The 120,191-nt window shown below is 51.1% G+C and overlaps 5 protein-coding genes across 10 annotated transcripts; 3 read left to right on the top strand and 2 right to left on the bottom strand.

The window, feature by feature from the left end:
• Positions 1-20,259: 20,259 nt before the first annotated feature.
• Positions 20,260-24,916, top strand: ZFP36 (ZFP36 ring finger protein). The gene is made up of 2 exons (XM_039325132.1): positions 20,260-20,401; positions 23,110-24,916. Exons 1-2 carry the CDS (start codon positions 20,366-20,368, stop codon positions 24,136-24,138), a joined length of 1,065 nt encoding a protein of 354 aa, XP_039181066.1. The 5' UTR covers positions 20,260-20,365; the 3' UTR covers positions 24,139-24,916.
• Positions 24,917-33,869: 8,953 nt separating this feature from the next.
• PLEKHG2 (pleckstrin homology and RhoGEF domain containing G2) lies at positions 33,870-87,320 on the top strand. Of its 6 annotated transcripts, none has more exons than XM_039325097.1 (22): positions 33,870-34,129; positions 35,368-35,493; positions 50,062-50,193; positions 51,299-51,407; positions 66,425-66,502; positions 66,993-67,429; positions 67,894-67,994; positions 71,882-71,948; positions 72,808-72,854; positions 73,188-73,338; positions 75,244-75,375; positions 75,815-75,997; positions 76,266-76,358; positions 76,771-76,857; positions 77,306-77,339; positions 77,474-77,575; positions 77,786-77,887; positions 78,966-79,004; positions 81,156-81,172; positions 81,873-82,157; positions 83,120-84,485; positions 85,095-87,320. In XM_039325097.1, exons 5-22 carry the CDS (start codon positions 66,454-66,456, stop codon positions 86,891-86,893), a joined length of 5,091 nt encoding a protein of 1,696 aa, XP_039181031.1. In that variant the 5' UTR covers positions 33,870-34,129; positions 35,368-35,493; positions 50,062-50,193; positions 51,299-51,407; positions 66,425-66,453; the 3' UTR covers positions 86,894-87,320. The 6 variants fall into 6 exon arrangements, with proteins under 6 accessions (XP_039181031.1, XP_039181026.1, XP_039181029.1 ...); XM_039325092.1 differs by having other exon boundaries at positions 66,990-67,429; XM_039325095.1 differs by lacking the exon at positions 33,870-34,129 and adding an exon at positions 34,158-34,403 and having other exon boundaries at positions 66,990-67,429.
• Positions 35,269-38,217, bottom strand: LOC120299846 (transmembrane protein 229B-like). The gene is made up of 2 exons (XM_039325099.1): positions 37,651-38,217; positions 35,269-36,189 (listed from the first exon to the last, which is right to left on the bottom strand). Exons 1-2 carry the CDS (start codon positions 37,746-37,748, stop codon positions 35,694-35,696), a joined length of 594 nt encoding a protein of 197 aa, XP_039181033.1. The 5' UTR covers positions 37,749-38,217; the 3' UTR covers positions 35,269-35,693.
• On the bottom strand, positions 40,212-46,947 carry LOC120299847 (transmembrane protein 229b-like). Its single transcript, XM_039325100.1, has 3 exons — positions 46,837-46,947; positions 43,576-43,665; positions 40,212-41,771 (listed from the first exon to the last, which is right to left on the bottom strand). The coding sequence occupies exon 3, from the start codon at positions 41,764-41,766 to the stop codon at positions 41,275-41,277; it is 492 nt and encodes a 163-aa protein (XP_039181034.1). The 5' UTR covers positions 41,767-41,771; positions 43,576-43,665; positions 46,837-46,947; the 3' UTR covers positions 40,212-41,274.
• A 3,219-nt stretch (positions 87,321-90,539) lies between the features above and the next one.
• LOC120299857 (neuroglobin-like) lies at positions 90,540-103,611 on the top strand. The gene is made up of 6 exons (XM_039325122.1): positions 90,540-90,637; positions 92,876-93,118; positions 99,698-99,805; positions 101,083-101,203; positions 102,831-102,911; positions 103,312-103,611. The coding sequence occupies exons 2-6, from the start codon at positions 92,898-92,900 to the stop codon at positions 103,435-103,437; spliced, it is 657 nt and encodes a 218-aa protein (XP_039181056.1). The 5' UTR covers positions 90,540-90,637; positions 92,876-92,897; the 3' UTR covers positions 103,438-103,611.
• Positions 103,612-120,191: the final 16,580 nt, after the last annotated feature.

Here is a 120,191-nt window from a genome sequence, read left to right as displayed (position 1 = left end):
TCCCGGAGGACTAAGTAGGCTGTACCTGCGAGTGTGTAGGATCTAATCACAGGGGCTGCGCCTGTCCTGCAGCCTGTGCCAAGCTGTGTGCCTTCTGGGGTGGTTACCAGATGGAAGGGGGGGGGTTGGGAGAGAGCAGTCAGCAGTATTTCCAAACGCTGACCCAGCACCTGCCCAGCCTGGCCTCTATTCAAACCGGACCGTCCTTCTCCCCAGCCCAAAACAGCCCCCCCCCCGCTGCCCTGTCCGTAGACCCCCCAGCCAGGGGGGCTGGGTAGGTGGATGGCCTCGTTTCCTCCAGAAACTCCTTCGGATGGGGGGAATGACCAGTGGGGGACCAGTGGGGGCGCCTGGACAGCGGGGGCTCTCCTGAGGAACTCTGCGCAGGGCTAGGAGCTAGCTTGGTAGCTCCCCAAGAGAGCATAGGGTTCTCCCCCCCCATTTCCTGCCGAGGGAGAAACCACGACCGACCCCTGATTACATCGTGTGTCAGAAGTCACCCACATAAACCCGTTGCCCGCATGAGAAAGACAGTTAATCAGAATTTACTAACCAGCCTTAGTGACTCCCTTTTTTCCATGTGTGTGTCTGTGTGACTGTCTGTCTTCTGTCTGCATCCATCCATCCATCCTCTAGGCCAGGGTTCTCCAAACTTGGCAACTTTTAAGACTTGTGGGCTTCAACTCCCAGAATTCCCCAGTCAGCTGTGCTAGCTGGGGAATTCTGGGAGTTGAAGCTCACAAGTCTTAAAGTGGCCATGTCTGGAGACCCCCTGCTCTAGGTAAGGGCTGCAACCTTGACGACTTCAAGACCCCTGGACTTCAACTCCCAGAATTCTCCAGCCTGCAAGTTCCTCCCCCTGTTTCTCTTGCTTTGCCCTTCATGGTTCAAGGAAACAAGGTTAACAAATGGGGACTGCTTCTTAGAAAGAATGGTTTATTGTAAACCATCGTCTCTGCGCCTGCCTCCTGCTCCCCTCCTCACCGCGCCCTTCCCCCCCATCCAAACAAGGCGCTTCCCCGAGCTGAAAGTGCAGCCAGCGGATTGGGATGAGTCACGGGTGTCTCAACGAAGCCAGATGCTACCATCTGCGGAGGGTTTCCCAGAACTCGGGCTGCGAGTGCGAGAAGCGGTTATGCCAGATAGAGGACCCAGCTGGGAGACAAGGAAGGGCCCAGGGCCCCCCTCCTTTCCTGCACCAAAGGGACAATTCTTGGTCACTTGAATGCCGACTGTGCACTCCTGGATTTGAGGCTTCCTCTCTCAGCCCCTCCCCCCACCCCAGGACATAGTCGTAAAGCGAAAAAAGATGGTTGTGGTTCATCGCACAGTCAGTCAGATGTTTAGACTGGGTTTGGCATTGTTGTCCACTAAGTAGACCTGAAATAGGCAGCTGTTGTTATTGTGGGTGTTAAGGGTCTAGTCAGAGGAAGCTGTTCCAAGTCAAGCCGTCTTTTGCAATTGACCGACCGTGAGTTTGTCAATGACAAAGGCGTTCAAGCATTCAAAGAATAAATAAGTATTGTGGTTTGTCGCACAGTCAGCCAGACGTTTAGACTGGATTTGGCATCTTTGTGCACCTCTCAAGTCTTTCCCAAGGACCTGGGAGAGGCAGGTGGGGATGTCTGACGCTGTCAAAGGTCTCGTGGCCGGATGTCAGCTGCTCCGAGTCAGCTGCCTTTTGCAATTGACCAATTTCATCAAGGCCAAGTGTGCTCAATTATTGGGTCAAGTTATTATTGGGTAAATTTATGGGGCCACCCAGCTCACACATGTGCAAATCTGGGCGCCTGACAACATGACAAAATAGGCTTACAGGCAGTCCTTGACTTACAGCCATTCATTTAATGACAGTTTGAAGGGAAAAAAGGGACTCATGACCATTTTTCACACTTGTGACCATTGCAGCAGCATCCTTGCGGTCACGTGATCAAAATTCAGACGCTTGGCAACTGGCTCATACTTAACGACGGTCGCAGCGTCCCGGGTGTCACGTGATCCCCTTTTGCAACCTTCTGACAAGCCAAGTCAAGGGGGAAGCTGCATTCACTTAAAGACCGTGTCGCTAATTTAACAACTGCACTGATTCATTTAACAACGGGAGCTAGAAAGATGCGGCAAAACTCACTTAACAAGTGTCTTGCTTAGCAATAGAAATTTGGGGGTCAATTGTGGTTGTACGTCGAGGACACTCTGTGATGCTCACTTCCAGGAGTGCCAGCAGACTACGCTCAAAATGTCAACACGGCAACCACAACAGTGTGATGGAAACCCCCTCCGGCTTTCCTTAGAGCCCTGGAAGGGGAGCTGGGAGCCTCCCCCAGCACATGCTCAGAGGCAGGGTGTGTGTGTGGGGGGGAGCGAGATCCCCTCCTCCCCGGACAGCTCTGGCACTGCAAGCCAGTTGCAGAAGGAGCCTGTGGGTGCTCTTGCCCTGCAGAGGGATGGGGGGGGAGGACGATGGGCCCTTTGGGGGTGGGGGCTCTGCCTTTGGGACCCCCATCTAGGAGTGGGTAGCAGAGCCCGCTGGGCTGCTCAGGGTCGCTTCTGTTTTCCTCTGGCGTGTTGTGTTTTGAAGGGTGAGGGATTGCGCCACTGAAAGTCGTGTGGGCCTGTCATGCTCCCGTGTGCTCGCTTGCCAGCGCAATTTCCTGTACGCATCAGCAACTTCCCCACCAGCCAGAAGAGGAAGTCAACAATCGGCTGTGCGATATTGGTCGGCAGGGCCTTGCGCAACACGCACAAAGGAGAAGCGGCCGGGAGGAGAAGAGGAAGCGAAAGGCGCCTTTCCCATCAGTTGAGGGGAACCATTTTTTCTTCCCAGAGCTCTTCAGGCCTCTTTTTTCCCAGAAGCCTCCGCGTGTCCTTCCTCGGAAAGGGGCAGGGCCCACATTCAGTCTGCCCAGAGTTACCCTGTGGTAAGATGGGTGGCCAATACATTTTATAAATCTTCCTCCTCCTCTTCCTGCTCATCGTCATCATCGCCGTTGCCTCTCCACTGCAGGATGAAGGCCTCCTCCGCCTTTTTTCCAGCCCAGACAGTCCTGAGCTTCCCTTTGCCAATTGGACCGGCAACACTTGCCGATGTGGTCGATCCGTCTCACTTTACGTCTCTTTCGTGGGCGCTTTGGATCCAGCGGGATCCGTTCCACGACTGCCTTGGTCCACCTGTCCTCGGTCCTCCTTGCTGTGTGACCAGCCCGTTTCCGTTCTTTTACTCCCTTCGTTTCTTCTCTCATCCGCCTGCGGGTCTTTCTGTCCTGCCTCGCGATGCCCAGCTTGGCTCTTTCCACGCCTCTTTGCGCCCCTCGTAGCTTTTGTGTCGAGCGTTTCACCGGCAAGGTCACAAAAGGGGATCACGTGACCCCGGGGACACTCCTCTTTTTTCAGTGCCGCTGTAACTTTGAACGGTCACTAAATAAACTGTTGTAAGTCAAGGACTGCCTGTATTTGAGATTCCCTCCAAAACAGATCTCAAAAGCGCATCCAGACTCTTTCTGGATCAGCCCAACACCTTTTGTTTGTTTGTTTGTTTTGGGTCTCTTTTGTGGTTCCCAGACTGCCGGCTATTAGTTGGAGGGACACAGAGTCCCTCGGGTTGACATGGGCGGCAAACAAATGTAATAAATAAATAAAATACAAAAGTTACTGCCCTGCAGTGTTTCTTGACAGAATCTCATCCTCAGTGCCCGTAAATATGGAGGTTCTATTTTCAGGGTGATCGACAGCACGGATAGGTCTCCCTTCTGTTCCTCCGGGCAATGTAGAAAAACTGGGTACAAATCTGCAGACTTTTGGATTACACAAAAATGCTTGAGGAAGCATTCACACATTGAGGCCCCCTCAAGGAGGCCAAACCATCAGGGCTGTGATTTTTTATTTTATTATTATTATTTGGCAGCTTGAAAATGGATCGAACGGAGTGGAGACATTTTTATAGCATGCGCGGGAGCAAATTGCTTTGGTTCCTCGCTGCATTCAGCTATCCTGGAGCTCCCTTCAGAGTTAGACAAAGCAAGCAAGATTCCGCTGGATAAACCTGGCTTGGTAAAACAGGCCAAGATGCCTCCACTGCTAGAACAACCCAGCTAGGTAAAGCAAGCCAAGATGCCTCACCTTCCAGATAAAGCTGGCTAGGTAAAGCAAGCCAGGATTCCTTTTCCAGGAAAAGCTCTCCTTTCCCCTATTTGGCTCAGCCTGGAGTGGGAACTTGCTGTTCCAGCTGCTGGGAGTTTTTTCTCCCTTCCGGACAGGCATGCGCCCAGCCCTCATTGCAACAGGCTGGCCAGGCAATCCCCTCCGAATATTCCCCACTCCCTGGCCGCCGGCGGGAGCCCCCTCGCCTTGCCTCGCCTCTCTGGCAACCGCCTCCCTGCAGGAGGGTTTTTCCACCAGCCGCAGAGCAGCCGGCAGGGAATTCCCCAGTTCGGAGCTGGTTCCCTCCCTCGAAGCAGCCTTGCCCTGCCTGGGAGCTGGTTCCTGGCAGTGGATCAGCACAAGGGAAAAAGACACACACGAACCCAACTGGGTTCCCAGGGTGGAAAGCCCCCACCCCACTCTCCCTCTCCCCATCTCTCCTTCCCAGAAATTACATGGATTCTTAGTCCTCCTTTTTTCTAGAAAAAGGCCAAGTTTTGCTTTTCACTCTGCCTGACACCCCAAAACCTTTAAAATGCCTTCTTGGGCTTTGGCAGCTAAAAAGAATTAAAAGCAATACAGCTAGTCTTCTGAGCTTTGTTGATTCCTTGCAGATGTTTCATCACTCAGCTAGGTAACATCATCAGTGCTCGAAGGGAGTGGAGCATGGGAGGAGGAGGAGGAGGAGGAGGAGGAGGAGGAGGAGGAGGAGGAGGAGGAGGAGGAGGAGGAGGGTGGCTGTGGGGTCCTTGGGACTTTCTGAGCTTTTGCTTTTCTTGCATACATTTCATGACCCAACTAGGTAACATCATCAGTGCTAGTACTGATGCTGTTACCTAGTTGGGTAAAGAAATGTCTGCAGAAAAAACAAACAAGCTCAGAGACCATCAACAATTCCACAATCCTCCTCCCTACATACTCCCTTCTCTTGGATATAACAACAACAACAACAACAATAATAATAGAGTTGGAAAGGACCTCAATCCTCAACTTACAGCACAGTTGAGTCCAAAATTTATGCTGTTAACCGAGACATTTGTTGAGTGAGTTTTGCCGCATTTTACAAGCTTTCTTGCCATATTTGTTAACTGAATCACCGCAGTTGTTAAATTAGTAACACGGTCGTTAAATGAATCTGGCTTCTCCACTGACTTTGAAGGTCACAAAAGGGGATCACTGCGACCGTCATAAACATGAGTCGGTTGCCAAGGGACTGAATTTTGATCACGTGACCCTGAGGAAGCTGTGACGGTCGTAAGTGTGAAAAATGTTCCTAAGTCTCTTTCTTCAGGGCTGTTGTAATTCACTAAACCAGGGGTTCTCAACCTTGGCAACTTTAAGACTTGTGGACTTCAATTCCCAGAATTCCTCAGCCAGCAAAGCTGGCTGAGGAATTCTGGGAATTGAAGTCCACAAGTCTTAAAGTTGCCAAGGTTGAGAACCCCTGCACTAAACGGTCACTAAACGAACGCTTGTAAGTCAAAGTCTACCAGCACCCATCCGTGTGTTCTGTCACAAGAACCGAACGCTACATCAGATTTACTCTTAAGAGGAGACAGACGGACAGGGCGTCTGGACTCCCACCAGCCCTGCCAGGAAGACCACCGAGGCCCAGAAACAGAAACATTTTTACTTCAAAATTTGGGAAGTTTCAAGGAGCAGCATCCGCTGACTTCCAGACTCCCTACAACCGACTTACACAGCCTCTGGTGTGCCGTGTCAGCAAGTTCACGTCCTTTGTTACTGGGAATGTCCCGGAGTAAATTCCCTTGGTTGGGAAAAAACCTGTCTGGATCCTCCAGGCGTTTGTGTGCCTGCGTGCGCATCTGAGCGTGTCTCCCTGCTCCAGGGTCAGCTCTTTGCTGGCTAAGCCAGGGGTCCTCAGCGTTGGCAACTTTAAGACTTGTGGGCTTCAACTTTCCAGAGGGTGGATAACTTTAAGACTTGTGGGCTTCAACTCCCAGAATTCCTCAGCCAGATAAAACTGGAAGTTTTTAGGAAGAGACTGGACAGCCATTTGTCTGAAATGGAATAGGGTTTCCTGCCTGAGCAGGGGGTTGGACTAGAGGACCTCCAAGGTCCCTTCCGACTTTATTATTATTATTATTGTAGATGACCTCCAAAGTCCCTTCCAACTTTTTGTTATTATTATTATTGTTACTGCTACTGTTATTATTGTTGTTGTTGTTGTTAAGTCCCTGTCTTCAGTGCCGTTGTAACTTCAAACGGTCACTAAATGAAACGTAAGACAAGGACTGGCTGTATCCGGCAACAGAACAATCCGGAGCAGTGGGATCCAATCTGATTGATTGTCCGGCTCAAAGGAGCCACCTGTTTTGGGGGGGGGGGGATGTTAGTTTCTCTCTGTTTCACTTTTGCGTCTGAACCAGGGATAGGCAATCTTGGCTCTTTTATGACTCGTGGACTTCAACTCTCAGAATTCCTGAGACAGGAGTTGAAGTCCATGAGTCATAAAAGAGCCAAGGTTGCCTACTCCTGCCCTAAACATCTTTTGGGCAGCCTTTGCACCTTGGGATGAAGCCTCTGTCCGCATCAGCCCTACATGAGTCCCTGATCTGGCAGGCCTGTCCACCTTCAGAGAAGCAACAGGCAGCCTCCAAAGGATCACCAGCGCTGCTCCGTCCTTTCCAGAGGGTGGATAATTCAGCAGGAGTCCCGATAGGTGCCAAAAAGGAGTGACAGGATCCCTTCCCGCCAAGGGATGAGGCCGGGGACTCACACAGAGAGGCCACAGGCCCCCTCTCCCCTTAAGCCGCTCGGCTGTGCTTTGCACTTTTCAATGCCCTTTCACTTCTCCAAAGGCCCCAGAAGTTTGCAGAAATAAAAGAGAATAAAACACTTACGCCACCCTCTTCAAGGTTTGCTCAACTGTGGAGGTCCCCCCACCCCCTGGAAAAAGCAGAAGGAGTACCCGGGTTGCCTATTCCCATGATAGGCTGACTTGAGAGCACGGTTCCAATATCTGGGGGGTTGCCACAAAGAAGAAAGGGGCCAACCTCTTCTCCAAAGCAGCTGAAGGTAGGAGAAGAAGCAACGGATGGAAACTGACCAAAGACAGAAGCAACCTGGAACTAAGGAGAAACTTCCTAACAGTGAGGACAATTAACCAGTGGAACAGCTTGCCACCAGATGTTGTGGGTGCTCCATCCCTGGAGGTTTTTAAGAACAGATTGGACGGCCATTTGTCTAGAACGGTGTAGGGTCTCCTGCTTTTTAACTTCGGAGATAAATTAAAAATAATAATAATAATAATACATGTGGACACTACCATCAATTGAAAAATTGATCCGAGGCACTAACTTGAAAGGATCCTCCAGGTCCAAACTCAAAAGATTCATCTAGGCTGCGAGTCCTACAGAATTCTTTCTGGGCTCAGGAGGGAGACGTGTTAGTAAAATAACAGAATGACAACTGGAAGGGACCTTGGAGGTCTTCTAGTCCAACCCCCTGCTCAAGCAGGAGAACCTAGATCAGGGGTGTCCAACCTTGGAACTTTAAGACTTGTGGACTTCAACTCCCAGAGTTCCCCAGCCAGCAAAGCTGGCTGTGGAATTCTGGGAGTTGAAGTCCACAAGTCTTAAAGTTCCCAAGTTGGACACACTTCCCGTACACCCTTTCAGACAAATGGCTGCCCAGTCTTCTTCAAGACCTCCAGTGTTGGAGCAGCCACCAAGGGGTTTCCCCAGTCCTGGCCGGCCAACTGACCCTCAAGTACCCCATCATAAAGCTTTGCAAGGAGCCAAGTCCCTTCCTGCCACGGCCTATTTTCTCTTCCCCCTCCTGCTTCTCTTCCCCCGCCCTGCAGCCGGCTGGGCAGGTAAACACCTCACCTGAGCCTCTGTACACAATGACCTCACTGTTTGTTCTATCAGCAAAATCCCTTGGCAGGCAGGCAGGCAGGCCTTAACCCTTTGCTGGCCCTCAAGCTGGGTTCACACTCTGAGTCACGTCAGCGGAGGAAACCTGCTGCGGAGGGATGAGTCACCCCAGACTCCCTGTCCGGGAACAGCCCTGCAGCCCTGCAAAGCTTGTCCGGCCTTGTGAAAGCCATCCTGGACAGGACGTGCCGTGCCGTGCCGAGCCGAGACACACAGCCCCTCCTTCCCAGAGCCTTGTGGAAAGGTCCCCCAGTCTCCCAACAGGGCAGTCCTCGATTTACGACCACAGTGGAGTCCATTGCTAAGAGGGAGATTTTTTTCAGTGGATTTTGTCCCGTTTTGTGAGCTTTCTTGCCAGGGCTGTTCAGTGAATCTGGGGCGATCCCTGTCGCCCCAGCGACGTGACGCTAAGCAGGGCTTTTCCTGGAAACCTTGGGCAGCTCCGGGTCACATAAGGGCTGCGAGGAGGAGCAGCATAACGGCTGACCTCAGGCTCACATGCTCACCGCTGCCCCAAAAGGCAAACACACACTCGTATAGATACACAAACACACGCACCACACACTCACCTGGCCGTCAGAGGGACCTGGTGCCAGGCAACGGCGGCTTCTTTCAAGTCATCGCCTGGGAGCTGGCCTGGCAAGGCTGCCTGTGGCCCCAGGAGAAGCTCAGCCCCCCCCCCCTTTTCCCTGTAGCCAAAGGACTCGCCTGCTCTTTGGGGCTGGGGGCTGGGATCCCCCCCCCCTCAGCTTCCTCTGCTGCTCAACCCTCCCCCCTTGGGGCATAGAAAGGTGGCCCTCTGCGCAGGCTCAGAGGAACCTTGGCCACCCCAGTCGTGGCAAAATGTGGGTTATATCTATTTCTGGCTACAACATGGAGTCCTCTACTTATGACGATCGTTGAGTCCAAAATTTCCATCCCGAGACAGTTGCTAAGTGTGGTTTGGCTCCATTGTGCGACCTCTGTTGTTTACTGAATCTCTGCCATGGTTCAGTTAGCGACACGGGCTGTTAAGTGAATCTGGGCTTGACCTTGCTTATCAGAACGGGGATCCCGAGATCCTCAGGACACGGCCACCGTCATAAATGTGAGCCAGTCGCCAAGCGTCCGAATTTTGATCCCATGACCGGGGGGGGGGAGGGAGGCTGCCACGGTCATAAGGGTGAAAACCGTTCATGTCCCTTTTTTCAGTACCGTTGTAACTTCGACCGCTAAAGGGACCGTTGTGAGTGGTATGGGGAAAGCAGAGACTCTAACCCTGGTCACTCCAGTCCGTTTCACCCCGATTTCCAGCTGGGCCCATCCCTGGACGCTTCCAGGCTGGAGGGGGCCCCTTTTGACCCCTCACAAGGACGGTGGCGTGACTCAGACTTTCCAGGAATCCCCTATTTGGGAATGCCGCAACAACCCTGATCTTTGATCCAGAGGCTGTTCAACACACCGTCACAACTTCCAAAGTCCAATGTTGCGTGTTGTTGCACAGGCAGCAGTTTCCCTTTAGCCCCACCCCCCTCTGGCTTTACTGGGGGGGGGGAGAGCTCCGTTCCAATATTATGAAAGGGGACACCCCTCCTTCGTTTCAGATAAAATCAGAAATATTGGGGGGGGGGTGGGATAAGCCCCAGATGTCAATCACCTGTTCTGGAATAGCACCCCTGATGGAGGGGAGGGGGTGTCACTTTTGGAAAATCAGGAAAGCTGCTGCTCCCCCCCCCCAGATCCTGGGGGAGGCTCGCGCAGATGGTGGGGACATTGCTCTTCCTGGACTTTTGGAAAGTCCGTCTGCAGTCAGGGGTCCCACATGGGGAGGGAGCGGAGGGTCCAGGGGTCCAGGGGCTGAGCAGGTCAGGGAAGATGGTATTCACAGAGACCAATGTGTGTCAACCTTGCCCACTCTGAGAGGGGCAGGCTTCAACTCCCAGAATTCCCCAGCCAGCATAGCTGGGAGTTGAAGTGAATAGCTGTCTGGGGAATCCTGGGAGTTGAAGCCCGCCCCTTTCAAGAGGGGCCAAGGTTGAAAGACATTGGCCTGGAATCTCAGCACTGAGCCTTCCAATAAACAAAGGGCTGGCTTTAAAGGGCTCGCCCACTTAAGCCTTCCTTAGTTACCTTCAGAAGAGACTATTTGTAGCTTTGTAAAAATAAAAGTAAACCCCACTCCCTTCTAGGGATGTTTCTTCCCCCTCCTCCTCCTCCTCCCTTCTAGCACTGATGATGTTACCTAGATGGGTAATGAAACGCCTGCAAGAAAACAACCAAGCTCAGTCTCCTCCTCCTCCTCCTCCTCCTCCCTTCTAGCACTGATGATGTTATCTAGTTGGGTCATAAAATGTCTGTAAGGAAACAACCAATCTAAAGGAGCACCAGGTCCCTAATTCTTGCTTTAAGATAGTCCCCACCCCACCCCAGTGTGTAATTTCAGGACTGGGTCCCAGTTGGGCCCAAAAGTGCTTTTTCAAGAAGGCGCTGAAGAAGCTTCTTGGAGGAGAAGCGAAAGGTCTTCAAAGAAAGTCCAGTTGCCTCTTGAAAAAGCCCCTTTGGGACAGCCACGACCGGGATGACGGAGGCTCTGCGTGGGCATCCTGGTTGGGCTTCCACAGCTTCACCCGTCTCTGCTCTTCTGCATCACCCCAGGCAGGGGAGAGCCCAGGAGCCCAGAAACAGTTCAGTCATCCTCATGGCAGACCACTCTGTATTTCCCAACCACATTTGGGTAGCTTTCCTCTGACACGAGGGTAGACTGCCTCTCCATCTGGAGGTTCTGCCCTTGGCTAAGTCAGAGGACACCCTGCCCGTGCCCTGAACATTTTGGCAACCACTGAGGCACAAGAGGCCTTTCCGTATCCCAGCCGCCTTCTCCAAAAGAGGCTGGGACACAGGCCGGTGTTTGATGTGGGAGAAACTACTGACAGGTCTGTGTGATCCCTGGATCCCTTCCAGGCCTGGCTGATCCGTCCATTGGGTAACGTGTGAAGCCATCCATGGATTTCCCCAAGGGAGGTCCCGCCCCGTCTGGCCAGGGAAGTGGCACAACGAAAAGGTAACTGGCTGCCAGCCCCGGGGCATCCTCGCGGGCGGAGGACAGGCGCCTGTTTCTGCTTCTGGGCACATTCTGGAGTGCCCTGCCAGGTGTTTGCCAGCTGCCGGGTTTTGCAACCGGCCCCTGGCATGCCCTGACGCCTCTCGGGGCGAGCTCCGATCGGGGTGACGAGATAAGGCACAGGGATCGATGGCGAGACGAGCTGGGGCGATGGACGCCCTGCCTCTCAGCTGGCAGCGTCTGCCATTGGGAAAAGCCTCTGCTGTGTGTGGGCACAGCTATGCAACTGGGGGGTGTGACCAGGCAGGGCTTCACACCTTGCAGGAGAGGGAGGCCACCTTCTCACGGGTTAGTTGCTTATTCTACATCAGGAGTGCCCGACTTTGACCACTTTGAGACTTGGGGACTTTAACTCCCAGAATTCCTCAGCCAATTCCCAAAGTCAGGCCTGATTTGAGTGACCAGATGCTCCGGATTTCCCATCTTCTTCTCGATTGTTCCCGAAAGTCAGGCCTTCCCAGCTGTGGCCAGCAGCCCGTGCAGGAGACGGCTCTGGCCAAGTCAGGGCGTCTCGCAAGAGCTGAGCTCAGCCACATTTCGTGTCAGCTCAGCTGGACCATCCCCAGAACTTCCATCCAGGAACCGCAGAGTGACCTGGTTGTGCAATTGCCCTGAGCCACGAGGGAAGATGAGAACCAGGCTCCAAAGTATAAAGCTTGGCCTCTCCTTAAGTTGGAAGGGACCTGGGAGGTCTTCTAGTCCAACCCCCTCAGGCAGGAGACCCTAGGCCAGAGGTCACCAACCCCTGGTCCGTGGACTGGTACTGGGCCTTGGCATGCCAGCAACCCGACCGCATAAACGAGCAAAGCCCCATCCGAGGCAGCACACAAAACCACGCACCCTCCGGTCCACAAAAAAAAAAAACCTCTCTCTACGTAACTCCTTAATTAGTTTCCATCTACTACTGCCTTCAGTTGCTTTGGAGAATAGGTAGACCCCCTCGTGTCTGTGACAGCCCCTCAAATATTGGAAGACTGCTCTCATGTCACCCTAGTCCAGGGGTAGTCAACCTTGGCTCTTTTATGACTCGTGGACTCGTGAACTAAATATACACAATTCCTGCAACCGTTCTTCTTCGTATGTTTTGGCCTCCAGTCCCCTGATCATCTTTGTTGCTCTTCTCTGCACTCTTTCCAGAGTCTCAGCATCTTTTTTGACACCGTGGCGACCAAAACTGGATGAGGAAGGGTCTCTTTCCTTTGCTGTTGTCCTCCGAAAATATTTGGAAAAGGAAACCCCCGTCACATCCCTGGGTTGTTCCTGTAGCAGTTTTAGCGTTTTTCTCCAGCGCCTCTAGAACAATTATAGAAGTAGTTCTTGACTTACGACCGCTCGTTTAGTGACTGTTCAAAGTTACAATTTCTCGGCTTCAACCAGAGAAAAATTCAGATTAAGGCTCTTCTTCCTTCTGAGTGGAGAACAGCAAAGAATTCCTGACCTCCAGCTTAACACCCACGTGGCCCGTGGGGAGATGGGGGAGGGTGTCCCCACCAGCAATTACTACCCCTTCCCTTCCCCACAAGCCATAGTTCTGGTCTGCTACCAACTTTCCTGCACCAGTTACTGCCTTTTCTTTTTCATTTTTAAAGGAAGCCTTTTTGACACTCCCTCCTCGTTCGCGTCTGAGGCTTTGTTGCAAGCAAGTCTATTTAAGGTTAAGAGCGAAGCGGCGCTCTCCATGAGGCTGGAAAACCAGCCAAGGCTTCAACTTTGCACTTACAATACCGAAATAGAAGAAGAAGAGAGGGAAGGCAGGCGTGCGTGGGTGGGTGGGCCTGGAGGGGTCAGGAAAATACAGCTTCCCTTCCCCACCTGTTTAATTCAGGACAAACATGGTTGAGGTTTGTGGTTTCTTCTTTTGAAAAAGGTCTCTGCTGTTTTTTACATCGCCTGCCTCGCTCAGGAACCCTTTTTTTTTTCACTGCTGATGGAGGCAGAAAATGTGTTTGTGAAGCTTTTGGGAAAGTCCCGTTTAGAGACCAGCCTTTTTCTTCACGAGGCTGAGATTCTGGGGCAGCCCGGCTGGAGGGAGGGGAAGGGAACGTGACCCCTGTGCCTGCTGTTGTGTTACCAACACACCCACTCTCCCTGGCTGGTGGCAGCTCCTATGCCAGGCGTGAAGAAGTAGGACTGCCCGTAAAGTTCCAGTTGACATTTATTGCTTACAGGGTAGCCTTTGGCTTACAACCGCAGCTGAGCCCAACTGAGAAATTTGTTAATTGAATTTTGCCCCATTTTGTGACTTTCCTTGAATTAGGAACATGGATGTGAAGTGAATCCGACTTTCCCCTTGAGATTGCTCGACAGAAGCTATCAAAAGGGGATCACGTGAGCCCAGGATGCTGCAACCGTTGTAAATGTGAGTTGAAGTCCACAAGTCACAAAGGGGCCGTAGTTCCCCACCCCTGGACTAAAGCAAGAGGTTCCTGGGTGTTTTGATAGACTTTTATTGACATTTGAAGGTCAGTTGAAAGATCCATTTGCATCAGGCGTCTTCGGAAGACCCTCAAAGAACAACAGCCCTAAACTGGGCCAGTCTAAGACATTTTTTAGGGAGAGCCACGCTTCCTGCCTTTCACAGCAGAGAGAGAAAGATCTCCCGTTCAGACCATCCATCTCTCCGGAATTCTTGATGGAGGGCAGACTCCGCCAGCCATCAGCACCCTGATCAACGGAGGAGAACTCCAGGATTAACACCAGGCCAACATCCAGAAACAAACCAAACCCCAGTCAAGAAACTGCCAAGGAAGCCAACAGCAAACAGGAACGCTGGCAGGCAAGACACCAGGATATAAACTCAAAGCAAACAGCACTCCTTACTAGCACTGATGATGTTGCCTAGCTGGGTCATGAAACGTCTGGATGAAAACAAGCAAGCTCAGAGCAGCAAGAATCCCACAGTCACTCTCCTCCTCCTCCTCCTCCCTTCTAGCAATGATGATGTTACCCAGTTGAGTCATGAAAGGCCTGCAAGAAAACAACTAAGCTCAAAGAGCAAAAGGGACCCCATATTTCTCCCTCCTCCTCCTCCTCCCCCCTTCTAGCACTGATGATGTTACCTAGTTGGGTCATGAAACCTCCGCATGAAAACAGCCCAGCTCAGAGAGCACCCTCAGGGTTGAATCATCCCCGGGGTCTTCAAGCCCAAGACCCCACCAAGGACCATCTGTCATACAGTAAAGCTCTCTTTTCTCGGTTATTCTTGATTTCCTTCTCCGGCTTTGGGGATTGCCCCATATTTCTTCAAACACCCACAAGTGAGCCGTTCTGAGGAAAGAGGCTGAACGGGAGTAACCCCCAGCCCTCCTCAGAGGACGGCTGGCATCTCAATTTTTCTTCCAGAGCTGTGTGGTGGTGTTGGTTTTTTTTTCAAACAACGGCCTCTTCTAGGCTCACCACATGGGCAAGTGTGGGCAGAGAAGCTGTTTCACATCATCTCTTTTTTTGCTGGGTAAGGATTTTTGACTGTCTTTCTCCCCCCCCCCCCCCGCTTCCCATGAATTCGCTCTCTTTGGCCAGATGTGTGCAGAATTCTGATTCATCCCAGAACTATGCAGCGCAGGCTCAAAGCCATGGCTTCCTCTCTACGTACGGTATTTTTTATTTGCTTTCCTAGGAACGCCGCAGAGGAAGTGACCGTCCGTCATCGTCAATCCATTTTTCAGCATCCTCAGCCACTCAGCCTAATTCCACAAGGCCCTGCCCTGCCCCTTCTTTGAGTTGCCCCCTGGATCCAGCTGTTGGCTCTGTCTTCCTCAAGGCCCCACATCCCTCCAGATGTGGCCCTTTTTCTTACTGCTGTGGATCAAGAAAATGTGGAGCTGAGGAAGGCAGGCGGGCGGGCGGGAAGAAAGAGAGAGAGAGAGAGAGGAAGGAAGGAAGGAAGGACGAAAGAGAAAGATAGATAGATAGATAGATAGATAGATAGATAGATAGATAGAAGGAAAGAAGGAAAGAAAGTCAAGAAGATGACAGAAAGAAAGAAGGAAGGAAGGAAGGAAGGAAGGAAGGAAGGAAGGAAGGAAGGAAGGAAGGAAGGAAGGAAGGAAGGAAGGAAGGAAGGAAGGAAGGAAGGAAGGACAAATGTCTCTACCTGAAAAGTCTCCAGCCTCCTTCAAGTTTCCTGTAACACTAAAGGAAGGACGCCTCGGGAAGCCCAACCAAGGGTCTCCCTCCAGGGCCAAGCAGGTGGTCCAGATCAGTTCCTCTGGCTTTGCAGAACGAGGCGGGCAGTTCCCCTGCCCCGAAATACTGAGGAACAGCGCAGAGAATAACCCAAATCCGAAGGAAGGTCCATGACTCGACAGAGAAGAAAAAGGAGTATTTTGACCGTTCTTCTTCATGGCTGCTGTTTGGTCATAATGTTGCTGGCTGCCCCAAGGGACCCCCCCACCCCAATCTCCCTGAACTCGGCTTCCCAAGGAAACTGGACAATCGCATTAGGACCCTTTCCGGCTGCTGGTTCAATATGCCCCCCTTCCCGCCCTCCTTCCCCAGAGCAGCAGCCATCTTCTCTTCGGCCCCCGAAAGCGGTGTTTCAGGAAGCAGAAATGGCGAAGCGTCTCCCCCACGCATCTCTTCCGGCCCAGGGCAGCTCCAGGGTCTGCCATTTGTTACCAAAATCCCTTGAGTGTTCCTCCTCTGAGTCAACTGAACTTTGCCGCCTCCTAAAAATAGCATGAATCAGTTGGCCAACAGGCTTAGATGTTTTTCAGCCAAGCATTTGTCTCCTGGCTGCAGGCTTATCTTTCCCAGGTCCTGGTTGCTCCGGGGGGGGGGGGTCTCCGGAGAGCTGTCCTGGAAAAGGACTTCCCTGGAGGCAGGGTTAGGCCGGAGTTAGGCTCAGCTCCATTAAGATGTGTGGAGTTCAGCTCCCAGAATTCCCCAGCCAGCTTGGGATAAGTTTCCATCCGTTACTTCTTCTCCTGCCCTCAGCAGGTGGATCCCCCTCTTCTCTGTGGCAGCCCCTCAAATACCGGAAGACGGCTGTCATGTCACCACAAGCTCTGCAGGGTTGGGTTGGCTGAGGTTGAGGGGTTTGGTCTTTAGCAGGAGGGCAGCGTTGGAAGGAACGCTGGAGATCTTCTAGTCAAGCGGGAGACCTTCTACGGTTTCAGATAAATGGTTGCTTTCCAGGCATTCGTTCCACCCCCCCCCCATCCACCCTTCCCCCAAATACGTGTGGAAATTAAGTTTCAGGGATTTTCTGCATTCCAGGACGTGCAATCAGCTCCCTGCAAATCCCCTTCTGGGCCATCCCTGAACCTGGATGTTGCCAGTCACCCTCCAGGCCTTTTTACACAAAGGAAACCATAACAATCATGACGCTTCAAGGATATCTCCACTGTTGTGATTCAAGAAGGGAGTTTTCCAGGATGGGGAAGAGTTATCAGGATGAATCACCCCTGGAGCCCAAGGGATGAGTCAGAGAGGTCGGAAGCAGAGATGCCCGCCAGCTCCTGGGCCATCCCACCTCCTGGCAAGATATCCAGGCCTGCTCCATTCCCTCAGCCCAGCCAGCAGGTCATCAGGCTGCCCAATGCCTTCTAACCCTCCCCGCCCTCCAACAGAAGGAAGTTATGGAGATCTGACCTAGAACTAAGGAGAAATTTCCCCACAGTGAGAACAAATAACCAGGGGAACGGCTTGTTTCCAGAAGTTGTGGGTGCTCCACCAGTGAAGGTCTTCAAGAAGAGATGGGGCAGCTATTTGTCCGGAATGGCACAGGGAAGGGATGTCCAACCTTGGCTACTTTAAGACCTGTGGATTCAACTCCCAGAATTCCCCAACTTTTAAGACCTGTGGACTTCAACTCCCAGAATTCCCCAACTTTAAGACCTGTGGATTTCAACTCCCAGAATTCCCCAACTTTAAGACCTGTGGATTTTAACTCCCAGAATTCCCCAGCCAGCTGTGCTTCCTGGGGAATTCTGGGAGTTAAAATCCACAAGTCCTAAAGTTGCCAAGTTGGAACCCCCCCTGACAACAGGTCTTCTGCTTGAGCCAGGGGGTTGGACTAGAAGACCTCCAAGGTCCCTCTAGGGCAGCCATCCTGTAGGCCAGAATGGACCTTTCCTGCTCTGCCAAGTTATCTGCTCTCCTCTGTTTATCTGGGCCATCCGGTCTCGGGCTTATCTCCCCACCTCTCCCCCACCTTCCCCTCCCTCCCCTTGGCCTGGAAGGCCCTCCTGGCTCCAGCCCAGGGCCTGGTGTGCCCCACCCAGCCCACTTGGGCTGGGCCCGCCAGGTTCCTAGCATTCTCCTGCTGGGAGGCCTGCGCAGACCCCCCTCAGGCGCTCTGCCTGGAATTTGGGATGATGCAAGTGGGGGTTCCTGTTGGGGCAGAGGCGGCGACTTCAACCAGCCAGAAGGAAGGTTCTCCATCTTCCAGATCATGGTTGTCCCCAGGGTGCTTTTCCCAAAAGCAGCTGGACTTTCTTGTGTTTTTCCTGGAAAACATTTTGCGTCTCCTCCAAGAAGCTTTTTCAGAAGTTGGATGAGAAGTGGAATGTTTTCAAGGAAAAAACAAAACAAAACCCAAGAAAGTCCAGTTGTTTTTTTGGAAAAAGCACCTTTGGGACTAGAAGGAAAACCGAAGGAAAAAAAGAGAGGAAGCCATACAGGTAGTCCTCAACTCACAACAGTTTGTTTAGTGACCGTTGGAACACTGACCTATGGCCATTTTTCACACGACCGTTGCAGCATCCCCAAGGTCACGTGGCCAAAATTCAGATTCTTGGCAACTCCTATTTATGACCGTCGCCGTGTCCTGGGTTCCTGTGATCCTCTTTTGTGACCTTCCGACAGGCAAAGTCAACTGACTTTCACGCCTAAGGCAGGACTAGAACTCATAGCTTCCTGGCTTCTAGTCTGGTGGTGCCTCAAATAAAAAATAAATAAATAAACAAAGCCTACATTCAGTTTCTCAGATTCCCGCCTTCATAGTCAGGCAGTTTGATTGCTTGAAAGTTAATTTAAAGCAGGTTTCACTGTTACACAAATATCTGACTCACTATTTCTTGATTGCAGATGGAGTGATACTCTCCCAGTTATTGGTGCCCACAATAGTGTGTATTGGTGTGTGTGTGTGTGAGAGAGAGAGAGAGAGAGAGACAGCACAACATATCTCCGAGGGTTGAGTCATATTTTCTGCTTCCTTGAGCCAACAAACACACTGTTGTGAGAAAACATCGCAAACGTGCTGAGAAGCGATAGAGAAATCGGAGTCATCGATTCCATAACAAACCACAAACAACACTCTGGGTTTTGGCCCAGAAATAGGAAACCGATCGAGGGCCCGTTTGTTTCTATGCATCCCTCGCGTTGGGTTCCACTCGCGTCTCCTTTTTACGGGCAGCGTTATGCAAACTCAAGCAGGGTTGATGAGATTTTGATTCTCCGGTTCCACACTTACGGGAACCCATCAGGGCCGATGAATCATCTCAGTCACCTGAGAAAAGGGAATCAAAAGAGATCTGCAGGCATTTCAAAACTGAAAGTCCCGCCAGTAACTTTCGGGAAGGGCTGGATTTGCCTCTGGGCACTGAAACCGACTCGGAGGAGCCGCGAGGGAGTTGAAGGTCCACCCCCTCCCCATCTCCAAGTTCACTAGCAGGGCTGGTTGGGGAATTCTGGGAGTTGAAGTCCCCCATCTTTAAATTCACTCGCATGCTGTCTGGGGAGTTGACATCCGCAGGTCTTAAAGTGGCTGAGGTTGAGAAGGGCTGTTTTAAAGAGAAGTATTTAAACGATGATGGTTCCATACCCCACTTAGGACACCCTGCCCTGCCTTCCCCTGGTACTTGCAGCAGCCTCGGGGCCCAGCAGTGGGGCTCCTGACTTAGGCCCCCGGGGGGAGGGTCTCCTGTGGCTTTGCACCTCTGTGGCCTTCTGCCCCCTTGGTCCTTCCTCCCTGGTCCCTGCCCCAGAGCTCAGCAGCTTTGGAATTGGCCCCCAGGCAAGTGGCCCCAGTTCCCAGCCCCATTGATGCTTGCCAGAGCTGGCGCTCACTCAGTGTCTTGGGGGCCACCACAGCCCCAACGTGTCCCCCAAATGCTTCCTTCTCTGGAAACCGAAACTGGGCTAACTCATCAAGCAGCCACAGCACAGCATTGTCAGTCTCTGCGGGGGTCCACAGTGTCTGTCTGTCCGTCCGTCCATCCATCCATCCATCCCCCTCTATCCCAAGGGGGATACAGATCCACAGGTGCCCTTCCGACCTAGTTCTGCCCAGATGTGTCCCTGGGTTCCAGGAGCCAGCATATTTAGAGGGGACCCGGTTTGGGAACTCTCAGGATGCTGGATAGCGTTGGATAGTTCACCTGGGAGGTGAAGTGCTAGTCCAGCATTACAGGTGGTCCCCAATTTACAAACACTCACGCTGAAAAAAAGTGACTTACGACGGCTTTTCACGCTTACAAACATTGCAGTGTCCCCTGGTCATGTGACCAAAATTCAGACGCTTGGTAACTGATTCGTATTTATGACGGTCGCAGTGTCCCAAGGGGGTCACGTGATCCCCTTTTGGGATCTTCTGACAAGCAAAGTCAGTAGGGGAAGCCAGATTCACTCAACAACCGTGTGGCTAACTGAACTGCAGCGATTCACTTAACAACGGTAGCAACACAGGTCGTAAAATGGGGCATAACTGACTTAAAAACTGCCTTGCTTAGCATACCTTGGGCTCATTTGTGGTTGTACGTCGAGGACTAACACAAGCTGCTTGGTGAGAGGCTGAACCGACAGACCTCGGCAGCCTCGTCCCCAGGGTCACCTTCAGCAGCCCCCAAAGAGTCCGAGGCTGCCCTGCAGGCCGGCCTCACCCTGGCCCTCAGGATGCATCCGGGGCAGGCACAAGCCTGGGTCGGGCAGCAACCCTCCCCACTTCCTAGCAACCTATATTAATCTTGAGGACATCTAGCCCACCCTCTGCCCAGGACAGGAATCCTCATACAGTCCCAGGCAGCCCTCTGCCCTCAGCCCCTGGTCGGGCAAGGTAGCAAGCCAAAGCGTCCCGGAGAGCGACCGCCACAACGCAGCGCCAGGGCGAGGCAGCGGGGAGGACGAGGCCACCCCACGCCCGCCCCTCGCCAGAGAGGAGGAGGGGGAGGAGCAGAAGAAGGGCGGAGCCGGGAAGGGGCGTGGCCAGGGTAATATCTGGGGGCCCCGGCCGCCGCGCCTCAGTCGTCCGGGGCTGCTTTCGGCGAGCGGAGCACGACCAGGCGCCACCATGAGCTCCATTCTGGACGTCCGGAACCTCTACCAGGTGAGAGGCCAGCCGCCTTCCCGGGCTCCGTCGCCCCGCGGCCGCCGGAGAAGAGCCCGGCCGCTCCGCCGCTTCTGGCTGCGCTTTCGGGCAGCCGGGGCCAGCTCGCTTCCTGCCCGCCGCCGCTTGCGCGGATCCTGGGCAGGGGATGGGCGCGGCTTGGGATCTCGACGCGGAGCTCCGTCGGCCGAGGAAGGGGGAGTCCCTCCCGAGCCCCCGGGCAGCCCTCGCAGGCCGGCGCGCCTCTCGCGGACTCCCGGCGACCCCGCCCTAAACCTCCGTTGAAGATTTCCCCCCCCCCTTCGGGGCGTTCTCCAAAGACCGGCGCTTCTTTCCGAAGGGGCCGCCGAAGCCCCAAGAAGGGCCAAACCGGCCCCGTCGAAGCCCCGCTGGCTGAGCATCGCGGGCTTTGTAGTCCTCCGTATTGTGGGGCGGGGAGGGGGTCCTGACACCCGATCGGTGGGGAACAGGGCTGGGAAGGAGCGGCGGTCCCCGACCTCTGTCTTCGGTGGGTGGGAAATTGCCGGCCTTTGACAGCGTGCGGATCGCCGGGGGAGGGGAGGAAGAGCTTGAATCCCCCCACCCCGAAGCCCCTTTGGCCAAGGCCGAGGCGCTTCCTCCTCTCCTCCCCCGTCGGGGAGGAGAAAAACAGGAAGCGCAGCGCTGGCCCCGGTCGGCTTTTTTTCTAGGTCAAGAATTACGTCGCTGCCGCTGCGGCTTCTCCTCGCCCCGGCTCGGGGCTTCGCGGGCAGATCGGGCGCAGCCTGCGCGGGCGGGCGGGCGGGGGGAGGAGGGGAACGCGGACCGACTTCGCAGCCTCTTCCGAGCGCCAAGCCCCCCTTTTCAGTCGGTGGGCCGAAAAAACGCAGCTCCCGAAGGACTTTCTCCCCCAGTTTCGTATGCTGTGTGTGTGTGTGTGTGTGTGTGTGTCGTGGGCGGGGGGAGCAAGGACCCCTCCCCAGTCTCGCATCTTTCCGAGCTTCGGGCGGGGGGAGCAGAAAGGCTTTTTCTGCTGAAACCCTTTCGGGATCCAGGGATGCTGGTGATCTGGTATTCCAGCAGATTGTATAAGAGATCCTCTTTCGATCTCCTGCTGGAAAAAAACAGCGGGGGTCCCACTGTTGATCCAATATGGGGCGAGAACTTGGGGGGGTTGTCCATGAAAGGGGGGTCGGTTAAAGCAGGCAGAACTGGCGGTGGGTCAATGTGGGGCTTCCTGTGATGGTAGCTTTTGCGAGCTGTTGTGAGTCTTCCCTCCTCCTCCTTGCAGTGTTTCACCTCAGCTATCAAACCTGGGTGTTTTTGCCTTGTTTTTGTGGGGCTGGTTCTCCCTCGAACCGCACCCCACCAACAGTGGCGTTGGGCCAACGCAGCTTTTCTAAACCAGTTTAAGAATAAATCCAGGCAACTTTCAGCTTTAGAGGTCTTTCAGCCAGGCTTAAGATTTCTCCAGGAAGTTGGTGTCGGTTTTGACAGTCACTCCGAGGGCCCTGGTGTGTGTGTGTGTGTTATACATATTTTCCACCCTGTGCACGTTTGTGTAAGGTGGGAAAGCACCTAGCAAGTCGGTTTTGTTGTCAAACAGGATTTTTGAACGACGAGTGTCTTTGATTCGAGAGGGGGATAAGAGTTTGGCCTTCAGTTGAAAAGCGAATTGATCGCGGTGGAAAAAGATTTTTTTTTAGGTTGCATAAAGTGGAGGGGCACAGAATGTTTCTTGGGGGCCGCCTGGGGTCTTGTGAATGTTACCCGTGCGAGGCCCACTGATGCGTAGCAGGGTTTGCAGCCATCTGCTGTCCTATCCCTGACACGGTGCCTGTCTGAGGGAGAGGTTTTTATGCCCCCATGTCCCCCCCCCTCCACGCCCGTCCTCTCTGGCTTAGAGTCACCGCCCAGCAGCTGTTCCCCTCCGCAGCTCTGTGCTGGCCAGGCCACAAGTCTCTTTAAAAATAACCCCAGCCCAGCTCACCTGGACTATATTAAGGCCGCTGACGTCACACTCACACACAACGCTTGTCACCGACCGACACTGGCTCCCTTCTGCGCTTCCCTGTCAGTCCACCGCTGCCTTCTGGCAGGGCTTTCCGGGGGGGCTCACCGGACAAGAATTTGTGGAAGTCCCAAGCCTGGCAGTCCCACGAGAGGGGCCCCTGGCTTAGGACGGAGGCCGGTGGCCTCCTGCTTGGGTGAGCTTCAGGGTCTTCAGGCTTAGGGGGGGGGTGTTAGGGCGCTGCGCCCCCAAGCAGGCGGCTTTTCTCCAGCAGCGGTTGAGATTCTGCGCTGCCAACGGGGCCCAAGAGTGACGTGTGTTCTTTGCCAGTTTTCCCCGAGAGATCACAAGTCTGTGGATGGGATCGGGCCGGACTTTTGCGCCAAGGTGGCGCAGCAGTCAGAGTGCAGTACTGCAGGCCACTTTAGCTGACTGTGTTCAGCAGGTCAGCGGTTCAAATCTCACCGGCTCAAGGTTGACTCAGCCTTCCATCCTTCCGGGGTAGGCAAAATGAGGACCCAGATTGTTGGGGGCAATGTAAAATATATATATATATATACATTGCTTACTGGTGTACACCACTTAGAGAGTGCTTGCACTTAAAGCGGTATATAAGTCTCATAAATAAATAAATAAATAAATAAATAAATTCAAGGCTGGCCGAAGCGGGGTCCTTTTGCGGGGTCTCTAACCTCTCCTCCTCTTCCTCCCACTGCAGAACCTGTTCAACCTCTCGCTGAGCGAAGAGCCGGACGCGCCCGCCTCCGCCTTCTCCTGCGGCCACTCAGCCCACTCCTCCGACCCGGCGCTGCCCGGCAGCGGGGACTCGGCGCTGTGGCCCCTGCGCAGCCCCTGGAGCCCCCAGGGGGAGCAACCGCGGCCCCCCTTGCGCCCGGATCGCTCGGTCAGCCTGATCGAGGGCAGGGCACTGCCACTGCCGCCGCTGCCGCCCCCACCGGGCTTCCCCCCGCTCAAGCAGCCCGCCGGCGCCCCGCCCGCCCCGTCGTCCCGCTACAAGACGGAGCTGTGCCGCACCTTCAGCGAGAGCGGCCGCTGCAAGTACGGCGCCAAGTGCCAGTTCGCCCACGGTGCGGCCGAGCTGCGCTCCGTCAGCCGCCACCCCAAGTACAAGACGGAGCTGTGCCACAAGTTCTACCTGCACGGCGAATGTCCCTACGGCGCCCGCTGCCACTTCATCCACCTGCCCGACGAGGCGCAGCTCTGCGGCAGTGGCGGGGCTGGCCCGCAGCTCCTGCGCCAGAGCGTCAGCTTTTCCGGGGTGCCCAGCACCCGCCGCGCCTCCCCGCTGCCCGGCCTGCCCGACCCGGCCTCCTTCGCCCGGGCACCCTCGGCCTCGCCCCCGCCCGCCTGCGCCGAGCTCCTGTCACCCGCCTTCGAGCACCTGGCCGGGGACCCCCTCGCTCTGCTCTCGCCCTTCGGGGACTCGCTGGCCGGGACCCTCTTTGGCAGTGGCGGCGGCAGCTGTTGCTCCTGCCGCTGCCGGAAGTCGGCCGGCCTGGGCAGCTCGCTGCAGGGCGCCCGGGACTTCTCGGCGGCCCCCGGGACGCCCCCCTCGGTCCTGCCCAGGACCCCCTCCTCCAACTCGCTCTCGGACCCCGACTGCTACAGCAGCTCCAGCAGCCTCAGCGGCTCCGACTCGCCTGTCTTCGACCAGCACCCCATCGGCGGGCCGGCAGGGACCCCTCACCGCCTGCCCATCTTCAACCGGCTTTCGGTCTCGGACTGAGGGCCGGACGGGACTGTTCCAAGCTGGCCATCGATGGCCACGGAAGGGGCTGCCCTCTGGACGGGATTTCCTCCCCGCCTGAACTGATGCCAGCTGCTTTTCAGGGCTTTGCCTGCTCTTGAAGTCCTCCTGTTGCCTGTTCTTTTGCGGGGGTGGGAGGGTGCAGTGCTTTTCCTGCCTCCCACCTGCCGGCCTTCCCGCCCTCACTGGGCCTGGGCAACGGGGTTCCAGATGATTGCAGTTTCCCTCTCACAGATAGTGCCTTAAGCAGAATCTGCACTTGGACACCAGATTGAGCAGTTGCGCAGAGGTGGGCCAGGTCCTTACCTCCCCTCCCCCCCTCCCCAGGAGTGCCTTATGGCAGCCTGCATCAGACAGTCGGGTCTTTTAACTGTCTCAAAAATCCCCTTTCAGGGAGCCAGGAAACCAAGCTGGGGGGGGGGGTCAATTTAATTTTCTCTCTGGTTTTGCACAAAACAGCTGGCTGGGCTGAGCTGAGAGGGTGAACTGCCTCACCCCCTTGGGGCAGTTGCCTTTCCCCCCTCCCTTTAAGAAATTCAACTGTCAGGAGATTGTTCCCTTTTTAGGAATTGCCTCCTCCTCCTCCCCCCCCCAACCTGGAAAAACCTAGAGAAGTTCAAACAGAGGATTTTTCTTTGCTCTTTATTCTAAAGAGCCGAGGTGGCGCAGCAGTTAGGGTGCAGTACTGCAGGCCACTTTAGCTGACTGTGTTCAGCAGGTCAGCGGTTCAAATCTCACCGGCTCAAGGTTGACTCAGCCTTCCATCCTTCCGGGGTAGGTAAAATGAGGACCCAGATTGTTGGGGGCAATGTAAATATATATACATTGCTTACTGGTGTACACCGCTTAGAGAGTGCTTGCACTTAAAGTGGTATATAAGTCTCATAAATAAATAAATAAATAAATAAATAAATAACAGCGTCTCCAAGCTTAGTCACTTGAAGATGCTTGGACTTCAACTCCTAGAATTCCAAAGCTGGCTGTGGAATTCTGGTAGTTGAAGTCCAACCAAGTGAGGGGAGATTGAGAAATGCTGTTCTAACACCTGAGCATTATGCCAAAGGTTAACTGCCCCGGGGAGAAAAGGAAGTGTACTTGTATGTAGCAGCTTTATTTTTTTTTTTAAATTTTTCCTCCAGTGGTAAGGAGGAAATAAAAAATCTCACACCACGGAAACCAGATCAAGCTGGGGGAAAAAGACTTAAGACAAAGTCCTGGTGGCTGTTAATGTATTTTGTTTTTCTTTAAAACAAAACATGCTTTATACTGTGAATATTCTCTCCTTATCTAATCCTCCAGCAAGAATAGGTTGGGAATTAAGGAGAGGTGCTGAGTTTTGTTTTTTTAATCCCCCTTTATTGTGCCCTCTGGAGCTTTTGAAATAAAGGCAGGGCAGTCATGTTTTCCCCTTGGGGTGCTCTGAACCCCAAGAAGTGTGCATCCCCTTGCTGCAAGAACAGGTGGTTTCCACCCCTTCCCAAATTCCTCTGCCGGCTGTAAAATTCTTCCCTATTGGAAAATTTGAATCTGATCGACATGCGTCTCCAACCTGCCTCCATGTTCCAATGGGGTGAAATTCATATTAAACTGAATCTTGGATTGATCAAAAACAATGTCAGGCCGCAATTGTTCATCCCTGTTCCACAGGAAACTGAGATCTGCACTAAAATGGACGTCCAATATTCCAAATTGACGAATTCCAGACTTTGTCACCCAAGGAAATTCTTAGCCCACTCTCCAGTTCCATGAAATTCAGTCTTTGGGAATTCTGCTCCTCCGTCCCCACGTAGAGGAGGATTTGGAGCTGGCCAACCAGATGCCAAATGGAATGACACTGGCAGGAAGTTTATTTTTTTTTTAGTGTCCACAAAGTCCAGTATTCAAGCAGCACGGAAAACGGTGTCCTGTTGCTTTAACCTCAGTTAAATTAGACATTTTTGCACTGATGGAGACCGGTTGGGGAGGAAGGAAGCCTTTTGTTTCTAAGCTTATGTCGATGCTGGTCACACTTGCGTGTCATTTTGTGGTGGGTGTTGTTGTTTTTAAAAATCCTCAAATGTTTACTTTGTAATAAGGCAATAACCAAAACCAAACTATTTATAGAGTCTATTTATTCATAAATTTTATATTGTATTTATCTTTTTTTGTAATATTCCAGAATAATATATATATATAATATCTATATATTTTTGTGTGTGAATTACAAAGCAAATGAGATTCTGCTACGATTTTAAAATGGTTCCAAATGCTAGCTTTTTTTTCTCTGCTGGAAAAAGAGACTTTGCTACTTCTTTTCTGAATCTCCAAAAAATAATGGTGCAACCAATACTCAGTTAATAATAAATCCGAGGATCAGAAAATCTTGTCTGCTCGTGTCTATGCTTGTTTAGAAAATCTTAAAAAATAATTTCCTACTTCAATCAAAAAGAATAGAGCTGGAAGGGACCTTGGAGGTCTTCTAGTGTCCAGCCCCCTGCTTAAGCAGGAGACCCTGCACCATTTCAGGCAAATGGCTTTCCAGTCTCTTCTTAAAAGCTTCCAGTGATGGAGCACCCACAATTTCTAGTGGCAAACAGTTCCACTGGTTAATTGTTGTCACAGGAAATTTCTCCTTAATTCCAGGTTGCTTATCTCCTTGATTAGTTTCCAACCATTGTTTCTTGTCCTGCCCTCTGGTGCTTTGGTGAATAACGTGACCCCCTCTTCTTTGGGGCAGCCCCTCAAATACTGGAATACTGCTATCATGTCTCCCCTATTTCTTATTTTCTTTAGACTGGTGACTAGTCACTAGCCAAACTGAAGTCCTGCAGTCATTCTTCATATGTTTTTGTCCCCAGGCCTTTCACCATCTTAGTTGCTCTTCTCTGCACTTTTTCCAAAGTCTCAACATCTTTTTTGTAACGTGGTGACCAAACCTGGATGCAATATATTCCAGGTGTGGCCTTCCTTTCCTAAAGCAATACTAATACTTCAGAAAGGAACTTCAGTCAAGGAGAGCACGTGTCACATTCAGGTGGGATTTAAATCCTGAGCACATCGGATGCCTCAAGGGAAAAAGAGTGGAGGAAGGGAATAAAGCAAGGGACGCGCCCTAAAAGGGAATGGAGAAATATGGCGGGCTGGGGAACTCCAGTCTTGGGTGAACCAGGAATTGAAAAAAAGGACCAGATCTTTCTACATCACTTTGGCTGCCAAGACTCTCGGCTTGCATAGAACAGACACGTCACAACATCCCCCAGTAAAAATAAAACAGCTGCTGAGCTGCGAGCTGCAGTAATAAGCAGTTGGGTTTGGCGCCCGGTGCCTCCTGCGTCAGCAGCTCTCAAGGCAAGCAGGGTGTGGCGCCAGCACATTCCTGCACCCAGTGTAGTGCCAGCTGACGGGCGCCTAAGGAGGAACACCCATATTAGGGTGCCTGGACTGGGAGAACCTGTTGGGCTGCTTTCCTGGCTGCTACGACTCGCTGCTGGGTGGGCCTCCAAGGTGGCACCTCCTGGGCAGAGCGCCTTGTGGCTTGCCAAGTAAACAAATCAGGAGCACACCCTGGAAAGAGCTGAGTTCCAGGGTGTTCCTTTTTCGCTTTTCAAGTCCTGCAGTACCCAGCAGGCAAAACCCGTCCAGACAAGGCCCGAAGCTGTTTTTGAGCATTATGGATGTTTGTCTACCTTTGGTTTTCTTTTATGCGCTCCATCGTTGGAGGTTTTCAAGAAAAGACTAGACAGTCATTTGTCCCCAGGCTGACCAACGGCCTCTGTTCCTCCAGCAGAAGGAAGTTATGGAAAGCCAACCTAGAATTAAGCAGAAATTCCTGACAGTGAGAACAATTAACCAGGGGAACGGCTTGTTTCCAGGAATTGTGGGTGCTCCATCACTGAAGGTCTTTGAGAAGAGATGGGAAAGCTATTTGTGTGGAACGGCGTAGGGAAGGGGTGTCCAAACTTGGCAACTTTAAGATTTGTGGTTTTCAGGTCCCAGAACCTCTGGAAGCAAGCAGTTCCACTAATTAATTAGCTGAATGATAGTGCTGGAAGGGACCCTGGAGGTCTTCTAGTCCAACCCCCTGCTCAAGCAGGAGACCTGTACTATTTCAGTCAAATGACTGTCCAATCTCTTCTTTAAAATCTCCAGCGATGGAGCACCCACAAGTTCTGGAGGGAAGCCGTTCCACTGATTTAATTGTTCTCCCTGTCAGGAAATTTCTCCTTAGTTCCAGGTTGCTTCTCTCCTTGATGAGTTTCCATCGGTTGCTTTTGGTGCTTTGGAAAATAGGTTGATCCCACAATTAGTTTGGTTTGCAGCAAAGGAGAAGCCCCAAAGCAAGCAGACCGCACTTGCATTTCAACATGATGGTAGCTGCAGACACAGCTGAGATTTCAAGATGGAATTTCACAATTTATACAAATCAAGCTGAGCTTGGAACGTCACGTTGGCCAACGCCGCCTCCTCCACCCTGCTCTGAGCTAATTTCCCAGCATGCTGAAGACAGACACCGTGTAGGAGGGATGATGGGAAATGAGAAGAGCTGGGTTGCCTCAATTTCCTCCTTGAAGAAGATCAAGGTGACATCAGGGATGGGCCAGACCAGGAAGAGAAGGGAAGAGTTGGCACTGGCTGGGCTGGGCGTTCACCTGCAAATGGATGGAAGGATATTAATGGAGAGAGTCAGTAAGGCATCCCAGGCCTCACCTGTCTCAGGTAGGACTCCCAAATCCAGCCCTTCAGGTGTTCTTTTTTGGGGGGAGATCAGAAGCAGCCTTGGGAGCTGGAGTAAAGCTATTCTCCAAAGCCCCTGAGAGCAGGACAAGAAGCAACGGATGGAAACTCATCAAGGAGAGAAGCAACCTGGAACTAAGGAGAAACTTCCTGACAGGAAAAACAATCAACCACTGGAACAGCTTGCCACCAGAATTTATAAGTGCTTTATCCCTGCAGGCTTTGAAGAAGAGACTGGACAGCCATTTGTCTGAATTGGTCGAGGGTCTCCTGCCTGGGCAGGGGGTTGGACTAGAAGACCTCTAAGGTTCCTTCCAACTCTGTGATTCTGTTAAGTCCACAAGTCTTAAAGTTGCCAAGGTTGGACACCCCTGTTCTAGAGTCTGTTCTGGAGTCCCCTCTGAAGGCATCCTGCACCTTCAGAACCCTCCCCTCGGCCCCATCTCTGCAACGTCCTTTCAAAGGAGATGGTCTTGGGCACACGGGTGTGTGTGTGTGTGTGTGTGCGCGCGCATGTGTGGCTGAGCTCACACATCGCACACAGCCACAATGGGGTTGGTCGGCTCTTGACTTGATGTGACAGGCCAACCAGCTATTGTGGCTTGCAGGCTGTTATTTGTGGTTTAATGCATTGAGTTAATCCGTCACATTGTGGTATTCTGGGCGTTTCGTGGTGGAGACAATCATGGCTTTGCATGACATGGGAAATGGAATCTGCAGTGGCCTGACCTGATTTGGCAGCCTTGCAGAAAAATTAACCCATGCTTGGATCGCCTGCCTGGGGAGCACCTTCTTCAGATGGTGGCCCTGTCCATTTGGTACCTTTGTATCCTGGACTCACAACACAGAATAATAAGGTTGGAAGGGACCTTAGAGGTCTTCTAGTCCAGCCTCCTGCTCGAGCAGAACCCATACAAGTAGTCCTTGACTTACAACTGTTCCTTTAGTGACCATTCAAAGTTACAGCAACACTGGAAAAAGCGACTTATGACCGTTTTTCACACTCATGACCGTTGCAGCCTCCCCGCGGTCATGTGATCAAAATTCAGACGCTTGCCAACCTAACTCGCATCTATGACGGTCGTGGCATCCCGGGGTCAGGTGATCCCCTTTTGCGACCTTCCGACAAGCAAAACCTTCGATCAACACATCTAGCGAGGTCCCTATGGCACGTTTCGCTCTCAGCCCTGAAGTGGAACCTGTTTTTGCACATAGCGGATGTGTGTATGTGTGTGTGTTGCAACCACAAAGCAAGCCAGTTGCATCACCGGTTGGAAAATATGTGAGCTGCCCAAACGGAAAGGGTGGGGGACACAGCAGAGCTATTGGTCCGTCCCCCCCCCCATTTGCTGCAGGAACCTCAGGGCCTCACCCAGGTGGACTCGGACTTAACAACCACAACTCGAATTTCTATTCCTGAGCCAGGTGCTGGGTGAGTTGTGCCCGACTTTACAGGGGTTTTTTTGCACAAGTTGCTAAGCGAGTCACTGCATTTGTTCAGCGAAGCACACGGGCGCTAAGAAAATCCCCTGTTGGTTTTGCTTGTCAGAAGCTGACTGGGAAGGTGGAAATGGCGACCACACGGCCCCGGGAAGGGAGGGGGGCTTCAGCTGCCGTAAATAGGTGCTGGATGCTGGGTGCCCAAATTTTGATCACGTGACCCCGGGGATGCTGCAACCGTTGTAACTGGGAGGACTGATCAGAAGTCACTTTTTTCAGCGCCCCTGTAACTTTGAGTAGTTGCTAAATGAATGTAAGTTGAGGACTACCTGTAGATAGCAGACTCCGCCCCATGACTGTCCTCTGGGGTCTGCCTGGTCCCCTGGAATCCCACCTTTGCCCTAGGCAACTTTAAGACTTGTGGACTTCAACTCTCAGAATTCCTCAGCCAGCCCTGAGGGCTGGCTGAGGAATTCTGGGAGTTGAAGTCCACAAGTCTTAAAGTTGCCAAGCTGGAAGACCCCTGACCTAGGTGCTTGTTATTCCCAGGAGTCTTCGGTTTCCAGCCCAGCCAAGGTGCCACATTCCAGCCTTAAGGCGATCCGGCCTTGAGGCTGACCCGGAAATCCAGCCTGCTGGCTGCAAAGCGGGAGGAGGAGGAGGGCACGAGGATTAGCACCACGTCCCACCAGGCTTGCAGGCTGTGCCAAGGCTGGCTGGCCGCCAGCCCTGGAGCAGGAGGAGGGGGGCACAGGGAGGGAGGTAGACCAGCCGGCCAAGTCAGCACCGCTGCCTTCCGGCCCTTTGAGGAATGTCGAAGTGGGTCAAGAAGGGAGGGGGAGCCAGGCTCTCCAAAGCAAACAGCTGGAATGCTGCTGCAGTTGCTGCTTGACGAGAGACACGTCCCAGGACTGGCGTCCTGCGTGGCAGCAGCCGGACTCTTGCAGACTGGGCCTGGGGGGGGGGCAGGGGCAGGGTGCTGCCAGGAGGAGGAGGGAAGAGGAAGGAGAAGAAAGAAGAAGAAAAAGAAGAGGAAGAAGAAAGAGGAAGAAGAAGAAAAAAGAATTCTTTGTATATACTTTTGTTTTGCTTTCTTTTTTAAAAAATCTTTTTGCATCTCTGTTTCTCTTTCTCTCTCTCTCTCTCTTCTTTAGCTTTGACCAATACTTCGGATCATTCATGACCCCGACAGGGCTGGGACCACCCACCAAGCCGCAGGAAAGCCAACAAACCAGGCTAGATTTTGACCTGACTTGGTTAAGGCTACTGAGAGTCTCCCACTGAGGTCACTGCGGGAAGCCGAGGCGCAGGTCACTCCTCCAGCGGCTAGCGTTGCCATCCTCCACCGGGGAAATGGCTTTTGCAGGCATTAGAAAACACCACAGAGATCTGGGAGGGCAGAGCTGGTCTTTGGCAAGAGACCCACGGCTCCAATTTTGCTAAGGCCGCTTGAGCAATCTTTGAAATTCAGCCGCCAGCCTTCTCGAAAACTTCCCCAGCCTCAGCTTTGTGCAACGGGGGTGATATATTTAGCCTGGTGCTTCCTGGATTGGTGGGGGGTTTTTTTCAGCTGGATTTCTGCTAAGGGGAGATGGGGGGGGGCATAAAGGGAAGGGTGACTGCAGGCTCTTGGTACAGCAAAAAGCTTCTCAGGTTGATTTACAGCGAGAGGAGAGGAGAGAAGGAGAGGAGAGAGAAGAGAAGAGAAGAGAAGAGAAGAGAAGAGAAGAGAAGAGAAGAGAAGAGAAGAGAAGAGAAGAGAGAAGATTCTTCATTTGGCCAAGTGTGATGAGACACACAACGAATTTGTCTCCGGTGCAGAAGCTCTCAATGTCTGGACATCTTCTGAATTTCTCATCTGAACTTGGGGCGTCAATGGGGTGACTTGTGGGTTGTGAAGCTTCTCCTATGGACCCCCCAAGAAAGCAGCCTGGCTCTTTCTTCTAGGATAGTTGGCAACCCAAGCAAGTAGTCCTCATTTTATGACCACAACAGGGGACCAGAATTTCCATTGTTAAGCAAGGCCATTGTTAAGTGAGTTGTGCCCAATTTAGGCAAATTGCCGCAGTCGTTAAGTGAATGGTGCGGTTGTTAAGAGAATCTGGATTTCCCCAGAGATTTTCTTTGTAGGAGGCTGGCTGGGAAGCTCCCGAGTGGGGGCCACCTGGCCTTGAACTCCGCGACCCTCAGGAATGCTGGCTAAGCATCTGAACGTTGACCTCCTGACCACGGGGATGCTGCCACCGTCGTAAGTGTGAAAAGCGGTCATAAGTCATTTTTTTTCAATGCCATTGTGACTTCGGTCACTAAATGAACTGTTGAAAGTTGAGGACTGCCTATTCCGTGCCCCTCCTCAACCAACTAGACAGTCACTTGTTTGAGATGGCATAGGTTCTCCTGCTTAAGCATGGGGCTGGACTAGAAGACCTCCAAGGTCCCTTCCAGTTCTATTCTATTATTATTATAAGAGCAACGTCTCCTTGGAGACAGGCGTTTGTTTTTAACAGGACAAGTGTGTTAACAAGAGCTTCCTGCTGACTGCGCAGAGCTTCCCCTCCCCGCTGCCCCCCCCCGCCTGTGGTCCTGCGGTTCCCCCCCCCCTTGCCTGGGCCGGCTTTTTCTGTCCTTCGGCCACCTTGTTCGGGCAGAGGAAGACTCGGCTTTCGGTTTCCTCCCTGTCCTGACACCGATCAATGGAAACTGCTCTGGTGCAGATGGTCACAGCGCATCGTCACACACACACACACACGGAAACACCTCCCGATGAGCACAACCACAACAGTGGAACAGACTGTTCTGAGCTGGGAAGATTAAAAACAAAGACCGAAAAGGAAAGAAAGGGACCGCCCAGGGCAGACACAGGCCTGATCGGGGAGCCCCTCCCTGCCTGCTTGCCAGCCATGCACAGAGCGCATGGATGCCACTCCCACCTGGCACCCAGGCCAGCCTCTCAGACCCTGACTCCCTCTCCCCCCCCCGCCCCACACAAGGACCCGGCTTAGTAAATAAATTGCCACAGGCTGGGTTTGCCTAGAAGTGCTCCTCGTCTTACAACCATTCACTTAGTGACTGAAGTTGCAAAGGCATTGACTTGGCTTAATCTTAGGAAGGGAGGCCATCAGGAGATCCAAAGTGGAGAACTGAAGAGGGGAAAAAAAACACATTGAAAGAAGACAAATCTGCCCAGACTTTTGTGGGGGAGAACTTACAGCGGCACCCCTGATGTCATCAGGAGTCAGGTCAAAAACGAACCCTCTGTTGCTCGTGGCTGGTCTTATGGCAAGTTGCTAACATGTTGGTCAATGATACAGGATTCGCATCCGTTTCCTGCCTCAGCAAATGCCACGCTTTGAAGCAGGGTTTTTGCCAAAGTGGGAAACTTTTAGATATTTGGACTTCAGCTCCCAGAATTCCCCAGCCAGTGTTCTGGCCGGGGATTTCTGTGATCTGAAGTCCGCACATGCTGGCTGGGGAATTCTGGGTTAGTTACAGGTTAATGTGGCCCAGTATGGATAAAACAACAACTTTTAAGCAACACCCCCCCCCCCCCCGAAGTCAAGCTGAAGAAGGCCAAGCCAGCAACTGGCTCTCCGCCAGCCTCTTCTCACCTCCAGATGGCGCTGCAGAAAGGCTGCTGCAGAGACTACACTTCGGCACTAGACGGCGCCACTCTCTCCCCAAACGAAAGCCATTCATCTCGTAAGCCAGCATTCGCACGAGCAGCGCCGGATCTCCGAGCTGAGACCTTTTGGCGGGCCAGCCGAAGTTTGACCGCTTCCCTCCCAAAGCGAACCAAATGTCCAATTTTGTAATCTCAGTGAGTTTCTTTCGAATTAGCAACGTCTGACCAAGATCCAGGGCGTGAAGCTAAACTTAGCCACCCAATGAAGTGGCTGTGGGAACACAAACCGCGTCCTGCTGGCCAACAAGACGCGTCTTTGTGCAGCAGGGAAAACTCGGAAACGCGACGCCTTCGGAAAGTCCCCGGGAGTCCGGGGATTACGGGCAGGGAAAGCGGGCGAGGGTGCCACGAATGACCAAAGAGCCGAGGGGAGCAGCGGCCAGAGATGCAGATGCGGCTGCTTTCAATGGTCTGCCTCTCCCTCCTCATCCCATCAACATTGGGGGGGGGGGGCAGACTGGTTTGGGGGGGGGTCTTTGGTTCCATATTTCCTCCCTGGGCGTCAACAGAAGGCTTTCCCCCTGGGGACCCCTGCCTCCAAAGAAGGGTCTGGGGGCTTGCATTTAGGGGAGGGGCAGCGTCCCATTGACTGGGTTGGTTTCCCGCCTTCCCAGAGCCGCGGGCCTCGCCCACGGGGGACCAAGCCAGCAGGGCGAATTGGGGAGGGGGAGGCAAGGAGGGGCGCCTGCGTGTCAGGGAGGAGCCCCCCCCCCCTTGGGTTAGCTCGCGGCCTTTTGGGCTCTTCACACGTGTCCCGAGCCGACCGCGTCCCGCAACGTTTCTGCCGAGGCTGCGCTGCCGTGCTGGGGCGGCGGGGGAGCCCCTCATCCGGGGCGGGGGGCCCTGCGTCTCCTGACCCCAAACGGCGAGCCCAAAGGTCCCGGCTCTGTGAGGACGAGCGAGCCACCTCCGTTTCTCCATCCGAACGCTGCCTGCACGAGGCGCCTCCCGTTCAGACGACCCGGCCCGGCCTTCCAAAGCCACCCAGCCCGAGTGGCCTCTCCAGCCGGCGGTGCGAGGGGCTCATTGCCCACAATAATATTCGTTCATGGGATTTATGTGCCGCCCGGCTCCCAAGGGCCCTAAAGAGCTGCGGGGCAGTTTGGCTCTCCCACGTTTGGGAACAGCGAGCTTCCGGAGCAGCCAAGGAGCCGTGTGAATGGGTCCCTTTTTGCCCCCCAGAGAACGCGGGAAGAGGGGGCCTTGGCCTTTTAATATCGCCCTTTGCTGGCTCCATTTCCTGTGGATTAGGGACTTTAATTCCGAATTTCCGCTTGTTATTCTCCTTCCGTTTTAATTCTCCTGCTTGAGCAGAGGTTGGACTAGAAGACCTCCAAGGCCCCGTCCAACTCACTTGCTCTTTTAAAAAACAGATCCCTGCATCACAAAACCGACCCCAAACCACAGTCGCAATTCCTATTGGCATCTGGAGCCTCTGCCTTCCCTCCAAGGAGCTTCCAGCGCCTTCGTCCAGCCTGTCTTCACAACAGTCTTGCAAGGTAGGTCAAAGCAAGGCTGACTTAACTTTCTGGCTTGGTGAGGTTTCAAACTCGGCTCTCCCTGCCCAGGTCCAGCTGCAGCCCCTCCCCAGCCCGGCAGACAGGTCCAGCGGCCTTGTCTGGCCTGAGAAAGGGGCTGGAGAACAGGAGCTGGTGGGAGCAGGCACTCCCTCCCTTTGCTGCCTGGTGTAGCTGCGGGGTCAGTCGTGGATCAGCTCGAACTTGGGGAGGGGGCGCTCCTTGGCTTTCCAGACCGGGCCCAGGCGCAGGCGCAGGGTGGGGGCGATGACCAGCCTCTCGAGCAGGAGGGCCCCCACAAAAAAAAGCAGGCCGTGCTCCAGGGCGACAAGGCCCATGAAGTTGTAGCGCAAGTGGCCGTGGTCCCACGGACAGGCGCCCAGGCAGCGCAGCAGGTAGCCGGTGACAAACTGCCAGAGGTAGATGCAGCCGGTGTAGAGGACACAGCGGGTCAGCAGGCAGCAGTCGCCCCGCAGCTGCAGGTAGATGCCCTCCATGCCCAGCCCGCAGGTCCCGTAGACCAGGAGGGAGCAGGCGCTGAGGGCCCCCTGGAAGATCCAGTCCTGGTCCAGGATAAGCACCACGAAAAGGATCTCGCAGAAGTAGCCGTGGATGGCGTAGATGTAGGAGCGGCAGAGCAGGTTCAGCGGTTCTGCGGAGGCCTCCATGGCGGGCGAGCTGCAGGCCGGGAGAAAAAAGCAGGTGGGAATTGGCACCTCTAGGGGGAAAACACCCCTCCCCTCCTGCAAACCCACAGTCTGCCCAGGTGGCTGGGGAATTCTGGGAGTTGAAGTCCACCGGTCTTAAAGTAGCCACAGTTGGACAGCCCTGCACTGAATGCTTAGCCGATGTTCCTCACTTTGGACGGAGAGACGGGCGACATGTCGATTTAGCCACCAATCAATCCATGGGAGGGCCACACACATCTCACAGCACCCTCTCTAGTCTGCTGAGAGGTTCACCAGCTTTCATGAGGACTAGGTGCTTACCCTTATTTTTCCTTCTGGTGAAAAAGAGGTCTTGCCTCTTACAGATTTGTAACCAAAGGATTCAGTTTGAACCTAATCTGCCCTTTTTTACCCCTTTATTATTTTCAGAGGAAGGGAGAGAAGACCAGGCAAATATATTGCCCCCCCCTTCTCTTCCTCCCCTTTACTCCTTGCACGCTTTTAAATTCATGTTTGTTTGCATCTTGAGGGCTAGAAGCGTGGGTCTTTTTTTTTGTTTTGAAACCGTGAGGAAATTATTGGGAGGTGAGACAAAGGAGCGAGATAAAGAGGTCAGCAGATCTCCAGTGGGTTGGTTTTACCAGCTAAGGTTGTGGTGCAGCTCAGACTGGTTCCTCCACCTTCTTCTGCAGCGAAGCAAAACATTGCAAGCAGGGCTGGGCTGAATCTGCCCCCAAATTTGCCTTTTGCAATTTTGTTCCTCACAACAGCCCACCTTTGACCCCACAGGGCAGTATTCCCCCTGCGGGAAGAGAGATCTCATGGTAGAGAGCCCCTGTACACAGAGGCTCCACCAGTGCCTTTAAAACCCCTTGCAAAGTTGTTACTGTCCCATTACTTCTGGTGGTATCTCTATCCACCAGTCCCTTTTCTTCAGCTGTTGAAGGTGGCAAACAGGGAGAGCGACTGGATCCAAGTGTCATCACTAAGGGGGTGGGGGGGCTTGAAGCCAGTTGAGCGCTGCCATCCCCCCCCACTGCCCCCATTGTCAAAATGACCTTCTTGCCCAGATTCACAACTGCCTTAAAAACAGGCACAGGAGTTCGTGTTCCCATATCTGACACTTTGATGCTTATATTGTAAACCTCCGGAGCAATAAATGGCTGGATAAAACACGAAGCCTCCGGGATTCAGGAGAAGGGGGAGGGGCTCTGCATGGGCAGCATGATCATTCCATCATCCTCAGCCGGGATGGCTGTAGGAAAGGGAGAGCCTGGGGAACTGCAGCTGAACCCTGCCTCGGGCACCCCTGTGCTTCCCCTGCCCTGCAGCCTCTCTCTTTCTCTCTCTCTCTCTCTCTCTCTCTCTCTCTCTCTCTCTCTCTCTCTCTCTCTCTCTCTCTCTCTCTCTCTCTCTCCTCCCTCTCTCAGGCTTGCTACCCCCGTGTCAGCAGCCTTGTGGAGTGACTTACCCTCCTAAAGGTGCCTGTTCGGTGCCCAGGCTGCCCTCCGCGGCTGGCACTTTGGAAAGATTGGGCCGGGAAGCACCACCAGTAGCCTCTATCCTCATCGGGAGGGGAATGATGCCTAGTGGTTGGAGGCACAAACAAGGGAACTCCTATTTCCACCCCCAACTTAGTAGGTGAGTCACTTCCTCTTGCTGGGGCCTCAGTTTCTCCATTGTTGTGGCAAGTTAGTTAGAGCCATCGGAGGAGGAGGAGGAGGGTCTTCTTGCGCAGTCTGGATCGGCACCTGCAGCATCCTCCAGAAATACAGGTGGTCCTCGACGTACCCCCACAATTGAGCCCAAAGTGTATGTGGCTAAGTGAGACATTTGTCAAGTGAGTTTTGCCGCATTTTACGACCTTTCTTGCCACGGTGGTTGTTAACTGAATCACTTCCGCTGTTAAATTGGGAAGCTGGTGGTTAAGCGCTGGGCCCGTTTACATGACCCTCCACCCTAAATCCCCTGCACCGGACAGAAGTGCCCGGAACAGAGCCATCTTCCCCGCCGGATCCCGTCTCTCCCCACCAGGCTTGCCCGTCTGCCCTCCCCATCCCGGTTCCCCCTTCCCAGCCAGTTTCACGGGGATCTATTCCCGGCCGTGGCTCTCATGCCCTCTGCCGGCCAGCGCATGCAGTGCACCAGAGGGGCCAAGAATAAAGAGACTTGGAGCATGTGCAGAGTAGATTCCTCTCCATCCCACGTTGTGCTTTGCAAAGCAAGGCTGAGCAAGGAGGCTTTTAGGGGCGGCCCCCACCCCAGGAGGAGTTGAGCTGACTCAAACCGTCCACGGAGGAGGAAGAGGAGGGAAACACCCCCAAGTTAAGCTGCGGATCCCTTCTCTGGCTGCATCTTGGCCAGCACTTCCGCAGAGGGATCAACTGATCCTTCTTTGCAAATCACCCGCCCATCTGGGTCAGGCTTAATTGAGCCAATTGAAGGCTTTACGATTATCCGGTCCTGTGGCCGGTTCCCGCTGGAATGTCAGGTTAGTACAGTGGCTTCCAATCCCATTTAATCCAATCAAAGTTTTATTACAGGGTGGCAGTCCGCTTCTCTGCCCCCCCCCCCGCCCCCCATGTCCAGAAGAGGTAAGCAGGAAAAGCTAAAACACTAAAAGAGAACTGGGACAATTTTTCACAACCAAGGAGAAAAGCACAGAATTGTGCAATCTGGAAAGATCTATAGATAGTCCTCAACTTACAGCAGTTCGTTTAGTGACCGTTACAACAGCACTGAAAAAAGCAACTTGTGACCGCTTTTCACACAACAGTTGCAGCATCCTCATAGTCACGTGAACAAAATTCAGACACATGGCAACTGACTCCTATTTATGACGGTCACGGTGCCCCAGGGTGAGATGATCACTTTTTGTGACCTTCCGACAAGCAAAGTCAACAGGGAAAGCCGCGTTCACTTAACAACTGTGTTACTAAACAAGTGCAGTGATTCATTTAACAACTGTGGCAAAGAAGGTTGTAAAATGGGGCAAAATTCACTTAACCAATGTCTTGCTTAGCAAAAGAAATGTTGGGCTTAGTTGTGCTCGTAAATCGATGATTACTAATAAAATAAATAAAGTAATAAAGTAAAGTAAAAATAAAGTAAAATAAATAAAATAATAAAATAAAATATAAAATAAAACAAAATAAAATAATAAAATATCCCGCAGAGCCAGCATTTCGTCAAAGACCCCACTTGGACACGCTCTCCTATGGATGGAGGGCAACTCTCTGTCCAGCCACAAAAGGACAACAGAAGGCAACACAAACAAGCTGGACCTTCTGTCCAATCCAGCCTAGCCCAGAAAATTGAGAACTTTGAAGTGGGTTCGTTTGGCACAGACTTTTCACATCTGTTGTGCATGTAGGTGTAAGTGTTGTACGTATCTTTTCAACACTAACATTTGGCTGGGAGTGATGCGTGCAGCCTGTAATCCTTCCTCTGTGTGCTCCAATTTCCTTAATCCCCCATGTCCACCTGGCCAGGTGACACCACGGATTAGAGTAGAAGCAGGCATCCCACTCTTAATATTGCACTAAGTGATGTGTGGTTTTTCAATGTATAGCATGTTTGCACGAACCCTAGCTTGAAAAACTGGGTTTGTTCCTAGCAATCTGGGGCAAAGCCCAATACTTTTGTGGCTCAGCCAGGGAACTGTGGTTAAACCATCATGCCTTAAAGCAGGGTTGGCAACTTTAAGACTTGTGGACTTCACAAGCTTTGTTGGATGGGGAATTCTGGGAGTTGAAACCCACAAGTCTTTAAGTTGCCCAAGTCGGACACTCCTGCCTTAAAATTAGGTGTGAAGCTATTCTGGAATTGGGTCCCCACATCCTGCTAAGCCAAACTGTGATTCATTTGGGTTTATTTTAGGTTGTCACTCAAACCAGCTGTGTTGCTTTGCAAACCAAGGTTTCTCATGGGCTGAAAAAAATTCTGAATGGAATCGAAAAGTTTTTAGGCCAAAAATTGCAGGCAAACATCACACTCTCCAAAACAGAGGATGGGACCGGGACCAAAACAACATTTCAATTAATGTCCCTTTAATTAGAAGTCAATACATGTCTTTGGGGTTACTCCACTTTGTGGAATTCATGGCTTTTTCTTTTTGAAGATTACAATCCAGTCAACAAAGTTTTGAATGTTTTAAGGGCCAATCCTGCACTGGTGTTTCAAGTTGTCCAGCTCTGGACAAACCCAACCAATGGTGGTTTTATTCCCTGGCTTAGTTCTAAGAGAGAACCACACCAGAGATTGACCACTGTCCATTACAAGCTCTTTTCCCACTGAGCTGAGTTGGAAACCAGGATCACCTGTACAGGTAAGGTAGAGTGCAGAAGCTGTCCTTCTGCACTCTGACTTATAACCGTTAATTGAGTGACCTTCAAAGTTATAACAGCACTGAAAAAAGTGATTTATCATTTTTCCAATTTAGGACCATTGCAGCCTCCATTCATGGTCACCGAATCAAAATTCAGACCCTTGGCAACTGGCTCCTATTTATGACGGTTGCTGTGTCCCAGGGGGTCACGTGATCCTCTTTTGCAGCCCCCTGATAAGCAGTGAGGAAGTCAAGTTCACTTAACAACCGTGTTACTCGCTTAACAAATGCAGTGATTCGCTTAACAACTGTGGCAGGAAAGGTGGTAAAATGGGGCAAAGCTCACTTAACTACTTTGCTTAGCAATGGAAATTTTGGGTTAAGTTGGAGTCGTAAGTTGAGGACTACCTGTGTGCCCCAGGCAGGAAAGAAAGGGTGTGTGTGGTCCAAGAGGTCACTTGCTTTGCAGCTTCTGCCTTCCTTGACCAAGGCCAGGGCTTGTCACTCAAAACCAGGCGCCTTTCTCATGTTTCATGAAGGGGGGGAAGGCTGGGGGGTGGTGTGCTTCTTGGGCAGGAATGGGGGGTTGTTTCCTGGGTAGGAAGAGGACGTAGGTCTTCTGGGAAGAAACAGGTGGGTCTCCCAGACAGAAGCAGGGAGGGTCTCCAAGGCAAAAATGGGGGGGGAGAGGGGGTCTACTGGGCAGGAACAGGGGGTGGGTCTTCCGGGAAGAAAGGGGAGGCTGTCCTTCCCTCCCCCCTCCCCATCTCAGTCCTCTTGGCGGGCAAAGGCAGGTTGGGCCCAGCGAGGCTTCCCCGCGCCCTCCACCCGGAGCCGGAGCACGTTACGGATAACGAGGGTCTCCAGCAGGATGGAGCCCAGGTACCAGAAGCCCCCGTACTCCAGCGTGACCAGCCCCAGCAGGTTGTAGCGGAAGTGGCCATAGTCCCAGGGACAGGCACCCGCCCGGCGCAACAGGTAGCCTGTGGTGAACTCCCACAGGTAGATGACGGCGGTGTAGAGGGCGGCACGGGTGGGCAGGTGGTAGTAGTCCCGCAGGAGCAGGTAGAGGCGCTCCAGGGCCAGCCCGCAGGTGCCGTAGATGAGGGGCGCCCACAGGCTGCTCCCCCCGCGGAGGCGCCAGTCCCGGTCCAGCGCGAAGTCCCATGCGGCCGTGAACAGCATCTCCGCCAGGTAGCCATGCAGCGCATACAGGTACCAGCGGCCAAGTGCGCTCAGTGGCTCCGCGGGGCTCCTCATAGCTCCTGCAAAGGGGGGACAGGAGAGGAGAGAAGAGGGACAGCAGTGGGGGGGGTTGTTTCTGCAAGTTCCCACGATACATGGAGTCCTTGAGGTACGACCACAACTGAGCACAGGAATTCTGTCGCTAAGTGAGGTGGCTTTTAAGTGAGTTTTGCCTCGTTTTACAACCTTTCTTGCCTTACTGGTTAAAGTTGCAGTTACCTTACTGTAGTTGATGAGTTAGGAATGTGGTCGTTAAGCTGATCCAGCTTCCCCATTGAATTGGCTTGTCGGAAGGTCGCAAAAGGGGATCACGTGATCCCGGGAGACGCTGCAACCGTCATAAGTAGGAGTCTGCTGCCAACCGTCTGAATTTTGATCACGTGACCGTGGGGAGGCTGCCACGGTCATAAGTGAGAAAAACAGCCATAAGTCACATTTTTCTGGGCCGTCACTAAACAAACGGTTGTAAGTCGAGGACCACTCATTCGTTTATTGACTGAAGTGACAACCGCACTGAAAAAGTGACTAATGATCCTTTTTCACTTTTAACGACCGTCATAGCTGCCCTTTGGTCACATAGTTGGAATTCAGGCACCTGGCAACTGGCTCATATCGTTGCAGCGTCCCGGGGGGGGGGGGGAGGGTCAGGTGATCCCCATTTGCGACCTTCCCAGCTGGCTTCTGACAAGCAAAGTCATTGGAGGAAGGTGAGTTCATTTAACGACCATGAAGCTCAGTGGGCAACTGGAGTGATTCGCTTAACAACTCATTCAACAGCCGCCTGGCTTAGCAACTAAACTCGGGTTCAGTTCTGGTCGTAGGTTGAGGACTGCGGGTAGTTCATTAATCAGACCCGCTCAGGTGTGCCGTGCGACGGACCAGGTTCGCCCTTTCACCCCTTTCTTTTCACCTGCACAACAACACTGCGAGGTAGGCTCGGCTCAAAGCGCTGGTTGGGCCCAAGCAGAGTCCCCGGCCCTGTTTGTGAGCTGGGATTCTTTTTGGGGGGAGGGGGCTTCTAAACCATCCCAAAGCTTCGTAGAGAGGGTGGGAGTCAGCAAGGACCGTCCGTCAGCTGTGCTTTTTTATTATTATTATTTATTTAGATAACCTTTATTGTCATTTTTTACTGTGGGCACAATGGCACACATTAAAAATGGAATGCAGTTGCTTGCTCTCAAAAGTGTATACATGCATAATACCCATTTAAACATGCTATGTACAACATATGTATAGACCTAACCCTTACGTATTTATTAAATGTATATGTTGCCCATCGCAAAACAAGACTATAAAATAGGGTGTCCAGCCTCGGGTTCTTTAGGATCTATGGACTTCAACTCCCAGAATTCCCCAGTCCACAGGTCTTAAAGGGGCCGAGGTCAGAGACGCCCTGTTGAAACAATAAATACAACATTGGTATTAACAGAAAATTAGCTGAGAGGGAGCCAGTACACAACGGGGTGGACCATAGCCACCTCCAGAATGGCACTTCCCCAGTCCCCATCTGGGCCCCGGACTGCTTCTTCAGGCTTTCCTGGGAGAATCGGAGGGTCTCCATCATCCTGCCCCCTCCCACCCATCCCCTTTCAGGAGTTAGCATCTGGAGACTCAGCCTTCAGCAGGTTTTTTCCCCCCTGAAATTGTTCTCACCCTTCACAAACGCCCTGAGCCAGGCCTGTTCAGGCATCTTGTGGCAGGGAGTGCCATCTACCCATTAGGGATCCTGTTCAGCTTTTTCCCCAGAACAGCCAAAGAGCCAAACAGCCTCCAGCCTTACAACCTGCTCTCTTCTCTGTGCCTCCAACCGTACAAATTCCTTACCTCTCAGGGATGCTACAGTCTCTGGTTGTGTTGACAGACCCGCAAATGAGCCAGGAGTGTGAAAAGGAGGACCGTCACACTGCCACCGCCCTGCAAGGAGAGGTCTTCCTGTGAGTAAAGCAGCACCCAGCTTTGTTTTGGGGCGGAGAGGTGTCCAGAGCCTCCCTGGTCCCACAGAGCCGGTCCTATACCCTGTTTGGTGGGTGAGTCAACTCCTGGTTGGGCCTCTGTTTCTCCATCCCTGGAAGACACGATAATCACCTGGGGCTCACCTGGGGAGGCCGGATGCAGGAAGCACCATTTCCGTCTTGCCTTTCATCTTACACTCGTAACCTCCAGGGATGGCGCACCCAGAAATAGTTGTACACTGATTTGTAAATAATTTGGTAAAGCCAGCTCTCCGGGTACGGTGCCACAGAAGCCGTGGTGCTGTTTGGCATGCCCTGGCAGGGGTGAGCACCCGACCTCCCCTGCTTTGGGCCTCTGAATTTCTGTGCCAGCCCTCCAGGCTTCTCTGGGCAGCTGGCTGGGCACCCACTCGGATTTTTGGTCTCCCCAGCCAGGCTGATAAACAGGAAGCCGAACCCCAATTCTAGCCTTAGCCCTAACCTTACAGGCAGTCCTCGACGTACGACACAGCTGAGCCCAAACTTTCTGTTGCTAAGCGAGACTCTTGTTAAGTGAGCTTTGCTGCATTTTACGACCTTCCTTGCTGCAGCTGTTAAGTGAATCACTGCAGTTTTTAAGTTTGTAACTCGGTTGTTAAGTAAATCCAGCTTTTCCCCCCCATTGACTTTGCTTGTCGGAAGGTCGCAAAAGGGGATCACGTGACCTTGGGGGACGATGCAACCGTCATAAATGCGAGTCAGTGGCCAAGTGGCTGAATTTTGATCACGTGACCGTGGGGATGGTGCAACGGTCATAAGTGTGAAAAGTGGTCATAAGTCATTTTTTTCAGCGCCGTTGTAACTTTGAACGGTCACTAAATGAACTTTTGTTGAGGACTGTGGAGAGCTAGATGTCTAAGTTGCGAGGTGCAGATGTGGAAGGGTGGCAGCTCAGGCGGAAGGGGCAGTGGGCAGGTGTGACGGGGGTCAAAGCGGGCTGGAGAGGACAGGTAAGCCTGGGGGCAGATGAGGAAGAGACGCACTTGCTAATTTTGGCCTGTGCAGGTGTTGGATTTTGTTTCACGAAAGGCCCCTGGGAGGTACAGGGAATGTGACCGGTGGGGATCGGTTGCCTCGTCTCGAAATGTCACATTTTTTCCTTTGCTCTGCAATCACACCTAAGGAAAGGGGATCCCCACAAGGACTGGGGGTGTCTTTTAGGGCCCTGCTGTCAGGGAGAGCAAATGGGGCTTTGGGATCCTTGTCGGCCCTTCGAGGTAGGCCAAGGCCGGAAATGCAGGATCTAATCCAAATAAATCACTGAAGCAGTCAAGCCAGAGTTCTCCCTCCAGGCAGAAAGGGCCAGGCCCAGATGGGATGGGAAGACACGTCTCTCTGGAGGAGCCTGTGAGCCGGGAAAGGTGGAAGAGGGGAGCAGGCTAGAATTGCTGAAGGATCCATCACACATGAGTCAGTTGCCCAGCGCCTGAATTTTAATCACGTGACCGTGGGGACGCTGCAACGGTCATAAGTGGGAGAACCAGTCATAAGTCATTTTTTTGGGGTGCCCTTGTAACTTTGAACGGTCCTAAACCAACTGTTATAAGTCGAGGACTAGCAGTATATGACTTTTCTTAATGCTGATATCACCCGTCCCAACCGCTTTCCAGTTCATCTGCAGTCCTTTTAAATTGCATCACCCAGGCGCCGCCCTCATCTGTCGTTATTAAGCAGACATTTCTTTGTCAAAGTGTCAAATAGCCTACATGGGTCCTCTCTCGCTAGTGCAGCCTCTTTTGTGTGTGTGTGTGTGTGTGTGTTATTCTTTATTAAGAAAATTTATATTTAACTGAAATGGTATAGGGCAGGGGTGGGCAACCTTGGCTCTTTTATGACTCGTGGACTTCAACTCCCAGAATTCCTGAGCCAGCATGGGGGAACTATGGCCCCTTTAAGACTAGTAGACTTCAACTCCCAGAATTCCCCAGTCAGCTGTGGACCCGCTCCTCATGATCCTCTACACCCGACGGTCACAAAAACCGTGCCTGAAATCGCCCTGAGGCTGAGGGAGGAGGTGGAGGAATCTCTTGCACCACAAACCTTCCCTCCTGGCTTGGCCAATAAATCCAGATCCTTAGCCACAAAGCCGTTCAGGCACTTGAGTGGGAGGGTTGAAGGAGGAGTGGAGAGCCCTAAGCCATCCTCAAGCTCTTCTCTGCAACCTCCAATTCTTGGTTTCAAGAGCCACTCAAGAATGGATCCAGTTTCCTGGATCATGATCAGCGCTTCACTGGTGGGGGCAATAATATTGTGGCATTGCACGGTGCGTGCTTTGCACCCAAACCAAGGAACCACATTTGGCTCACACTGTGTGCTAACGCCAGGATCCTGGTTGTGGTTCCTGGGAGGCATCCTGGCTTCGCTGCCTGGACCTGCAGAGAATTTGCTTCTTTTGCCTCCCAAAAGTCGGGGGAAGGGGTGGGAAGGACCCATCAACGTCATGGGATTTAGTTTACCTCCCCCCAATTGGCATTGCTTTGCCAAAACTGCATTGTATTACTGGTGCTGGGGTTTCTGTTCTTTATTCTGTTATGTTGTTTTTTTTAAATTGCTCAGAAGCCGCCTGGGGTCCGTGGGAGCGGGTGGCCATATAAACCTTCTAAATAAAATAAATAGAATAAATTGTGTTACATTGCGCTGCATTACATGCAGCTTAGGACAAAGATTTTGAGGAGCATCGGGGGGCTAATCCTGAGCCTGGGGAGGATCCCACCTGAAACTGAGGGGCCTCAAACTCTCCCCCTCTCCGATTTATACAACACCCCCCCCCAGCAGCTCTCAGGTTGGAGGGTGAAAACTTTCTCCCCTGCTTGGGGTCTGCATCAAACCCCAAATAGCACATCTGGACTTCTCCCCCTGGATGGCCCTGGCCCTTCCCACCCGCGCTCCTTCCGTCGCCCCAGCCAAGGGGCCAGCTGGGTCTCGGGCAAGTGGCATCCGCTGAAGGGCCCCTGGCACGCAGGGTGGCTGCATCGGCCGTTCTCCCTGCTTCCCTCCCCGATCCAGTTGGCACAGACCCCCCCCCAAGCCCTCCGGCCCTTCCTCAGTTTGTGCCAACCTGCCCGGGCACAGCTCCTCCACTCCACCTGTTTACCTGGCACCTGCGAGAGCCGAAGGGCGAGGAAGGCAGGCGCTGCTGAAAGATGCGCTGCCTCGGAGCGCCTGGTGTGAGGCTGGCCCTCGCCTGCCGCCTCGAACCTGGAGGGCAGAGGCGTTCCCGGGTGGCAGGTGCGGTTTGGCAGCCCCAAAGGTGAGGGAGAAAAAGGCCCGGAGGGAGGGAAGGGCTGGGCACAAGAGCCAGATTATCCTGTGCCCAGCTGGAGCCCAGACTGACTCCTTTGGAAAGGCCCCCTTACAGTTTCAACAAGCTTGACTTGAGGACTAGCAGCTTGGTTCTATAAAAAAGAAGAAAGAAGCCCAGTTAATCCTCAACTGCTAACCCAGATCCTTCAGGAGAGAGGAAAGCTAATATTCACACTTTGCCGTCCAGTAATTCAGTAATCCATTACAGGGAGTCCTCAGTTTACAACTACTCTTAACAACTTAACACTTAACAACTGTGGCAAGAAAGGTCGTAAAATGGGGCAAAACTCACTTAACGACTCTCCTGCTTAGCCATGGAAATTTTGGGCAGAATTATTGTCGTAACTCAAGGACTCCCTGTAGTTTTTAGCTCCTTTGGGAACTGAGCAAAGCTTTGCAAGGAGAATAAAGGGACTGGGGGGGGGGGATTGTAATTGGAGACCCTCCCTCGCGTGGGCTCCTGCCACAAGCAAAGCTAATAAGGCAGGAAGGTGTCCTTAGAAGCGGCCGAAGTGTTCCTTTAGCACTCATCCCTCTGGCTTTAGCTTCACAGAAGCCTTGGCCTCAGCACGAAGCCCTTAATCTCGGCAAAAACCAGAAAAAACACATATTCTCGCTTTACAAACTGCTCCTTCCAATCTCCAGAGCCCAGCTTTTTTTGTGTTTCAGATTGCTCACTTGTCTGGTATGGAAACCCGGGCATATTCCTAATTCTGTCTTTATTTAAGACGATCTGGGGTCTCCGCTCTTTGTTGAGATACTTAAGTCTGCTGGCAGCCGCTGAAAATGGTGGAATTCTCCCCAAATCAGCAGCGGAGAGAAAAGGACAAGCAGAAAGAGAGAAAAGGCCCAGGCTAAATTTATTACTTTTGACCTGGGCTCTCCAAACTTGGCCACTTTAAGACCTGTGGACTTCAACTCCCAGAATTCATCAGCCAGCCTTGCTACTCCCATCCAGCCATGCTATTTCCCCACGCTGGCTGGGGAATTCTGGGAATTGAAGTCTACAGGACGAAGGTTAGTTGCCAAATTTGGAGACCCCTGCTTTAATCGCTTGACAGGGAGATGGTGGCATATACATTTAATTAAAAAACAAATAGAAACTATCACTTTAAGCAATTTCAGCATTCGGGAGGCATGCAAACAGGGCTTCCTTCTGGGGTTGTGTAGAGAGAGATTGTTAAGAGTTTTGGAAAGGAGCTGAGTTACTGTACATTATAAAGTGCTTTGTAAAATAATTTTGATTTATTTAACCTCCTCTTGACTTGTGGGCCTAGCTCAGTTCCCACATGGCCCCTGACGGTTTGCAAGACGCTGAAAGAGCCCTTGAGGTGGAAAATGTTCTCCCTTGAACACTGAGATGTGTCAGGTGTGACCAAGAGGCTTAAACGCTCCACTGGCAAAACAATCACAGCCAGCCACTTAGGAGCAGGTGAACAAGGTGTGATTCTTCCCAGATTATGCAATGCAAAATCTTGAGTTGGCCAGCCCAGCAGTTTCTCTTTATTAATTCTGCTTTTTATGTGTGGTGCAGAGGCTACCTTGACTCCCTTTTTTTATTTGCATCATAACAGAATAACAGAGTTGGAAGGGACCTTGGAGGTCTTCTAGTCCAACCCACCACTCAAGCAGGAGACCCTAGACCAGGGGTAGGCAACCTCGGCTCTTTTATGACTTGTGGACTTCAACTCCCAGAATTCCTGAGACAGCCAAGCTGGCTCAGGAATTCTGGGAGTTGAAGTCCACGAGTCATAAAAGAGCCGAGGTTGCCTACCCCTGCCCTAGACCATTTCAGACCTATGGTTGTCCAGTCTCTTCTTGGGAACTTCCAGGGATGGAGCACCCACCACTTCTGGAGGCAGGCTGTTCCACTGATTAAATTGTTCTCGCTGTCAGGAAGTTTCTCCTTAGTTCCAGATTGCTTCTCTCCTTGATGAGTTTCCATCCGTTGCTTCTTGTCCAGCCTTCGGGTGCTTTAGCGAATAGGTGGAAACCCCCCCCCTCTTTTTTGTGGCAGCCCCCCAAATATTGGAAGACTGCTATCATGTCCCCCCTCGTCCTTTCTTTTCTCTAGACTGGCCATACCCAAATCCTGCAACTGTTCTTTGTGTTTTAGCGTCCAATCCCCTAATCATCCTCTTTTGCTCTTTTCTGCACTCTTTCCCTATTCTCAACATCTTTACACACACACACACACACACACACACACACACACACACACACACACACACACACACACACACACACTGCCCCCTTGCAAGAGCAGCCACAGCTGTCCTGAAGCAAAGAATTTAAAAGGAAGACCCTCCCTGATGCCCTCAAAAGACCCATAGCGGCCGATAAGGATAAAGCCCATCCCAACATTTGCTCCCTTTTCTCCCCCACCCCCCCTAAAACGGGTATTTGGAGAAGATGGACAGTTTAAACTTGGACAAATTCAGATGGTGTGAAGTTTCCCCAGGGCTCTTGGCAACTGTAGTTTGGCCAGGGGGCGTGGCCTCGTGAAGCTCCTCCCTCTGGAGCATAAGTTTGGAGAGAGGTGACCCTGCTCGCCACTGGAGGGCGCTGCAGACTTTATGATTGGCTGGGTGCTCCACAGGTGAAGTTCACCTGGTAAGGATCCTGGTTGTTGTTTTTTTTGGGGGGGGGGGACATTTCTTCTTCAAACTGAGATGAGGTGTATTTGGGGGGAAGCTAACCTGGTTTTTACAACCTGCTGATTTAAACATTCCTGTAGATCAGAGGTGTCCAGCCTTAGCAACTAAAACTTGTGGACTTTAACTCCCAGAATTCCCCAGCCAGCATATCTCCTGTTGTAGATATTTGTTTGGTAAAAGTAAAAAAAAAAAAAATCTTTTTAAGACAGAAGAACACTCAGCCATTCCACGGATTATGCGATGCCTTTTTGGCAAAGTTTAAAAAGTTCAACTTGATTTTAAAAGGATTTATTTTTGCATTTAGTTTTTGTTCCTAAAATTGTTTCTTGGGTTTTCTGTTTTGTTTTGTTTTTTGACAGATTTGCAGGAAAGGCCCAGATGGAAGGAGAATTTGGTCTCCGGGATGCAGAACCGAAATGCCGGCTTCCTTTCGAAGAGCAGATGGGCGCCTGGCTGGTTAGGGGGGATTTTGACAGCGGCTTCTGCCTTAGGTGGGGAGACTTGGCCCAGCCCTCTGCCTTTTTTTTTGTACCTTCCTTTCTCAGTCTCTTTCCCCCCCTTCCTTCCTTTCCATAGCCATTGTACAAATTGGGGAAAGTGAAATGTTGGCCCTATGCTGGAAGTGCCCCTAAGCCCCTCCCCACCCCTCCCCTCTTCCTTCCTTCCTTCCTTCCTTCCTTCCTTCCTTCCTTCCTTCCTTCCTTCCTTCCATTTCTCCCTAATTGCCTTCTATTTTCCTTCCTTCCTTCCTTCCTTCCTTCCTTCCTTCCCGCCCTCCCTCCCATTTCTGTCTATTCTCCCTCCTATCCCCTCCCTCCCCCCTCTTCTTTTTCTTTCTTTCACTCTCTCCTTTCTTTCTTTCTTCCTTCCTTCCTTTCTTCTTTCCTTCCTTCCTTCCTTCCTTCCTTCCTTCATTTCCCTTTCCTTTCCTTTCTCTAATGCTTTGTGTGGGGTGTGTGTGTATGTGTGTCCCCTTCTCTTGTGCTCCTGGCCTGATGAGCAATTGCTTCCCAGGGGGCTCTCCCTCTCTCTTCTGCCCCCCCCCCAGGCACGTGGGGTGTGCCTGATTGGCCACCTACGCAGCAGATCTCCAGTGTGGATGCTGTATGATTATGCTTGTTGTTCCTCGTTGCCATGGCGATGATGTTGGTTTAGCAATAAAACTTAGGATATTTCCCCCGGATCTTGGCTCATGAGATTCGCAAGGCTGGGCCTGCCTGCATTCCCACTGCCTTTTTCCCTGTGGAATTTCCCACGGCTTTCTCCCCACCCCATAGTCAGTGCCCTCCAGATCTCTCAGTCCTCCGGATGACTTTGGCTGCATCCACCTCTTGGCTTTCAGATGCTGCATGGTTCTCCGAGGGCAGCTGCCTGGGGTCAGACTAAATGACCTCCGGGCAGCCTTTGGTGAGACTTGCAAACTCTGAAGAGCCCGGAGCCCTCCTGGCGATCGTCTCGGCTCCTTCCTTATTCCAGCCCTTGTCGTGGGTCAGCATGTTCGAGCCAAGTCTCAGACCAAAATAATCCCTTTTATTTATATTTTTCTTTGAGGTCTTCTCATTTCTTGGCTTGTAAACTGTTTTTTTTTTTTTCCAGACCAAACTTGGAAATGGCGAGCCGACCTTGAGAGAGACATTTGCCGTCTCCCAGCTTTTCTCAGGCCAGCAAGCCTGACCCCTTCAGAGGGAGGCCTTGGAAGAAACAGGTAATACCCCGGGAAAAAGATAATTTAAATGACCAAGTTCTGTCTCAGTTGTTATCTTCTGTATTAATTCATCGCCTTCAAAAGGAAGTTGCTTTTAGCCATATAGCTAAAGTTCCTCCATCTAAGTTTGTTTTTTTTTTTAAAAAAAAAAAATATTTATTCAATTTTTAGAGCCAATCATCTCATAAGTGTTGGCTCTGGGTAGCTCACAAAATGAAAAACCACAGCAAAATACAATAAACGGAATACAACTAGTCCATAAAACCATATTAAAGGAAGATTGTCAAAGCCTTAAAAAACACAAACCGTTTAAAATCCAAACCCCATGAGCAGGAAGAAAGGAATGGCAAAAAATAAAATAAAAGTTATTTTAATTGCCTTTATTTGGAAGCGCTACCTCACATAAGAAGAATTACTAGGCAGAATTCCACCTCCCATCTGTTTTTTTCCATTTTCTTCTTGTGGACTAGAAACTTGATTCTGGCCCCCTTTCAGTTAATACTTTGCAGCAATCCAACACGGATCCTATGATCTGTAGGTGGATCAGGTTGGACAAAGCTACTCTTAATTTATGTGCAAGGAAGGAAGGAGAGAGAGGGAGAGAGAGAGGAAGCGAGAGAAAGGAAAAGAAAAAAGAAAGAAAGGTGATGTCTACAGCAACTGCATTATGAGGTGAGGGATCATAGGAGTTGGCTGAGGTGGGATTAAAATGTCACTTTGCAAAACTTTTGATCCTGCTGCAGCTTTAGATTTTTTTATTCATTTGTTTGTTTTTATTAGATTTCTGATTGTAAGTTGAGGACCACCTGCATAAAAGCCAGGTTTTAAAATGGGACAAAACTCCCTTAACAAATTTCTCACGGGCTCAGCTGTGGTTGTGAGTTGAGGACTCTCTGTATTAAATGAGTGGAATGTATCTTGGGGGGGGGGGATTTGAGCCCCCCCCACAAGGAAAGCTGGGCCTCCTTCTGGGGAGCGAGGGGTGCTGAGTCTTGCCCCAGATGTGTGCAGCTCTCCCCCACCGCCCCCCCCTCCAGGAAAAGGCTGGCGAGGCTCCTGGGCGGTGTGCAGAGCGCCTCGACCGCCACAACTGTGGTTCCCACGACACGGGGGGGGGCAGGGGGAGCGGGAGTGAGTCATCTCACCGCCAGCCGCCTCTGGGATCTCTGCCTTTAAAAGGCAAAAATGGCTTTTTTTTCCTCCAGGGGAAAAAAGAGAGAGAGAGAAAAAGATCAGTGGCAAAATGAGCAGAATCCTCTTCGCTGGACGAGGGTCCCCTTGCCGGCTGTGGGAGCCCCCAGGCCCTTTTTTCCCCTAACTTTGGGCTAAGGGGGGGGACAAAAAGGGGGCTGGGGGGCCAAGAGGGGGCCATCTGGTTCCAGGCTATTATTATTATTATTATTATTATTATTATTATTATTATTATTATTATTATTATTAAAAGGAAGGAACGAAACAGGATGAGAAGCAGGGAGGGAGCGTTTGTAATTTTTTAAAGAAAAAGAAAGAAAAAGCAAAGAGAAGAACGTTTTCCTTTTGCAAAAAGGAACCATGGGGGGAAAAAAGTTAACCCTTTTTGGGATTGGCGCCTGTGAGGTGATGACTCAAGGCCAGGCCGGATCCTTTCTGGAGCCTTGTCCCAGCCAGCTCCCACCACTCTCAGTCTGTATAAAACAATAGAAATCAATAGCCCCCCCACCTCACCCCCCCACACCCCTGCAAGGCTTTCCTCAAAGTGACTGCATTGGGCCAGGTGCACAGGAGCCAGTTGGGGGTCATTAGCAAAGGGGGTGGCGCGTCTGACCCCAGCAGACCCACGTGCCCCCCCCCCCAGTCCTTCCTTCCTTCTCTCCAGCGGCTGCTATTCCCCCACCCCCACCGTGCTCGTTTGGCTCCTGAGGATTTAGCCAGCACCGGTTTTCTTTCCAAAGCGTCACTGCTTCAGAAAACCAGGCCCAGCGCATTCCTGGGGCGTGACTTCACAATGACACACCAGGGGAGTGTGCAAGACAGGCTGCTGCCTCTGGCTTTGGAGGGTTAGCCGACGGACTGGCACGGCCTTCTCTTCCCCTTCTCTTCTTCATCCCTCCTGGACCCCCAAACTCAGCTGGCCTTCCTTGGAAGGGGTTTGGCTCCCCAACAGTCCCAGAGTCGGAACAGGGTCAGAAGGGAGCTGGGAGGTCTTCTAGACCAACCTCCTATGCCTTTTCAGACTAATGTGTCCAGTCTCTTCTTGAAAACCTCCAGTGTTGGGGCACCCACAACCTCTGGTGGCAAGCTGTTCCACTGATTAATTGTTTTCACTGTCGGGAAATTCCTCCTTAGTTCCAGGTTGCTTCTCTCCTTGACGAGTTTCCATCCGTTGCTTCTTGTTCTGCTCTGGAGAAGAGGTTGAGCCCCCCCCTTCTGTGTGACAGGCCCTCAAATATTGGAAGCACATGGCTGGCTGAGGAATTCTGGGAGTTGAAGTCCACAAGTCTTAAAGTAGCCGAGACTGGAGACCCCCGCCCTAGATGAATGGAGTCTTGCTCTGTTTCCCGGAGAGACCCCAAAAGAGACAGCAGGAGCTTGGAGGAGAAGCCACCCCTTTCATCCCCCCTCCTCAGCCCTCCCAACACCCCTCCCCAGCATCCCCCCCCCAGACTTGAGTTTCCCCCTTGGGTTGCTGGTTGTGGATTCTGATCCAGCCTCCCGCCCATTGTCTTCCTGCCTGCTTAGGACTGATTGCTCCAACCACTGGCCAGCCCTGTCCTCTTCCTCGGGCAAGGAAAGGTGAATCGGCCCTTTGTGCTGAGTGGGGAGAGGCTGTGCCAGCCAGGATGCCCTGGCGACGCTGCTCGGCTGGCTGGCAAATTGCGGCTTTTCCCAGCTCACCACAAAGAGGCTGTTCTCTGCCTGGTTCGGCATCTGGGGAGGGAGGGAGGGAGGGGGGCTGCCTGCTCACCCACCCCATTGCACTTTGCAGCTGATCGGCAGAGACAGAGAGGGCATCCTGGGAGAGGCGAAGCCCCTATCCTGCCTTTCGTTTCCCAGAATCCCCCTCTGGAGGGAGACGAGCAGAATTGCAGCCTCCCCTCCGGGGCTCCGGTTTTTGGGCCTTCGCTTTGAGGCCCGCTTGGTTTTCATGGTGTGTCTGTGTGTTGCACAAGCCAGTGGAGGACTGGGCTGTGCGTTCCCTCCTCATCTGGATCCTATTTATTTTCCTTTCCTCCAAGGGCTGGGAACTCCTCTCCCCTGGCTGGTGCAGGGCCTGAGCTGGTAAAATATGGCTTTGAATGGCCAGGGGGGGTAGGGTCAGCTTCTCCAAACAGGTGCCCCCCCCCCAAGACATTCAGGGGGTTGCAAAGAGCTCTGCTTGAATTGCTCCTCCTCCGCCGTGCCTCTTTCCTCGGTCCAAATTACCTGTGGGGGGGGAGGGCAGACCCCCTGATTTTGTTCATCCATTTTGTTCATCCATCCACAAGAGACTCTCCTGGGCCCAGCCAGACACCGGCCTCCCCCTTGGAGGGGGCTGGGGGCTCAGGGAAGTCTCCTGTTAATCATTAAAGCCATTTGAAAGACCACCCTTTGGGCCCCTCCCCCAGCTCAGCCAAGAAACCCAGGACCCCCCCCTCCTGCCCCCTCTCTCCCTTCCTGCTCTGCTCAGAGCCGGAGATGGAGTCGGAGGGCAGAACCTGCCCTGGGATCCTGGAGAGCACCTGGTGGGGGTTTGTCTAGGCAGGAAGCGAAGCTGACTTTGCTTGTCAGAAGGTCACAGAAGGGGATCACGAGAGCCCCGGGACGCTGTGACCGTCATAAATGTGAGTCAGTTGCCAAGGGTCTGAATTTTGTTCCCGTGACCAGGAGGATCCTGCAATGGTTGCAAGTGTGAAAAATGGTCGTTAGTCACTTTTTTCAGTGCCCTTGTGACTCCCTCAGTAACAACTGTTGTTAAGTTCAGGACTCCCTGCATTTTTGCAACTGCCCCCCTCTTTTTTCTGCTGTTTTTATCTCCCCCCCCTCCTCCCCTAGCCCAAATGCAGCATCCGCCCAGGGCGGGGGTAGGCAACACCTTGGCTCTTTTATGACTCGTGGACTTCAACTCCCAGAATTCCTGAGTTGAAGTCCAGGACTCATAAAAGAGCCAAGGTTGCTGACCCCTGCCCCAGGGAGAGGGGAGGGGGTGAAGACAACAGGAAAAAGAGGGGAGGGGCAGCTGCAGATGGTTGGGGGCTCAGGGAAGATGCCCTCTGCGCAATCTCTGTTCCTGCTTCTCCCACCCAGGCTCTCTTGGGGCGCCAAACACACCCACTGACTACCGTCACCCCACGCAGGTAACCTGGGATTATCCCGGCTTCCTGCCTCGGAGGCCAGGCTACCCAACAGGCTGAGTTGCCCCAACAGGTCAAGCTTCTCCCAAAGGTGAGCAAGAAAGCTGCACGGATTGCGATTGCAGGATTGCGATTGCGGGCGTTTCATGTTTCAATCATCCTGCATAGAAGCCTGCATTTGGGATGTGTGCGTGTGGGTGGGTGTGTGAAAAGACTTTGGTCCCCATCCCAGCCAGGTTCCAGGTGACTTGTGTGAGACAGTGCTTTATGTCTATGTGTGTGTGTGTGTGTGTGAGGCTTGTAGAAGGAGCTTGCCCAGCACTGCCTCTCCTCTAAGCCCCAGAAGGCAGGACAAGAAGCAACGGATGGAAACTCACCAAGGAGAGAAGCAACCTGGAAGTAAGGAGAAACTTTCTGACAGTGAGGATAATTGACCAGTGGAACAACTTGCCACCAGAAGTTGTGGGTACTCCATCACTGGAGGTTTTCAAGAAGAGATTGGACAGCCATCTGTCTGAAATGGTCTGGGGCAGGGGGTCTTCAAACCTGGCCCTTTTATGACTTGTGGGCTTCAACTCCCAGAATTCCTCAGCCAGCGTGCCTCGCTGAGGAATTCTGGGAGTTGAAGTCCACAAGACATAAATGAGCCAAGTTTGAAGACCCCTGGTCTAGGGTCTCCTGCTTGGGCAGGGGGTTGGACTAGAAGACCTCTGAGGTCCCTCCAGCCTCGACTCTGATTCTAACAGGGGACCATCTTAGCCGAAAGCCGGACGGGGCTGCATCCCTGCAATCCGCAGCCCCCGCCAGCGACCTCGCAGCCCATCCTCCGCCGCCTTAGCCCTTTCCGTCTTCATTTCTACCTGCGAACAAAGGAGGGTTATAAACCTGGTTCTTGGCGATGCCTCTCGGGGACCGAAGCCTAGAGTTGGGGAAGAAGGAGTTAAAGCCTCCCCCCCCCACCCACCCAACAGGAAACTGTCTGGCAGAAGGGAGTGTGAGAATCCCTCTGCCCTCCCCGCCTCCCCTCCCCGCTCCAACGCTTCCCTTTCAACCCATTTGCCTGCTCCTACCTCCGCCCGCCCCCTCGGTCTTCCCGCCCCCCCCACGCCCTGCCTGCCTCCTTCCCTCCCTGCATCTCCCTCCCTCCAGCTGGAATCTGTTGCTTGCCTTGTCTAGGCGGCAGCCTTCGGGACCCCCTCCTTCCCCCCAACCCCACCCCAAAATCTCCCCCCCCCCGGCTCCCCAGTCTTTCTTCTCCCTCCCCCCCCACCTTGGGAAGAAAGGGGGCAAACTCCGCAAGATGTGAGCCCGGGAGAGGCGGAGGAAGGTGAGGGGGGGTCTCCCTTCACCCCTTCCCCACCCAGGCTTCTGCTGGGAACGGCGGAGGAGCGGAGCCCGCCTCGCGGGTCGGCACTGCAATTGCTAGGAGACCCCCGAGCCCCCGGGCTTCGCAAAACCCCCCCTCCGGATCGTGGCTGCTCTACGTGGACGCCTCCGGGGATGAGCCGGACCGAGAAGCCGCGAAGAAGCGAATTCTTCTGATTGCCCCCACCCCCCCACCCCACTTCTTTGCTCAAGATTGCCCGGAGGCACCGATCCCTTTCCAAGCCCGCTCCAGACGGTGAGTAATTTTCCTTACAAGCCCCCCCCCTCCGCGCAGGGATTTTCCACGGGCCCGATCCGCGCGCGAGCTTTGCTCCTGCTGGGGGAGTAAGTTGGCCGGACTTCTGTGAAGGTTTGGGGGGGTGTCCTCTTGGGTTCGTGGTCCAGAGAAGGGATCCAGAAGTTTTAAAGCGATCTCTTCGGGGGGGGGGGATTGTTTGGGAGCTTTCCAGGGGGCTGCTTCTCTTCCTTTGTGGATCCAGGACTTGGGGGGGGGGGCGCTTAGCTAAGACAGAGATCTTCCCCCTCAAGATGGGTGGCATTTGACTGTAAGGCTAGCTAAGGTAGTAGTAGACTTTGGTCCCTCCAAGGAACTGCCTGCCCTAGATGGAGCTGCCTGGGCCTGTGGGGTAAGGGAAAGGTGCTTATGGGTGGTCCGAGAAGCACCCCACATTCTGGGCCCTTGGTTGGTTGTCTCTGCTCCTGGGGGCCAAGAAGGAGAAGGTTAGAATGGTTCCTCTGATCTGCTGGGCGGGGATGGAGAACTTTCTCCCTGGGGCCTTTGAGCGGAGGGGATTCCTGGCAGGAGCAGCATGGCCTGGCCCTGTGCCCCACCCTTCTAGGCTCTGCAGGCCGAGTTTTTGGAAACCCACCTGAAGATTTACACCTGGTCAAGAGCCCAGGGTTGGCAGCTGCTAGAGATGGACTTTGGGGCTGAAAATACAGGCAGTCCTCAGTTTATGGCCACAATTGAGCCCCACATGTCTGTTGCCAAGTGAGACAGTTGTTAAGTGAGGTTTGCCCCATTTTACGACCTTGCGGGCCACAGCTGTAAGTGAATCGCAGTTAGGTTAGTCACACCGTCGCTAAGCGAATCTACCTTCCCCATTGACTTTGCTTGTCAGAAGGTCGCAAAAGGGGGACGCGGCGACCGTCATAAATACACGCCCGTTGCCAATCGTCCAGATTTTGATCCTGTGACCCCCAGGGATACCGCAATGGTCAGGAGTGTGAAAAAGGGTTATAAGGCGCTATTTTTCAATGCCTTTAACTTCTAACGGTCATTAAACGAATGATTATAAGTCGAGGACTATCGGTAGGCCCTGGAGCTCAGGTGCAATCCTGCTGGTTCTGTTCTTCTACCAACAAACCTTGGATTGTTTCGTTGTTTTTTTGCAAAAAGTCTGCCTGCCATCCTGTTTCTGCACAGCTTCTTGGCTACGGGGCCCCATCCAGGCTTTCTGCAAATCAGCTCTGTGTAACTCACTTGGGGCTTGCTTGGGAGAAGGTGGGGGGGCCGTGAATCGGGCTCTTGCCTTGGGGAGGGGGGAGGAAGGCAGGTCTTGACCCTCCCTGCTACAGGCGCCCTGCTTGGGAGGGTTCCTGCTGGTGAATCCAGAGTGAGAAAGTTGGGGGCAATTTTGCAAGAATGGGAATGAAAGGATCCTGGTTTAAGGCCTGACCTTTCCCCCTCCCCTCCTCCCCCAGCCATTGTTCCAAGAAACAAGCATGAGGGGGATTCAGGCTAGGAAAGTTAAAGGGAAAGGAGGCACTTCGTTGGCGCTGCAATCCTTGGGGAGCTAACCATGGTCATGCCCTGGTTTCACTCCTCCAGCAAAGATTCTTTGTTCCTGGGATCTAAGGAAAGTTTCTGGGACTTCCGAGCATCAGAGGGAAAATGGGGGGCTTTGGAATCTCAGGGATCGCTTTTAGGATAGGTCCTGGGGATCGCTGCTTCCGCTGCTTCCTTGCGTGGGTTGGTTTGTTGTTTTAGGGCGGGGGGGGGGCTTGAGTGGCCTTGAAGACTGGAGGGGGCAAGACTGGGGGGGGGATCCCTCTCTGCCTTAAGGTTGCCTGGGTGCTGGAGGGAATTTGATTTTCAGTGGGGAGGGAAAGAGCAGGCTGGGCCTTTTGGGGTGCCGGCTGATGGGGGTGAGGGGAACTGGGAAACAAAGAGACCCAACTGACTGGCAGGAAGAGGCGTGGAGAGTCACGAAGTGGGCCGAAGGGGTGTGGCGAAACCTGGAATTTGGAAGAGGGGGTGGCAGCTGCTGCCAGGTGGGCTCCACAGAAGCCGAAAGGGGGCAGGACCAGCGGGCAGCCCACCCCCTTCAGGCAAGCTCTCCTTACTTTCCTCCTCCTCCTCCTCCTCCTCCTCCTCCTCCTCCGGAACCCCCCTCCCCTTCGGCACGCTTGGTGCTGTGGGGCTGGCAAGGGGCTTGCTTGCAACTCTGTGGGTCCAGGACTGAAGCTTTTCTTGTCCAATGTGTTTCCCTAAAAGGCCCTGAAGTCTGCAGGGGCTCAGAGGTAGAGGAAGTCCTCACCTTGTCACCACAACTGTCTTCTTTCTTTTCTAACTTTCCCCGTGCTGGCTGGGGAATTCTGGGAGTTGAAGTCCACAAGTCTTTGAAATTCCCAAGGTGGAACACCCTTACCATATCCCATTCCAGACAAATGGTTGTTCTGTCTGTTTTTGAAAGCCTCCAGTGATGGAGCATTCACAACTTCTGGAGGCAAGCAGTTCCACTGGTGAACTGTTCTCACTGTCAGGAAATTCTCCAGGTTGCTTCTCTCCTTGATTGGTTTCCATCCGTTGCTTCTTGTCCTGCCTTCAGGGGCTTTGGAGAATGGCTTCATCCCCTCCCCTTCTTTGGGGCAGCCCCACAAATACTGAAACACCACTCTGTTCCAAAACAGGCTGTGGAATTGGAGGTTGCTCCCAGTTAGAGATTGGATTTGGGGTGCTCATATCTTTTCCATATCAACTGAAGGTCCGTTCATCCCAGCTCATGCTGCCTGTGGAACAACCGGCCACTGGGACATGGAGGAGCAGGGCTGGGACAGGGATCTTCCAAAACCTTCTTTCAAAAATTGTTCGGTTCTCTTGTGTTGTGCAATTGATTCTCAAAATAAAGGAGAACATTTGTAGCTTCTGTTTAAAATGAGGAGTCCTTGGTGCTCTCTGAGCTTAGTGGTTTTCTTGCAGACGTTTCATCACCCAGCTAGGCAACATCGTCAGTGCGAGGAGGAGGATTGTGGGGTCGGTGCCCTCTGAGCTTGGTTGTTTTCTTGCAGATGTTTCATGACCCAGCTAGGTAACATCATCAATGCTGCAGTAGAAATTGTGTGACTGACTTGAAAGGGTGATAGGGAAAATGTCGGAGGTTTTATTGTCCCACTTGGGGGGGGGGAGTAGGAATGCAGCAGCCACAGTTGGATCCTGAAGGGAGTCTTGGCAGCTCCTGGATTCCCAAGGCAGAAATTCCTGTGAGATTCCCGTCTTTCCACACCAACCTGATCCCAGCTGACATGGGAGATATTTTTTTTGTTTCTCAACTAATCCAGGCCCGTCTTTCTCCTTCCACAGCCTGTTTTTCTTTCTTTGTTACTGGCCCTCGCCCTCCCTCCCTCTTCCTCTTCCTTCTCAAAAGCATCAGCTGGAAAGTCCCAGGTTCAAATTTCACCGTCAATGGTCCAGCCTGGGAATTCTGGAAGAGGAACAGCAACACCTCTTGGGGGGGGGCACCGAATTGGGGAAAAAATGGGCTCCTTTTTAAATAAGCATCTCTTTCAGGGAGCGTGATTGCTTCTGGCTCCCGGAGAGCCTAAAATTCCACATCTGCTCCGTGCAGGAATCCAGATGGAAAATTCTGCTCGAAGGCGGTCAGCAAAGGGAGCCCCTATCACCTCTGGCAGTCACGGATCCCACTGTCCGGTTGCTTTTCCTACTAGGATAAGAACAGAACCTGCCTTTGTTTCCGTTAATTCCATTCTTCCCCTTCTCGGAACTAGAAAGAGCAACTTTTTGCCCTGTAGGTCCCAAAAATGCTTCTTCTATTTCCCCCCCCCCCCAAAAGGCAGCTGGACTTCCTTAGGTTTTTTTTCTTTGAATTGAAGAAGTTTCTTGGATAAGAAGCAAAAAGTTTTCGAAGGAAAAAGCCCAAGAAAGTCCAGTTGCCTTTTGGAAAAAAAAGTGCAGGGAGTCCTCAAGTCATGTATGTGGCTAAGTGAGACCTTTTAAGTGAGTCTTGCCCCATTTTACGACTTTTCTTGACACATCTGTTGCGTAATTAGCAGCACGGGTCGTTAAGCGAATCGGGCTTCCCCCATGGACGTTGCTTGTCAGAAGGTCACAAAAGGGGATCACGTGACTCCCCCCAGGGGACGCTGTAACCGTCATAAATGTGAGTCAGTTGCCAAGCATCTGAATGCAAATTACCTGACGCTGCAAGGGCCGTAAGTATGAAAAAGGGTCATAAATCATTTTTTTCCCAGTTGTGTTGTAACTTTGAACGGTTACTAAGTGAGCTGTCGTAAGTCGAGGAGGAGTGCCTGCACCTTTGGGACAGCCGTGTCCTGGAAGGTTGAGAATCTCCATTGGCCTGCTTTCACCCCCGCATCTTTTATTTTCAAAATTGTCTTGGTTTATCAAAATACAAAATGCAAAGAGAAATTCAGAAAGGAAATAGAGGGGGGGAGGGGAAAAATAACGTAAAGGGTTTGGAGAAAAAGGCAGTTGGCGCCTTTCTCTTTCGTCTCTTCCCCCTTGTTTTGCCTGCAACGTTTGCAGAGATTGGAAGGGGGTCTGTTCTGTTCTCCTGGGTCTGCTCTTCTCCCAGCACTGGTTTGCCTCTCTCAGTCGCCCTTCTTCTTTCCCGGCCCCTAATTCTCCCCATTGTCCTCCCCTGACCCCTTTCCGCTTCCCGTGATTCCTCCTGGAAGCGTGGCACCCCAGACCGGACTCCAGATGGGGGCTGGCCCACGCAAAGGAAAAAGGACAAAAGGATTCCCAGGACTTGCATTCTGCTTCTGTTGAGGCAGCTGGAAAAAAGAGCTGCCTTCGCCGTTTTTTTTGCAGCCCGTCTTCGTACCAGGCCCCTGACTCACGGCTTCCCTGCAGCCCTCTGCACGAGTCCCTGAGCCCCGGGGACGGGGCAGGGGGGGGGGTGGCATCTTTCCAACTCTGGGATTCCTGGGATAAATGCAACAGTCAAAGTTACCACATCTGGAATTGAAGTTGAAGTCTCCCCTCCAGCAGGGCCTCCATGTCTGGCCAGGTAGGAGCCCCTGGCTGGCTGAGGGATTTTTTTAAATTATATTTTTATCCTGCCTTTATTACTCATTCAAGTAATAAAGTAATTCAAGGTGATGAACATGCATAATATTCCTTCCTCCTGCTTGGGAGGAGTCCAACAGATGTGGGACAGGGCCATCTTCTGGAAGAAACATTGATGAAGCTCTACCAAAGCAAACTGCTTTCCATCCTCAACTGGAGAATTCTGGGAGTTGAAGTCCACTTCTTAGAGTCACTAAGGTTGAAGATCACTGCTCTTGACCAGGGGTCTCCAACTCGGCAACTTTAAGACTTGTGGACTTCAACTCCCAGAATTCCCTGAGACAAATGCATTCTTTTTCATGTGAATTCCTCTGGTGGCCTGCTTATTCTCTCACAATCCCTTCCTCTACAATCTCTCCGCTCTAGGGGGCAGGAGAAAAGAAACAGGAATGGCTGGCTGGAGAACTCTGGGAATTGAAGTCCACAAGTCTTAAAAGTTGCCACGTTTGGAGTTCCCTGCTCTAGAGCAAGGATTAGACCGCCCTCCATACTCTGGAGAGCAAACCCCAGCAAAAGATTCCCTGGATGAGGCCCCCAAAGCAGAGAAACTCAAGAGGACATTGTCCAGAAGAAAAGTGATCCTCTTTCCTTCCCAACAGAGCTACCTACTTCCGGAGCATCCAAAGGCTTTAAGTTAGGGGAGGACATTGCCCAGCCCAGTCGCCAAGGAGGCAAAGGACAGTCCGGGGAGGGTGGGGGGCGCTTCCAGCTTGACCAGAAAGGCCCCCTTCCTCTGCAAACGCTCAGCTTTTAAACGGGAGGGAAAGGCCCACAATGCATCTTAATTTCCACCCCACCCATCCCACCCTCAACCGGCTCCCCTTCCCTCCGTCTTCCCAAGAGGGCCCTCCTGACTCCCTCCTTTTTTCCGAGTTGGCCAAGGCTTCCCCCACCAGCTGCTGGTCAGAGGAATGTCGGAATGTCCTCTTTGCCCAGCTCAACGCCAAATTGGATTTGGAAAAGCAAACTAACAGCTTTTTCTCAAGCATTTCACACACGGTGGTGTTCCTCCTCCCTCTGCCGCCTCTTCTGTCCCAGCTGCCTTTAAGGAGCTTTTTCCTGGCCATCGGTTCTGCTCAGGCCGATCTGCTTCATGTAGCTTCTTGCAAGCAAGGCCCAGGGTGAAGGGGGCTTCCTTGCCCCCTCCTCAGATGGTCATGTTTGGACAGAGCCCTGAGGCAGATGCCTGGCTGAGGCTGCAAAAGTCTGGTGGGTTTTTTCCCCCCCTTCAAACCTTTCTTTGTTCTTCCTTCTTTGGGGTCCCAGGCATAGGATCCCCCCCTCCTTTTAAGGATCCTGCACTTCTTTGCTTTATTTCTTCGTCTTTCCCCACTTAGGGCTTGGTTGCTGTGACATTAAAAAGATGCTGACACTCTAGAAAGGCTGCAGAGAAGAGCAACAAAGATGATCAGGGGACCGGAGACTAAGACATATAAAGAACAATTGCAGGAATTGGGTCTGCCTGGTAGTTTAATGAAAAGAAGGACGAGGGGAGACGTGATAGCGCTTTACAATATTCGAGGGGTTGCCACAAAGAAGGGGGGGGCTCAACTGATTCTCCAAAGCATCTGAAGACAGGAGAAGCAGCAATGGATGGAAACTAATCAACCTGGAACTAAGGAGAAATTTCCTGACAGTGAGAACAATTAACCAGTGGAACAATTTGCCTCCAGAAGTTGTGTGTGTTCCAACCCTGGAGGTTTTCAAGAAGAGATTGGACAACCATTTGTCTAGAATGGTATAAGGTTTCCTGCTTGAGCAGGGGGTTGGACTAGAAGACCTCCAAGGTCCCCTCCAGCTCTGTTATTCTGTTATTCAGTGCTCCTTTGGCTGGCTGGGTTTATTTCTGAGAAATTCAGGGAGGCTGCAGGCAATTAAACTCCACTGGAAAGTTGACTGCCATCTTGGCTTGTTTTGAACCCAGCCGTTTATATACGACTGACTTGCCTTGCCAGGATTGGTGGAGGTTTGATTTTCGCTTTGATTAATCTGGGTGTGGGCTGCTGGAGAGGATGTCTTCTGATCTTTTTGTTTCCTTCTGAGCTTTTAAAATACCTCTTTAGAATGGTGTTAAGTGTGATTTATCTCTATGTGGCTATTGGTGGCAGATTTGTCTGAATGCCAAGCTCCCAGACCTTCCCAGTGTATGTTTTGGATTTAGTCTAGGATGCTTACCAGGTGAAACTATGGTCAAGTCTGTCCATGGGATGTGAGATTACAACACAGGGACAGACCCCCAAGGAGCAAGGTCTCCCTTGCACTGATGATGTTCCCTAGTTGGGTGATGAAACGCCTGTGAGGAAACCATCAAGGACCCCACATTCCTCCTCCTCCTCGCAAACCCCATTCTCTCCTAGCACTGATGATGTTCCCTAGGTGGGTCATGAAATGTCTGGATCCCAAAATTCAATCCTGGGCCCCAGAGACTCTTCTACTGGAACCCTAGCAGGGTGGTAGTAGTGAAGGTCCAGGAAGGTTCAGTTTGGCTGCTGAGAAAAGTTTTGGGGGGGCTGAGGATGCTGACATGTGAGATATCCTGTCCCACCTCTGGAGGACGGGTGCAGGTGGAGGCGGGGAAGACCTCAGGAAGAGGCTTTGCGTAGCAAAGAAACTAATGTCTTTTTTTTTTTTTGCTTATTTTTAATGTTGGGAAATGGAAAAAAAAAACACTTGTGCCTGGGGGTGCAATTTATTCCATGTAAATCAGGAGTCTGTTTCTTTTCCCACACTCCGGCCGGCTGAGAGCAAGATGAGACAGTATTAAAACACAAACAGCACTCAGACATCCCTCAAAGCCAACCCGCTGGCCGACCAGGGTATTTTTGGCCCGAGCTGATGAATCAGGAAGTTGGCATCTGGTCTGGAGGGTCACCCAGGGGGGCTGCGTTTTAGCCAGGATTCCACCCCGAAGCTTTTGTAAAAGGAAATAAACAAAAGGGAAACCACTGAGAAGGTACAAGACAGGTACAGCCGGAAAAATGAGCCCAACATTTTCGCTGCTAAGTGAGACATTTCTTAAGTGAGTTTTGTCCCACCTTATGACCTTCTTTGCTGTAGTTGTTAAGTGAATCACTGCAGTCGTTATATTAGCAACATGTTTGTTAAGCGAATCTGGCTTCCCATTGTCTTGGCTTGTCAGCTGGTTTGTCTGCAGGGCTGGCACAAAGCTGGTTTGTCTGCAGGGCTGGCACAAAGCTGGTTTGTCTGCAGGGCTGGCACCAAGCTGGTTTGTCTGCATTGCTGGCACAAAGCTGGTTGTCTGCATTGCTGGCACCAAGCTGGTTTGTCTGCAGGACTGGCAGCAGTGGGTCCTCACTGAAACGATGCGCAGAGCTGGGACCCAGATGTTAAGATGCCGATAGCCCAAGGGCTAACCAGCCACTCACTGCTGCCCTTTCAGTGGCCCTTTGGCCAACCTGGGGAGCAGGAGGGTCTTCTCAGCTGCCAGAGTTGGCTGGATGGTGGGCAAAGCTGCCCCTGCCTCCTCTCGCAGGCTGGTGGGCTTGTGGTGGCTCTCCTGCCCCTTCGCACCTGAACTGGTCCTCGGCTGCTCAGCCGGCAGACCCAGCCCAGGAGATCCGATGCCTGCCGGTCTTTCTCTGCGCTGGCTCGTTCAGAGCCTGCCTTCAATGGGTTCTTTTGTTGCACGCTGTCCAGAAAACTCTGGTTGCAACAAGTGTGTGTGTCTGTGTGTCTCTCTGTATACACAATTGGAGCAACATGACATTTGTTTATTTATTGTATGGCACATTCGCAGCCTATTTCAGTAAAAAAAAAAAAAAAAAAAGGAACAGTGGGTAAAATGCTTAACATAGACTATAAAATCTGAAGTCTTATCAGGAAGATGACAAACGTGTGTCTAAGGTGCAAATATAATTTTTTACTTCGTTAATCACAGCTAGGAAATCCCCATGACAGGCTCTGCTTTGACACTCTGACACTTTGTGCTGTACAACACAGCAACACGTTTGTAACTCTCTCCTTCCCAGGAGAAGTGCCCAGGGACCCCAGCCTCACCATGCCCGAAGGAGTCCACCGGGGCAGCACCAAGGAAAGAGGCAGCCCAGGTTAGTCCGTGCCCCCCCCCCCCGTTGCATTCACCCAGAGGCCTGGAAAAGGGAGAAGATCCTGGGGGTCCCCATGGGAGGGGGGAAGAGAACCCCTTCCCCAAATCTGGGCTCAGATTCTGATTTGCGTTCCAGGGTTTGTGGATTGCTATTGTGGCCGTTGCAAGCTCTACTTTCCTCCCCCCCCCCCTTGCAAAGCTTTCACGGGAGGGAGGTGCAGAGAAAGGGCAGGGTAGGTGGGTGGGGGGCCCTTTCTTTGCACACTGCGCCTCCCAGCAGGCCTTGCGAGAGAAACCACAGCTTTGAAAGGTGAGAAAAAACCCACAAAGGATGTGCAGAGACAGGAAGCAGATTTTTTTTTTATTGTTTTAAGAGTAAAAAGAACCAGCTGCCCTCCCCACCTGTGCTCCCCCTGCATTAGTGGCTGCAAGGTTGGGGGTCTTTTGGGGAAGTGACTGCAGACCCTGTTGCTTCCTCTCCTTCCTAGCAGCCCCCAGACCCTCCTCTACCTCCTCACTGGCGGGAATTGGGACCAAGATGGCGTCGGACCCCATTCTGGGCAGCTGCACCTCGGTGAACACCGTCTGCTCGGACAGCGACCGCCCCGTCAGCCTCAGTTCTTCGGCATCCTCCGCCTCTTTGCAGGACGGCTCCAGCGCTTTCGGCAGCAGCGTGGCGCTGGGGGCCTGCCCTACAGGCCCTTACTCCCAGCAAAACGGCAGTGACATCAGCCTGGATCTGACCCCCATGGCGCTGCTGGACCGGCTGGCCGACACTCCAGGAGACGGGCAGCAGTGCTGCGGCTGGGCGCCAGGTCCCGGCTGGGCCAAAGAACGCCGGATCAAGCTGTCCCATCTGGACCGGGTGGTGCTGGAGATTGTGGAAACCGAGCAGGCTTACGTCCGGGATCTCAGGAGCATCGTGGAGGTAGGAGGGGGGAGGGGAGAGGACGGGGGGGGGGTACTTTGTGACTCACAAAGGAGCTTTGGAGCATACAAGCATGCATCTCCTGACTGCAACTCTTGAAAGCAGCCACATCCTCTCTGGGATCGGCTGCAGTGTCTCAGTTCCTGGAAATTGACAGTCTGGGAGTTGACGTCCACCCATCTTAAGGCTGCCAGGGTTGAGCACCACTGGTCCAAAGTGGCATAATTCTTTGTCTGGCCTTGCAACAGTCCTGTGAGGTGGGCCAGGCTGGGGAGAAAGAACAGCTTACAAAAACTGTGTTCTTCCAGCAGCCCCCCCATTCAGCAACCCAGCCTGTGTGTGTGTGTGTGTGTGTGTGTCCATCTGCCTTCCCTCCCAGACTGCCCAAGAGCTCTTGCAGAAGTTTGCAGGTTGTCTGCTGTACCTTAATGGGGAGATGCCCCCCCTCTTTTCTTCCCGTACAGGATTACCTGGGCTGCATTTTCGACTGCGGACAAGTGTCTCTGAAGCCGGATCAAGTCGGTGCTTTGTTTTGCAACATCGAGGACATTTACGAGTTCAACAGGTGAGGCGAGTTCCACAGGTGCAGTGGGACATCTCTTGGCTCCGGCTGGGGAGGGGGGCCAGCTGGTCTTGGGGTTCAGAGCAGGGCAAAAGGTGCATTTGCCTGTTTGTTCATGTCTCCATTTTATTGGCCGCCCATCTTAACGCAAGTCAGCTCTGGGCAGCTCACAGTACAGGCAGCCCTGCTTTGAACGAGATAGCTCTTAAGTTTTGAGTTCTGCCCCCTTTTGCGCTCATTCTTACCGCCGTTGTTAATTGAACCACTTGCACTTGCTACCTTAGTCACATGGTCGTTAAATGAATCCGGGTTCTCCCCCCTTGACTTTGCTTGTCAGAAGGTGAATCACGTGATCCCGGGACGCTGCAACCGTCGTAAATACGAGTCGGTTGTCAGTTGAATTTTGATCACGTGACCCTGGGGGTGTTGCAACGGTCGTAAGTGGGGAAAACGGCCCTAAGTCTCTTTTTTCAGTGCCATTGTCACTAAACAAACGGTTGTAAGTTGAGGACCACCTGCATTAAAAAATAAGGCTGTATAAATAAAATGTCCGTGGTGATTGTCCTGGGCCGGAGGGGGAAGGCCTGGCCCCAGTCTTATTTTCTTTTGCCTGCCAGACAAGCCCCCTCCCCACCCCTCCCGAGTTTTTAATATCCCCCCAGGATCTCATCTGCGTTTCTGGCAGCCTTTCTTGTTTTCCTGTCGGGTTTTTTTTTTTTTTTTTTCTGGTGGCCCTGAATTCAGCAGACTTTTCTTCTGCTTTTGATTTTCGGGGAAGGGCCTGGAATTCAGCAAGGAAAGGCCAGGCATAAATATTTAAAAAGATGTCTCATAAAACGGGATCTCAAGTAAGTCGGCCTAATAACTTCTGGGGGATTTACGGCCATGTGAATCGGCTTAGGAGCAGCGCCAAGACTTTTCTGGGATGGAGGGGGGGGGAGAAGAGGGGGTCCTGGGGAGGGTCATCGCAGAGCTTTTCTTAGAAGCGTTGGTGGGTCCTGGGTCACCTGGTGCAGAAGGCGGCAATCGGCAGGATGGGGCGGCCGAGCAGAGAACTAAATCCTGTGGCCCAGAGGAAAAATAGTGTCTCCAGCAAGAGAAATAATTTCCTGGCCCAAAGGATTCTAAACGACGCACGGAGGTTAAAAGAAGCCTGGCGACTTGCCAAGCCAGGCGCCTCCGATGCCAGCCTTGACCGAAGCTGGGTAGCCGAGTCCCGCTCTATCCCCAAAGAGGGGGTCACCGTTGATGTTTGCCTGGCCTTGGGAAGACCTTGGCCAGCTTCTTCCCTCCCACCGTGGAGGTCTCCGGTCCTTGTTTTGATTCTTGGGGTCTCCGAGGAAAGCGGGCCAAAGACCCTGCCCGCATTTTGCCCATCTCCTGCAGCAACTGGGGAAACGCCTGCGCAAGATGGACACCAGTTAGGTGGGCCAAAACATACGAAGAACGATTGCAGGAATTAGGTATGTCTAAATTAATGAAAAGAAGAGTTAGGAGTGATGGGAGAGCCATCTTCCACAGAGAGGAGGGGGTCAGCCTCTACTCCAAAGCACCAGAAGGCAGGACAAAAAGCAACGGATGGAAACTCATCCAGGAGAGAAGCAACCGAGAACTAAGGAGGAATTTCCTGACAGTGAGAACAATTAACCAGTGGAACTGCTTGCCACCAGAAGTTGTGGGTACTCCAACACTGGAGGTTTTTAAGAGGAGACTTGTCTGAAATGATATAGGATGTCCTGCCTGAGCAGGGGGTTGGACTAGAAGGCCTCCAAGGTCCCTTCCTATTCTGTTATTTTGTCTGCCCATTTTGTCCAAGGACAGGGATGGCAAAACCCAACCTTCTCGGCCTCTGACCTTGAGACTGGACAGCTCAGGAGGACTTAAGCTTCTCTCTCTCCTGGGCTGGCTGGGGAGGAGACGACGGTCCTGCTAAAGGACAACAGCTGGACCCAGAGTTGGCTGGGGCTGCTTTGAACCTTGGTTAGCTGCAAATGGCGAAAAATATTGGAGGAACATGAACCGATCCTGGGTTAATTCTCCATCCCTTTTTAGTTCCCCACCGTATTCTTGCAAGAAGAATAAATTGGAGAGCAATGCTGAATCCAGAGACTTCCCCCCCATCCACTCCCTCCCTGCCTGCCTGAGGACGGTGCATTTAATTTCTCTCGCTCCATCGTCCTGCCTTTGCAGAAAAATCTCTATTTTCCTTGCTTCAGCATCTTGCTTTCCGGTTCATGGAAATACACTCCCTGACTCGCCGCTGGCTGGTGCCAGACTCTGAAACGGCATCTTCTTTTCCAAAGAGAGGGAGGGAAAGGAAAGAAAGAGAAAGAAAGAAAGAAAGAAAGAAAGAAAGAAAGAAAGAAAGAAAGAAAGAAAGAAAGAAAGAAAGAAAGAAAATCCACAGATCAAATTGGACCCAGGCGATGCAGCCCCCACCCACCAAGGTGTTTCCCCCCCCCCCAGCTCCTTTTTGCAGCAGGGTCTGCTCCGTCACCTGCTTTTGCAGTGGTGAACCAGGAGAGCAGGACGGGGGGGGGTTGTTTCTTGTCAACATGGAATTCGCTGAGCCTGTAATTTGAGCAGGAATGGGGGGGGGGATTGAGGGGCTGAGAAAGGGGAGCAGGGGGTGGGGAGATGGGGGAGAAGAGGGGGGCTGGGAAGGACACCAAAGGAAGCTGGGGGGGGGGGGAGAGATTGGAGCAGCATCTTCCAGGCAGGAAAAGTGCTTGGCTCCAGACTGTGGTGAGCCGAAGGGGGTGGGCAGATTTATTTAAAATGGGAAGGGGGGGGTCTCTGTCCTTGCTAGGTAATCTCAGACTGACCTAGGAAGGAAGGAGTGATAGAGAGCAGGACCGGGCGGAAGAAGAGAGAACATCTGCTTGAACTTGGCAGATCTCAAATGCTCTCCCCTCCTCGGTGCCGTTTCTGGGACAAGGGACGCTTTGGCCCCGTCCCGCTGGAAGTGCTGAGAATTAGAATTTGGCTCACTCCGAGGAATGAAGAGTGCCTCTGAGCACGCACTGAGGTCCGTCCCCCCCCTCCCCCGCCACACACACATACTTCTTTAGCTTCAAGGCTCATGCTGGTGTCATCTTAAGGGCAGACCAGCAACTGACCCTCCTTGGATGAGGTCACAGTGGGGATTCCTCCAGCTCCGGATGCCTTTTCCTTTCTTTCATTTTGCAAATGAGCCGAGACCAAAATCTGGGAAAGGAAAAGATCTGATTCCTCCGGCTTCCAGAATTTTCCCTCCAAATTCCCTGCAAACCATCCTTTCTCTCCCCCCCCTCTCCCTCCCCCCTCCCTCTCCCTCTCTCTCTTCCCTCCTCCTTCAGGTAAGGGAAATCTCTGGGATATTGAAGACGGAGAAGGCTCCCCAAGGAGAATTTTTAGCTCATTGCCAGCTGCTTGGTTTATTTTTAGTCCCCCCCTTCTCCCCCCCCCCGGCCTCCTGCTGAGTTTTTGCCTTTTAAAAACTGGCCGGTGGCCAAAAGCTCCATCAGTGTTCCTGATTTCCCCATCTGGGAGAGTTTGATGGGGAGGCACCGATGGGATAGGCAGGGGAAGTGGGTGGGGGGAGCCATTTGAGGAGTCCTTCTCCCTCCGCTGAAGCCCCCTTCCCACTAATGCTTCAGCCCAGAGACATACACACACGCACACCATTCACAGGAAGCCACTGGCTGCCCTGCCTCGAAGCGCAATTATCCTGGAAGCGCAATTATTCTCCAATTGGTGTTTGCAAGGAATTCAGTAATGGGCAAAAGGCCCGGCTGGTCCCCTCTGATGAAAGGCATAAAGGGCCTTCAGGAAGGGGGGGGGGGAGGAAGCTGCAACCTGTGCAAATCTCCTTTACGCCCAGTTTGCAATTCTTTTCTCTCCTGGGACAGCGAGCTGCTGGAAGATCTGGAGAGGAACACCAGTGCCCACGCAATTGCCGACTGCTTTGTGCAAAGGGTAAGTGCCTGACTTCCTCTCCTCCCCTCCTCCTCCTCGTTCCCTCCCCTCCTCCTCGTTCCCCCTCTCCTCCTCTTCTCTTCCTCCTCCTTTCCTCCTCCCTTTCCTCCTTCTCCGCCTCCTTTCCCCTCCTTCCGCTCTTCCTCCTCCTCCTCCTCCTCCTCCTCCTCCTCCTCTTTTCATCCCATCTGTAATAATTGCAATCAGAGTGTCACAACCTCAGTTAAGATGGAAACTCCCAGAATTTCCCAGCTGCTATGCGATGCGTGGACTTCGCCTCCCAGAATTCCCCAAGCCCGTGTGGATTTCAGCCCTGTGAATTCCCAAGCCGGGCTGCGTGGACTTCACCTCCCTCCCAGAATTCCCCAATCACCACGGCAGGGCTGGCTGGGGAATTCTGGGTGATGAAGTCCCTACATCTTAAAGTTGCTGAAACTGAGAAATGCTGGTTTAGACCGTCTTGGGACCCCCAGATCCTCATCTGCTGGGCAAAGCTGAACTAATCTGTTCCAATTTTGGGGCACCCCGCAGATGTTGCTCTGACTTTGCAGATGTTCCAGTAAAAAAGCAGGATGTGACTTCTGCTCAGAGACCGACACGGGAGTTGGTCCTGTGCAGATGGAGAATTACTCCGGGGTTTCCTGGAATTAAACATAGTTAGTGGGATTGGGGGGGGGGGATCCAGCCATGCTCTCCTTGCCGCTTCTGGATCAAAACTCCCGCTTGGCCAGGGCAGATGCTGGGATGTGAGAAGAGGGGCGAAACCCTCGTCAACGTGGCCTTCCTAATAGCAGGCAGAGAAACCGCCTTCCCCTTGTGGACTGCAATGCATCTAATGTGGTTTCATTTAATTTTGCAGAGTGAAGAATTTGATATCTACACTTTGTACTGCATGAACTACCCCAAGTAAGTACACGGGGCTTTGCAAATCAACGACGCATGAATCTCCTGCTCCCCCGTGCGATTTTCAGCACAATCTGGGTTTACTTTTCCCCAGGACTGTCCAAACGTGGCCACTTTTAAGACCTGTGGACTTCAGCATAACTGGCTGGGGAATTCTGGGAGTTGAGGTCCTCAGGTTTTAAAGTGGGCGAGTTTGGAGACCCCCAGCTCTAGTCCCTCCAGCAATATTTCTCAACCCTACTCGTTTTAAAAGTTCGGACTACAACTCCCAGGATGCCCCGGCCAGCCAGGCAAAGTTATCAATGTGCATCTTTCCTCTCCTCTCCCCATTACCAGCTCCGTCTCGGTGCTCCGGCAGTGCATGGAGGATGACTCCCTGGCAAAATTCTTCCGGGAGAGGCAGGCCACTCTCTCGCACTCGCTGCCATTAGAGACCTACCTTCTCAAGCCGGTCCAGCGAATTCTGAAGTACCATCTGCTGCTGCAGGTGAGTGGTGCCACTTCGGGCTCTTTGGCACTCTCCGAGCTGGGTTGGTTTTCTCACAGACATTTCATGACCCAAGTGGGTAATATCATCTGTTATTTCTGAGGATGGGGTTTGCTCCGTTTCTATACAATATCTTGCCTCGCAGTCTGTGCAGCTGATACCCAGGTATTAATAGCAGACAAACAATCAATGGAATGGAATGGAATATAGAATATAGAATAAGGAATAGAATAGATTAGAAAATATGGAATGGAATGGAATAGAATAGAATAGAAAATATGGAATGGAATGGAATAGAATAGAATAGAATAGAATTACAAATAAGAATAGAATAGAATTACAGATAAGAATAGAATAGAATAGAATTACAAATAAGAATAGAATAGAATAGAATTACAAATAAGAAAAGAAAACAATAGAATAGAATTACAAACAAGAATAGAATAGAACAGAATAGAGAGTAGAGTAGAGTAGAATAGAGTAGAATAGAATTACAAATTAGAATAGAATAGAATAGAGCTGTAAGGGACCTTGGAGGTCTTCTAGTCCAACCCCCCGCTCAGGCAGGAGACCCTATACCAGGGGTCTCAAACTCAATTTCATTGAGAGCCGCATCAGCATTGTGGTTGCCCTCTGGGGGCCAGGTGGATGTGGCCTGGGTGGGTGCGGCCTACTGGGTGGGCATGGATGGAGTGGGTGTGGCCTACTGGGTGGGCATGGCCAGCTCTACATCGTTCGTGTCAAGGGTGCCTGGGCAGGAGTGGGGCAGATCTGGGGGTCTCTGGCAGAAGGGGGTGGGACCGGGGCAAGCACCAAGGCATGGTCAACTGGAGGAGCCTCACTGTTCCTCTCAGGCCATGCAGGGGGGGGGGCGCTTATGGAGCTAAGACTGAATGCGTTTCAGCATAGATGGCCACCACAAAATTGTACATTGGCTCCCAGCTGGCCTGGGCCAGGGCCAGGGCCAAGGCAACAGGGGCTGTTCCCTCACTGTTTCCAGGATGGCTTCGCGGGCCGCATGAAACCACTTCATGGGCCGCATCCGGCCCCCGGGCCTTGTGTTTGACATGTCTGTCCTATACCATCTCAAACAAGTGACTGACCAGCCTCTTAAAAATCTCCAGTGATGGAGCGCCCACGATTAATGGTGGCCAGCTGTTCCACTGGTTGATTGTCCTCGCTGTCAGGAAGTTTCTCCTTAATTCCAGGTTGCTTCTCTCCTTGATCAGTTTCCAACCAACGTTTCTCGTCCTTCCCTCTGGTGCTCTGGTGAACAACCTGGCCCCCTCTGCCTTGTGGCAGCCCCTCAGATACTGGAATACTGCTATCATGTCTCCCCTCTTTCTTCTGTTCTTTAGACTAGCCAAATCCAAGTCCTGCAGCCCTTCTTCGTATGTTTTAGTCTCCAGGCCTTGGAACATCTTAGCTGCTCTTCTCTGAATAAAGCAGAAAACAATATCCTAATCAAGGAATGATGGGGGAAACTCACACCAACCCTTGCTGGGCCAGCTATATAGAGAACAAACCGTTATCAGATTGTTATTCATTTAATGCTCCTATATTTATGTATCTATCTATTTATTTATTTGTTACATTTATATGCCTCATCTCACCAAGAAGTGACTATATGATTTATGAATTTATTATATTGCAAATTATCCAAAGCCGCTTCCAAGTCAGAAATAACATCCTTTACAAAAAGTAAACCGGATGCAGAATGTAACTCTCCCTGGAAAGCATCCTTGAAAATTAAGGTTATGTTGGGCTCAGCCCCACCTCTGGATTCCCTTCTCCGAGACCGACCCAGAATTCCCAGTGTCGTTTCTCAGATTCCCACTGAATGAGCGTCTCTCGTCTTTGACTCTCCCCCCCCTCCAAAAAAAACACCCTGCTTTCTCTACTCAGGAACTTGCCAAACATTACGACAAGAGCAGTCCTGGCTACGACTCGGTGGAAGAGGCGAGCATCACCATGACGGCCGTGGCTTGGTACATCAACGACATGAAGCGGAAACAGGAACATGCCAGCCGGCTGCAGGTACGGGGGAGCCCTTCCTGGCAACAGAAAAGAATTTGTCCTTTGGGATTTGGGAAGGGCCCGCTCACCTGGGCGGCCTTAGCCTGTCTGCCAAGGGGAGCAAACTGGTATCCGTGCTCAAGTCACGAGGGGAGTGGGAACCATTCATGTCTTCGTGGGGTCCTTGGGGGTTTTCTGGCAGACGTTTCGTGACCCAGCTAGGTGGCATCATCAGTGCTAGGAGGGAGGGGGGTTTGTGGAGAGGAGGAGAGAGAGAAGGGAGGAGGAGACATCTCTGGACCCAACTAGGTGGTGTCATCAGTGCCAGGAGGAAAGGGGGGTTGCTGTCTGCGAGTAAGCTACTTGTAAATAAACAGGGAACATGGACCATAAAGCCCCCCCCAAATCCACGTTGACCCCTTTGTAAGCTGAAGTCTCCCCACCTCCTTCCCCCTCCTAGGAGATCCAGGGATTGCTGGCTGGCTGGACTGGTCCAGAGCTGGGGGCCTTTGGGGAGCTGATCCTGGAGGGTCAGTTCCGGGTGCCGCGAGCCCGCAAGGAGAGGGTCTTCTTCCTTCTCAGCAAGGTCCTGCTGATCGCCAAGCGGCGCGGAGAGGCCCTGGTCTACAAGAGCCACATCTTTGTAAGGGGGACCAGGGATTTGGGCGAGGGGATTGGGACCAGTTAGCCCCGTGTTTCTCAGTCTTGGCAATTTTAAACTGGGTGGACTTCAACCCCCAGAATTCCCCAGCCAGCCATGCTCGCTGGGGAATTCTGGGAGTTGAAGCCCGTCCAGCTTCAAGCTGCGTGCTGGCTGGGGAATTCTGGGAGTTGAAGTTCTCAAAAGTTCCTGAGGCTGAGCTAGATTTTCGGGGCATCCTTTGCCGTGAGATTCCCCTCTGACTTTACAGTGCTGCAACCTGGCGCTCCAGGAGAACACCAAGGACCCTCTGAGCTTCAAAATCTCCGACCTTTCCATTCCCAAACAGCAGCACACCGTCCAGGTGAGGCAACCGGCTCCTGCAGCAGCTGACTCGGGAATCCTTACAAGGCCGTGAACCTTTACAAGACGGTTCCCCACGGAAAGTCTGACCTCAGACCTCAGTTGAATGGGTGTAGAATGCCTTCCTGGGAAATCAGAGGGTGGGGGAAATTCAGGTTTTTCCTCCTGGGCAGCTCCCAGGACGCTGCAAGCGTCATAAACATGAACCGTTTGCCAAACATCTGCATTTTGATCCCAGGGAAGCTGCGACGGTCGTAAGTGTGGGAAGCGACCGTAAGTCCCTTTTTTCAGTGCTGTCGTAACCTTGAATGGTCATTAAATGAATCGTTGTAAGTCGAGGACTACCGGTAGATCTTTCTGGAATCCTGGGCTGTAGAAATGCCCTCCACACCCTCCTTTCTCCACTGTTCCAGGTGAGGAACCAGGAAGAAAAACGACTTTGGATTCATTATCTGAAACGTTTGATTGTGGAGAATCATCCCGCGTCCATTCCCCAGAAGGTAAGGGGGAGGCAAGCAGCTGTTTTTTGTTTTTTTTTCTCTGAACTTGAGCTCTTGATGCAGAGGGAAAGCCTGTGTGGATAGTCCTCAACTTACAACCATTATTTGGGATTGGAAATCTGTCTGTAAGTCAAGGCAGCCATGTGGTGGAACCTGTTTTTTCAGCAGTTTTCATGGCGATCATTAAGCGTGTGGCGTGGTCATTAACTGGAACCCAAAGCAGGGTCATGTGATGGGGCTGCATGAGATTTTAGGATGGCTGGAAGAGCCTCACAGGCCGTAAATCACCCACTCCAAGGTTGTTGTAATTTGGAATAGTCGTAAAACAATCAGTCGTAAGTCGGGGACTACCAGGGTTTTTCAAACTTGGCCACTGTAAGATGCGTGGACTTCAACTCTCAGAATTCTTGCTCCTGACCGTCTCTGGATGCTTTCTTTCCCTTTCCAGGCCAAGCAAGTCCTCTTGGAGAACAGCTTCCAGGGTAAGATTTGGAGGAGGAGGGGTTCGCTGGCCCCCGACCTCATTCCCAGAACGTCGCTCCAGCCATCTGCTCCGGAGTGGGAGGGCATTTGGCCATTCGCTGCCCAAGTGACGGGGTTCTCCACTTCTCGCCAGGCTCCCCAGATGTGGTCTTCAGCCCCGAGACCCCCAAGAAGCCCCTGCCTTCTCCTCAGCTGGACGAGTCCAGGGCCTGCATTCGGGGTCGGCGGCAATCAGGTGAGAGGGAACCAGGGATCGGGCCGTGATGGGCAGGCTCTATTATGGTTGAATATTGTAGTTATTGAGGAATACCTGTTAAATCGGACAAGCCATTTGCATCGTTGTGTCGTATTTCAGTAGATGGGCTTAAAGTGGAGCTGGCTGTCCTAGGACCATCCTCACTGGGGAGGGGAGGTCAGGATTTGAACTCAGACCTTTCCCTTTCAGAGCCTCCCGAGTCCATGTACAGTCCCGAGAGAGTCCGGCGGAGCTGCCCCATTTTACAGCTGGAGAAAAGCGGCTCTTACCGCCGGGGCCGCCGGCGGTCAGGTGAGCTTACGTGGAGAAAGGGGCGTGGCTGCACCAGGTGGGTGGGACTGGAGCAAGCATCCTTGGGCGGACCAGCGGTTCCCAAAGTGTGATGCGTGTTCTGCAGAAGGACACCAGGGGGCGCCAGGGGGCCGTGAGAGACCTGCTCATCTTCCGTAGTCAGAAGTCCCGATTGGTCACTTGGAATAAAGCCACCGGGGCAGCTGGTCAGTTGCGTGAGGCTACCAAATGGGCCTCTGAGAGGAAGCTGATCCACATAGCGTCTGGCTGATCTGGATAGCGTCACTGGAGAAGCATCAGCCTAGTGTTCCTGGAACATCTTTTTGGGTGGTGTTTCTCAACCCTGGCTGCTTGAAGGTGAGTGGACTTCAACTCCCAGAATTCCCCAGCCAGCACAGCTGTGCTGGCTGGGGAATTCTGGGAGTTGAAGTCCACCCACCTTCAAGCAGCCAGGGTTGAGAAACGCTGCCTTAGATCAGGGGTCTTCAAACTTGGCCCTTTTATGACTTGTGGACTTCAACTCCCAGAATTCCTCAGGGAGGCACCGCCTGGCTGAGGAATTCTGGGAGTTGAAGTCCACAAGTCATAAAAGGGCCAGGTTTGAAGACCCCTCCCTTAGATACCATACAGTTAATCCTCAATTTACAGCCATTTCTTTAGCAGACATTCAAAGTTACAATGTCGCTGAAAAAAGGCACTTGTGACCGGTCCTCACCCTTACGTCCATTGCAGTGTCAGGTAATCGCCATTGGCGACCTCCGCCAGCTTCCCAATGGGGAAGCCAGATTCGCTGAATGACCCAATTCCCTTAAGAACAGAAACCCGAGTGCCACTCGCTTAATGACCGCCTAGCTTAGCAATGGCGATTCTGGTCCCAATCGTTGTCATAACTTGGGAACTAACTGTAGTTAACAATACCCATTTTTCCCTACTGAGCCGATGCTGCCTTAACAATTCAGAAAGGTTTTATTCTTTGGTAAAATGAATGTTCTTTAATGCAAATTTAGATACGAGTTGATTTAACCCTAACCCTGATGCTAACCGTCATACTAACTCTAACCTTGTTACCCCCTTACAGAACCAGCCAAGGAATCTCAGCTCCTATTTCATCCATCGAGTAAGACCTTTCCCCCCCCCCTTAATTCTGGGTGGTTATTTGGGGTGGGGGAGTTTGCTGTCACGTCCCCACGTTGTTGGCGTTTTGCACAGTGTCAGTAAAGTCACACACCCAGGAATCCTGTCGCATGGCTTTGCGGCCTGAATTGTGTCCTCTCGTCTGATTTTGTCCAGGCAGTCCTTGACTTAACAACAGTTCATTTAGTGACCACTCAAAGTTACGTCGGCGCTGAAAAAAAGGACCTAGGACCACTTTTCAGAGTTACAATCTTTGCAGCATCGCCGTGATTCAATAATCAAAATTTGGATGCCTGGTGACTGGTTCATACTTATGACCATTTGCCGTCTCCCGGGTCACGTGATCCCCTTTTGCGACCTTCTGTCAATGGGGAAGACGGACTCACTCAACTGCAGCGATTCATTTAACAACTGCAGCAGCAAGGAAGTTCATAAAATGAGGCAAATCTCACTCAACAAATGTCTCGCTTAACGACAGAAATGTTGGGCTCAACTGTGGTCGTAGGTTAAGGACTACCTATAAAAGGTTTTGCACATACAGATAGTCCCCAACTTACAGCCACAGCTGCACCCGGAACCTCTGTCGTTAAGTGATGCAGCTTTTGACGCAGCCGCGTCCTTAAGTAAATGGCCTAGTCCTCAAGCAAGTCCAGCCTCCCCCACTGGCTCCGCTTATCGGAATCCAGGGAAGGTCACAAATAGAGATCAGACAACCCTGGGACACTGCAGCTGTCGTAGAGACAGGCCGGTTGCCAACTGCCTGGATTTTGAAGGCCTAACTGCTGTGGTCGCAAGTGCGAGGACCGGCCATAAGTCGTTTTTCCTTTGCTGAACTGCGAATGGTCGTTAAACAGGACTATCTCTTTCTTCCAAAAGCCAGGTTAGAAGAGGCAGAAAGGAAGTGGGCCGTCCTGTGGCCAGCTAGAGCAGGGATAGGCAACCTTGGCTCTTTTATGACTCATGGACTTCAACTCCCAGAATTCCTGAGCCAGCATGGGGAACTATGGCCCCTTCATGACTGATGGACTTCAACTCCCAGAATTCCTGAGCCAGCACGGCTCAGCTTGGAAACCTCTTCCTTTCCCCTCAGCATGGCTGGCTCAGGAATTCTGGGAGTTGAAGTCCACGAGTCATAAAAGAGCCAAGGTTGCCTATCCCTGTGCTAGAGGAACAGGGTGGCTTCTTCCTGGCATGGAAATGTTGAGGACCTCGCCCCAACAGCCAGGACCTCCTCCGGGTCTGCTCCGCTCTCGTTTTGTGACTCATTCCAAATATATATATATATATATATATATATATATATATATATATAATTAAGAATATTAAAAACAAAACAGTGATTCCTGGGTAGACTCATATTAAACAATAAAATATACGAACACCAGGAAGTTATAAAACTATAAAAAGTTTTAATAAAACCAGAATAAAACCAGCTTTCGCTGGCATCTGCCAGCATCATCAGGGTAGTCTCCAGTTGATGGGAGAAGCTATTTATAAGTGTGGCGTTCTTTGCGCCCGGCTTCTTGACCTCGTCATGGGTCCCAGCCAATCAAGGAAAGTGAGGAAATTACAGCTTGCAACACAGAAACTACGATCAAAACGCAGGTGGATTGGCTGGGACCCATGACGAGGTCAAGAAGCCGGGCGCAAAGAACGCCATACTTATAAATAGCTTCTCCCATCAACTGGAGACTACCCTGATGATGCTGGCAGATGCCAGCGAAAGCTTGGTTTTATTCTGGTTTTATTAAAACTTTTTATAGTTTTATAACTTCCTGGTGTTCGTATATTTTATTGTTTAATATATATATTATGTGTGGGTGTGGGTGTTTTTTTGAGACTAAGAACGGATCTGTGATGGTGCAGCCCATTTGGTTGCCTGCAACTCTGGAGTGCCACGATTTTCCAGAGAATTATAAACCCCTGGTGATCTAGTAAATGGGGCTGCAACTCATAAAAACCTCTGCCAAAGTGGCATCGCTCCAACGGATTGATGCAACAATTTCCTTCATCCAGTACTGAATTTCCCACGAAAAACGAAATGCCTATGATGTGATATTTTTTTCTCTCTCTCTCTCTCTCTCCTTCTCTTTCCTCCCCCGTCTTCGTCTTTTCCCTGCCGGGACCTTTCCAGATGTGGCCAGGTTAAAGGTGAGTTTCCCAGGTGTGACCTATGGCTGTTCCTGGGGGGGGGGAGGGAGACATTTCTTGTAGGAAGATGTTTGATTTTTTCATTTTACATTTATCTATGTATATGTTTATATTTTTCCTTTTCCTTTCCTCCGTTTTATCCCGAGAAAGTAGCCTTCTGGAAATTGGTTCACATCAGGGAATAGAAAGCAATGTAGATAATGATTTTTTTAAAATGGATGTTTATAGTAGAATAAAACATGGCAATTCCAAAGATGAGCAGTTGAACTTCTAGCAAACAGTGAAGACACGGTGACGACTTAATACCTTGATTTAGTTCTACGTTCAGCGACTTAGACCTGGGAAGAAAGAGAAGACAAAAGAATAAGGACCGAGCCTAGGCTATTGTAAAATTCATGGAATGAGGCGAGGGAATTACACCGTAGAATTTTATCCTCTTTTCTCGGATGTTATGTGTAACTGCGAGTGTATCTCTTTGTTTGTGACTATGTAGGGATTCTAGGCTGATGCCTCTTTTCACTCCGCCCCCTAGCTCTGCCATTCCTTCTCCTACACCAGGGGGTCTGCAACCTTGACAACTTTAAGACTTGTGGACTTCAGCTCCCAGCATAGCTGGCTGAGGAATTCTGGGAGCTGAAGTCCACAAGTCTTACAGTTGTCAAGGTTGCAGGCCCCTGTCCTACACCCTCCTTCTTTGCAGCACGCGGACAGTGAGGGAGACCTCTTCCCCGCCAGCGAGCCCCTCCACTCCTCCAGCAGCTCCTGCACACTGGCCTCAGCCAAACCGGAGGAGGACGCCGAACCTTCGGATCTGGAAGCAGAGGAGGCCGAATTCTCCCTGGCACAAGACCCGCTCACCACGAACCTCTCCATCACCGAGGAGATCCTGGAATTGCTTAGCCAGCGGGGCTTGGACAAGGAAACCGGAATGGAAGGGAGGTTTTGGAAAGAAAGTAGCTCGGAAGCCCCCAGCTCGGCTCTGCAGGTAACCTCTCGGAGGTGGTGGTTATTATTATTATTATCTGTTAATACTAATCGTGGTGCTGTGGTGGCGCCGTGATTGGAATCGCAGGCTAATTCTGCTGAGTGCCGACTGTCGGCAGTTCAATCCTCACCGGCTCAGGGTCGACTTGGCCTTTCATCATTCCGAGGTCGGTAAAATGAGGACCCGGATTGTTGGGGGGGGGCAACAGGCTGACTCTGTGAACCGCTTAGAGAGGGCTGTGAAGGAGGGTGAAGCGGGAGATGTCTGAGTGCTATCAATAGTTTATTATTATTTAAATTATTATTATTTATTAAATCATTTATTATTATTTATTAGATTTATATTTGAAGCCTGTTCCTGATAAGGCACGGAAGAGAGGGTGACCCTCAAAGGGACCTTGTAAGTGTTTTTCAACCTTGGCAACTTGAAGATGGGTGGACTTCAAATCCCAGAATTCCCCAGCCAGCTCGGCTTGCCCCCTTCCACTGCTTGCTCTGCTGGCTGGGGAATTCTGGGAATTGAAGTCCACCCATCTTCAAGTTGCCAAGATCGAGAAGCACTGGCCATAGAGTGTGACTTCCAGCTTCCGATACTGCAGAGCCATAAGGAAACCATCTGCAGGGACTTAGGGGAAAGCTTTCTGTGTATGCTCAGAAACCCTGCTACATTCCCTTAGAGAAGACAATTGGCAACTGACTTCCCTCCAAGAGTCCTGTTTGGTGAAAGGGCTTCCTGAAGGATAGGCAGCTGGCCCAAACAGATGTTCTCCAGATGATCTGGACAGTATCTCCAAGAGGCGTCTCTCTGGCTATGTGTCCTGACAAGATTTGGGGGTCGAAGCCCCTGGGGATGATAACTCAGGGGAGCAGAAGCTTGTCTGAAGCCACCCCAGAGAGGGAATGGAGGTCCGTGCTGTTCTCGGGCTGTGTCAAGTCTGTGTTTGTCTTCTGCCCTGCGTTCAGGATCAGCTCCTGCCCAACGATGGCGTAGAAGAACTGGAGGACAAAGTGGAAGAAGAGGAGGAGAATGGGGTCTTCCAGGAGGAGGCCCCCTCTCTCCTTCCCCAAGGGAGCCCCCTCCAAGAACAGCTGCTCCCCAGGCTCCCCCACCCCTTTGGCAGCGACTCTTCTGAAGAAGAGGACCTCCACCGAACGCAGGAATCAGCCAGTCCATCTCCGCTACACGTCCTGGAAGGTCTCCCCTTTGAGGAGACCAGCAGCTCTGCCTCCATAGGGCAGGAGACCACCCAGGAGGAAAGCCAGACCCCCAGCTCCTCTACCCGGCCACACTCCTGCCCCATAACCTCCACGGGCGGCTTCGGCAGCGAGGAGAAAAACGAGGAGGAGGACCCCAACCCAACCAGGGACGACTGGGTTCTGCTGGAGAAGATCCAGAGCTACTACCAAAGTGTGGAAGGGGGCAAGAAGGGGCCGGAGGTCACCAAGGAAGAGGGGGTCCCCCCTGTTCCCCCCGGGGTGGTGCGAGAATCCGTCCTGCGGTTCAACAACATCTTGAAGCAGCAGGAGGCTCCGGGAGAGGAAGAGGGAGGAGCCCAGCTCAGAAGGCTCCGCCCTCAATCCGGCCAGCTGAGCCGGACCCGGAGTCAGTCCTGCAACAGCCAACATCTTTCCGTCCCCAAAACCACCTCCGGACGGAGTCGGACGCTCACAACAATCGAGCGGGACCATTCGGATGCGGGTCGCTTCCCTGCGCAGCCGGAGAGACCCCAGGTTAAGGGGGAACCCTCTGATGCGTCGGGGAGAGAAGGAAAGCAGCAGGAGCCGAGTAATGGATCGGAGGAGGGTCCCGCCGAGCCCGGGTTCCGATCGTGTGCGGAGATCCGGCGGGTTTGGCAGGAGAAGGAGCGGAGCGCGAAGGACGCCCCAAAGGAGGGGGCTCCGGGGGTCAGCCGGAGAGCCTTCTGCTCCCCCGATCGGCCCCCCTACGCAGAGCCCCTCTGCATTGTGGAGGATTCAGACTTGGAGGACCCTTTCCGGGGCCCCAGCAGAGAGCCAGATGGGAGCGTCCCCCCCGGGCAGCCGAAGGAAGGGTGGGCGAAGGAGGGGGTCCCTGCCTCTGCGGACTTCCTCCCGGCCTTGGGACTCTACCGGGGCGACGGGGAGCCCTGCCTCCTGGAGAACTCCGAGCGGATAATCAGCAAGGTCCAGGCCCTGGCCAGGATGTACAGCGAGAAGATCGGCCGGCTGAAAGCCCAGAAGGGGGGCCTGGAGAGGCCCGGCGTGCGGCCCCGGGGGTCCCGGCAGACGGCCCTGGGCAGGGGCCAGGTAGCCTTGCAAGAGAGCCGGCCAGGAGGAAGCCTGCCCCAGTGTGAGTCCACCCTCCCAGCCCTCAGTGGGCGTTCTGCCTTGCCCCCCCCCCAGGTGCCCAGCCGGGTAGACGATTTCTAAGGCCCAGTTCATACCACAGACTGAACTGGGAAAACTGGCACAAAAGCTGCTGCCTACACAGGATGCTCCATGGTCATCTCAGATGTGGGCACTTAATAGCCTTCCTTCCTCTCTCTCTTTCTCTTTCTTTCTCTCTCCTTCCTCCCTTCCTCATCTTTTTCCTTCTTTCATCCCTCTCTCCCTCCCTTTCCCTCCCTCCCATTCCCATCTCCTTCCTGCCTGCCTCCACTCCTTCCCACCTTCCTTTATATCCTGCATTTCTAAGCCACTCAAAGAGACTCTCAAAAAATACCCCCAGAAATACATTGATTTGCTTAACAACTGCAGCTTTTGCTTAATGGCCGTTGCAGAAAACTTGTATACTCAGGTCTGGCCATGTGGGTGCCTCGACCTCATGCAAATTCCCGGCTCCATTCCAGCCGTAAGTTGAGGACTCCAGGATTAACTAGATCCAATTCCCTGCCGTTGTCGGTCTCCCCTGGAGGAAGCCAGGTGTCTCATTGTGCCTCCTGCCTCTCTCTCCCCACAGGTGAACCCCAAATCTATGGCCATGTGCTCGTCCACGAGTCCCTCCCGCACGTGATGGGCATCCAGGAAAACGCGCCTCTGGTGGCCGCCACTCGTGAAACGGCCGTGATGCTTCGCAGTGACCGACCTTGCCGGCTTCTTTCTCCAGAGATCCTGGCCTCGCTGCAGCGTGACTCGCACGAACCACTGCCCCCACCTTCGGGGCTCCCCGTAAGAGGAGAGAAGACGCACGCCAAAGCCTCACAACGCATGGAGCACGAAAACCCGTCTCCCCCTCAGCCAGGCTGGAATAGGGAGGGGGGCAGTCAGCCTTCCGAGCTCAGATTGCACCCCGAGTTTTCTGTGGGTGCAGAGCAGGCCAGCCCTGCCCTCCAACTGCAGCAGCGTCTCAGTGACCTCCATTCTGACAATGCTTCCGTCTCTTCAGAGCCCCCCGAGGAAGCAAAGACCGTGATACCCCACTGCCTGTTGGGGGGGCCTTTGGCCCCGGCACCAGAAAAGGGCCACTCCCCGACAAGCACTGGGGGGAGACGCCGTTCGCCCCCTTTTTCGGAGATCAAGGGACCGGACCGAGAGGCGGCAGGAGTCGGCCAGGAAACCTCTGGGACGCTGCTGGGGGGGCTCCAGCAGGGCCCTCCAAATCCTACTGCTGCTTCTGGGCCTGCCAAGGCCACCCAGCCCCTGCCGCTGGACTCCTCCGCCGAGGGGCCGCCCTCCCCACCCCAGGATCCCCTTCCTGCTGCCCCTCCTGAAGTCCCGGCTGGGGCGGAGTCCTCCGTGTGTATGGCGGGACAATGCCCGGGGGTGCCGCTCCCCAAATTCCTCCCCTCCTCCCCCGTCCGCCGGTGCCTCTCCTCCAGCGCTGCCGCCATTTCTAGGTGCATCGCCGCTTCTTGCATCTCTCAAAGCTTGGCCAAGAGGAATGGCGTCCCTCCCCCCGAGGACCCCCAGGGGCCCTGGCTGCCAGCCGACCCCCTGGCTTCACTCCCCAAGTCGGCACCCAAGCGTTATCGGAACCCGGGAAGGCCAGAGACGCCCTCCTCCTCCTCTTCCTCCTCTCAGTGCATCAGCCCTGGGCCCCTCTCCCTGTCCCCATGCAGACCCTCCTTGCCAGGACCCCCGGCTCTTGAGCGCTGCCCCCCCTTCTCCTCTGCCTCGGCCCCCAACTCTCGTGTGCAGTCCCCCGTGAGGCCCAGGATGTGTTCACCCCTTCCAGGAGGAGCCCAGCCCTGCACTTTCAGGCCTCTGGGGCTCCACCCGCAGAGGCAGCCCCCCATCCCCATGGCCCACCCAGAGCCCTGGACACCAGGCTGTCCCACAGCCTGTTTGAGAACCCAGAGGAGCTTCCTCCCCAGCAACAGGGCATCCAAAGAACCAGCCCCCAATGGGGGGCACCAGGAATTCTTGGGGGGTGCCCACAACGGCTCCGAGGCCTCATCCGGAAGTGCCCCCCACTCCCACGAACTGGACAGCATCAGGTGGCCAAACGTGCCGAACCTGTGTTTGAAATACGTCAACCAAGAGGGGTGGTTGGTCAACCCCCCAAGACTGCAGCTTGAGATGGGGGAGCGTTGCCCCAAATGGGGACCCCCCTTAAACCTGGACGCAGTTCGGTTCCCCGAGAAGTGTCCTCAGAAGGCCAGTTACTCCACCACCGTCAACATCCAGATTGGGGGCAGCGGGAGGATCTCCTCGTTCAGTAACGCTCAGGTCAGCCTGACGCATCCTCTCTCGGCCGCGTTGGAGCTGCAGAGGGTCAACGGTGGGGTGGCCGAGACATCCCCGAAACCGGGAACCTGAAACCACGAGGCTGGACCTGCCAGCGGAGCCCAACATCCTAAGAGTGCTGGCTGGAACCGGCCCTGACCACCCGGCCCAACTAGAGGTGCAAAGGGTCAACAGTTGGCGACCCCCAGCCAAGAGATTGTCTTCTGAGCATTGAGAAGACAGTGGCAACGTGCCGGACTCCAGGAGATCCCGAGAAGGGATCTTGCCTCCTTCCTCCTCGCCAGATCAAGCCTCCATTGGCTTCAGTGCCTTGAGAGGGAGAACCAGAAGGCTGGGGAGGGACCGAACTGGATTCACTGGTAGTTGCAGAAAAGCCGGGCGAGGGTTAAGCGTGGCAAAAACGCTTGAGAGGGGGGAAGGTCGCCAATTGGGAATTCTCGATTGTGTCGCTTCCCGTTTTGCTGGTTCCGAGTCCTTTGGAAAAGAAACAACTGTCACACAAACGCCTCTTGGTGCATTTGTGGGTGAACGATGGGGAGGTGGGGGGGCCCTCTGGGGACACGGCTTTGGACCTCCTCTGCCAGATTTTGCTCTGGAGCTCCCTGATCGCTTTCTAGGTTGTGTCAATAAAGTCGGGATAAAAGCCAAATACAAATTAGACTAGAATAGAGCTGGAAGGGACCTCGGAGGTCTTCTAGTCCAGCCCCCCGCTCAAGCAGGAGAACCTGTACCATTTCAGACCAGTGACTGTCCAGCCTCTTCTTAAAAACCTCCAGTGATGGAGCACCCACGATTTCTGAAGATTAATTAAAATAGCACCCCAGGGTCTGGCCAGAAGAACCCGCCAAAGCGTCCAAAGTTGCAAATTGCAGCTGTTTTGCTGTGCAGCACAGCCAGGTTTCCACTGAGCAATTGGATCCGTTTCCAGGAATAGGGTTGAAATCCGTTGTTAGGTCACCGGTTCAGCTTGGACTTTGTCCCAGAGACGTCTCGTGTCTTAATCCAGAATCGTTTTCTGTCAAACTGAGACGCTTCTTCCGGCCTTTACACTGAGCGGCTGTGCTGCAGACGGCCACTGCCTCTTCCAAGGAAGCATTCCAGCATCTCTCGTCCAGAAGTGGATTGCATTTTTAAAAATCCTTTGGAACCCGCGGTGGGGCCATTTCTGAAGGGGGGGGGTCTCAAAGCTAGAATTGTTCTAGAACCCATTTTACAGTGATCCAGACCCCCTTTGGCAGCTTTAAATAACTAGATTATTTACGGGAGAAAACAGGCAGCACCAAAATGTATTTCTCTTGTAAGAATTTGGTTTGCAGAGGGGAGGAGTAGTTAAGCCTAACCTTACACATCCTTTTGGTGCTCTCTTGAGTTTGGTGGTTTCCTTGCAGACCTCTCATGACCCAACTAGGTAATATCATCAGCGAGAAGGGCAAGAGTTTGCGCTAGTGATGTTACCTAGTTTGGTAATGAAATGTTTACAAGAAAACTACCAAACCCTGAGAGCACCAAGGACCCCACAGCCCTCCTTTCTGCAAACCCCTCTCCCTTCTGGCACTGATGATGTTATCTAGCTGGGTCATCTGCAAGGAAACCAGCAAACTCAGAGATCACCAAGGACCCCACTGTCATCCTCCGCCGCCTCCTTGCAAACCCTAGTTTCTTTTAGCACTAATGATGTTACCTACCTGGGTCATGAAACGTCTGCAAGGAAACAACCAGCACAGAAAACATCAAGGACCCCTCATTTCAGCCCTCAATTGGTACATCTTTTTTTCCCCCGAATATGATTTATATTGGGGAGATGCCACTTTTTTCAAATTCCAAAATCAGAAGCAATACACCCCCATAGGAATGAAAGGGCCAGTGTGGGCACATATTTATGGAAAAACAAATTCCAAAACAAGGTAATTTCCTTGGGGCTGGTGCTTTATCTTTGCAGATCTGAAAGATTCAAAAAAACTTTGGACCCAGACCAGGATTCTAGCAGCTTGCAAAAGCACAAGGAAAGAAGTTGCCTGCATCAAATATCTGGAAGCCTCAGCGTCTTTGGGCACCAGCGTTTTCTCCAAGAAAAAAATAAATGTGCAAACCTGCATGGACAACAATGTATTGGGCTGAGCGATGGGGTTTAGTCACAGTAACAATCAGCGGAATTTTCCCTCCTGGAAGAGAAGGGAAAAATTACATGGCTGCTTACAAAGCCGATTAGTAAGAGGCTGGGGGATCTGACGGCTGGGTGTGTGATCTGCACACAGGGACCTGCAGGAATCCCCTCAAAGGTAATAGGGGAGCTTGTGCAGGAAAATGGCATTTTTTGGGAAAGAGATAATCTCATTTATCTGCAGCAAACGGTATTGATCTGTAGAGCAATACGGCCATTTTACGATGTGTCGCCTCCCAGGATCTCCTGGCGGGGGGGGGGGGTTCATGGGATCCCCAGGTGATCTGTCTCCAGCTGCTTGGTTCCTGAGCCTTCCCTGACAGCCAAGGATGGCTGTTTTCCATCCAAGGGAGCCCCTGGGGATCATAAAATAGGGGAACCCGAATGGGTGTCCTGTTTTTATGCAGTAGTTTAGACCCCCACCTCACAAGCACTGATGATGTTACCTAGCTGGGTCATGAAACGTCTGCAAGAAAACATGCAAGCTTGGAGACCACCGAGGACCCCACAGTCTTCATGCTTCCTCTCTCTCCTCTCCACAATTCTGCTTTTTCTGCTGCGTTGTCTTCCGTGTGACGATGGGTCATGATGAGGAACCATGTGCCTGAGCTCAGCCCCTCTGCTTCCCCCCCCCCCATCAGAGGGTTTCCAGGCAGTGCAGCCCTTCAGCCTGTTTAATGCCACTGAAGGGTGGGAAAGCAGCCCCAGGGACTCTGCCCACCCAGGCCGGAGGGGCTTCTGGTAAGCGTCCTTCCCCCAAGAGCAGGAGGTCGGGAGCAGCCCACAAGCGGCCTGGGAGCCCTGGGCTCGGGGGCATCCGGAAGCCTTGGAAGGGGGTGCAGGGGAGGCTACGTGCTTCAAGACACTGGACAGTATGGGGGGAGGGAATTTGCGGCTTTTAAAAATCATTTGGTTGCATTAAAGTGATTAGAGCCACTCAAGACAAAAGTAAGGCTCACTCTTTTTCTTTCTTTCTTTCTTTCTTTCTTTCTTTCTTTCTTTCTTTCTTTCTTTCTTTCTTCCCTGGCCTTCCTTCCTCTGCCTGCCTTCCCCCTTCTTTTACTTTCTTTTCTTTCTTCCACCCTGTCTCCCCCTCCACTTTTCTTCTTTCCTCTGCCTTCCTTTTTCTTTTTTTTGTCTCTGCCTCCCTCCGTTCCTTCCTCCCTAGAAAGAGACAGAGAGAGAGGGGGACAGAGACTGGCCCAAACTCACCCAGAACTACACCCAGCACCTTTAATTACAGGACCAAACTGGCACACCAATCCTTCCAGTAAGCTGGAAAAACTAGAATTCCCCTGGCAGCTTCGGCACAAGCTCCTTTTCGTTGTTCCTTTCTTCTCCCCCCCCCCCCAGGACTTTTGGGCAAACAGATATTGATCTCCCCGAGGCTGGAAAGCCAGCAGCAAAGGCAGCTCTGTTGCCCATTAACCCACGTGAGCTCGGACCCAAACCAGGCAGACTTTAGGATCTGGAGGATGCCTGCATGTTCTCCAGCCCGTCTGGGATGCACCTGGCTGGGAATTGCAGCAGAGCCAAGAGAGTGAAGGGGGGAGACCACAAGCTGGGTGTGAAAGCTTTGCTCTTTTATCTCTGCAAAAGGAATCTTCTCGCACTCGGCTCTTCCGCCTGGACCACCTCAGGAAGCCCTTGCGTTGGTAAGTAGGCACTTGCTGAATCTTCCTTCTTTCAGGCAGAGGCGCTTCTCCAGGTTGAGGTGGGGGTACAAGCCTCTTTCTGGACCTCTTGCAAATCTTCCAGCCATCAAAGGGAGGTGAGAGGGGGGATATAGAATTGGGAGGGAACTTGGAGGGCTTCTAGTCCAACCTCCTGCTCAACAGGAGACCTAGACCAGGGTGTCCAACCTTGGAACTTTTAAGCCTTGTGGATTTCAACTCCCAAAATTGCTGGCTGGGGAATTCTGGGCTTTGAAGTTCACAAGTCTTAAAGTTCCCAAGGTTGGACACTCTTACTCCATACCATTCCAGACAAATGGCTGTCCAGTCTCTTCTTAAAAGCCTTCCGTGATGGAGCACCCACAACTCCTGGAGGCAAGCCCTTCCCGTGGTTAATCGTTCTGACTGTCAGGAAGTTTCTCCTTAGTTCTAGGTTGCTTCTTTCCTTGATTAGTTTCCACCCGTTGGTTCTTGTCCTGCCTTCGGGTGCTTTGGAGAACAGCTTGACTCCCTCTTCTTTGGGGCAGCCCCTGAGATATTGGAAGGCTGCTATCATGTTCGTCCTTCTCTTCATTAGACTAGACATACCCAATTCCAGCAACCGTTCCTCATATGGTTGATGACAAAGAGCTAGCCAGATCAAACCTGCGTTGACCACTGGAGAGAAGCAGAACAGCCTACCTGGAGATGTCCCATCTGAGATGGTTAAAGGAGGCATCACCGAGGCTCTCCTGCTCACCATTCCTGATCTGCCTGTTTCCACTGATCAACAAAGGACCGAGCTTGGTTGTTTTATTGCAGACGTGTGTCATGATCCAAGCTAGATAACATCATCAGTGCTGGAAGTAGCTATATATATATATAAACAGAGAGCAAACCCCTCCTAGCACTGATGATGTTACCTAGTGGGGTCAGGAAGCGTCTACGAGAAAACCACCAAGCTCAGAGAGGATCTCACAATACTCTTCCTCTCCTCCTTCTCTTCGCCTCTTCTCCTCCTCCTCCTCCTCTCTTCTCCTCCTCCTATCCCTCTCCCTTCTAGCACTGATGATATTACCTACTTGGGTCATGAAATATCTGTAAGAAAACTACCCAGCCCAGAGAGCACCAAAGACCCCATAGTCTTTGTTTTCTTCTGCCACCTCCTCCTCCTCCCTTTCCACCTTTTCCGTGATTCCCCCAAACCCTCGGCACTTGCCATATTATTCTGTGGCGGCTTTGCTGGTTTCAGATATTCCCCGCTGGGCTGCCGGCAGCTGGATTCTCCAGCAGGGTGACACCCGGCCTGCTTAAAATAAAGCAGACCCGCAATAAACAAATTTGAAAAAGAGAAACAAGATGCTACTGAGATTGAACAACTGGGGAAAACCACGAGTTCTCTTTCAGGGTGGAATGAAGGCCAGCTCGACTTGGACATGTTGACCTTGCCTCTTTGGAGAAAAAAATCTAACGCGGGTTAATTTAATGAAGCATATTATACAAAGTCCTCGGTATACAACCACACTTGAGCCCAAAATTTCTGTTGTTGAGTGAGAAATTTGTTAAGCGAATTTTGCCCCATTTTACAACCTTTCCTGCCTCAGTTGTTAAGTGAATCACTGCAGTTGATAAGTTAGTAACCCGGTTGTTAAGTGAATCCGGCTTCCCCATTGGGACACTGCGACCATCATAACTGTGAGTCGGTTGCTGAGTGCCTGAATTTTGATCACATGACCCTGGGGATGCTGCAGAGGTCATAACTGAAAAACAGTCCTAAGTCTGTTTTTCATTGCCGCTGTAACTTTGAACGGTCACTAAATGAATGGTTGTAGATCAAGGACTCCCTGCGGTTGAATTTGCACTTTGAAGTGAGTCCCTCTGTGCCAATGTTTCTCAGTCTTGACCACTTTAAGACGCGTGGACTTCAACTCCCAGAATTCCTCTTTAAGGGGGTCACCAAGTTAACCTCGCTTATAAAGCCGGGGTCTCCAAACTTGGCCACTTTAAGACGTGTGGACTTCAACCCACAGAATTCCTAAGAGCCAGCTGGGGGATTCTGGGAGTTGAAGTCCACACGTCTTAAAGTGGCCAAGCCTGACAAACACCACTGCCCGCAGTCAAGCAATAACTGAGTGTCTATCTCTCCCCCCACCCCTCCCAGTCTGAGATTTGAAGAACTACTTGCCTGACCCCAGTTCATCCCATCTCTGGATTGGCACCTGTCTGTCTTTGTTGTTCAAGGGTAGGAAAGCCTGCGGTGCAGATGGGATGCGCCTTCTCCAGCACGGGGGACGCAGCGGATCCAGCTGTCTCTGAAGCCTGGAGGGGCTCAGCCCTGGGCCTTGAGGAGGAAGGGGCGGATGGCAGCAGAGGGGAGGGGGAGGGAGCGTTCCCCCTCTCCCAGGCCCAGAAGGAGTGGATTCGGGAGTCCTGGAACATCCTCCATAAGAACATCGCCCGAGTGGGGATCATTGTCTTCATTGGGTAAGGCGCCGTTTCTCTCTTTGCAAGAGGAGCGTCCCGGTCAACACAACACAAGCCACAACTGAGGAGCTGGTTGGGGAAGGCCAGTCTTTGATCCCGTGACCCTAAGGATGCTGCAGCGGTCACGAGGGTCTCTGGAGATAGCGTCTTCCAGGTCAGGGTTGTCCTGAAGGCGCTTTTCCAAAAGACAACCAGGCTTTATTCCGTGAAGATGTTTCGCTTCTCATCCAAGGAGCCTCTTCAGTTCTGAGTGAATGAGTCAGAAGATTCATTCAGAAGCGAAGAAGCTCCCTGGGTGAGAAGCGAAAGGTATTCCAGGAAAAACAAACTCCAGTTGCCTTTTGAAAAAAAAAAAAAACCTTTGGGACAACGGTCAAAAGTGGGGAAATCGGTCATAGCACCATTTTCAGTGCTGTTGTAACGTTGAACCACCATTAAACGGAGGCTTGTAAGTTGAGCACTAGCAGTAAAACTGTAGGGGAGGTCTCCTCTGTTACTGCCTCTGCCTCTCCCCCAGAGATCTGGGGGGCATCCCCTGCCCTCCAGAAGATGTCCCCCAAAGACCTGGCTGTCCCCCCAGGCTTTGGACAGGGTGGGGGGGGCAACATTTGTCCCCCCCCTCCCTCCCTCATGTGTGGGGTTCATTCTTCTCCACTGTCCGGTTTCTCTTCCTTAATAAACACTCAGCCACCCACGGAGGTCGGCAGCCCAGGGAGGGAGCTTCTAAATCAAATTTAATGAAATGAAATAAAATAGTGTTTGTCTGGGGGAGAGAACTGCCCTTTGCAAGATGAGTCATCCCAAAGTTGCATCTCTTGGGATCTGCAGCCTGCTCCCACGCTTCGGCTTTCATCTTGGTTTAGCTTGGGTGACCCCCCCCCACCCCCCACCCTGGGCTTCCCAACAAGGACATCCAATGCGCCAGGACTGGCTTCCATCGCAGGGAGACGCTCCCGATCAACCCCAATGCCCCTTTGAAGACACCCCCCCCCGTTGATGCTCAGACTTCCTTCTTGGTCTGACACACCTGTCCCGACTTCCCCAGCTGGGACGGTCGCCAGCAGTGATCACGTGACCCCGGGATATTGCGACCGTCGTCAACACTATGGCAGTTTCCAAGCACCTGAATTTGGATGATGCGACTATGGGGCGGTTGTGATGCTGTAAATGTGAGGACCGGTCACAAGTCATATTTTTCAGTGCTGTTGCAACTTGCAACGGTCGCTAAATGAATGCTTGTAAATCATGGACTATATCAGGGGTAGGCAACCTTGGTTCTTTTATGACTGGTGGACTTCAACTCCCAGAATTCCTGAGACAGCCATGCTGAGGGGAAAGGGAGAGGTTTCCAAGCTGAGCCAGGCTGGCCCAGGAATTCTGGGAGTTGAAGTCCACCAGTCATGAGGGGCCATAGTTCCCCCATGCTGGCTCGGGAATTCTGGGAGTTAAGTCCACCAGTCATAAAAGAGCCAAGGTTGCCTACCCCTGACCTATACTTACCAATGCCCAGGGACACCACATTGCAGCCATTTCGTGGCAACGTGCCCTTTGAACAGGCTCAGAGGTTTTTTTTTTCAGGGCAGCAGGTGGCGTGGGGTCTGTCCTGCCTGGTGCTCTGAGACTGCACATCTGCACATCTACACGTATGCAGGCAGACCTGCTGTCCCCCTCCTGGAATCTCTCCACAAAACACACAACCGTTGCCTTTGATTGGCACCGACTTTTGCAGAGTCTGTTTTCTGTCCGGCAAACTCACGGGGGCTTTGGGGAGGGAGGGAGGGAGAAAACGGGAGGCAGGAGCACCAGAGAGACCCAAAAAGAGCAGCGGGCAGAAGGAGGCCGGCTACAAGCAGAGACAGTCCAGAAGCTTCCAAATTCCAAGAAGGAGGCAGGAAGGAGGCAGTTTGGAGAGCAGACCCCGCCTGGAGCAGGTTTGGGACCGAGTGCCCAGATCCAGCCTTGTCTAGATGGAGTGGTGGAAAATGGGTGGCAGGGGTGGGGGGCTACAGCTTAGGGATCTGGCTTTGGCACAGTCCCACAGCTGGGTTTTGGGGCCCACTAGAAGAGAATCTGCGTAGCTCAGAGTTGAATTGTGGAGTCTTGGGTGCTCGCTGTGCTTGGTTGGTTTTTTTTTTGGGAAACGTTTCGTTACCCAGCTAGGTAACATCATCAGTGCTAGAAGGTTTGTAGAGAAGAGGGGGAGGAAGAGGAGGAGGCCATCCTGGCTGTTCTCTGTGCTTGTTTTTTTTTGTTGCAAATGTTTCATGACCCAACTAGATAACATCATCAGAGTTAGAAGGGAGAGAGGTTCCTAGCTGGGTTATGAAATGTCTGCAAGAAAACCACTGAGCTCAGAGAGCACCAAGGACCCCATAATCCTCTTCTTCCACCTTTCCCCCTCTTCTCCTTCTCCTCCACTCCACAAACCCCCCTCCCTTCTAGCACGGATGATGTTACCTAGCTAGGTCATGAAATGTCTGCAAAAAAACCATCCAGCTCAGAGAGCACCAAGGACCCCACAGTCCTCCTCCTGTTCTGGCCAGCCCTACTGAAACGGCCACTGCTGTAGACAGTCAGTGTTTACTTCCCTAAGATGTAGGCAAGTAATTCAATGAGGCAATAAATTCCAGGCATGATTGTCAGACTCACACCAAGCCAAAAAGCATTTTCCGCCCCAGGAAACTGTTCCGCATCTGGAAATCAGGCAGCTGCAGAGTCTCCCAGCAGGGCTGATCCACGCTGACTTGCGAACGAGGGAAGCGTCTGACCTGCAAACTTGTTCGCAGGTCAGCCTGGATCAACCCTGGATGAGAATCTGCTCAGAAGCTCTGCAACCTGTTGGAAAGGGGATCCCTGTTTGCCAAGAGCAAAGGCTGCTGTTGGAAGAGAGAGAAGGAAGGTGAGGATTCCCAGGCTGCTCTCCCTTCTACAGCCCCCTCTTGCTGGCTCTCTTTTTTTAATAATTTTTATTTTATTTTATTATTGCCAAAGCTAGATGACAAACTCCAAAAGACAAAAAAAGAAGGAAACAAGAACAAAGCAAAACGAAACAAGACAAGAAGAAAAATATGCATTAAAAAACAGACACTACTAACAAATATATTTCAACAATAATAGCTTCCCCCCCCCTCGCAAAACTCTCTTGTGCCCCTTGGGGTCTTCACCCCCTGGGGGTCCTGCTGGCTTAATGCCTCTCCTGCCCCCTGGGAGCTTAAGAGCTCTCTCTCTTTTCTTGCAAAGCCTATTGTGGAATCTTCCTGCCTACTATCCACCCCAGGTGCGCTCCGTTGTTTTGCAGACCTAGGCACCTTACCTGGTGGGTTTTGTTTAGAAGCGGAGGGGGCTGGCATCGGCTTGGCTGCCCCCATTCAAATGCTCCTCGCTAATTAAAGTGAGAGCAATATAGAGGAAGGCCTGAGATTACAAGTGATTGTTCCAAAGGAGAACCGCTGGAGGAGTCCAATTCTGCAAGTCCTTTGGGCTGTTTTTCACTTGGCGTCCCTGCGAATCCAGTTTGTTCACGTTGGCAGCAGAAAGAGAGAGAACGCAGAACGTCGAATCACCGAGTTGGAAGGGACTTTGAAGGTCTTCTAGTCCAGCCCCCTGCTTGAGCTGGAGACCCTCTATCATTTCAGACAAATGATTGTCTAGGTTGCAAAAGACGGCCAGGTAGAACTACACCCATCGTCTTTCGGTCAACCAGCCACAGAATTTTTAAGAGGGACTCCAGGGTTGTGAAAAAGGGAGGTTTTCAGGATTGTGAAAAAGGGAGGGTTTTTTTTTTTAATTATTAAGTTTGTTGACAAGGGACAACAGAGTCTTTCAAAGGTTTGGTTGCCAAAAACCTTCGCCTTCTCACAACCATCAGCCTGCAAAGTGCCCATTATGACCGCGAGGGTACAGTTAGTCCTTGACTTACAACCACTTGTTTAGTGACCCTTCAGAATTACAACAGCATTGAAAAAGCTGATTTATGACCATTTTTCATGACTGTTGTAGCATCTCCACGGTGACATGATCAAAATTCAGATGCTTGGCAACTTCTACTTGTGACGGTTGCTGTGTCCCGGGGGGAGCGTGTCCTGTGATCCCTTTTTGCGAACCTTCTGACAAGCATTTTGAGCTGAGTTGTGGTCCTAAGTGAAGGACTACCTGGATTTAGAGTTACTCGGAATAAATGTTTCGCAACCATTTGGATTCTGAATCCAGCTATTGCTTCCAAATTGGCCGTGGATTAATTCAGTTCCACCGAAACTGAGGGGTGAGTCATAAGTCCAGGACTGCCTGCATCCAATTCCTCATTTTTAACTCCCACTTTGTCACGGCTATTTCAATCGCAGCCGCTTCAGATTCTAAACCTGCATAATCATAAGAATAATTTATCACATTTATATGCCACCCAACTGCCAGCGCCTCTGAATCTCCCAGCGATGACAAATCCTTATCCATCTTCCGTGCAATTTCTTCCCATGAAGAGAGGCGCAGACCCCGACACGGTGGTCCTCAAAGCGCTTTAATTAACTACATATTTTTAAGTGGCTGCATCCACTTCCCAAGACTGATCACGTCTTCCATCCTTGAGCAGAGACGGCTGGATTCATCCTAAGTCCCTTTTAATGAAACCACAACATTCAAAGAATTTGATAGATAGAAAAGGGCGAGCTGTTTGTTATTTAGTCCTGGCCAGGCACTTAGAGATAGAGAGCTAGGGAAGAGTCAACACTTCAATGCATCCTTTTCAACATCGGAATGATGTGTCGCAAAGTTGTGTTGCCTTTCTTTGTTTTCGCTGGGGTAAGAGCAACGGAGAAAGCTCGCTGGAGCCCAGCCACATTGCCTTTCTGCAAAAAACTTTCCAATTTAACCTTTTCCACATGACTTATATTAAAAGGCCCATCATTAAAAAAGCACAACAAAGAATGTTCTTCCTGCACCAACTCAGAAAGCTCAGACCGTCCCAGGGGCTGCTGATGCGGTTCTAGAGGTGAATTATTGAGTCACTCACCTCTGTGTGTCTGGTTTGGCACAACAACCCAACAAGACAGACACAGACTCCCACGGATAGTTAGGACTGCAGAAAAAAACAATTACAACCAGCCTGCCTTCCACTGAGGACCTGTACCCTGCATGAACGAGAAAGAGGGCTGAGAACATATCTACAGTCTTCTCACATGCAGGGTGCAAAAGGTTTCAAGTTCCCTCCTATGGACGGTGCTATAGGGCGGGGGTCCTCAACCTTGACAACTTTAAGACTTGTGGACTTTAACTCCCAGAATTCCTCAGCCAGCTTTGCTGGGAGTTGAAGTCCACAAGTCTTAAAGTTGCCAAGGTTGAGGATCCCTGTTATAGGGCATTGCACGACAAAACAATTAGACACAAAGATAGTTTCCCCCCCCCCCGTGCCATCACTCTGCTGAACACCTAATTCCCACAGCACTGTCCCCCTTTTGCACTGAGCTGTCAAATCATTAGTAGGGCTGTATTACTATTATCCTTCTCATTTTTCCTATTACCTACGCCTTTAGCATCTTATGACTATCAATTACGATTGATGTTGATTGCATTTATTTAGTATCTCATGACTATTGCTGAGTGTTGTACCTTATGATTTATGGTGATTGTATTTTTATGATTATGATTGTGATTTATCATTTGTCCCTTATATGTATACTGAGTTTGTTCTGTTCTGTTCCAATGTTCTGTTCTGTTCTATTCCTGGCTTGACCCTTGCCAGGATGGGTGGAGGAAAAAGACGGGAGGCGGCAGCTGAGTTTTGAAACCTCGGGGGTGCAATCTGCCACGGAGGCACGCCTGGCCTTAAAAAAAATAATAAATAAAAGGAGCAATAGATTTTATTGCCAAGTGACTTTCTCGGGCATCTTACGGGCACGTCCATCCATGGGGAGCCGTCTCTAGGAAGCGGTCTCTTTTCCGCGCAGCTCGGCTGGGTTTGCTGTGCTGTTTTCACATGTGCTTTTCAGATGGCTTTTATAGATTGTGTTGGCACGGCTTTTGTTTGACGAGAGCTTTAAACATCCTGGGATCACGATGACAAAAGCCAGGATAAACATTCCTTAAACAATGCTTGTGTTTGCCCCCTTTTGTTAGCCAAAGCAGATGCCATAAAACCAGTGGGGGAGGGGGAAGGGGTGGTGGCAGAGCAAAGATGGGGTGGGAAAGAAAAGGGGTTCAACTATGTCTCTGAACATGGGGAGGGGTCTGCGAGAAGAGAGGCAGGAGGAGGAGGAGTTGCAGAATAGGCAACGGCCAGATAAGAGGCCTCGTAGTCCTCAGGAGGGCTTGCAAGCTGGAAAGTTCATTTCTGCCCCCTCACCTTTACAGTCCCAGAAAGTGGGGAGGTTCCCTTCCGAGATGTTTGCCAGGCCCCTTTTCTTCCTGAGGGCTGCCAGGTCTCTTATCTGACCATTGCCTATTCTGCAACTCCTCCTCCTCCTCCTCCTCCTCCTGTCTTTTGAGGTCCTCACCGACCATTGCAGGTTGCAGGAAGAAGATCCCATTTTCCCAAAGACTTCCCCCCAAGGAAGCTGCGATCTGGACTGTCTCCTGTTTCTTCTCCAGACTCTTTGAGACCCACCCCGAGTGTAAGGACGTCTTTTTCCTCTTCCGGGACGTAGACGATCTGCAACAGCTGAAGATGAGTAAAGAGCTTCAAGCCCATGGGCTCAGGTGGGTCTGAAGGTCCAACTTGGGCCAGGCTTCTGGGTCTCCTCCACCCAAACAACAGGGGCAGCTGGATGGAGCTTCACCTTCTCCTTTGGAGATGTTCTCAGGCGACGCTTGGATCCTTCATTGTGGCTGTGGGCAACACAAGGGGATGTGTATCCTTCCGTGACCTAGGAATAAGGAGAAATTTCCTAACAGTGAGAACCATCAGCCAGTGGAACAACTTGCCACCAGAGGCTGTGGGCACTCCATCACTGGAGGTTTTTAAGAAGAGACCGGAAGCCACTTGTCTGGAATGGCATCGGGGAAGGGTGTCCAACTTTGGCCACTTTAGGTCTTGTGGACTTCAATTCCCAGAATTCCCCAGCCAGCATGCTAATGAACTTTTGCAATGGGTGGACTTCAATTCCCAGAAGTCCCCAGGCAGGATGCAGTTGGGCTGTTTTGGTGCTGTTTGGCAGAGGCTTTCTTCTTTTCCTGGTTTTTATCTTCTGCGTGGGCTTGGTGTTTGGCCGCCGTATCTAGATCTTCCCCGTTTTTTGGGAGAGGAAGGATACGTGTGGTCTTCGTTACCATCTTGGATTTGTCTCTTGACATTTATGAGCAGAACTCTCTCTCTCTCTCTGGAGGAGATTAAAATAGTCCCTGAAAGCCAAGGAAGAAATTAGCATATCTAGGCCAGGGTTTCTCAACCTTGGCAGCCTGAAGCTGTGTGGACTTCAACTTCCAGAATTCCCCAGCCAGCTCACATCTTCAGGTTGCCAAGGTTGAGAAACAATGGTTTAGATATTCATTTGTAATTTCATGGAATGGATCCAACGGCGATCCAGAAAAGGAACACAGCCAAGAGATACATTTGCAGACCAAATCAGGTCAAAGAAAACTGTGTGTAGGAAATTCTGGGAGTTGAAATCCACCCATCTCAAAGCTGCCAAGGTTGAACAACCCAAATCTAGACTCTAAAATGATGACCTCAGTGCTTCGGGACCCCCAAGCCCCTCTCCTCCCGCCATTTCCCCCCACTCTGCCCCGCCCCACAGACTCTAGGGAGCTGTGGATGGGAAGAGAGAGTTGCTTTCCTTCGCTTTCCTAGACGTTTCCTGTAATTCGGAGAATTCCTCTCTTCTCTCCTCTCTTATGCAAGGCTAAATCGGAACCTCTGTCCTGCCCAAAACTTTGCTAGGGGCCTTCGTAGATTTCCTAGGAATGGGGTCGTGAGTCCCACTGAGGATGAACACATGCCCCAAAAGAGCTCTCCTCTGTTCTCTCGCCCTCCCTAGAGTGATGTCCTTCATCGAGAAGAGCGTGGCTCGACTGGATCAAGAACCCAAGCTGGAGGCTCTCGCCTTTCAGCTGGGCAAGAACCACTTCCATTATAAAGCTCCCCCCAACTACTACGAGGTGAGATGAAGAGCAGCAAGAGGGCTACCAAGGCTCGGCTGAATTCAAAGGTTGGGGTGCCCCTATACACCCTGTTGAAGGATTAAGCAATTCGAATCTTGAATCTTCTAAGAAGGATATTCCTAATTGTCTAAGAAGGCTATTCCTGATAGCTTTTTGATCTTCTCCCTTTTTAGAGTGGAAGGTCTCAGGTCCACGTGAATTGATCTTCCATTAAACTATTTCATTGCTAAAAGCCGGCATGCAGGAATCTTCTCCACTAACGTTAGCACCTACGAGGAGTTAGAGAAGGGTTAATAGAATTCAAGGGACATTGGACTTAGACCAGGGTCCCCAATCCCTGGTCCGTGGACCGGTACCGGGCCGCAGCATGCCAGCAACCGGTCCGCACAAACAAGCAAAGTCCCATTCGTGGGATGCAGCAGCACACAAAACCATGCACCCTCCGGTCTGTCTGTGGAAAAACCTCTCTCCATGGAACTAGTCCCTGGTGCCCAAACGTTTGGTGGCTATGGAGGGATGCTAGGCTTATCCCTCCTTTGACTCCGCCCTGATGGCCAAATTTGGCTTCTAGATGAGAGCCTCGGTACGCTAGACCCCCTAATTATGACACTGAGATGAGGATTATTTAATTTATAATTTGTTTGAAATGTTTCAGTTAAAAAGGATTCTCTTACTGATTTCACAAGAAAGAGAAGAACGGAGAAATCACGCCTTCCTTTTTATAGTTTGCATAATAAAAAAAGTACATTTAGAAGACTGTGGCTCTGCAGTTGCCCTCTTCACAAACCATCTGGACGTTGTCCAACTGGTATGGAGCTACTTTTGCAGACAGAAACCGACCACAGGGTGTTAGATGGGTCAGGGGTGAAAGACCAGGTCCACACGTGAAAGTTCAATTCAGCTGATTTATTGCTATGGGCCTACGGGCAGGAACCTTCTCAACCAAATGTTAGCACCTGCTAGGAATTAGATACAGGTTCTCAGAATTCAAGGGAAGTTGGACTTAGTTCGCTTGTGGCTATGTAGGGATTCTAGGCTGATTCCTGTTTTAATGCCACCCCCAGGTTCTGCCACTGCTTTTACATCAGGAAGGACAACAATGTTCCCTGGGGGTTAATTTCCTTGCTTTTGTAATTGCTTAGAGGCATTGCTGGTGGGGCATCTACACCTGTCTCCTGTAAAAGCATGCAAATGCGTTGCTTTTTGGTGTGTTTAGATTTTTTTTTTACCTGATTGCTAAAAGAAAGAAAGAAAGAAAGAAAGAAAGAAAGAAAGAAAGAAAGAAAGAAAGAAAGAATTTTGCAGCATGAAAACCCAAGAGGAAGAAAAATGAACAATGACCAAGCCTACACCTTTGTAAAATTCATGGAGTGAAGCGAAGGAGGGAATTGCACCATAAAATTTTATCCTCTTTTCTCAGATGTTATTGTATAACTATGACTGCATCTCTTAAAATGTCTGCAACCCGCAACACATATATTTTAAAGCAATCTAATAGCTGTAAAAGATGTCAGTAATTCACAGCAGGTAATCCACCTCCCTGTCTCTCTTTTCCAAAATTACCGTTGTTTCTTTGGCATTTTATATTTCTCTCTCTCTCTCTCTCCCTTTTTTTCTTCTTCAGTACATTGGAATTCAATTCATCCAGGCTGTTCGGCCAATTCTCAAAGATGATTGGACTCTGGAGGTTGAAAAGGCCTGGCAGGTAAGGGGAATTTGGAAGATAATCGGGCATTAACAATAAACAATCAAGCAGAAAACAATATCCTAATGATATTATCTACTTGGGTTATGAAATGTCTGCAAGAAAACAACCCAGCTCAGAGAGCACCAGGGACCCCACAGTTCTCCTGCTCCCACTCCTGCTCCTCCTGCTCCTCTTCCTCCTTCCAACTCTTCTCCTTTCTAGCACTGATGACTACCTAGTTGCGTCATGAAAGATCTGCAAGAAAACCACCAGAGACCCCATATATCTCCTCCTCCTCCTCCTCCAACTTGACAGCTTGAAATCTTGGTCTCACTTGCCATAAGTCAAGAATTACTTGTATGACGCCTAGATTTATTTTAAAAATGGCCTTCTCTTTTTTTCTTCTTCCTGTTCCTAGGGCCTCTTCAGATACCTGGTAGCTGTGATGCACAGGGGGTTCCATAACGAAGGAAAGAGACTGGGGGGCAGCCCCTTTCTTCCCCCACAGACAGCTGAAATGGAATCCACTCCAGACCAAATCTGAAGAGGGTGTTCTCCCTGGAAGTGGCTGGTTGAAGGATCTCCTTGGACTTCCTGCTAGGAGCCCCTGATGTTGGCTGAGAAATGCCTTTTTGTGAAGTGTTTCCATTTCTGCTTTGTGGTCCTTGCAGGGCTACAACCTTCTGGGTGTTCAGCTACAGCAGGGGTAGTCAACCTTGGCTCTTTTATGACTCGTGGACTTCAACTCCCAGAATTCCTGAGCCAGCTTAGCTGGCTCAGGAATTCTGGGAGCTGAAGTCCACGAGTCATAAAAGAGCCAAGGTTGACTACCCCTGAGCTACAGCAATCACTCAACCCGACACCCAAAGCCCTGAGCTTGTCCTCCAATACAAGAAGACAAATCACAACATCGTGTAGACGTTGGAAAGATTCTGGACAGAAGCCGTCTTGCCGAGAGTGTCTCACCATACCTCTCTCAGCAACCCGTAGGATTTGCCTGTTAGTGCCATTCCTTGCAATCTTTTGGAAAGGCACTCTCAGAGACAGGATGGGGATTCACGGAGATCAAGAGGCGTGGGATGTCCCGTGCTCAAGGGACTATTTCAATCTCCTCCAGAGAGAGAGAGAGTTCTGCTCATAAATGTCAAGAGACAAATCCAAGATGGTAACGAAGACCACACGTAGCCTTCTTCTCCCAAAAAACGGGGAAGATCCAGCTACGGCGGCCGAATGCCAAGCCCACGCGGAAGATAAAAACCAGGAAAAGAAAAAAGCCTCTGCCAACAGCACCAAACAGCCCAACTGCGTCCTGCCTGGGGAATTCTGGGAATTGAAGTCCACCCATTGTAAAAGTTTATTTACATGTTGGCTGGGGAATTCTGGAAGTTGAAGTCCACACATCTTCAAGCTGCCAAGGCTGAAAAACACGGACCTAAATAGAAATTCCCATTGGAACACTTAGCTTTGTTTTTCCTCTTGCTTTATAATCTTATATTTGAGGGAGGAAAAGGAATACAGGAAGAAAAAGGAGGGGCAGTTGATTAAAATAGTTTTTGTTCAATTCTGGTTCAGAATCAGCCCACTGGGGCTGAAAGAATGGTGCATTCCGTTTCTGGAGCTGATTATCAACTTGGTTGCCTTTTTCCTCAGAAACAATCAACCACACTCCCCTGCTCACTTTTTCACACGCACCTGTTGCTCCTGGATATTCCTAAAATCCTGCAAGATGCCTCTGGGATATAGCCGTAACCTTGGTCTGGCCAAACCTTGCATGTATGAAGATGTCCATTTTGCTTGCCCAACATTCTATAACGTGTTCTATAATCTTATACACACCACACCCTTCCAGCGTCACCCTAGAATCAGCATATACACAATTCCACACCTGGGACAAGCTCCCCTATAAAACAATCTTGCTGTACCCCATTTCTCTGCAGCTGCCCCTAAAGCAAAGCTCTTTGCTTTTGGGGAATAAATATTTCTTGTTTCCTCACAGCTATCTAGATTCCATTTTTATTTATTCTTGCACAACCCCAGCTTGAGTTGGAACCCCAAATTATTTTTTCTGACACTGGTCAATATAAGCTGCCTCTGTTGTCTCGCTTCTGTATCAAGCTTGCTTTCAATCTGATAAAATGGTCAAACAGACACAAACCTGGTTACTTCCTGGTAGCTTTGTATTCATTCATACAGCCAAGATGGCTAAATCTGTCTCTCAATCACAGCATAATTGGTGATCTCTGTGTCGGGGGGGAAGTATCAGAAATGGAAAGCAAACTTAAAGTTCAGGCAGCCGTGACGAAAACCGAGAATCGGGTGGATTGGATTGATATTTTCAAAGTGGTGCACAATTGTGCAGCCTCTCCTTACAACTGACTCTGGTAGAAGGTCCTCCCTGTATGCAGGACCGCCGGAAGGAGCTGACCATTCCAGTTTTGGCAAGACCACCCCTGGGTGCCAAGGTTAGGGATCTCCCCCTCTTTGTGGCTCAGAATCTGTTGTCTTGAAAATGACTTCTCTGGCTTGAAATGTACAGCAAAACTTGTTGGCAGGAAGAGATATGAGTGCATTACAGGCTGTCTTAGCAGATGTCAACCCTTTGTTGGGACAGTCAGCAAATATTTGGAAAAATCCCCTGGTTTTAATTCTGAGCAGCCATTTCAACATCACAGAGGTGGGGCGAAAGCCTGCATCATCCTGGGTGTAGAACATGGTTAGCTTGTTTTAAGCCTGGTTATAAATCTGGACAACAGGCTACAAAGAGGTTGAAGGAACATTGGAGAAGCTCTACAACTCTTGGCAAGCAAGGGAAAGGAAGAGGATCGGCACCTTTGTGGATTGTGCAGCGTCTGGGATCCTGGTTTCCGGCGTTCCCCAAAATCCACCCATCAGGACCAAAAAGTCTTGCAGACTTCCTGTTGCTCTCGCAAAGATCAGAACAGAGGTACCTTGGGCTGGGCTGGGCTGGCGAAGAGGTTGTGGGTCAATTGATCAGTGGAATGACTGGCCTCCAGAAGTTGTGGGTGCTCCATCACTGGAGGTTTTTAAGAAGAGAATGGACAGCCATTGGCCCGGAATGGTCTAGGGCAGGGGTAGGCAACCTTGGCTCTTTTAGGACTCGTGGACTTCAACTCCCAGAATTCCTGAGCCAGCCATGCTGAGAGGAAAGGGAGAGGTTTCCAAGCTGAGCCATGCTGGCTCAGGAATTCTGGGAGTTGAAGTCCACGAGGCATAAAAGAGCCAAGGTTGCCTACCCCTGGTCTAGGGTCTCCCGCTTGGGAAGGGGGTTGGACTAGGACCTCCAAGGTCCCTTCCAACACTGTTATTCTGATACCAGGCAAGTAGCATTAAAGCTTCCTGCAAGAACAGATAACGTGGGTGGGTGACCCCTTTGCAGCTGTTAAGTGTTTTCCGGTGAAACCGGTCTATCAGGGCAACCTGGTGCACCCCAAATATGGGACGGAGCCCCAATCTAGGAGCCTTCACAGGCAGTCGCTTCCGCGCCAGGCTATTTGTGGGTTAAGTTTAAATTTTGCTAGCAAAGAATTAAAGGGAGACTAGTATAGCTATTGCAGCTGTTCTGGCTTTCCATTGCTGCTGCTGTTATTATTGCTGGTATTTTAAACAAAAGAAAATAGAAGATCCCCTGGAAAATTCACAAAGGCTACTAATTGATCATAAGAGATCAATTGAGAGCTTGTAAAAATAGCTCTTTCACATTGCACGGAGAAAGCTTAGTTTGGAGACAGAAGGGACCTTGGAGGTCATCTAGTCCAGGGCTTTTCAACCAGTGGTACGGGTACCACCTGTGGTACATTGGCACCTGGCAGGGGGTATGCAGCCATCCTAGAAAAGGGGTAGTGGGGGAGGGGAATGAGCTGAACCGGTGGCAGCACCGCACAAGCCTGAGTGAGAGACGGCTGGAGCTGCAGGGCTGTCAGGGCTCAGCAGAAGCGCCAGGATCAGCGCCAGGATCCAGCTGCAACTCAGCGCTGATCCTGGTACTTCTGCTGAGCCCAGAAGAAGCGCCGATCAGCTGGACTGTTGCAGTCTCTCCAGGCTCTTGTGATTTACATTCAGATGCTTGGCAACTGATTCATATTTATGACGGCCACAGTGTCCCAGGGTCATGTGAAGTGAGAAAAACCTGCTGCAACCACCCAGCAGATGGGGGGGATAAAAACCAAACACCCCCCCACCCCACCCCCGCTGCCAATCCTCAACAGAAATGCTCACAATGAAAACCTTGGACAGGAGGAAGAGCGCTGCCAGGTGAGCAGGCAGGTGTCTTGCTCGGCTGTGACTTGGCCACTTTTTTCAGTGTCATTGTAACTTCGAACAGTCATTAAGCAAACTGTTGTAAGTCGAGGACTACCTGTACTTTATCACCTTTTTTTTTTTTTTGGTCATCAAGTTTTTGACACCTTGCTAGGCGACTGGTGGTCCTCGGATGTTGCCGTATCCTGAAAGTGGTACCATGGGTGAAAAGGTTGAAAAGCCTTGTTCTAGTCCAGCCCCCCCCCCCCCCGCTCAAGGAGGAGGTCCTGTACTATTTCTTTCATTTCATTTAAGCAAGACTTTTCTTGCTCGGATATGAAAATATTGGAGACTTCTCTCAACCTATCTTAGATGAGTGGGAGGAATTAAAACCAGTGGCAGAATGAGCTTATCATGGCCATTAGTCATCCCAAACGGAAGCAACATTCATCAGCTGCTGGCTAAACAACCAAAATATTATTGAATATAATTCAGAGGCTGCCTGATTGCAGGAGACACAGGGTAGGTCACATTAAAGAAAAGTAAGGGCAATTTGAAAAAAAAAAAAGGAAATAAAAGTTCCTAAGAATCCGGAAGGGAAATTCAGAATTACAGAAGCCAAATTCTAAATACTATTCTTATAAATATACATATACCTGTAAGGAGAAATTTCCTGACAATGAGAACAATTAATCAGTGGAAGGGCTTCCCTCCAGAAGTTGTGGGTACTCCAATACTGGAGATGTTCAAGAAGAGATTGGATAGCCATTTGTCTGAAATTTCCCGCTTGAGTAGGGGGTTGGACTAGAAGACCTCCAAGGTCCCTTCCAGCTCTGTTATTCTGTTATTCTTCCAGCCAGCAAAAGGAGGCAAGAGGGAGAATACAGAATAACAAGAGTTGGAAGGGACCTTGGAGGTCTTCTAGTCCAACCCCCTGCTCTAGCAGGAGCCCCTAGACCAGGGTGTCCAACCTCAGAAGCTTAAGACTTGTGGATTTCAACTCTCAGAATTCCCCAGCCAGTCATGTGGTTCCAATATTTGAGAGGCTGTCACAGAGTAGAGGGGGTCATCTTATTCTCCAAAGCCCCTGAAGGCAGGTCAAGAAGCAACAGATGGAAACTAAAAAAGGAGAGAAGCAACCTAGAACTAAGGAGAAATTTCCTGGCAGTGAAAACAATTAACCAGTGGAACAGAAATTGTGGGTGCTCCGACACTGGAGGTTTTCAAGAAGAAATTGGACATCAATTTATATGAAATGGTATAGAATCTCCTGCTTGAACAAGGGGTTAGACTAGAAGACTTCCAAGATCCCTTCCACCTCCATTATTCTATTCTGTAATTTTGTATCACACTTTTAAAATTTCCTTCCTTCTAGTCTGTTACAACTTAGGGGTGGTGGGCTTGGAATAAAACATGATTTGTCATTTTCCAGGCACAGCGTGAGCTGTGGAAAATAACCCTACAGGGGCTCAGCCATCCCCCTGCCCCACACCTGGGAGACCAGGCAGGTAGGTGTTCAGTGACTAAGCAAACTAGCATCTCCCGGTTCCTTAAAAAGCATCACGGTTAAGGCATCACGCTCATCATCATCATGGGCTGCTGGCAAAGGATCACTCTTGAGAGATCCCTGACCTCTTGGCAGATTAAGGAGTTGGCCTGAGAAGGAAAGAGGCCTAGCCAAAGGGCTGCGATCCGGACTCTCTCTTTTTTTTGGGAGGAGAAGGCTGCAGTTTCAGGAAAGGAACTTTTTACGCTGGAGAAGGTGGGACATCCAGAGCGGCGCCTTCTAAGTGGTGTCTCTCAGCTGGAAACTTTGAGATCCAGACCTCTCCCTGGAAGGATTCTGTAAGGGTCCCAACTCGGCTGCTCCAAAGATCCTCCGAAGAACTTTTCTGGAAGGTGGGTGGAAGTGTTTTGGGGGGAAGGAGAAGCGAGGAAAGGACGGACCCTGGATCTAGTGGTCCGGATGGCCCTTTGGGGTGGATGGGCGGGGGGATGTATGGAGAGAGAACGCAGGGTCTTTATTGCCCCTTTTCTTTCCTCTAAAGTTTGGTGTGTGGGGGGAAAAGCATTTTCCAAAGAAACGTAGAAAGAAGTGCAGAGGGACAGAAAGAATGCAAATTTATTGCACCCGCCTCCGTCTAAGGTCCCCGAATGTTTCTTGCTGTCAAGGAAAATAAGCTGAAATGGGGAAAGATGGTGGCTACTGTTGGGAAAATATTGTTTTTCTGCTTCAGGATGCACCCAGTGCACTCCCGGTCAGTCCCCTGTCCAGGAGTGCAGGAAGCACAACTAGTGTGCAAAACCCGAGCTGGAGTTGTGTGGATGAAACCTCGGCGAAGTTCAGAAGCAGTTCACTGGAGAAGCAGGATATGAGGCAGGGAGATCTGAAAATGAAGGAAAAGATTTTATTTAATTATTTGGAAGATTTATATGACTCTCAGGGCTCTGGGTAGCTTCTGTCTATGGAGAGCCTCAGTCCTCCAGATACTGGTGGTCCCAAAGGTGCATTTTTTCAAGAGGCAACCAGACTTTCTTTGTTTTCCCGGGAAGACATTTCGCTTCTCATCCAAGAAGCTTCTTCTGACTGCAAGGAATATAAATCTTCCATTCTCCACCATTAGGTCAGAACCGAAGAAGCTTCTTGGATGAGAAGCGAAATGTCTTCCAGGGAAAACAAAGAAAGTCCGGTTGCCTCTTGAAAAAGCTCCTCTGGGCAGCTTACAATCAATAAAAAACCCAATATGAAAGAATAAAAAACAGCAACCCCTCCACACCCCTGACGACAACACCCAATCAACACAGGGGATAAAAAGAATAGGCAGGAGTTAAAAAGGACAGACACCTTAACACTGATCACCTACTACATTATCTAGTGTTACTCTGTTCAAAGAAGAGACTGGACAGCCATTTGTCTGAAATGGTATAGGGTTTCCTGCCTGAGCAGGGGGTTGGACTAGAAGACCTCCAAGGTCCCTTCCAACTTTATTATTATTATTATTATTATTATTATTATTATTATTATTATTATCATCATCATCATCATCATCATCATCATCATTATTATTATTACTACTACTACTACTACTACTACTACTACTGCTATTACTATTATCTGCATTTTTCAGAGCCACTGGAAAGAAAATGGAGATATTTCGCTCCGCTTGCTCCAAAGACCTTTGCAAATTCCAGGCTTAACCCTTTTTTTATGAAGATAAAGGAAACAAAAGAGAGGTGGAAAGCACGACAACAGGTGATTCCTCCTCTTGTGTGCATCTTGAGCCAGTTTGGTGTAGTGGTTAAGGTGCTGGCCTGGGAACCAGGAGACGGTGAGTTCTAGCCCCACCTTAGCCTTGAAAGCTGGCTGGGCAACTTTGGCCAGATCCTGTCTCTCTGCCCAACCCCCCCTTCTGACAAGCAAAGTCAATTGGGAAGGGCGCAAAAGGGGATCACGTGACCTGGGACATTGCAGCCATCATAAATATCAGCTAGTTGCCAAGCAGTCGAATTTTGATCACGTGACCGCAACGGTTGTGTGAAAAATGCTCCTAGGTCACTTTTTCCAGTGCTGTTGTAACTTTGAATGGTCACTAACTGTTGTAAGTGAAGGACTATCTGTATATCACCCACCCAACCACCTCAGAGTTTCTTCTCCTCTTTCCGTGTCGACATTTTGACCAAAGCATTTTTTTTTTACACATCCCGGTCTGTGATTTTTTTTGCCCCTCCCAGTAACACGCTACCCACTAGGGACCATCCACTGAGCCAAGTGTTTTGCACTTGTCAGGCCCAGCTGCAGTTGCAAGCGATAGGACATGTTTTCATACTTTCCCATCCGTCTTGAATGAGCTTTGATTAAAAGCTTCTATTCCTTCTTTGGCTGCCTGGTTCAGGAAAATCTCAGAAGCCCCGTTAAAATCTTTTCCTCGGATTAATCTGGTAATCTCTTGTTGCGTTTGCTCGATCTTTATCACAGCAATAAAACAAACGATCGGGAATTCTTGCAGATGTCAAGCTGGTTTGCAAGGGATGTCTCACAGAGCATGTAACAAGGCGTTTGGGCACATCAGGACCCACAGTATCGAAAGTGGGCATGTTTGTGTGTGTGTTTGTGTGTGTTTGTGTAGAGTTTCAGTTTTACAACGGGCCAGGCTTCTTCTGCTGAGAGCAAATGAATGCCACAGAATTTAATTTATGAAATTACCACAATTGTTTGAAAGCGCTTGGGCACAATTATGCTTCTTTCCCCCCTTTTTAATAGAAAATGAAAAGTGCAGTGCAGTCCTTGACTTACAACAGTTCATTTAGTGACTTTTGGAAATTACAACGGCACTGAAGAAAGTAAGTTATGACCATTTTTCACACTTTTGACCATTGCAGTATTCCCGGGGTCACGTGATCAAAATTTGAATGCTTGGCAACTGGCCTGTGTTTAGGACGGTTGCCATGTCCCAGGGTTATATGATCCTCTTTGCTCTAACATAGCTGGCTGGGGAATTCTGGGAGTTGAAGTCCACTCATCTGGCTAGGGAATTCTTGGCCGTCTTAAAGCGGCCAAGTTCAAAGACTCCCCTGCTCCAAAGGATGGTGTCCAACGTTTATGAAGGAACAGGAGGGGCATGATCCACTTCAGTTGCCCAGGCTGGGATTCTCACGTCTGATGGTTCCCCATCTCGACCTCAAAGGAGGAACTGTGGGAAGGAGAAGGGTTTCTTTGTTTTATTTTTCTTGACCATTTCTGCTGATTATAGGCTATATCCTCCAGACACCTCTAACCATGTGGCTGTACCCATGCAGAGCTTTGCTCGCCTAAGATGGGCCGTACCGCCAGATCTTCCTCCCCGCCTTGTCTCTACCAAGTCCTCTGGGCCGTGTCCGTCATGGGTCTCTCGGCCAGCAGACCACCGTTGTGCCAGCAGGAATCCATCCGGCTGCTGGACACCTTCATCAAGAAGATGGTGAGTGGACATCAAGCACTTCCACCTCTCAGAAGACAACCGAAGGGCGCCCAAGCCTAAATGCAACAAAAACTGGGTTTGGAGTTGTTTAATTGTGGGTTAATGAATTGTGGGTTATTGAATGCACTGCGGGTGCCTGGGATGTTTCAAAAAGCTAAATTGTAATGGTCAAAGAAAGAGGATGCAAATGGTCAGCATCACAAACAATATTCTATAAACTCTAAACCTGGTTTTCTTGCAGACATTTCATGATCAGTTAAGTAACATCTTCAAGGCTACAACACTGATGCTGTTATCTAGTTGGGTAATGAAATGTCTGCAAGAAAACTGCCCAGTTCAGAGACCACCAAGGACCCCAACAGGCCAAAACCACTCAAACTGAGTTGTCCCAAAGAGACAAATCTTCAGTGCCTCTTTGAAGGCCCTCCAATGTCTTCATCCAGACGCCTCAGCCCACCAGCCTCGAGATGATTTACAGGCGCACATCCCGATTATCTTGATCCCATAACCAACAAGGGCAGGACGGCCTGTTCTTTCTTCCCTTCTTTGGTGCTGTTCCTTGCCAACATTCTTGCTCATCTCTCTTGAGAGAGCGGCGGGCGAGATCCTGGCTTGGGATAATATGTAGCCAGAGATGCATTGGTTTGTTTAAGGGGCTTTGAAGTTGAGTTTCTATCTAATGGGGATTTTGGGTGTGAGGGACACATTATGTACGTTCAAAGCTGAGATTTTAAATTTCCTGGATTTGGAAATGCTAATAGTAATAGTAATAGTAATAGTAGTAAAGTTGGAAGGGACCTTGGAGGTCATCTAGTCCAACCCCCTGCTCGGGCAGGAAACCCTACACCATTTCGGACAAATGGCTGTCCAGTCTCTTCTTAAAAACTTCCAGTGTTGGAGCATTTACTGCTTCTGGAGGCAAGCTGTTCCACTGATTAATTGTTCTCACTGTCAGGAAGTTTCTCCTTAGTTCTAGGTTGCTTCTCTCCTTGATTAGTTTCCACCCGTTGCTTCTTGTCCTGCCTTCAGGTGCTTTGGAAAATAGCTTAATTCCCTCTTCTTTATGGCAGCCCCTGAGATATTGGAATACTGCTATCATGTCCCCCCTTGTCCTTCTCTTCGTTAAACTAGACATACCCAATTCTAGCAACCGTTCCTTATATGTTTTAGCCTCCAGTCCCCTAATCATCTTTGTTGCTCTTCTCTGTACTCTTTCTAGAGTCTCAACATCTTTTTTACATCGTGGTGACCAAAACTGGATGCAGTATTCCAAGTGTGGCCTTACCAAGGCATTGAAGAGTGGTATTAATACTTCACGTGATCTTGATTCTATCCCTCTGTTAATGCAGCCTAGCACTGTGTTGGCCTTTTTGGCAGCTGCAGCACACTGCTGGCTCATATTTAAGTGATTGTCTACTAGGACTCCGAGGTCCCTCTCACAGTTACTACTATTGAGCATGGTGCCACCTATGCTGTACTTGTGCATTTGGTTTTTCTTGCCTAAATGTAGAACCTTGCTTTTTTCACCATTGAATTTCATTTTGTTAGTTAGTGCCCAGTGTTCAAGTCTGTCCAGATCCTTCTGTATCTGAAGCCTGTCTTCTGGAGTGTTGGCTATTCCTGCCAGCTTGGTGTCGTCTGCAAATTTGATGAGTTCCCCATCTATCCCTTCATCCAAATCGTTGATGAAGATGTTGAAGAGTAATGGGCCCAGAACAGAGCCCTGGGGCACCCCACTACACACTTCCCTCCATATAGATGCAGTTCCATTGAGGACCACTCGCTGAGTACGGCCGGTCAGCCAGCTACGGATCCATCTGGTGGTGGTTCTGTCTACCCCACATTTTTCTATCTTGTCAAGTAGTAGGTTGTGATCTACTTTATCAAATGCCTTACTGAAGTCCAAGTAAATTATGTCCACAGCATTCCTCTGATCCACTAATTTTGTCACTTGGTCAAAGAATGCAATAAGATTTGTCTGGCATGATCTATTTTTGACAAACCCATGTTGGCTTTTAGTAATGACTTTGTTTGCCTCTAGGTGTTCGTTGATTCGTTGTTTGATTATCTTTTCCAGGATCTTCCCAGGTATTGAGGTCAGGCTGATAGGTCTGTAATTTCCTGGATCCATTTTTTTTCCTTTTTTGAGGATGGGAACTACATCAGCTCTTTTCCAGTCCTCTGGTAGTTCCCCTGTGTTCCAGGATCTTTGAAAAATATAGTTCAGTGGCTCCGATATCACATCTGCCAGTTCCTTGAGAACTCTGGGGTGTAATCCGTCTGGTCCTGGCGATTTGAACTCATCTAGGCTGGACAGGTGCTCACTAACGATTTTCTTGCCTATCTTAACTTGTGTTTCTGTTTTGTTTTTTGTGGCACTATTTTTGATAGGTTGGTCTGTTTTTTCCCTTTGTGTAAAGACAGATGCAAAAAATGAGTTAAATAGTTCTGCTTTCTCCCTGTTGCTTGTCACCTTCTTGCCACTTCCACCCACTAATGGACCAATCATTTCCTTCACTTTTTTCTTGTTTTTTACATGTTGAAAGAAGCTTTTTTTGTTATTTTTGACTTTGGTCGCAAGCCTCAGTTCATTTTGAGCCTTGGCTTTCTTCACTTCATCTTTGCAGGCTCGGGCTATTTGCTGATATTCTGACTTAGTTATGTTCCCCTCTTTCCACTTTCTATACTTGTCCTTTTTATCTTTCAATTTGTCAGAGAGTTCTTTATGCAGCCATGCTGGTTTCTTTTGAGAGCTGTTATTTTTCCTCTTTGTTGGTATTGTGCTAGACTGTGCTTTTATTATCTCATTTTTCAAAATTTCCCAAGCTTCTTGAGTTGTTTTCCCCTTGAGGATTCTCATCCATGGAATCCTTCCCAAGCCCTCTCTAAGTTTATTGAAATTAGCTCTCTTGAAGTCCAAGACTCTAGTTTGACTGTGTTCTATTGGTTGTGCTTCTATAATGTTGAATTCTAATATTGCATGATCACTTCCTCCCAGGGTTCCTATGGCTCCAACACCGTCTATCATTTCATCTCTGTTAGTGAGAATTAGATCCAAAATGGCTAATCCCCTAGTTCCATTCTCTACTTTTTGGGAGACAAAGTTGTCTGCTAGGTTTGCCAGGAACCTGTTTGATCTTCCACTTGGTGCGGAGTTTGTCTCCCAGTTGATGTCAGGGTAGTTAAAGTCCCCCATTACTATTGTGATGTGCTTCCTACATACCTTAGTTAGCTGACTAGCAAAAAGTTCATCTATTTCCTCTGTTTGGTTGGGTGGTCTGTAGTATACACCTATGGCAATGTCATTCCCCCCCCCTTTTATATTGACCCAAATGCATTCAAGACAGTTTTTATCATTGTTGTACTCTATTTCTGTGAAGATGTAGTTATTTCTTATATAGAGAGCAACTCCACCTCCTCTTTTATTTGGTCTGTTTCTTTTAAATAATTTAAATCCCTCTAGCTGTGTGTTCCATGTGTGAGTTTCATCCCACCATGTTTCCGTAATGGCAACAATATCGTATCTGCCCTCATTAACCTGAATTTCTAGTTCACCCTGTTTGCTGTTCATACTTTGTGCATTGGTGTATAAACATTTGAGTCCTTTGTGGGTGGCCCTGTGTTTCCTTTCTACATAACCTGTGTGGTGCCTGAGTTCCCCTATTGTCTTACCACCTATTTGGTTAGTGCACTTTATATGGCACTCGCTATTAGAGGCTTCATTTTGATTGGTAGCAAGGTTGGTATTCTTGTCCACACACACATCTGTGCTACATGGACTGATAGCCCTATAGTTTTTAAATTGCCGGGGACAGGGTTGTTCCGTATCAATTAACTCCCTGTCCCCGCTGTTTAGTTTAAATTTCCCTCCAGAAAATCTGTGAATTTATAGTTTCATTTTCTTTCATTTTTAATTTCTGTGCAACTATTTTAGGACGAAGGTCATATTTCCCTATTCCCTGCTTTAAAACTGGGGGGGGGGAAGAGCCATGCAACCAGTTTTCAGCAGCAGGAATCGGGATCTGGGGGTGTCAGAAAGAACTCAGGGTCTCCACAGCAGCACCGGCTTCAAAAGCTGCCCCCCACCCCAACCTTAACGGACTGTCCTTTTCCTCTCCAGGGCAATTCCAGCAGCATCGGGCCTCTCTACACCCCGGAGGACATCACGGTATGGGCTTCTTGGGCGTATCGAGGGTGAAATGGGACTTTTATATCATTTCTGGGAATCGATGTCCACAAGTTGCCAAGGTTGGACCCCCCTGTGTTTGGTGTTCTTTGAGCTTGGTTGTTTGTTTGCAGATGTTTCATGCCCCACCTAGGTAACAGTGGGGGAAGGAAGAGAGTTTGCGGAGAGGAGGAGGAGGAGGAAGAGGAGGAGGAGAAAATGAGGAGGAGATGAGAGGAAGAGGAGGAGGAGGAAGAGGAGGATGAGAAGAGGAGGAGAGGAAGAGAAAAAGGAGAAAGAGGAGGAGGAGGGCAACAACTGTGGGGTCTTTCGTGCTCTCTAAGATTTTGTTTTCTTGCAGAGTTTTATTGCCCAACTAAATAACATCATTAATGCTAGAAGGGATCTGGGTTTGCTGTTATTATTTTCATATACCAGTGACTCGCCCTGTCGTTGCTGGTGGTCTCTTGATTAGGCTGTTGTTTACTGCTATCTTTTTTGTCTGTGTTGGTAGTTCCTTGACTGGGGTATTGTTTTGCTTCCTGATTATTGGTCTGTTGTTAATCTTGGTGTTAATCTCTGCTTCTTTGGTTTTCTAGTGCTGATGAGGAGGTGTGTGCGTGTCGGGTCTTTTTGTTTCCTTTGGGGCTTTTTAACTGTCTCTTTTGAGTGGTGGGTAGATGTTCTTTATCTCTGTGTGCCTGTTGATGGCCAATTGGTCTGAGTAGAGCTTTGTGCCATTCTGGTGCCCCTTTGATCAAGGAGGCAGGGGGGATTGGGGGATTGGCTCCAGGGAGCTGAGCACCTCTGACTCCCCCTCCCCCCTGCATCAGCCCAAAAGCTCTTCCTGCCCCTTCATTCCTGCCAACTGGTGTCTGTCTCGTAGGTCTGCTACGCCAACAACCTGGACTGCTTCTACCTGGAAGTGCAGGTCATCCAGGAGGAGCAGGAGGAGCCCTCCAAGATTCTCTCCCAGCTCCTCCGGTGCCTGGAGCAGCTGAAAAGGAAGCTGCAGAGGACCGGCCAGATCAGCCGCTGTGCCACCTGCCCACCATGCCAGGCTCACCCAGAGAAGCCCGTGATGGCTTTCCTAAGGCGGCTTCTGGAGCTGTTTCAGTGGAGCTGCAGTACGGGGGGTGCCCACCTGGAAGACATCTGCCCAAGTTTGGGGCCTGGAAACTCCACCCTCATTCCCCAGACCACCCCTTCTTCTCCCACGTCCGCGGTGAACAACCACCAGGTCTAGCGGAAGTTAAAAATGAGCTGGCATCACCCTCAGAAGCTGCCTCCCACCTGCAGGGAGGGCTTTTCCAGGCTGGTGAGCTGATCAGGGATGATGGACGAAGACCTCTTGAAACTGTTGACCATTCAGGTCAATGCAGGAATGAGAGCCAGGGATTCTGGCAACAATGCGCTGGCACAACGGCTGCTGGGCATTGTCAGAAATTTTATATCCAGATATATTTTATTCTTTATACTGATCTCGTCTTCCCTTAAAACCTTAACAGAATCCACAATGGTCTGAGAATCACTGTCTCCACTAGATAATTGGCGGTCCAGCTGAAAATCAATTAATCAAATAAAAATAACAAATGGAGATGAAAATCCTTTACTCAAACTTCCTCCAACTCCCAAATAAGTTACCCAGACTTAATCCACATATCAAAGGAGAAGGTCTGCAAACAAAGATAGAGTTAATTAAATTATGTCTCCCAACAGAACTGCATGTTCACAAGAATACATACTTACACACACGCACACACAGATATAAACATGCCCCTCAAGTGTCAGCCTAGAACAGGGGTCTTCAAACTTGGCCCTTTTATGATTTGTGGACTTCAACTCCCAGAATTCCTCAGCCAGCCTAGACCCCTGCCCTAGAATCAGCACGTAGTAGACACTTCCACACCTTGGACAAGCTCCCCCTATAAAAGTCTGCAGCTGTACCCCATTTCTTTGCAGCTGCTCCTAAAGGCAAACCGTTTTCTTTTAGGAATAGATATTTCTTTTTTCTTCACAGCTGTCTGGATCCCGTTTTTATTCTTCTGGCAGCATCTTCTGTGCCTCCTGGTGAGAGAACGAAGAAGACAAGGACCCCACGGCTTGGAAATAAATAGCCGAGAGGGCCAGCCTGCATAGGAAAATTGAAGAATGGTGTCTTCCCCCAGCATTCCCAAGCAGGTAAGGACCCATCTGTAGTAGGGCAGGGAGCAGAATACAGAATTATAGAGTTGGAAGGGATCTTAAGAGGTCTTCTAGTCCAACCTTGCCCTGCTCAAGCAGGAGACCCTACACCAGTTGTTCAAGGGTCCGAATTTGGATCATGTAACTGTGGGGATGCTGCAACGGTCCTAAGTGTGAAAACCGGTCATATGTCACTTTTTTCCAATGCCGTTGTATCTTTGGATGGTCACTAAAGGAATGGCTGTAAATTGAGGATTACCTGTCCTGCTTTGGGAGAATTTTTCTTGCACACAGAGCTTTCATCTTCCACCTGGAGGAATCCCATCCCATTTTCCCTTGAGAAAATGAAGAGCTAGTAGTCCGCAGAAAGGATACCTCTACATCCCTGAGAGAGAAGGTGGGGCCTGTGTCTTCCCTTAAAAGAATCCAGGCAGGACCTTACAGTCCTCAGAAGTTTATTTCCTCAAGAAAACTTATCCTCCAGGTAGCTGAGTTTGGTTTGTCAAAGGAGGGAGGGAGGGGAGCCATCGTGTTCTTGCATTCCCGTGAATTTTCCTTCTCTATTTTTCCAGGTGAAAAAACTCAAAAGGATGGAGGAGAAAAATTAATGATTTGTGACTTGGTCATCTCTCTGTCAATTCCCAACTGCTATCCTTCAATGGCTACTGGAAAAAAAAAACATTTTGTTTATGCCTTTCTTTTTGTTCTAGATTTTGTTATGGGACTTCAGTCCAACAAATCAGATGGCTTATAGAAGCCGTATAAACCATAATGCCAATAAAAACAAAGCAAAACAAATATTTTTATATCACATACAACTATAATAACAATAAAACAATAATGATTCCATCGATCAGCAGATCACTAAGCCTATCAAGAAAAAAGAGGGTTTAGGTAACTTGGAGCTGAGTTGCTCAAGGTTTATACATTTTGCATCAAGAACTTGGAGATGGGAATAAATAAAGTAGTCTATGATTTACTGGGAGCTGAAGTCCACAAGTTTTAAAAGTTGTCACGTTGGACACCCCTGCCTTAGATTGTGTGATTCAGCCCTATCCAAAAGGAATCATATAATACTATGATCCAACTGTGGTTACTGGTCTACCGAGGTCTAAATGTGGGCAACTTCATGGTCCCCCTGCTAATGAGGGGGCGATCTAGTCCATTAGGCGTGCTGGCTGGGGAGGATGCGTATTGTGATCTCACTTCAGGAGGACATTTCTTGAGGAAGTCTGATCTACAGAAAGAGGAGGAGGGGGGAGTAGAGATGCTGCTGCTGCTTCTGTGTTTTGTCTGTTAATTGGGTTTTTGAATTGAAGGCAGAGGGGTGGCCTGTGGAAGGAATGGCTTTCTGAGGAGATACTGCTGAAGCCCAAGGCTGGGCTGGTTGACCTCAAGAAGCTCCACAAGCCCAAAGTAACACAAAAAACAGCTGCAAACTCCCTCACGCTCATTTTATTCTGCATCTTTGCTGGACTGGCATCCTGTCCTTTCTCTAGCAGCTCAATGTGGATTTTGTGCAATGCTCCCCACAACAACCCTGTGAGGTGGACCAGGGTGCAAGAGGGCAGCTGGCTCCAAGTCCTCCAGGAGGCTTCCCTGGCTGAGGGGGCAGCTTAACCCCCTTCCAAGCTCCCAGAGGGTCTTGACTGCCCAACTTTGATTAGGTGCCTGCCATCTTTCTTTCTCTTTCTTTCTTTCTTTCTTTCTTTCTTTCTTTCTTTCTTTCTTTCT

The sequence above is a fragment of the Crotalus tigris genome, unplaced genomic scaffold (genome assembly GCF_016545835.1).
Source record: "Crotalus tigris isolate CLP2741 ecotype Arizona unplaced genomic scaffold, ASM1654583v1 scf7180000024316.1084291, whole genome shotgun sequence".
Classification (NCBI taxonomy): domain Eukaryota; kingdom Metazoa; phylum Chordata; class Lepidosauria; order Squamata; family Viperidae; genus Crotalus; species Crotalus tigris.
The sequence above is the reverse complement of the archived record's forward strand: the minus strand, read 5'-3'. Positions and strand labels throughout refer to the sequence as shown.

Bases quoted from the DNA above. Each gene is read 5' to 3' on its own strand.
- PLEKHG2 (XM_039325092.1), top strand. From the start codon at position 66,454: ATGCCCGAAGGAGTCCACCGGGGCAGCACCAAGGAAAGAGGCAGCCCA. The intron at 76,359-76,770 runs GTGAGGCAACCG...CCACTGTTCCAG, and splicing joins AACAGCAGCACACCGTCCAG to GTGAGGAACCAGGAAGAAAA. The intron at 84,486-85,094 runs GTGAGTCCACCC...CTCTCCCCACAG, and splicing joins AGGAGGAAGCCTGCCCCAGT to GTGAACCCCAAATCTATGGC.
- LOC120299846 (XM_039325099.1), bottom strand. From the start codon at position 37,748: ATGAGGATAGAGGCTACTGGTGGTGCTTCCCGGCCCAATCTTTCCAAA. The intron at 36,190-37,650 runs GTAAGTCACTCC...CCCGGCCTGCAG, and splicing joins GAACAGGCACCTTTAGGAGG to CTCGCCCGCCATGGAGGCCT.
- LOC120299857 (XM_039325122.1), top strand. From the start codon at position 92,898: ATGGGATGCGCCTTCTCCAGCACGGGGGACGCAGCGGATCCAGCTGTC. The intron at 93,119-99,697 runs GTAAGGCGCCGT...TTTCTTCTCCAG, and splicing joins GGGATCATTGTCTTCATTGG to ACTCTTTGAGACCCACCCCG. The intron at 102,912-103,311 runs GTAAGGGGAATT...TCCTGTTCCTAG, and splicing joins AGGTTGAAAAGGCCTGGCAG to GGCCTCTTCAGATACCTGGT.
- ZFP36 (XM_039325132.1), top strand. From the start codon at position 20,366: ATGAGCTCCATTCTGGACGTCCGGAACCTCTACCAG. The intron at 20,402-23,109 runs GTGAGAGGCCAG...CTCCCACTGCAG, and splicing joins ACGTCCGGAACCTCTACCAG to AACCTGTTCAACCTCTCGCT.
- LOC120299847 (XM_039325100.1), bottom strand. From the start codon at position 41,766: ATGAGGAGCCCCGCGGAGCCACTGAGCGCACTTGGCCGCTGGTACCTG.